Source organism: Tursiops truncatus, chromosome 11, assembly GCF_011762595.2.
Source record: "Tursiops truncatus isolate mTurTru1 chromosome 11, mTurTru1.mat.Y, whole genome shotgun sequence".
NCBI classification, from domain to species: Eukaryota; Metazoa; Chordata; class Mammalia; order Artiodactyla; family Delphinidae; genus Tursiops; species Tursiops truncatus.
In genome coordinates this window covers 43,011,751-43,155,929 of record NC_047044.1, presented here as the reverse complement: position 1 = coordinate 43,155,929, position 144,179 = coordinate 43,011,751, and the positions used below count along the sequence as shown (strand labels likewise).

At 36.2% G+C, this 144,179-nt stretch overlaps 1 protein-coding gene and 1 long non-coding RNA gene across 2 annotated transcripts; both read left to right on the top strand.

Annotated features, from left to right (window-relative positions):
- Positions 1 to 12,107: 12,107 nt before the first annotated feature.
- On the top strand, positions 12,108 to 15,816 carry ATXN7L3B (ataxin 7 like 3B). The gene has a single exon (XM_019918487.3). It carries the CDS (start codon positions 12,442 to 12,444, stop codon positions 12,733 to 12,735), a length of 294 nt encoding a protein of 97 aa, XP_019774046.1. The 5' UTR covers positions 12,108 to 12,441; the 3' UTR covers positions 12,736 to 15,816.
- Positions 15,817 to 45,366: 29,550 nt separating this feature from the next.
- On the top strand, positions 45,367 to 125,223 carry LOC109547200 (uncharacterized). Its single transcript, XR_002172951.3, has 3 exons — positions 45,367 to 46,589; positions 95,697 to 95,809; positions 123,868 to 125,223. It is a non-coding gene; the product is annotated as an uncharacterized lncRNA (long non-coding RNA).
- Positions 125,224 to 144,179: the final 18,956 nt, after the last annotated feature.

Genomic DNA, 144,179 nt, shown 5'->3' with positions numbered 1-144,179 from the left:
TATATTTTGTCGGACAAATATTAATTGTGTCTTTAAAGTCATTGATTATATAATCTTCAATGTGGATAACAACTGAAAATCATACATAGCTTTATATTTTACAAAGTACTTTGATTTAAATATCTCATTTCATTTGTTCTGTCATTCTGTGAGGTTTTTCTTATTGCAACCCAAACAAATCCTATCAATTTGATGTATTTACCACAATTTTTCCTTTCCTCCATCTTCAGTGCTATTGTATTAGTTCATGAATCTATGATTTCTCACCGGACTAAAACAGTCTTCATGTTACCCTTCCTGCCCATGGTTTTATAACATTTCATTTCACACTCCATTCCTCCACATTGATTCTAGATAACCTTTCCAATATAAAAATCTCTAAAAACCCTTCAATGACCACAAAATTTTTTCCAGCCTCTCCTCCATCCCATCCTCAGATTGTAGACACGTTTTCTTCCACTCTAGCTATAATGAGTAACACAACAGATAACGAATACAATGTTATCTCATACCTCTATTCTATCATGCTCCTCTCTCCACCTAAAATATCCCTCACTCCACCTGTAACTACTGACAAGCAATATGTATTCCTCTTCTAAGTCCTAAACAAAGGGTCACATTCCCACAAAATTTTCCCTTCTCTGCACACAGAACTGACAGCTTCATTTTGAGTATGCCTACTGAATTCTATGCACATTGTTATGAGTTCTCATAACCCTTAATTATATGAGTTTATGTTTATCACTCGATCTCCACTAAATATCTCCTTGAAAGAAGAATTGGACCCCTTTATCACTGTACCTTAACTTCCAAACACAAAGGAAAAAAAACCCTCAGTATTTACTGAATATAGGAATAAGTGATTGAAAACCAGTCATTTGAGTTCAAAGATCAGTATTTCTCCTACATCACTATAAAAATACGTTGTGTTTACTGAATACTTAATGCCCAACATTCTTTTAAGTAATTTACATTTTATTTTGCTTTCACAATTCCTTATAAGGAAAGCACTATTTCAATGTCCATTTTACAGATGAACTAACTAAATCTGAGCTGTTACTAGAATCGCCTAGGGTCATACAAATAGTAAGTGGCCCAGGTTAAAACTTCAGCGTCCCTGGATTTAACTGCCATTTTTGCCTTTATAACAAAAATGAATATAGAAAAACTTACTGCTGAAAGAGACTAGAGAGTAGATGTAATGAGTTTACTCTATTGAGACCTTAATGCAAGCAGTTATTGGCATCAAATCAGAAACCAATAAGATCTCTCCCACCTTTCTCCCATTTCTTTTCTTCTTCCATGTTGTTGTTCCTCTAAAAAACCAACATTATACAGTGAGATCTGTATAGAATTATAATGTATTCTGTGTAGGGAAGAGTGGTAAAAAATGAGTAAATCTTTGTCAGCTTGCAAACTGCCTACTTTAAGCCTGAAACTATTAATTTGACCTGTCTCCCCTGCATCAGCAAGTGTCAATATGTACAGTACCAAAGATTGGCTTGATTATTTCAGGTGCAAGAAGAGAAGTTTAAGTTTTTTTCTCTTAGCTCATCTTGATTTAAGGGTATATATATATATATACTTTTTCTTGTATTCTACGCCGTACTTTGTTTATATATGTAGGATTTATGGGAGCAAGTATCTAGGGGCTAAGAAAAAAAGCTGCCTTGTTATTTCATTAAAATTCCTGAGGAAAACTTATCAAACCAGAGGTAAACACATGAAAATATATCTAGAGAAACATCTGCTTGAATTAAAAATAAAGTGAAAAGGCAGGCCCACAAAGGAAAACTACAAAACAAAGTAACTCCAGGAACCTGACATCTGATCTAAAGAAGATTGGTGGGCTTCCCTGGTGGCACAGTGGTTGAGAGTCCGCCTGCCAATGCAGGCGACATGGGTTCGTACCCCGGTCCGAAAAGAACCCACATGCCGCGGAGCGGCTGGGCCCGTGAGCCATGGTCGCTGAGCCTGCGCGTCTGAAGCCTGTGCTCCGCAACGGGAGAGGCCACAACAGTGAGAGGCCCGCGTAAAATAAAAGTTGGTAAGAGCATCTATTTTTGACCAGAAGAGAATTTCACTGCACAGACTTATTTCAAGGGCACATGCCACTTGTATGTTTTAAAAGAAAGCTTTTTTATAAAAGCCAATAAATTTATTTATATTGGAATCCTTGAGATTGTGCGTGGGATGCAGACAGGCTCTCAGAGAAAAACGCTTAACATAAATACAGAAATATTACATTAATTTTTTTTTTGAAAGGTACACTTCATTTTTTATTATTATTATTATTTTTTAAAGTAGTTATGTATTCAGTATTTTATTTATTTATTTTTGACTGTGCTGGGTCTTCGTTTCTGTGCGAGGGCTTTCTCTAGTTGCGGCAAGCGGGGGCCACTCTTTTTTTTTTTTTTTTTGTGGTACGCGGGCCTCTCACTGCTGTGGCCCCTCCCGTTGCGGAGCACAGGCCCAGCGGCCATGGCTCACGGGCCCAGCCGCTCCGCGGCATGTGGGATCTTCCCAGACCGGGGCACGAACCCGTGTCCCCTGCATCGGCAGGCGGACTCTCAACCACTGCGCCAACAGGGAAGCCCTATTACATTAATTTTTAACAACTATGACTTAAAACCACTATATCTAACTTCATTCCTTTTTGTTTCTTCTTTCTTGTCATTAATATTTAGCCCTCAGTATATCAAGAAAATTATCACCATCATTTTTTATCTGGACCCAATGAACTCCTAAAAATAATTTTGTCATTTAATAAATAATTCACAGAGGTAAGAATAAAAAGATAGTCGAAAACAGCTATATCCAAAATTTTTAAATAAATTTAAACATTACAAACTTCTTTGTAATATGTAAATTTTGGCACACGAACATCATAAAAGATGAATAAAGATGAAAACACCTACTTTCAGTAAAATAGGATAGTCTAGGTCCTTACTGTAAAACATTGCCTGATGAAGTATTTCCTATTTAACAATAACTGGATTAAATCACCTACTCCCTTTGTTCTTGGAAATATATTGTTCACGTATATATTCTAAAAAAATTCATCTAGATATTGTCATCTGAAGACTCATTGTCTAATTGTCTAAGACTCCACTTACACGATCCATTTCACATCCATAATCCATTTCACCATTATCATTAGAGTACTGTTATCTGTCTCTTTGAATTTATCTTCCAATTGATCTAATAATTGTGAAGCATCCTCCTCTGTCAGTTTTCTTCCCTATGCTATTAAGGGTAGAAAATGAAAATTTCTGAATTCTCAATTGTGTTCAATAAAAGCTAAAAGCAGATTATAGAGGTGGTATCTCCAGGTTCCTCTTATATCCTCCAGAAAGATAATGCAGTAGTCGGGCAACAAAATAATAAAAGTGAAGGATAATAAGAATTCTTTCTCTATTATTTTGTCCTTCTAACAGAACCATAGCAGTAAACTTTTTCTTAAAGGACTATATAGTAAATATTTTAGGCTTACAAGCCATATGGTCTCAGTTGCAACTACTCAACTCTGCCTTTGAAGCAAAAGTAGGCACGTACAATACATAAATAATGGTGATGTTCATATAGAGTGAGAAGTAGTAAGATAACAGTAGACAGTGATGTTCATACAGACTGAGAACTGGGTAAAGTTAGGGTAAGATAACATAAGAATGATGTTTTAGCAAATATAAAAAAGTGAGGCTAGAAGACAACTAATGATCTCTGACAATAGGGACAAATCAAGTTTCTGGAATTCCTCTGAGAATTGAAAAGCAAAGAGCGGTTTCAGGTAAACGAAGGAAAAAGAGGTAATATGAAATGAGTTTAAGTCCAACAAGAGAAACCAGAGTTACTTTAATAAAAAAGAATCTATAATTAACCTGTGAGAGATTCTGAGATACCCTCATGTTAGTACCTAAATTTGCTCTTAATTCTACATTTACCAGGATTTTTGAGAAGAAAATTAATCTCTCACATGGTGGTCATTGCCAGATGCCTGTCTGTGGACTATAAGAAGTAAAAGCATCCCACCCACCAGTCTAACAGCTTGACTTAAGAAAATATGAGACAGTTCTCGATGGGAAAAGATAAAAACAAACCTAATGGACATTAGTCAAATTAGAAAAAAGTATGGTCAATTAATTACAGGAAAACTCTATAACTTGAAAGCAAAGAACTACGGAAAAAGAAGGAAAAAACATAGAAAGAAACAATGTTGCACTGAACAACTTAAAACCAATTTGTTGAAAAACTTCTAAAAATAACACTACTTTCAGGCAGTAAAAACTTTTCTGTGAACATCTGATTCTTAAAACTCTCTCAAAATACATTTCTAAATTAAGTTTATGATCTTTTTGTGGAATACATGGTTTCTTAATCTGAAAAATTCTCCTTTTAAAGTTCTAGCATAAAAAAAATTAAAGAGCACATTGTGTAGAGCATCACTTTATGAGTTTTAGCACCTTGTGGATAATACCTTGTGGATAAGCAAAGAATGATTAAAAAATATTTTATGCTTTTGGCCGCTGGTGCATGCTACATTAGCAGTAAGATTTTTTTTTTTTTTTTTTTTTTTGCGGTACACGGGCCTCTCACTGTTGTGGCCTCTCCCATTGCGGAGCACAGGCTCCTGATGCGCAGGCTCAGCGGCCATGGCTCACGGTCCCAGCCGCTCTGCGGCACGTTGGATCTTCCCGTCCTGGATCAGGGCACGAACCCATGTCCCCTGCATCGGCAGGCGGACTCTCAACCACTGCGCCACCAGGGAAGCCCAGCAGTAAGATTTTGATGTATTACATATTAACACTGACTCTAAAGTGTTTTTACCAAATACATTATAGGAAGTAGTCACTACTGACTTTTTTGAAATTAAAAAAGTATGTACTGGAGACACCATTGTGTAACAGAAAGAAAATTCGGAGTTAGAAACCTTAACATCTAGTTCTAATTCTTCCACCAACTAGTTGGACAATTCATTTAACATCTCTGGCCTTAATTTTTTTAATCAGACTTGAATATATTATTATAGTTTCCTCCTTTTACTATTAGACTGTTTAAGTGAAGAAAGCCATGATTTTATTTTCAATGATTCCTAAGTTTAGATGTTACTTTCCATTGGTTTACTCTGATGTGTACTAGCAACCAAAAGGCATGTTTTACTAATCAGGACAGGCCCAAGCAACAGTTTACATCATGAAAGAAACTCTTCATCAGCCTTGAGGGTTATATTTCTGAAAAGTATTGTGCTTGGCAAAACTAGAGTTAGCAAGATCAAGATCTCCTAAAGTACATGCATTAGCAGGGAAGGAATCAATATTACTGTCATTAAATATATCTAAAAATGGATGTAATAGAAGTTCCAGAAGGCATCTATGTCAAAAAAAACCCTGACATGTCAGCATTGCAAACTTACCCGGGTAGATAAACTTTCTTCATCATCAACTTTATTTTCAAGCAACATTGCTACAGCATCCTGATCTGCTAAGATATATTTTTACCATAATCAAGGCTTTAATTAGGGAAATTGCATGTCTTTAAAAATATTTTTTATTCTACTTATATTCTATTGAAATGGAATGTATTTGAACTTGTGTACAATATCCTTTTATTCTCAAAATTCTCTGCTATATAACTCTTCCAGATTAAAGGAAACTGAATAGACACAGTAAGTAAAGGCAATATGTAATCCTGGATTAGATCCAGGGGAAAAAATACTGTAAAGGACATTATTAGGACAATTGGAAATATTTGTATATGAAGTTTATTTTAGACTTAAGATATTAGGTAATTCCTAAACAAGTCAAAATCCTAAATTCGCTCATTGTATTGTGGTGATATAAAAGAATGCCTGTTCTTAAGGCACACACACATTGAATATTTAGGGATAATAGGGAATGATATCTGCAATTTACTGACCAAATAGATTAGGAAAAATAATAGTTCAGAGTAGTTTGTGAAAAGGAAACCTCAGCGAGGAGGGGGCAGCGGTGGGGTGTGGGAGGGGAGATAGAGAGAAAGAGAGAGAGGGAGGGAGAGAGATGGAGAAAGTAAAAGGAGCAAAATGTTAAGTAAACTTGGGTGAAGAGTAGGTATATAGAAGTTATTATTTGTAATAGTCTTGCAACTCTTTTGTAAGCTTGAAATTCTCCTAAATAAGGTTGGTTTTTTTTTTAAGTCTCTGTTAATTGTTGCCATATCACATCAGCATTGCCTAATCAGAAATTATTTTCAAGGACTTCCCTGGTGGCCAGTGGTTAAGAATCCGCCTGACAATGCAGGGGACATGGGTTCGTGCCCTGGTCCGGAAGATCCCACATGCCGCACAGTCTAAATAAATAATTTTTTTTAAAAGAAATGATTTTCAGTGTTTAAGTTTAAATTTTTCTGGGCCCATCCTTATATTCATATATAAGGTAAACAGATATCCTTCTCTGCACTACCAGGCCGACTCTCTCACATAGGGAGAGGCCAGCAATAATTATTATATTTTTATTTAAGAAATAGCTTATAATCTTCAAAGGCAGTGTCACAAACACTTGAAAAATATTTTTAACATTTTCCTGTACATGCAAATATGTGGAAATAATTCCAGAGAGCCTTTCCATAGATCAAAATGATGCTGATCAATTATCTATCAAAAGATCAATTTTTTAAAAAAGACTGTGTTATGCTAAGTCCTAAAATGTTATTTTAGATTAGCATACTACCCTACTTACTAACTGTAGTTAGCTCAGGAGTACAGGGTTTTCTTCTTTAGTACAGCGTAAGCCAGAGTTGTCATAAATGCCAAAGTTCACTGTCACCTTGATTTCACAATTGAGTAGGGCAGATTAAAATCATAAATTTATTTTTGACATTGCAATTTTAGCATGCCACCCTTATCTAATATCAAATTTTGGCATCTCAGAATCTCATGCAAGTCATGATAATCAGTTTTTAAATGCAAATCCTGAAGAATGTATTTAAGCAGAGGATGGATTTGAAACTTCAAGCTGGTCATGCCTAGAAAAACATGTGAGTGTTTACTGTTGAGCTATGACACACATATATTTCTTTTAGCAAATTACAGACAAAAAGGCATAATACTATATAGCTTATTTCTGACATAAAGCATGGTCCTGTGAATAAAAGAAGACAATATAGTCAAATGTTCTCTCTCTCTCTGATTTACTATTCACTTACCTTAAAAACCTAGGTAACTAAAGAAAAGGAAGTAAAGTTTTAACTAATATTTTATAGATGAAAATGGATTTCATAGGAGTCAAAATCACTAGATAAATTCAAATTTTCAACTAAAAGTGACCACATACAGGTACAGGCAACATCTTCAGATGTTAGGCAAGATAATTACAACACGCACCTGGTATTCAGTAGATGAATAATGCCCTTAACCCAAACATGTGGAGATGCTTCAAGATGCCCTAGGTAGTACAGCAGATTAGTTTGGGGTAAGAAAACCCTCAGGATCCAACATTTGAACTTTGTTGGCCAGTACATAAGAAGTGACTTGACCCTTCATTTGGTGAAATCTATTTCCTCAGATTTCTTTTTTTTTTTTTTTAACATCTTTATTGGGGTATAATTGCTTTACAATGGTGTGTTAGTTTCTGCTTTATAACAAAGTGAATCAGTCATACATAAACATATGTTCCCATATGTCTTCCCTCTTGCGTCTCCCTCCCTCCCACTCTCCCTATCCGACCCCTCCAGGCTGTCACAAAGCACCGAGCCAATATCCCTGTGCCATGCGGCTGCTTCCCACTAGCTATCTACCTTACTACGTTTGTTAGTGTGTATATGCCCATGACTCTCTCTCGCCCTGTCACAGCTCACCCTTCCCCCTCCCCATAACCTCAAGTCCGTTCTCTAGGAGGTCTGCGTCTTTATTCCTGTTTTACCCCTAGGATCTTCATGACATTTTTTTTCTTAAATTCCATATATATGTGTTAGCATACGGTATTTGTCTTTTTCTTTCTGACTTACTTCACTCTGTATGACAGACTGTAGGTCTATCCACCTCATTACAAATAGCTCAATTTCGTTTCTTTTTATGGCTGAGTAATATTCCATTGTATATATGTGCCACATCTTCTTTGTCCATTCATCCGATGATGGGCACTTAGGTTGTTTCCCTCTCCGGGCTATTGTAAATAGAGCTGCAATGAACATTTTGGTACATGACTCTTTTTGAATTTTGGTTTTCTCAGGGTACATGCCCAGTAGTGGGATTGCTGGGTCATATGGTAGTTCTATTTGTAGTTTTTTAAGGAACCTCCATACTGTTCTCCATAGTGGCTGAACCAATTCACATTCCCACCAGCAGTGCAAGAGTGTTCCCTTTTCTCCACACCCTCTCCAGCATTTATTGTTTGTAGATTTTTTGATGATGGCCATTCTGACCGGTGTGAGATGATATCTCATTGTAGTTTTGATTTGCATTTCTCTAACGATTAATGATGTTGAGCATTCTTTCATGTGTTTCTTGGCAGTCTGTATATCTTCTTTGGAGAAATGTCTATTTAGGTCTTCTGCCCATTTCTGGATTGGGTTGTTTGTTTTCTTGTTATTGAGCTGCATGAGCTGCTTGTACATTTTGGAGATTAATCCTTTGTCAGTTGCTTCATTTGCAAATATTTTCTCCCATTCTGAGGGTTGTCTTTTGGTCTTGTTTATGGTTTCCTTTGCTGTGCAAAAGCTTTGAAGTTTCATTAGGTCCCATTTGTTTATTTTTGTTTTTATTTCCATTACTCTAGGAGGTGGGTCAGAAAGGATCTTGCTGTGATTTATGTCATAGAGTGTTCTGCCTATGTTTTCCTCTAAGAGTTTGATAGTTTCTGGCCTTACATTTAGGTCTTTAATCCATTTTGAGCTTATTTTTGTGTATGGTGTTAGGGAGTGATCTAATCTCATACTTTTACATGTACCTGTCCAGTTTTCCCAGCACCACTTATTGAAGAGGCTGTCCTTTCTCCACTGTACATTTCTGCCACCTTTATCAAAGCTAAGGTGTCCATATGTGCATGGGTTTATCTCTGGGCTTTCTATCCTGTTCCATTGATCTATCTTTCTGTTTTTGTGCCAGTACCTCCTCAGATTTCTTGATTCACAGAAATTTGGTTTTAAAAGGGATATTCAGAAAACATGAGTCCATGTTTTCACAAATGTGAATTCGCCTTTTTGCCAAAGGTCACCTGATAAGTTAGTGGCAGAAAAAGGACAGCAACTCAGGTCTTTGGGCTCCCAGGTCTATTCCTGAATGCACTCTGCTGTCTCACTGTTTTATTTTATGTGAATACAAAAAAAATACATGGAATTTCAGTCTTTAATAAAAACCTTTAAATAATTTAAAAGATGCTCCTCTTTGCAAAAGCTGATTCTCCCACTGCATATATTACAGTTATTGAATGGGAAGAGAAAAATCAAAGACAATTAAATTTCACAATACGATTTTACTTCCCTTAATTTGTACACTAAATGTTTTAAGCATATATGATGTACATATTCTTTGAAGATCACTCTTTTATGAAGAATCAACCCCTGTTACTTGCTTTGTATTGGGAAAAATGATTTAGATAATGGAGAGTTTCTATTTTAAAAAATATTTGCATACCAAAGGCTTAAATACCTTCAACTCTATTAATTGCAGTGGAACGAAGTTCTTTCTAACTTCATTTTGTGACATGTCATTGATTTAACATAAAGAGTTTCAGTACATTTTAACAAGAAGTAAGGCCATCTTAAGTGATACAAGTAGAAGAGAGGTGACAAGGTGACAATGAGCATAAGTACACATTTTCAGTGTCATGAGAATGTTCTTTTTCTAAGAGTAAATATAATAAAATACTGACAGGAAATCTAAACCTAGGCATAGTCCTGATTATCTGAATTTCAATTAATATTATGGTCTCTTGTATATATTTTGAAGTAAGCTTTATTGACTACCACTCTGCATTAAATAAATTGCAGATTTGAGTTCTAACTCTCATAATATAAGGAGGATTTAAAGGGTAGAAAAACAATAACTTATTCTTCTTCTGTCAAAATTAAGCATGCAAAGTCTCTCATGATAATTTGGTGAGAACAAATTTTATCGGAGTCAATCACTATGAAGAAAAGTTGCCCACTATCAAGCCCTTTTAATTCCTTGCTACTCAAAGTACGGTCCACGAACCAGCAGCATCAAATATGTTAGAAATGCGAAAACCCAGGTCCTACTCCAGAGCTAATGAATCATAATCTGCATTTTAAAAGGATCTCTGAGTGGTTTATATACACATTAATATTTGAGAATCATTGCTTTAAATTAAATTTGGAGAAGGCATGGGAGAGGAGTGAGTGGAAATGATTGTATTTACATCTGTATCTTCTTACCTAACTAGACATGTAATAGATAGGTAAACAATATTATATACTATTTGTCAGACACTTTGTGAAGACTTTTAAATTCATTGTCAAGTTTAAATCTCACAGCAAACTTTTATGATGGGAATTGTCATTGACATTTTACAATGAGAAAACTGTGATTTACAGAAGTACATAAGGCAAGTTCACATAGAGTACCTGGTAGGAGGGAGGCAGTCTGACTCAAGAACTTATGCACTTGATCATTATATTTTGTGGCTTAGCACATGGCTATATGCAGATTTCAACTTATATCAAAACATGATACCAATTTTTGAATGGAGAATGTATAAATTACACAAAGGCTGCAATGGAAAAAAAGTTATGTCCCAGATAAAAATATTCTTGTCATGCATGGGTCTTAAATAGCTTAGGCTTTCAAATTCCTCCATATCTGCCAGTTTTTGTTTTTTAGGATGATAAAATACACAATCAGAAAATTTGTATGGGTACAAGTACCAGTTAAGTACTCCTAAACCAATAAGTTAAACTGGTACTTAACCTTCTACTCATAAAAATATAGAGTAAGATATTAAGAATGAACTCTAAAACTAATAGTGTTCGGATGATCATATACATTAGAAAGTTTTTATTTGTATCTGGAAAGATACATGTCTATATTTTCCTTTACTCTGGAAAGGAAATTATAGAATCAGACAGATACAAATATGTATTGTTTTTTAAATTTTGTTTCTTTGGCTAGAGCTATATTTTAATAAAGTATAAAGGTACAAGAGGCTGCTCTATTTCACAGTGGTGGGGGTGGAAACTAACAAGATACAGGAAAATTTTCTTATATTCAAGTCCATAACTGATACGATTAAAATAGCTGACAGTTACTGAATGCTTACTTACATGTAAGAAGCTGTCACAAGATTTTTTTTAAATATCATTTAATTTTAACTATTAAATGGGAACTAGCTTTATCCAGATGAGGAAACAGAACTGTTAAATGTTGGATCTAGGATTTAAACCCAGGTAGACTGGCTCTAGATCCCACAATTCATGCAGCACAATTTTAGGAAAAGATTCCTTTACCTCCCAGTGTATTTAACATATTTCAGGTTTCCTCCCTCTTCAATAGAAAATATACATATAATTTTCTCTTTGAATTATTTTAGAGATGTACAGTATATGATGATCTAGTTATAATCACACTGACTTAATGGTCTTATAAATGAAATAAATGCCTTAGGTTCATGTGATCAATATATATGAATTACGTCTTTAGTGCCTAGTTTTTCTTTCAAAAGAAGACTGAAAGATAAACTCGTGTAATTTGTTTCCTTGCACCATCTAGTGGATTTAAATGACAACTGCGGCAGTAGTATAAATGATTGTAAGTCAATTATATGTCAAATTTTCAAACGTATCCGTCAAACGTATCCGGAGAACTAGTCCTAAAACTGTACTTCAGATCATTACCACAAATGTGCACAGTTGTCATTTGCCTTTTTCAAGAGGGAATCGATTAAGCATGGACAAAGAATTCATTAGCGAGTGTTTAAATCTGCAAAAAAATTAACATAAAACAGCCTCCTTATCATCTTTTTACAATTAAAGGTAATGACAGTCTGATACGTTTTAGTTCTTCCCATTCGTTTTCCTAAAACTACAAGGCTTTCCAGGCAGCTGCGCGTAGGGAGGCACCTGGCGAGTCTGCGCGGGGCGAATGCGCAGGCGTGCTGAGGAGCGGAAGTGGGGAGGCTGGGCTAAACCCGGACCAGCAAGCGGAAGAGGCCGGGGTAGCGGAGAGACGCTCCGAGACCGTTTGGCGGCGGTGAGTCTGGGGCCAGCCCGAGCTGAAAGTCCCAGATCCGGGGAGACGCCAAAAGAAACGGAGATACCTGGGGTTCCGGAGCAGTCGCTGCTGGTTGCTGCAGCTGCCCTGCCGCTGCCACCGCGACGCCTCCGCCCTCCCTGCTGAAGACGCGGCCCTGACAGGCCTGTAGGCCTAGGCGCGGCCGGCCGAGCCCGACGTGTTGCCGCCCGTGCAGCTGTGAGTAATCCGAGCGCCCTCTCCACGGTCGTGTACAGATTAAAATGGAGGAAATTTCGTTGGCTAACCTGGATACTAACAAGCTAGAGGCCATCGCTCAGGAGATATACGTAGACCTAATAGAGGATTCCTGTTTGGGCTTCTGCTTTGAGGTGCACCGGGCAGTCAAGTGTGGCTACTTCTACCTGGAATTCGCAGAGACTGGTAGCGTGAAGGATTTTGGCATTCAGCCAGTGGAAGATAAAGGAGCGTGTCGCCTGCCGCTTTGCTCCCTTCCTGGAGAATCTGGGAATGGGCCTGATCAGCAGCTGCAACGCTCACCTCCGGAATTCCAGTAGCTGCAACATGAGAGTCTGAGGGTGACCAGGACAATAACATAGACCAGTCCTGTGGTTTTGAGAAGTTAGGTAGCTAAGTAAAAAAAAAAAAAAAAAAAAATCAGACAAAAGTCCCAGTTCCCATTGAAGAACCTAGCCTTTAAAAACTTGGAGTGGAGAATTTAGGAAATCGGATCCTTGTTTAAGTGTATTACCTTTGGATCAGCTTTGAAATCCTGGACAGGAGGAGCTGTGCTGTGCATCCTGCAAGCCACGCAGTGGTTGATTTCTAAACACGCCAGAAAGTGCACAAGAACCCTGTACTGTCCCCAGTGCACAGGTGAGCATCTGTGTGCTCAGCATATAAAGTTCTTTGGTTTCTCAGCCTTTCTGTCTGCCTGATGTCAAGGGCTTTCTGGATAACTGACCGTTTGGACATAACTGATGGTCAGGCCTTAATTGTTGGGCCTCAGTGGGACTGCACCTCTGATCTTAGAGCCTCTGATTTGGGCTTCTCCAAGACAAATGAAAGTCAGTTATGAGATCTGGATATTAATCATTCCAATCTGGGAAAGGCAAGAAAAAGAATTCCCAGCTGAATCTGGTAGGAGAAGCTCTGTGTCTTGATGCCAACAAGAAGAAAAGCTCAAAGCCACCAGTTTCCCAAAGGTCCAGCATTTAACAGTGACTTCAGCGGAGTTGGGGACATGGGCTAGCGTTTTGCTGAACAAAGCCCTGTTTCTTGCAACCCACCTGGTGGCATAGGCTTAGCAGATGAATAACTTGGTTATCCAGGCAGGCTGAGGATTAAGTTATGATCCCTTGGGGAGGTAGCAGGGCCTTCTGCGACTATGCACGATCTTTCAGACTGCAGGATTCATATCTGGATGTATTATGCTGTGGACAACAGTTCGGTGGGGCGTTTTCCTACTCTGAGTTACTCGTGACCTAGCCAGTCCATGGGTCTGACTTGGTTATTGTGCCAGGTCACTACCTGCCTCCCATTTTCGGGGCAGGAGTGAACTATGGAAGAGCATCATGGCTGTGCAGGAGGCTGTGGTTTGAAAGCTGAGCCCAGAGGGGACCTTTTTCAGCTGCACTCACTAATGTGAATGGGTTAGTGCTAGGAGCCAAGGAGCAGGACTGGGTCAACTCTCATCTGACTGTGCAGCATCCTATTGAACGCCCCTGTTCCTTGGGTTGGGCAGTCACAGAGCTCCGTTGCAGTGAACATCTAGACTGTCACCACCTTCTCTGCCCCTCCCGAAGGGCAGCCCTTTCCACTCAGTTCCCTTTGGACCTCTTGACAACAAGAGCTGTCCTTTTGTTGTTGGAAGTCAGGAAATGGCCCCCAGAAACCCTCTGGTTTTACGGAATGGTATAGGGGAGGATGGAAAGTGTGAGCTGGGTATCAAAACTACCCTCCACTTGACTCCCTGATTGAAGTTTATGAAGTGTATAGGGGTGGGAGCCCCAAGGTGAGCGGTGCTGCTTTATTTGAAATGTTTTCTTACCTCATTCTGTGCCCCAGTAAGGGGCCCAGCCTTCTTTTTCTGGCTTGGCCCCATGTTCCTCCAGTCCCCTGCTCCATGCCTATTTGGTGCAGCTCATCACCCCGGGTGCTGCCTGCCGCTCTACATTCACGCTGACCAGTTTCAATTTCTCTCTCTTGATGCTCCTACTTCTGAAGCCTGCCCAGTTTCCCTTTCCTTGGCTTCTCTTAAGTTTGTTTTGTTTTGTTTTCTTGTTTTTGAGAGAGAGTCAGAGCAGAATCTTTCTTACGGCTCCCTGTATTGGGATTAGGATGGGAAGAGAAAGTAATTTTTTGTATATGAAAAGCAGTGTCATGCCTAAGCATTTCTTCTGTAGGACTGCCTTGCTGGTATGCCTTCCTGCTGTGTCTTACTTCCTGAGGAGTTACATCTTCCCACCTCCACTTGGATACTGCCCCTTAGGACCTAAGCAGAAAAGCAGTAAAGGCTGAGTGACACAGGGACAGAGTAGGTTCTGATCCATTTTCTCTAACCCTTGCTGTGCATGTATCCTTCCTTATCCCAGAAGGAACTGTTTGGACTGTATGGACTGATTCGGGTTACATACTCTAGAGGGTTAAGGGAAGCATAGTAATAGGGCCTCAAGACTGTTTATTATTGCATTCTCCCTCTAGAGTTGTCCCGCTCAGGGTGAGGGCCTAGCTACAGATTGGTCTTCAATCCAAGAGTTGTAATAACTGTTTAAAAAGTCAAACCTTGGCAAGAACTGAAATAATTTTGGGTTATCTGCCCTTGCCTTTTTTAGAGACATCTCCTTCTGAAGGGATGCAGAAGGAAAGGAGGGTCTAAGTGAGACTCTGGCCTACTTAAAGATAATATCTGGGAAACAGGCTGAAGGTAGGCCATGGTCCACTCCTCCTTCAGAGAGGGAGCTCAGATTGTGACATTACTGTTTCCTTGGTCTTTTCTCCTGGTTAGAGGAGGGAGAAGTGGAAATAGTTTTGAGTAATGGTTGGTTCATATTACCTCCCTCTTGGTTTGTGTTTTTGTTTTTTTGCTCCCCGTTATTAGAGCAGTAGCCCCTGGTCCTGGTTGGGTATGAGGTGGGCTAGGTCCAACAGGTGCCCTAAGGGGACAAACTAACTCTTCTTTTTGGGGGAGAGAATGCTCCCTACCATATAGTTAACAGTGGTTAGGAATTCTCCCTTTCCCTATCTTTCCTCTTAACAGCAGAATTCCTGTCCTAATCTCCTCAATTAAGTGTATTGATCACCCTGTAATTCTATTATGTATCTGAGTGTGTGTGTGTATGGGGGGGAAGGGGTTCTTTACAAATTTCTGTGGTTTGTGGCTTTTTCTTCCATACATTAGTTCACACCACCGCATGCCCAGGGGCCATTGCCTGGCATTATCGCATGCTGGGATCATTGGGGGAAGTGTAGTGAAGCTCACCATTGTCCTTTGTTTTGGAGAGTCTTATTTTTGCATAAGTAGTCCATCCTATACAGGCTGCTAACTATGTATTCCCCTTGCCCCATGGCTGCTGGTGTAAATAAACTGCGTCTCCCCATTGGTAAACAATTACAATAAACAAAATTTTAAAAAATGACTTTATTTGGACTCTATGTTCATCTTTCTTTTAAAATTGTACGTTTGTTGGGTATTCACGTAGTGAAATAAATGTTGAACTTTAGTTACTTTCTCCTGAATGAGTTTTATCAGATAGATAGAGGAATTTTGCCCAACTTTGTTTCTCCATCTAATACTGCACATTTAGCTTTCTGCAACATCCAGTGAAAGAAACAAACTGTATACGATCTTCCCTTTACCATAACTAGAAGGTGGTAAAATAAATACAATGCAATCCTGTCACTGAGTCCAGTGTGAAGGATAGTTCAATTTAAATGGCACTCAAGCTATCAATATATACACTTTGCCACCATTTTGATCTAATACTGCTCTTGCTCTCAAGAGGCAAATGATTCATAGCAAAGATGAGTCAGCCTTTCTAAAGGTAATTGTTTCCAATACTTTTCATTTTACTCCAACTATTTAGGTCTGTCATTTTGTTTTTAGATAATTCAGAGATTTTTCATTTATTCCAGTTCCTATTCCAAAGTTGGAGCACTTCCCTAGAAATTGTACATATTGCTCCTTAGTGTTGATCAAATCACTAGTTTGCTAAATGTTCTAGTTCTTTAAAGAAACAGTCCCAAATTGGAAATAATATTTAGATGAATAAAAGTTATAGAAATGGGATCAGAGGAAACCAGTTGCAGTAGGCTATCTCAGGGGACTTCATTGACATGTGACATGGTGTTAAGTCACCTAACACTCATATGCAGCTGCAGCAAGTCCTTTTGGATCCTATTTCATATGTTTAGATTTGAATTGATATATTTCATGCTAACCTACTTTTCTGAAATGAGGTATTTGCAAGACCTCAGTGCTCTACTAAATCCACTTGGCAGTATGACTTTTGAGATTATTTTCATGTTTTCTAACTAATGATCATTATATTTAAAAAGAAAAAGAAATCACATACCTTTTAACTCCCTACATACTTGGTTTTAACTGGCGGGTAGCATGAGGTCAGGAACCTAATACATGGTTGCTTGATGTTGACAAAGAAAATGAAGTATGCTCAAGTAGTTAAGGATTCTGGAAGAGCTTTCTTTAAACATCTTTTCGATTCTTACACATGTTCCCAAAGATGCCCGTGATGCTTTGAAAGAAAATATTTGTTATAAGGGATGCAATTGTTCAGAAAGCTATTGTAGACAAACCTGTAAATCCTTGGTTTTGTTTTTTCCATTTTGAAAACTTCAATCATTATTACTTGAGCCTTAGTGGAAATATGTGAGCTGGAAAGGAAATACTAAATTCATTTCAGAAATGAGAAAATATGTTTGGCAGCAAAGACTTGCCCACAGTTCAAAAACAAAAATACAGAAGCAATAGAAGCAAAAGTAGAATGCTAGTGCAAGGCCAGTGTACTTTGTTGAAGCAAGAAAATTTTTAATAAATGAAAGGACTAATTTTTTTAAAAGACAAATTGCAGTTAGAGTGAAAAAATTGTGATACTGATGAAAACTTTAAGACTGAGTGAAAACATTGAAAATGGAAAATATATTTAATATAATTTATCAAAAGTGACTCAAGGAATTTTTATTTTTAACCTTAAAATTTAATAAATGTAGTAATTTACTAGAACTTAAAAAAAAATCCCATGTCTACCCAAATATACAAAAAAACTCTAGACACTGAGTTTTACAAACAATATAGCAAGAAACAAAAATCATTATAGGCTAAGTGTATTATGAAGATGTTAGGCAACCAACTCCTTTAAAATATCAAAAATAAACTTTATCAACAAGTCAGGTTAACCCTAGGAAAGATTTTGACTCAGAAAATCATTGCATCATGGGGCAGGGTGGTGGTGGTGCTGTAATGAATGATATTGGGATTGACATATATACACTAGTATGTATAAAACAGATAACTAATGAACCTGCTGTATAAAAAATAAATAAAATTCAAATCAAAAAAACCATTGCATCACCGTTAGAGAAAAACCATGTGAAGATTTCAATACAGAAAAATAGTTTGTAAAATTCAATACCAACTATTAACTTTAAAAATACTCATTAACCATATAGAAACAAGGCCTAAAGGACTTCCATACACTGATAACATATGTATCAAGATCTACAACTGCTTTGCTTAATGGTAAATACTTGGAAGCATTCCATTTAAAAGCAGGAATGGAAGAAACAAAATTCTCATTCTCAGATGATACCTAAATGGATAATTGTGTACAATCTATGAACATACCACTGCAGGTAATGATAGAATGCAGTAAAGTTGCTGGATATTAAAGTTGCTGGATATAAGATCAGGATCCAAAATCAGGACAATAAAAAATTTTAAATGGTGCATTTATAATGTAATGCAACAAAAGTACATATGGTCCTATGTAATACTAATGTAACAAGAGTGGTGTAAAATTTTGTGGAGCAAATGAGAAAAATTTCATCTGGAATGTTAAAGGAAACTCAAATAAATGAAGAGTCATAAGAAAGGAAACCCAAATAAATGGAGAATAATGGGATGTTCATGGATAGGAGGCTCAGTATCATCACTCCAAATATATGTAAGTAACCTTGATTAAAATCCAAATGGACATTTTCATGGAACTTGATAAGCTAATTTTAAGATTTATATGAAAAGCAAGGCGCAAGTATCGACAAGATCTTTTTGATGAACAGCTAGTGTGGTTGTAGTGCAGAAACAAACAGGAGAATAGAAGATAGTTCAGAATTAGATGGAAAAACAAACACATTTTTGTCATCTTGATGTATGACTAAACTGGTAGTATAGTCAGTAGACTATAAACTGTTACATTGTTCTGGAATAGATTAGCCATAAATACTAAAACTGTACTCCAGACACAAAAATTAATTTCCGTGAGGATTTAAGACTTACTGTAGTAAAGTAAAACATCAAACATTTAGAGGGACATATACGAGGATATGTTCATAATTGTAGGCAAGGGAAATTTTCTTAAGTAAATAAAAGCATCAAACATAAAAGATTGATATGTTGAGCCGTAATAAAAGTAAAACTTTCTATGCACTGTCATACTAGAAACACACAACAACAAAATGCCATAACATGCTAGTAGAAGTGTTACAGTTCTTATAACCAATAAAAGATTATTGGCAAAATAATTATACAATTGACAAATGAACGAAGTAAAAGAACAGCTCATTTACAGATCTAAGAAATCCAAATGACAGAAAAGATGTGAAAAGTTCACTTAGTTTTGAAGAAATACAAGCTAAAAGCAAATTAAATACCAATTTATACCACTCAGAATAGTTAAGAAAGGGTGATGATATCAACTCTGACAGGTACATGGAGCAATTAAAAGTCTCGTACATTGCTGGTGGACTGTAATATAATAAAAATATGTGGGAAAGCAATTTGGAAATACCTATTGCAGTTGATATGCATAACCAATAACCCAATATTTCCACCTCTTGTAGCACTGTCTGTAATAGGAAAAAATTGGAAATGATATAACTACCCATTAAAAATATATAGTCCCATGCAGAAGTGAAAATAACCAGGGCTGCAGAAGTGAAAATAACCAGGGCTGCACAAATAAAATATTTAGTAAAACATTTGTTCTTATAATTTGATACCTTTCATTTGAACCTTAACAATATGCAAAACAATGCTATATATTGTTTAGGGATATGTACATATGTAACAAAATGTATACCAAAAACGTGAACTAGACTTCCACTTCTATGTGTATCGTGGTCTAGATATTGGAAAAAGACTTCTCAGTGCAAAAAGAACCTGGATGCTGATTAAACTGGAACAAAGATGCTATTAAGTGTTTTGCTATCCTCCCAAGAAAGTATGGGAAATAGCTCTCTCTTCTACACACATACATACACACACTAAACACAGAGCAGAGACACAAGTGAAAACAGAAAATGGGGCTGCACGGGAGGACATACAGAAACCAGGAACTTCCACATGAGAATGGGAGATTAGGCCTCCATCATCACAAATTCAGACCACTCATTACACTCCCCATAAATACAGGATACCTGAGATAATCTTTACATCCTTAGTGAAAGGATGGGCAGAGTAAAAGGAGAGAAACAGAGATCTTCCTGACTGCAGAAACAACAGATAAGAAAGCCTCTGCCCTGGCCTGAGGTGAAATAAATTAATTAAAATAATAACATTATCATCATCATCATTTCCTCTGGAAATGGTACTTATACTCTTGCTTTCAAATAGTTACCCTACCCTGTTCGAGAAACCTCTGCCTGAAAATTATATAATGTGCCCAAGATAATATACTTCTTGGCCACCTAATAGAGTTTGGGTCCCTCAGCATTCTCACAAAATATAAATTTGCAATAAAAGAAACATCTAGTTTTCAAAAGAGTTTACTTACCGCTATCATGTTCTGCATCTAATCATTCTATTTTCAAGAAAAGAGTTCTAATTTTCGTAACACTGAAAGTGAGATTTGATGAGATTAGGAGATGGCTGATCATAGGAGTGGTTGACACTGCCAGCATTCTAGAGACCCAAGGTATGCAGCCAGAGGAACTTAATGAAGGTGGAATTACCAACATAAGTGAGGAAACTGGTTGTGATAAAAAGGATAAAGATGTTTCAGAGGAAGTGAAGTGCCCAGTATACTTGACATTAAAGGATGTTGCAAAGATATTTCAAAATATCGAGAGTCCAAAGAATGCTCTCAGTATTTTGTGCCATAGATAAAATGTTGTGTGGCCAGCAGAATTCTAAAGCCTGTCTCCTGAGATTCTTGTCTTCTGGTTATTCAGTTAAACAGTAACCTAAATATTGCTGTAAAGGCATTTTGGAGATGTAATTAAATCCCAAATCAGTTGACCTTAAGATTTGGAGATTATTTGGCTAGACTTGTCCCCAGTCAGGTGAGGACTTAAAAAACTCAGTGTTCTCCATCTGGTAGGAGAAGACATCACAGAGATTTGAAGTGTGAGAGGGGTTTGATGCACCATTGCCAGCTTTGAAGATGAAGGGGGCCAAGTGAGAAGGAATGTGGGTGCATCTTGGAGCTGAGAGTAGCCACTGGCTGCCGGCTAGCAAGGAAACAGTACCTCAGACCTACAGCCACAGAAATTGAATTCTGCAAACAACCTGAATGAGCTTGGAAGCTGATTCTTCCTCAGAGCCTCCAGATAAGAGCCCAGTTTAGCTGACACTTTGCCTTTGGCCTTGGAGACTCTTAGTAGGCGGCTCAGCCAAGCATTCCCTGACTTCTGACCTAGAGAAATGTGAGACTCCTAAGTGAGGACTGTCTTAAGCAGCTAGATTTGTGATAAGTAGTTATGCAGCAACCGAAAACTAATACAGTCATGAACTGATACAGACTTAGAAAGGATTATTCCGTTAGACGGTCACCTTTATTATTGGCATAAACCCCTTACTTGGATTTTATCAGGTAAATAGATAAATCATAATTAGGGATATAATTCCACAGAGCTCTAAGAAAACAAACTCACATCAATATAATAACACCTTTCACCTGCAAGTTTAACCTTAGATCAGCAAGATGATGTGCTGATTTTTAAATACAAGGTGACCTCTCCACTTTTAATGTGATTTTATCACCTAAAGTTACTCTGCTCCCACTGCATTCTTATCCCCCAGCTCCTTCTGTTTTCAGACATACACGCACAAGCATGCACATGCCCGTAAATACACACAGGAGTTATAACTTTAAATCAACCCAGTTCAGGGAAAGGCTAGCTAAGCTGCTTCCGCTCTTGCTGCTGTATGAATTATTACAGTTCAAGGCCTTATTTGCAGAGCAGCCATTTCTATAGTTTGAAGGTAGATGAGTGCTGGTCTCTTAAGTACTTCCCTTTCAGCTAAATTTTCTTTTGGAATTAAATGTGCTTGTGTTATGTCTGCTTAGTACTGGATTCAACAGTGATTCAAAAGCTGATTTAGATGTTGTATAAGAGATGGGAAAAAACATTATGATCAGTTTAACAACAAACTCTGTGGCCCCAATTAGGTCACTTCATCTCTCTGGGCAAGTTTCTTCACTGATAAATTAATAAGCTCGAATGAAACGATTTCTTGGTTGCATTCCACCTGTGACATTCTCTGATTCCATGATAAAATGTTGAAAATAACTACCCAAGTCATCTTATTCCCAAGATCAGTTTTACCATCTAAATGCAGAGAATTTGGCACAGTTAAGTTATGGGCTCCTTCACATGAGTCTTTGTAATTCTGCTTTGTAAATTGTTCTATGGCTTTTGCTCTAGATCTCAAACACCTCTTTTTGGTTAGAAATGTGCCATTCTAAACCAAGCTCCCATCTCTGCTTCAGATCTGCCTGTCCAAGGAAATACTATATATTTCCAACTGTGTGTCCCACAAGCACCTCATATTTCATCTTATGCAAAGTGAGGTCTGAGAAGCTCCATTTTCAACATATGCCTCAGTGCATTCTAAATGTCGAGAGTTACTGCCCTAGAGAGAAAGCAGAAAATAAGTCTGCATTCATCCTGTTTTTTAATCTCCAATAGCATATCCCTAGAATGTTTGGGACCCTGGAATTTTTTTTTTTTTTTTTTGGCTGAGCTCTTGTATATATAAATCATGTGATTTAAAATTATGAGAATTTAAAAACATGATATCATGCACATTGTAATGCCTTTATAAAGTTGATGTTTTAGAACTATTTATTTCTTAAATTATAACCCTGAGATTTTTTTGCCTCTGGAATGATAAGAGAAATATATCATCCTTCTGCCCCTAAGCATTTAAAGGCAATATATATTCCAATAGATGGCACTAGTCTTCTGTTTGCATATCTTTAGATCAGTTGTAAAGGATCCATCCTTTTGTTAAAAAGTTTAATGTTCATTTAAGAGGGCTCTACAGTGTGGACAAAAACGGCAGTCTGAAAAGATAAGTGGAAAATATGAAGTAATTCAGTTTATCATTTTATCACTTCAGAATGACTGCCTATAATGAACTGCTCAGTTGCATTTGCAGTGTAGCAGTTAAAGTATTTTTTAACTTGTCTCATATACTATTTCCCAGTTTCTCAGCATCAATATTTTTCCCACTTCCCATTCAGCTAAAATTTTAGTTCAAGAGCTTTGTATTTACAGTCAGTGAATTACCCCCAATAGATTTAATGACTCTTCATAAAATTTTTAGAGACTTTGACTTTTGTCATCATCAATTTATCAGCAACATTATCTGTAATAACTCTTTTCTTCTGAGTAATGTCAGTGGGCCACAAAAACAGTAGTTTAATAAAACCATCGCTATTAGAATAATATTCTCACAGAGAATATATAAAAAAGTAAAAACTCTAACTGGTTTGTCTAGTGTTAATTATAGGTTGTTTCTTATTAGCTAGGGAAAGAATAATCCATAGTATAGTCCAAAATCCGCTCCCCATAAAAGTAATGCTAACTGATCTATAACAGTTATAGTTTTTACTATTGGGAAAGCTATGAGATAGGCCTAAGGGGGGACTTCAGGCCCAGAAAGTGGTATATTAGGAACATTTATTAGGTTCAGGTGGAAAAAGATAACTAAGCTACTTTATCTTGTGGGTGTGTGCAAATATTTATCAGACTTCCTGCCTTAACAAGACCCAAAGAATGACCACATATCCTGGTCTTCCTGGGAGAGTCTTGGTTTACAACTGTTATTCAGTTATTATTGATATCGTTCCCCTGTCCTTTCAAAAGTGTTATGTTTTGGAAAATAAGCTATCTGTTTACCCTAGTTGTAACTCACAGAAGAATTGAGAGATGTTTTTAAAAGAGATTGAGGGCCAAACTGTGATGAAGGTTGTGAGACCAAATCTACAAAGAAAGTGTTGTTTACTTGTAACATTCTGTTTTGAAAATAGTATGTACTCAGAAGTTAGAAATAAAGGTATGAACTGCATGGACATACAGTCAAAAATGTACAGTGGATTAGCTAATGGAGTAATTTGAAATATATGGGAAAATCAAAGGGTTAAAGATATCTGAAGCTGGATCTTCCGTGCTTGATGTGAGTAGGAGTGAAGAATGGACAGGGATGAATTGGAACAATCTAACCTTAAACCATTATTATATGCTCTGGGAGTCCCATATGAGCACTTGTGAGTGAAAGCAAATTGTTCAGACTTCAAGCTTTACCTGTGTCTAGGTGGCAAAACCACAGGCAGTTTGTAATATGAGACCAAATCACATAATTTGTGGTGATACTCATAAACAATGCTATACGGCAGGTAACACTTAGCAACTCACAGGTATTGGCAGGCAGTGTCATTAAGCAGAGCTTGGGCAGGAGTAATTCAGAACAGCTTGTTATATTCAGTTTATGGTTAGTCATGGTGCTTGGATGAGGATAATGTTCCAGGCCTTAAACTTTACCTTTTATTGATGGACATAAAATACTATAGATTGTGTTATTTAATAAAATTTTCTGCAAAGATGGTAAGGCTCTGTGTCTAGAGCTGTGCATAACTGTGAGAATGCAGAGGAAGTTATGGCTACTTCAGAGGTAATGGTATATCATGCAAGTAGAGAGGTGGGATCAGCCTTTTTGTCACTCTACCCCTCGCCCTCTCCCAAAAAAAGTGGCTCTCGGCTTCTAGAGCCCACCTTCCCATTCTCTCACAACACGAAAGCTTACAGCCAACAAGAGAACATCTCTGTTGCTTCACTCTCTTTTAAGGACTGACATGATTAGGTCAGGCCCACTCGGGGTAATCTCCCTTTTTATGAACACAAAGTCCACAAGTAGCTTAATTGCAGGAGTGATATCCCATCGTTTTCACAGCCCTGTCTCACCCCTTCAAGGTGTTGGTTATAAAAAGTGTGTAAACCAGGGGGCGGCTGCCATGTTTAGAAGCCACCCGTTTACAGACTGTGCTTTCACTTTGCCCCTTAGTACCCTGTTTGCTAAGCTGTTATGAGGATAAGGATGGAGTTTCCAAGGACAGCATCTCCTGTTTACTCTCTTGTCTGGTCTTCAGGGAGCAGGGTTGTACAAGTTCAGTGTGACTAGGTGTCATATAAATAATACACAAAAAGCCCCTATCTACCAAATCGTGGAGTTCTCCAGAGCGTTTATGTTCATGGAAAAACAGTGTTATCCAAGGACCTGCAGCCTTGTTTTGATCGAAGCAAGATATTTAAGACTCTTGGTTGGGGACTTTTATTTCCATTCATAGGGAAAATTTATCAGTAATATGTGAGATGGGAATAACAACAGATTGTGGCAGCACCACTCTTTGTGGCACTTACTTGGGCACTTTTGAATCATCACTCCCCTGCCCACAATACCACACCACCCTACCACCTCAGTCTCAAAAGTTCTACCCACATCACTCTCACCTCCCCCATTACTAATGGAGATGAGCATATTAAGCACAACTCCTTACAAACTGTAGAATTTTCCTTTGGAATTTAAATTTCATGAGAACTGATGATCGTTGTCTTATATACTGCTCAGCACAATATCTGGCACATAATAGGTGTTCAATAAATATTGATAGAAGAAATGATAGAATAAAAAGTAAATATTGAATTGAATAATATTCTTTTATGTTAATTCCAAGAGTAAAATGATGGATTCATTTTGCTCTTGTCAAGGAGGAACAAAATTCTTTTACCATTATTTTAATTATAAAATCTTCCTAGATATTTGTATATTCCAGGCTTTTATTCTGCAGAATTTAAAAATTAGGTTTTTTGTTTTTAATCTACTTTTTTTTTACAAATGTAAAATTTCACACATTTAAACAAATTCAATATCTCTTAAAAATCACGACATTTTAAAGTTATTTTTAAGAAATAGCAATGTACTACTTGTCCTTTTTTGCCTAATACATTGTGAATTTAAACAGTGAAACGTGAAGGTTTCTGTTTGGTTGCAAAAAGCAAATGAGATAATTTACTATTCATCTCATAACTTTCATTTTCTAGAAAGTATCTTGGCAATTAAAGTTTGATTATTTTCTCTTTTTGGGGGACAGCATTAATGAGATCATCACAACTTTTGTAAAAAGCTAAAGTGCTAGGTTGCAAAGGTAGACTATTATATGATGATTTAATCACAAATTGTACATTTTAATTTTACATAGAAAAACAAACATGATTTGGTAGCTGAATACAACAAAAGAAAAGCTTATAACAAAACATACACCACCACAACAAAAGCAGCTAACAAATCTTAGAGAGCTACAATGAAACCATTGGAACAGGAAAAAAAAAGCTGGCTTTAAAACATTTCTCCATTGATCTGCATTGCTTATATATCCTACTGTTTATTTTTACAGTTGTGCTTGCTAAAATTAAATTAATCCTAAGATTTTAACAATTCCAGTGTATCTGTTCTTGCCATTATGGAAACTGAGTGAAATTTTAAATCTTGATTCACTTCTTTCAGTGACCAAATAATAGTGGCCAAATCTCAGGTCTATTTAGAGCAGCAGATAATTTCATGTGCCTGATAAATGTCATTTTTGAATAGAATTTTTTAAACAATTACTTTTCAAAAGTGTTCACACATTGGCAACATTATTTCTGAGACTTGAGAACAAAGACAATTCATTTATTATGAAGATAATGACTAGATTATAAATCACTTAAGCTATGATTTTAAATGCTCTCCGTTTTCCCCCAACGATTTTGTTCTTTCTTTTTAATTATGTGGTTTTGCCACAGGTCAACCAATTACTGAACAGTTCAGCTTGAGAATCAGTGAAATGGTTTCTGAGTGTCATTTAATGAAAAGAGCCTCTGATCTAAAAAAAAAAAAATTCAAGTGCAATCACACAGAGGGATCAAATCAATTTATTAGATTATTTCAAAGTAAAAGTTTGGGATTGAGTGAAAACTCCAGAGTAGTCATAAGGAGCATGTGGTAGTCACAGCGCTGCCACAAAGGAGTCTTGTGATCTTTGGCATATCGTCTCTCAGACTCAGGTTTTCTCACTTCTAAAAGAGGGATAAGGATTTCAACCATTACACCCTCACAGTGATGTCAGAATTAATTACGGACTCAGATATGACAGGACTTCAACCTGCTTTATTCTTGTTATTTGCCTCAGGCCAGCCAATGCACATGAATATTGCAACTGCATATCTGATGTTCACTCATACCTTCAGCAGGAGAAATCTGCTGGAACATTCACGAATTACCCTTTATTTAATGTGATGTTATCTTTCATTGAATTGTAATTGTGCTCAAAGGCTACATAACAATTATATTCTCTAGAGGAAAAAAAAGTTAATTCTCTGCATGTATTATTTCTTTATTTGGTAACAGACATGTATCCATGTACTGCAGTGATTTCATAGTGAGATTGTCTAACAGAAGAATCTTTCAGAGAGAACTTGACAATTTATTTTGCTCTTAAAATATTTTCTTTAAGTGTGTAAGATGTGTAAATATAATTATAAAACAAACTTTAGTGTGTGACATGGGAAGGAGCACAGCTCGTGGCAAAGAGAGCTTACTCACTCTCCTTTCCCTTTACGTTTTCTCCATTAAGTACTCGGCTTATTCTAAAGGCCTATTCTACTGTTGTCACAAGATTGCCAATATTTGTGCTATTCTAAGTGTCTAGCTCAAAATAATACCAATTTCAGTAAAATGTAACAAGTTGACTTACCCCTTTCATCATAATTTTTGTCCGTGTATTTTTTTTAAACATGGAAAAAAGTACAATTACATAATTTGCACAGTTTCCCTCTTCTGTGTTTCCTCTCTTTTTCTCTATGGACTTGGGCTGTGTAATGATTCCTTTTATCAATAATCCATTCCATTATCACTTAGCAATATGAAAAGTAGGTGGTCTCTTGTAACCAAAATATGTAAATGTACAAACCATAGTTTGGAAATCTAAAAAAATAATGTTTTCCTACATGCACAGTTCAATTAATCCATTTAAATATTGCATAATATTTACTGTAATTTTTTATAAGTGTAAATATTGCAATTATGACATACCTTCGAGGAAAGATCTCTCAAAAACAAGTTTCATTTCCCTAGTCTTATACTTTTTTGTGGGAGGTCATTGAATTCAGTTTAATCATTCATGCTAAAGTTTAAATGGAGGAAAACCTTAGGATATAAATATCATGGGGTTAGAGTATCTCATTTAAGATTGTACACTGAGATAAATATGATATTTTTCTGTTATATCATGATTTTCGCTACATAATCATTCATTAATTTGCAAGTAATTTCCTGTTCCATCACTTGTCACTTATAACGGAAGTCATTCTTTCTGCTTTCAGTCTTAACAGACTTTCTTCCAATTATCAGGACTGCTTTTGTGTAGGTGCAAGATACTCGGTTATAAATATAATCTAAAGTGAAAGGATTACATAGCATATCCTTTTATTTAAAACTTCTGGCCTACTCAGCACAATTAGAATTGGCAATTCTTATTAACTCTACCTCTCATGCTACAAATATCTCTGTCCAAATAAGAGGAGATTTTAACTTCTCAGTTTGAGTCACCAAAATAGTATTCCTAAGAATATGTCACGGTGACTATTGATCTGGGGGTTCTAGATAAAATAACGATTAGTTATTTATGGCATCTCAGTAAGTGTTGCATGTGTCTTTGTACAGGCAGTCTCACAACCTCTATTTATATTTCTATTACACTACAGGATAACTATCTCATCCCTTGAGATAGTTCTCTCATAGATCTCAAAGCAAATTTTTGTATGCCGAACCATTACAAATGTATTTTCCAATTTTGGGAAAAACTGTCTGGCTCTTTTTGCCAGAAGTGATTTACAGACAAATGGACAAAAACTTCATTTGTAACAGAGATCCTATTTATTTATTTTTTTTAACATCTTTATTGGAGTATAATTGCTTTACAATGGTATGTTAGTTTCAGCTTCACAACAAAATGAATCAGTTATATATATACATATATTCCCATATCTCTTCCCGCTTGCGTCTCCCTCCCTCCCACCCTCCCTATCCCACCCCTCCAGGCGGTCCCAAAGCACCGAGCTGATCTCCCTGTGCTATGCGGCTGCTTCCCACTAGCTATCTACCTTACGTTTGGTAGTGTATATATGTCCATGCCTCTTTATCGCTTTGTCACCGTTTACACTTCCCCCTCCCCATAGCCTCAAGTCCATTCTCTAGTAAGTCTGTGTCTTTATTCCTGTTTCACCCCTAGGTTTTTCATGACATTTTTTTTTTTTAAATTCCATATATATGTGTTAGCATACGGTATTTGTCTCTCTCTTTCTGACTTACTTCACTCTGTATGACAGACTCTAGGTCTATCCACCTCATTACAAATAGCTCAATTTCGTCTCTTTTTATGGCTGAGTAATATTCCATTGTATATATGTGCCACATCTTCTTTATCCATTCATCCGATGATGGACACTTAGGTTGTTTCCATCTCTGGGCTATTGTAAATAGAGCTGCAATGAACATTTTGGTACAAGAGTCTTTTTGAATTATGGTTTTCTCAGGGTATATGCCCAGTAGTGGGATTGCTGGGTCATATGGTAGTTCTATTTGTAGCTTTTTAAGGAACCTCCATACTGTTCTCCACAGTGGCTGTATCAATTTACATTCCCACCAACAGTGTAAGAGGGTTCCCTTTTCTCCACACCCTCTCCAGCATTTATTGTTTCTAGATTTTTTGATGATAGCCATTCTGACTGGTGTGAGATGATATCTCATTGTAGTTTTGATTTGCATTTCTCTCATGATTAGTGATGTTGAGCATTCTTTCATGTGTTTGTTGGCACTCTGTATATCTTCTTTGGAGAAATGTCTGTTTAGGTCTTCTGCCCATTTTTGGATTGGGTTGTTTGTTTTTTTGTTATTAAGCTGCATGAGCTGCTTATAAATTTTGGAGATCAATCCTTTGTCAGTTGCTTCATTTGCAAATATTTTCTCCCATTCTGAGGGTTGTCTTTTGGTCTTCTTTATGGTTTCCTTTGCTGCGCAAAAGCTTTTAAGTTTCATTAGGTCCCATTTGCTTACTCTTGTTTTTATTTCCATTACTCTAGGAGGTGGGTCAGAAAGAATCTTGCTGTGATTTATGTCATAGAGTGTTCTGCCTATGTTTTCCTCTAAGAGTTTGATAGTTTCTGGCCTTACATTTAGGTCTTTAATCCATTTTGAGCTTATTTTTTGTGTATGGTGTTAGGGAGTGATCTAACTTCATACTTTTACATGTAGCTGTCCAGTTTTCCCAGCACCACTTATTGAATAGGCTGTCCTTTCTCCACGGTACATTTCTGCCTCCTTTGTCAAAGATAAGGTGACCATATGTGCGTGGGTTTATCTCTGGGCTTTCTATCCTGTTCCATTGATCTATCTTTCTGTTTTTGTGCCAGTACCATACCGTTTTGATAACTGTGGCTTTGTAGTATAGTCTGAAGTCTGGGAGCCTGATTCCTCCAGTTCCTTCTTTCGTTCTCAAGATTGCTTTGGCTATTCGGGGTCTTTTGTGTTTCCATACAAATTGCAAAATTTTTTGTTCTAGTTCTGTGAAAAATGCCAGTGGTAGTTTGATAGGGATTGCATTGAATCTATAGATTGCTTTGGGTAGTAGAGTCATTTTCACAATGTTGATTCTTCCAATCCAAGAACATGGTATATCTCTCCATCTATTTGTATCATCTTTAATTTCTTTCATCAGTGTCTTATAATTTTCTGCATACATTTCTTTTGTCTCCTTAGGTAGGTTTATTCCTAGATATTTTATTCTTTTTGTTGCAGTGGTAAATGGGAGTGTTTTCTTGATTTCACTTTCAGATTTTTCATCATTAGTATATAGGAATGCCAGAGATTTCTGTGCATTAATTTTGTATCCTGCCACTTTACCAAATTCATTGATTAGCTCTAGTAGTTTTCTGGTAGCATCTTTAGGGTTCTCTATGTATAGGATCATGTCATCTGCAAACAGTGACAGCTTTACTTTTTCTTTTCCGATTTGGATTCCTTTTATTTCCTTTTCTTCTCTGATTGCTGTGGCTAAAACTTCCAAAACTATGTTGAATAAGAGTGGTGAGAGTGGGCAACCTTGTCTTGTTCCTGATCTTAGTGGAAATGCTTTCAGTTTTTCACCATTGAGGATGATGTTTGCTGTGGGCTTGTCATATATGGCCTTTATTATGTTGAGGAAAGTTCCCTCTATGCCTACTTTCTGCAGGGTTTTTATCATAAATGGGTGTTGAATTTTGTCAAAAGCTTTCTCTGCATCTATTGAGATGATCATATGGTTTTTTCTCCTTCAGTTTGTTAATATGGTTTATCACATTGATAGATTTGCGTATATTGAAGAATCCTTGCATTCCTGGAATAAACCCCACTTGATCATGGTGTATGATCCTTTTAATGTGCTGTTGGATTCTGTTTGCTAGTATTTTGTTGAGGATTTTTGCATCTATGTTCATCAGTGATATTGGCCTGTAGTTTTCTTTCTTTGTGACATCCTTGTCTGGTTTTGGTATCAAGGTGATGGTGGCCTCGTAGAAGGAGTTTGGGAGTGTTCCTCCCTCTGCTATATTTTGGAAGAGTTTGAGAAGGATAGGTGTTAGCTCTTCTCTAAATGTTTGATAGAATTCGCCTGTGAAGCCATCTGGTCCTGGGCTTTTCTTTGTTGGAAGATTTTTAATCACAGTTTCAATTTCAGTGCTTGTGATTGGTCTGTTCATATTTTCTATTTCTTCCTGATTCAGTCTTGGCAGGTTGTGCATTTCTAAGAATTTGTCCATTTCTTCCAGATTGTCCATTTTATTGGCATAGAGTTGCTTGTAGTAATCTCTCATGATCTCTTTTATTTCTGCAGTGTCAGTTGTTACCTCTCCTTTTTCATTTCTAATTCTATTGATTTGAGTCTTCTCCCTTTTTTTCTTGATGAGTCTGGCTAGTGGTTTATCTATTTTGTTTATCTTCTCAAAGAACCAGCTTTTAGTTTTATTGATCTTTGCTATTGTTTCCTTCATTTCTTTTTCATTTATTTCTGATCTGATTTTTATGATTTCTTTCCTTCTGCTAGCTTTGGGGTTTTTTTGTTCTTCTTTCTCTAATTGCTTGAGGTGCAAGGTTAGGTTGTTTATTCGAGATGTTTCCTGCTTCTTAAGGTGGGCTTGTATTGCTATAAACTTCCCCCTTAGAACTGCTTTTGCTGCATCCCACAGGTTTTGGGTCATTGTGTCTCCATTGTCATTTGTTTCTAGGTATTTTTTGATTTCCTCTTTGATTTCTTCAGTGATCACTTCATTATTAAGTAGTGTATTGTTTAGCCTCCATGTGTTTGTATTTTTTACAGATCTTTTCCTGTAATTGATATCTAGTCTCATGGCGTTGTGGTCAGAAAAGATACTTGATACAATTTCAATTTTCTTAAATTTACCAAGGCTTGATTTGTGACCCAAGATATGATCTATCCTGGAGAATGTTCCATGAGCACTTGAGAAAAATGTGTATTCTGTTGTTTTTGGATGGAATGTCCTATAAATATCAATTAACTCCATCTCGTTTAATGTATCATTTAAAGCTTGTGTTTCCTTATTTATTTTCATTTTGGATGATCTGTCCATTGGTGAAAGTGGGGTGTTAAAGTCCCCTACTATGAATGTGTTACTGTCGATTTCCCCTTTTATGGCTGTTAGCATTTGCCTTATGTATTGAGGTGCTCCTATGTTGCGTGCATAAATATTTACAATTGTTATATCTTCCTCTTGGATCGATCCCTTGATCATTATGTAGTGTCCTTCTTTGTCTCTTCTAATAGTCTTTGTTTTAAAGTCTATTTTGTCTGATATGAGAATTGCTACTCCAGCTTTCTTTTGGTTTCCATTTGCATGAAATGCCTTTTTCCATCCCCTTACTTTCAGTCTGTATGTGTCTCTAGGTCTGAAGTGGGTCTCTTGTAGACAGCAAATATATGGGTCTTGTTTTTGTATCCATTCAGCCAATCTGTGTCTTTTGGTGGGAGCATTTAGTCCATTTACATTTAAGGTAATTATCGATATGTGTGTTCCTATTCCCAGTTTCTTAATTGTTTTGAGTTCGTTATTGTAGGTCCTTTCCTTCTTTTGTGTTTCTTGCCTAGAGAAGTTCCTTTAGCAGTTGTTGTAGAGCTGGTTTGGTGGTGCTGAACTCTCTCAGCTTTTGCTTGTCTGTAAAGGTTTTAATTTCTCCATCAAATCTGAATGAGATCCTTGCTGGGTAGAGTAATCTTGGTTGCAGGTTTTTCTCCTTCAACACTTTCAATATGTCCTGCCACTCCCTTCTGGCTTGCAGAGTTTCTGCTGAAAGATCAGCTGTTAACCTTATGGGGATTCCCTTGTGTGTTATTTGTTGTTTTTCCCTTGCTGCTTTTAATATGTTTTCTTTGTATTTAATTTTTGACAATTTGATTAATATGTGTCTTGGCGTATTTCTCCTTGGATTTATCCTGTATGGGACTCTCTGTTCTTCCTGGACTTGATTAACGATTTCTTTTCCCATATTAGGGAAGTTTTCAACTATAATCTCTTCAAATATTTTCTCAGTCCCTTTCTTTTTCTCTTCTTCTTCTGGAACCCCTATAATTCGAATGTTGGTGTGTTTAATGTTGTCCCAGAGGTCTCTGAGACTGTCCTCAGTTCTTTTCATTCTTTTTTCTTTATTCTGCTCTGCAGTAGTTATTTCCACTATTTTATCTTCCAGGTCACTTATCCGTTCTTCTGCCTCAGTTATTCTGCTATTGATCCCATCTAGAGTACTTTTAATTTCATTTATTGTGTTGTTCATCCTTGCTTGCTTCATCTTTAGTTCTTCTAGGTCCTTGTTAACTGATTCTTGCAATTTGTCCATTCTATTGTCCATTCTATCTCCAAGATTTCGGATCAACCTTACTATCATTATTCTGAATTCTTTTTCAGGTAGACTGCCTATTTCCTCTTCATTTGTTAGGTCTGATGGGTTTTTATCTTGCTCCTTCATCTGCGGTGTGTTTTTCTGTCTTTTCATTTTGCTTATCTTACTGTGTTTGGGGTCTCCTTTTTTGCAGGCTGAAGGTTTGTAGTTCCTGTTGTTTTTTGTGTCTGTCCCCAGTGGCTAAGGTTGGTTCAGTGGGATGTGTAGGCTTCCTGGTGGAGGGTACTAGTGTCTGTGTTCTGGTGTATGAGGCTGGATCTTGTCTTTCTGGTGGGCAGGTCCACGTCTGGTGGTGTGTTTTGGGGTGTCTGTAGACTTACTATGATTTTGGGCAGCCTCTCTGCTAATGGGTGGGGTTGTGTTCCTGTCTTGCTAGCTGTTTGGCATAGGATGTCCAGCACTGTAGCTTGCTGGTCGTTGAGTGAAGCTGGGTGCTGGCGTTGAGATGGAGATCTCTCGGAGATTTTTGCTGTTTGATATTATGTGCAGCTGGGAGGCCTCTTGTGGACCAGTGTCCTGAAGTTGGCTCTCCCACCTCAGAGGCACAGCACTGAGTCCTGGCTGCAGCACCAAGAGCCTTTCATCCACAGGGCTCCTTAATTTGGGATGATTCGTTGTCTATTCAGGTATTCCACAGATGCAGGGTATATCAAGTTGATTGTGGAGCTTTAATCCGCTGCTTCTGAGGCTGCTGGGAGAGATTTCCCTTTCTCTTCTTTGTTCTGACAGTTCCCAGGGGCTCAGCTTTGGATTTGGCCCCGCCTGTGCGTGTAGGTCGCCGGAGGGCGTCTGTTCTTTGCTCAGACAGGACGAGGTTAAAGGAGCCGCTGATTCGGAGGCTCTGGCTCACCCAGGCCGGGGGGTAGGGAGGGTCACGGAGTGCGGGGCGGGCCTGCAGCGGCAGAGGCCGGCGTGACGTTGCAGCCTGAGGCGCGCCGTGCGCTCTCCTGGGGAGCCGTCCCTGGATCCCGAGACCCTGGCAGTGGCGGGCTGCACAGGCTCCCCGGAAGGGCGCGTGGCTAGTGACCTGTGTTCGCACACAGGCCTCCTGGCGGCGGCAGCAGCGGCCTCAGCGTCCCATGTCCGTCTCTGGGCTCCGCACTCTTAGCCGCGGCTCGCGCCCGTCCCTGGAGCTCTCTCAAGCAGCGTTCTTAATCCCCTCTCCTCGTGCACCAGGAAACAAAGAGGGACGTAAAAGTCTCTTGCCTCTTCGGCAGGTCCAGACCCCTCCCCGGACTCTCTCCCGGCCAGCCGCGGCGCACCAACGCCCTGCAGGCTGTGTTCACGCCGCCAACCTCAGTCCTCTGCCAACCTCAGTCCTCTCCCGGCGCTCCGACAAAAGCCGGAGCCTCAGCTCCCAGTCCCGCCCGCCCCGGCGGGCGAGCAGACAAGCCTCTCGGCTGGTGAGTGCCGGTCGGCCCGATCCTCTGCGCTGGAGTCTGTCCGCTTTGCCCTCCGCACCCCTGTTGCTGTGCTCTCCTCCGCGGCTCCCAAGCTCCCCCACTCCGCCTCCCGAATCTCCACCCGCGAAGGGGCTTCCTAGTGTGTGGACACTTTTCCTCCTTCACAGCTCTCTCCCGCTGGTGCAGGACCCGTCCCTATCCTTTTGTCTCTGTTTAGTTTTTTCTTTTGCCCTAACCAGGTACGTGGGGGGTTCCTTGCCTTTTGGGAGGTCTGAGGTCTTCTGCCAGCGTTCAGTAGGTGTTCTGTAGGAGTTGTTCCACGCGTAGATGTATTTCTGGTGTATCTGTGGAGAGGAAGGTGATCTCCGCGTCTTACTCTTCTGCCATCTTCCCAGAAGTCAGAGATCCTATTTAAGTTGAATGGTTCTAAATTAGTGTGGCTTTAAGATGCAGGAGAACCCTGCTATTACCATCGGTAGTAAGCACAGGTGGTCTTATTTGCTGTTCCCTTGCTGAGATTTTAGGTCTTATAACCTCTTTAGACTCTCAGCCTACCTGAACTGAATTTCTCAGTTGAATCACCTCCATAAGTTTAACAAAAGCACTAGGTTATTGCCTGCAAATATGAAAGATGAAAAGAATATTTCAGAGAGTCTCATTTAATAATTTTCTCATGAGTTTGGTCAAAACTGAGTTTAGGCTTTAGAGACATGGTCCTATGCAATGGCAAGCGTAAGGATTTTGAAATAATAGAAATCTGGTTTTTAAGTCCAGCCCTATGCCTATCATCTTGCCATCTTTCACATCATATAATTTTCTAAGCCTTGATAGTTTTATGTGTACAGTGGGATTTATAAAACCAACTTTTTATGTTGGTTGTAAAGATAAAAAATTACATACATTCATGCAAACAAACACACTTAGTGTATAATGGCTTTATTAAAACTTAACATATGTCGGTCCTCTAGAGTAGCAAAACTGTCTACTCATTGATTTCTTCCCTTTAGCCTCTGAAAACCATCAAAGTCATCTGCTTGTAGCAGAGGCCCTTATTTGAGTTTGAGGCACGCTGGGTACGTCTAGATATTTAGTACAGCAAGGCCATCAAGATTCTTCTAGGAGATATGTCATGAAATACTATTGTTATAGGCTGAATTTTGTCCGCTCAAAATTTATATGTTGAAGCCCTAACTCCAGTACCTCAGAATGTGATTATATTTGGAAACTGGGCCTTTAAAGAGGTAATTAAGATAAAATGAGGTCAGATGGGTGGGATAGATGGGCCCTAATCCAATATGACTGGTGTCATAAGAAGAGGAGATTACGACGCAGACTCACAGACAGATGGACGTCCACATGAGGATATAACACAAAGATGGCCATCTGCAAGCCAAGGAGAGAGGACTCAGAAGAAATAAAACCTGCTGATATTGGAATTCTAGGCCCCAGAAGTGGAGAAAATACATTTCTGTTGATTAAGCCATCCAGTCTGTGGTATTTTGTTATGGGAGTCCCTACACACTAAAGCCAAGAGATTTGGTTTAAGGTTGAAAATTCAACATCTGAAGAGAGGGAGGATCTCAGTACAGCCTGGTGCTTATAACTCAGATTGGTACTGCCAAGTTCTCATAGCATTATGACCAATGTTCATTGATTGCACTGAAAAATGAGTGAATAAAAATTGATTTTTTTTTTTTACCATATTTTGTGCAAACGTTTGACAGCTTTAACACCGGTAGCAGACCCAGAAGCAGAACTCAGGACACCAGATGGATCACACGCAATACATTGAAGAAATACAAGCACATACTAGAGTAGGGAGAAAATTAGAAGCATCAAAAAGAAGACAAAGTGGATGTCAAGTATTTTATTTGTAGATTTTCAATGAATCTGTTAGTTCTAATATCCTAGAGAGCACAGTTACATATAAGTACGGTTCATATTGAAGATGGATTACTATCTAACATAAAACTTGAGTTAGTCAAAGAGCATGTCTGTAGAGTTGGTAGTAAGGAACACTGAAGTTATTAAAATGTATCTGTAGCCAATTTGGCAATGATTTGATTTTGACTTAGCTATCAATCTGGAAGATATTTAGAAATAAATGATCCTAATAAATTTACACAGATGAGCAGCCTGATAAAATGAAGTTGTCAAATTCTGGCATTATTCCCCATTCATGAAAAGCTAGAAATGGCCTTTTTAATGAGCAGTATGTTTGTTTGGAAAAACACAAAGTCTCTGAAGCCAAGTAAACAGCATGAGGCTATTGGGTACAATAAAATATAAACAAAGAAGTGGGGCTAATCAAGAACAGATTGGTGAATTAAAGAAGTTATCTCATGTTAAATGCTCAAGCTATTTTTCCTCTCCTATTGCCATTTTGGTAACATTTGACTTCCATTCACCAACGCCTGGTGCCTAAATATTGTTCAGTTTTCGTTCATGTACTTTTTCATTCATTTATTCATTCAAGAAGCGGTTATTGAACCCTTCCTACGTGTCAGTCACTCTCACAGTTGTAAGATTTAGGGACTTTGAGATAGCATAGAATCTCTGTTATAATAGAGCTAAACTGGACTTCTTGCTAAGACTAGAACAGTCTTATTTCTATTTCAGGGCATTTATACTTTTTACTGTCTGGACCACTCTGTCCCCATATTCGCATTTCTTCCAAGCCTATCCCTACATTATTTTAGAATACTCCAACAAGTAAGAATGCTGGAGGCCTGAGGACCATACAGCCAGGTCTCACAAAAGAAAAGGATGAGTTTCATAGCCAGAATTATAATTTAAGGATTTAGAAAACTCTGTGAAATAGAACAGATCTCAGTGAAAGCAGCTGCTACCTACTGTCCATTTCTGGTACTATTATGAATCATTCACTTTCCCAGATTTTCTCTCACTACTACAGGTGTTACTGAAGGCAATACGGTCACAGTGCTCAAGAGTATGGGTTCTGGGGCCAAAGTGTTGGGTTCAAACAGCTATATAATCTTAGATGTGTTTGTTTGCCTGTTTTTAATGTCCCTGAACTTCCGTTTTCCACATCTATAGGATTTGGACGGATTCTGTAATACTTGTAGGAGTGCAGTGATAATTGAATGAGATGGTATATGAAATGATCTTCCTACAGTGTCTGGCTACATATCTATGCCATTATTATAAATTAGCAATTCACTTTTCGCTCTTTTGCTCCACTTGAATTTTCTGTTTATTTTCAACCACTTCTGCTTCACAGATTTTACTTACTACTTTCTCTGTTCATTTTTAGCCTTCTGCCTACCCTCGTCCTGCCTTACTCCTTATATGCCTTTATTCATCCCTCAAAAAGACAATCTTGATTTAATCATTACCACCCACGCTTGGCCAAGCTTTTATGGGAAGTGGGGCCAGTCCCTAGTTTCCTGTCTACTCCTGGCCTCATGGCAGCTGTGACTTAGGAGCCAAAGACACGTAGCCTCCCATCCTAAAATCTACTTCAGGCACTGAGACCCTAATAGGCTCCTCCCCAAGATGTCACCACTCATGAACGACACACATTGCCAGAAGTCTAAATAAAGTTTACATGTGCTGACTCCTATTACTCAGGAAGATTGTGTGGGTGTTGGAGATACTCCTAAAAGAAACAGGTGTCAGAAAACTAAGGGAAGAAAAGAATAATAGAAAATGAGATGGAAATAAAGCAAAATGGGAAGTTTTCTTCCCCCTACCCCCAGAAAAAGTAAGTTATGTTTCCATAACTTACAGCTAAAAACAGCTGTATTATCTATAGCCTATTGAATGGAGATCAGTCATTAATATTTTACTCATGTACACACTTCATTTTGATGCAATTTTCCTGTATAACCAGCCAGAATCATTTGCAGGATATTTAACAAAAATGATGGAAATACTCAGCTGCATCTGTTCATCATTTGGCTAACCATATTTTTGCATAAATTTAACATGGGCTTACGCCACTGCCATTATTTTCCTCATCCTTTTCCTCACTGTTCAAATCTGCATGCCAAAATTTATTATTATTCCACGCTGCCATCCCGGCTATCAAGTCAAAAGCAGCAAAGAGAAATGGAGAAGCTGTTTTCTAAAACTGTGGGCATGTACAGTACTTCCCTGAGACAACAACCAGTGGTTATTGCAATGACAAACAGCTTTAATAATGAAAATAGACTCTTGGTTTTACCTACACAGATGCAGTTTAATTTTCTTCTTCCTTGTTAGAATCCTCACTAGCTCTCCTCCTCCACCCAGCCCCCAGTTATGAAAATGAGTTGGCAAACACAACAGTTCTATTCATCCTCAGTTTAATATACAACTTCTCATATACACAAGGGGGTGAAACGGTTTCTAAAAACATTGGTTTGTAAAGATGACAGTAGAATCTAATTCCCTCAGGTGCTCGCTTAATACTTAACTCTCCACTGGAGAGTGTAATAAGGTCATCAGGATTATTGAAGTTGACAGAGCACCAAGCTCAGATTAATTACATCACAGACTTCAGAAGGAATCAGAAAAAGCAACAATACTGCCCCTGGCAAGTGCATATATTTTTTATAGCTCTCTAAGCACTCTGAGTATAATATAATACAAATGAGTGAAGGGTGGCTGGTATATTGATTGTAGATTTTGTGATACAGATTCTGAAAGATTAATTATTCTGAGAGCAAGGAATCACCATCACAGATTCAGAGAAGATACTCAGAATGGAATATCTTACATAAGGGACGAGTAATTGAAGGGTGAGTAAAGGGTACTAATATATATAAATCTTCTTCTGAATTTCAGAAGAAGATTTATATTCATTGCAACATATAATTCTTACGAACAGGCAAAATAGATATTGTTCTTTAAATAATGGAAAGTGAGGCTGAAATAAGTTTAAAAAATCTTTCTCCAAATCTCATATCTAGTAAGTGATCAAGCAGCATTTGAAGTTCTAACACAAATTCCAATATCTTTCCTCTTAAAAATAGGGTATACCAAAGCATTGTCCTTGAAAAGGTACCATGTTAAAGGAAGAAAATTTTACATAGGAAAAACTCATATGATTAATAAATAAATACATGTTGAATGTCTTTTCCAAACAATGCTGAAAACTTAATATATATTTTATTTGATTACAATATAAGAAATTTTAAGAATTCAGTGAGTCACTTATAATTAGCTTGGGGTTTGAGACATAAATCTAAAATGTTGTTAAAAAAAAAAATGATACAGGGAGGCCTACACCATTACACTTACCAAAAACTAGAAACATATCAGTACTGCAGGTTTGAAAATCTAAAATACACCAGGATATAAAATAAAACAAAATGAAAAAGGCTTCTGGGAAACTAAGATATTACAAAGTAATTGCTCCTTAGTTCACACAACATACTTGTAACTGGGTATCAAATGGGACTATTCCTATTGTCTAGGGGGATTGACTGAGGCTGCAAAGTTCAGGACAAAGAGTAAAAAGTCCAGGTCTGCATTTTAAAGAGAGGTGATCACACATTCCAGAGTAGTCATTAAGTGGTGGCCAAGCTGGTCCTTGTCAGTAGCCATCTAGTCTCCAGGTGGTTTTTAAAAAGGCTGGAGACTCATTAGAGATAGAAACTATTATGGCATTTTCATTCCTCCCTCTCCCAGGGAGGCAGGAAGGAGAGTCCTTCCACTACACATCAAAAAAGTAAAGGATCCTCCACCCCAAAAACAAACAAATAAACAAAAAACTACTCATAGAGCTTAGAGTTGTCACCACAGAAGAGACACAGCCAAGCTTCAGAAACTTGCATGTGTTCTTGGGAAAATAATGGTCATCTGTTCCTACAAGTTTAGAAGGGAAGAAAGAACAGGGACCTGACCTTCTCTGGAAGAACCTGCAAATCACAAGCTGGCTGAACAAACCTGTAGTGGAAGGTAAGGAGTGAGGGTGGAAGGACAGGAGTGTTAGCAGACCTGAACTTCCCCTGTTTTGTGGGACAAGGATTTGTGAGTTTTCCAATGGCCCAAACGGAAACCATGGAAGTTGCCCAAGAGGTTTGCCTCCCAGGACAAGGGAACCCTTATCTGTAAAGCCAGGGCAGGAGCTCATGAGGGTGATGTGTGATCTCATAGAAAATAAATCCCCCAGAATCCCCTGTTGGTATTCTCCAAAGAAACCACTAATATCCTCCAGGAAGTAAATCAAATATAGACACCTGCCAAAATCAAGTGAGAACTACAGATAGGAAATTGTTGGGGTGGAGATGAGAGAAGAGGCATTTGGAATAAAGAGAGTGAAATAACAGACCAGGTTCCATCTCCCCACCCTCACCCCTTCCTCTCTGCTGGGCCTACAGCACATTGGTTACGCTTCAACTGGTGACAGTAAAAACTTTAAACTGAATGCAAGGTTCAAGTTTTGATTTAGATCGGATCGCACCTTTTAGTATCTGAAAGTGACTCCTAAATTATAGTATATCCTGAAAAGGCATCCCAGGGCAGAAAGGAGACTTCAAAATAGTGTGGTTAAGGCAATGGGGAGACAAAATAAAGCTGTTCTCATTGTATAGACAAAATAAAGCTCTTCCCTCCCATTACATAAGCTGGTTACATATGCACAAGAGAGCCCCTTGGGCCTACGCTTAGAGAATATGTACCCAGCTCTTGCAAATAAATTTATCATTTTTGCAATATCTGTCATTTTTTTAGAATACAGCTACATTAGACAGCAGGGGAAGCGTTGTTACTAGCTGGTGTGCTGGCAGCAGTGAGCAATGACAGACACCTGCCGGCCTCAGAGCAAGGAGGAAACAGCAACACGGTAAAAGGCAGCTGTAAGGACTGTAAAATCAGATCAGCAGTCACCATTTTGCATCAGGGCAAACTTTCACCCATGCAGCCTGCCTCCCCCCGCCACAGGCACAGTCAGGTGGTTTCTGGGAGGGTCTGATTCAAAAAGTCCACGGTAAAAGTCAGGAAGCTTAGTTACTCTCAAGGTGATTTTGCCCAGATTTGCCAATTTTGTAAGAAAAAAGAAACTGAAAAAAAAAATTGTTAAATCCCTTCAATAATGGTGTTAGTAATATTTTTATGTCCCCCATGTGCTTCCATTTTGTATCTTAGAATCAGGCATATACACATTTTAAAAGATGTCTATTCAAAATTAATTTTAAGGCTTTGCTGCTCATAAATGCATGTCTTCAGCTTTTCAGAAAACTCAGTTGATCAGAATGATGTGTTTCCTACATGTATCCAGTAGTCAGGATTTTCCTAGATGGATATAGTAAGTGTCATACAAGAGCTCATGAAATTAAAACCAGAGATATTCAACGTAAGACCAGGTATGCTAGGCTGGTGGGACTTTTTCAGGAGCTTGGACTTGATTTCTGGATTTAAAGACTAAGTAAATTAAGAGATTATGTAAATATCAACCAGCACTGAACACAGTGAGAAACAGATCTAAAACGGGGAAGTAATTGCCCATCTAGTCCTCAGGGTGAGTAAAATTATTGTGAAAAGGGATTTTGTACATTTTTATCTCAGCTTGCTCCTGCAAAGGGAGGACAAGCTGGGGAAATGGCTGGGTGTATTTATGAGATTGTTGAAAGGATACATTACACAGAAGATAAACTAGAGAAATTGTATGGTTGTGTTTGCCCATATACAATCAAAAGCTCTGCACAATTGATGTATCCAATAAAATCATGAGGTGCTACACAGACTACATAGACAAAAAAGCAGAATAAGGGCATTGTGCTTGGAAGATGTCCAGGAGAGAGTATATGAAATAATTTATTGCGTTGCCTAAACCCTGAAATCAGAGATGTCTGAGGGAGAAAAGAAAAAAACACGAGGAAGAAAAATATAAAGGAAACCACTGATAGAAAATCATGGAAGCCAAAGTTCTTGCCCATAAGAGATGGCTGCAACTTTTTGTTCACTGAGCATTCCTATTTCAGAGTGCACAGTGCACAGTGAATATTGGAAAAGTCTACTGATGCCAGATATTATTAAAATAATTCCCTTAACTTAGTAAGTTAAACTCCATTCACTAAAATGAGTGGCTAAAGTGCCACTTAATAAATACATGTGGGTTGATGAGTACTTGGTTCTTTTTAGGATTCCTTGCCATAGCATAGAAAATGCAGGCTGTTTAAATTTCGTGAAGCACCACTGCTTTTGTAAAGCAATATTATTCACATATAGATAACATTGAAGAGAAGATGAAATTTATTATTATGCCTAATACAAACTTTCACTGGAGCGTCTTACTTTTTCTAACCAATGCAGTCTTTTTTATTTTCTACTTCATCTGTCAAATGAATGATCTTAAATGACTTACTCTATTGATCCTATTTGTCCCTTTTGGGTAAATTTTCCAGAGGATTGAAATATCCTAAAGGTCTTCTTCACTCTGATTGTTCTATATTCCTTTTGATATGGTCTCTTCTACCTTTTGCCTCCTTTTATATTTTAGTTTCTTTATACAAATATTTTTTGAGTATTTCCTGTGTTCAGGCACTGTTCTAGATCATGGGCACACAACAGAGAGAATGCCATTGGAACTCATAACCTATCAGTTAAAACAGACACCCAGCTATACTTGCCTAGGGGTGAAGGTGAGAAGGGCCGAAAACAAAACAAACAAATAAAAACAGGAAATTCCTCCACTCTATCTCAGAGGGCCTCCATTTCCTACACCTCTGACCAGAAAGAAAGGGCTTATTTAGAAACTACTTCTTTCTGTAACCAGCATGCACTTTCAGGCTTCAGACTGTCTTTGATTTCAGGCTTGGAGATAACAGGAAAAAGAACACAAGACCAACACAGAAGGCTCACCACCTGTATGTCGGGACTTTGAGCTTCCCGTCCAGCTGCTAGCATTTGCTGCTAGCACAGCCCACAGCAAATAGCTTCACGCATATTGTCCCAGAGTTTCAGTTGTATTCAGTGAGGAAGTCGGGATCACATGCCCTTATCACATCTTAGTGGGAACTCAAGTCCCCAGTGAGTACAACTTTTGTAGTTCTCCAACAATACATCTCTGGACGAGTCCCTTGAGCAGCATCCAGACATTCCTTCTCCTGCCAAGAGATGTTTACAGTGACATCCCTATACTTCATTCTTGGCAACAGACCTCAGTTTTAGAAGTGGATGAGCTGATCAGTTCTCCTTGGAGTTTCTTTTCTAGAATAATTCAAACTCTAGAACATCCAGAACCTCCGGGCTGGCTCAGACTCAGCTTCGTTCTTAGTGCACCCAGTTCTCCCTGACATGCCCCATGAGGATGGTGATACTCACCACATGAAGCCCAACCAAGAGGACACCCCAACTCATATTAAGTTGAAAACTACCTTATATCCTATCTCATGGATATATCATAATGTATCCATATATCCAGGCCTGAAGAGATGAGCATGCAGTTATCTCCAGTGCTTGCAGACACCTGGTGTTAAAACGGCTTTGCTGCATTTGACAATTCTGTATACTGCACTGCATAAATGTTCTCATACATGTGTTGAATAAAATCCTAAAAGTGTAATATAATTTTGCACGTTAAAAAAATTAAAGTGATGTGTTATTCACTTCCATTTTTTTCAGTTACCCTAAAAATAACATTTTTGAGACTCTATTTTCCAGCACTTTTTTTCTCATTATATCCCTCACCTGCAGCTCTGTTATCATTTATAGAATTGTATTGCAATAGCTTGACTTTATCCATTCTTCTAGACCAGTGCTGTCCAGTAGTACTCTTTGAAGATGGAAATACATGCTGTATAATATGAGAGCCACTAGCCACATGGCTACCAAACACTTGGGATGTGGCTAGTGTGATAGAGGATCTGAACTTTGAATTTTATTTAATATTAGCTAATTTAACTTTTAAGTGTATTTGGTGCCGCCATACTGGACAGCACAGTTCTACCTCATGAGTCCTTGAGGGAAGCAATTTGATGGTTCTTTTCTTTAAAATCTCTAGCACCTAGGATAGTCAGGACAGGCTAGGGTCTGCCATGGTCACAAATCAACCTCAATGAATGAGTGTTTTAATATTACAGAGTATTATTTTTTGTTTATCGTACATGTCCAGTGTGAATTAGTAGGAGCTTTACTTCCCACCATCATTCAAGATCAGGCATGTGAGATCTTCCTGGACCAGGGCTCAAACCCGTGTCCCCTGCATTGCAGGTGAATTGGGAAGATTGATAATTATACATTTGGGGCAGATAGATGAAAATGGTGGATGCTAGGTTAAGAAATTTAAAATATACTTGGAAAACAACCACCAGTGGATGATTTGTTTTGGGTCATCAAATCACCAGATCTTTTAAAAATGTTTTTACATTAAGTTTAATATAAGATTGGAAAGGAGGAGTCGTCTTCTTTTTCCAAGACAGCAAAATAGAATGAATATGGATGAAAATTTAGAAGAAGAAATTTTGAGAGCACCGAAAATGTGGATGTAGAGATACAAAAATATCAATAACACAACAATTAACATATTGGCCCTTACAGTATCCCAGGGATCTCTCTGATGAAATATTTAAAATCATTTAAAAATCAAAACGAAGTAACTACGTCTCAGGCATCCAAAATGGAGCCAGTTGGCCATTGTGGATTTAGTTTCAGACACATTCCTTGAAGCACCGAGAACTTGAATTTTCTCTAAACTGTATCAAACTCAAGGACACAGCCAAACAATGTTTGCTAGCAACTACTAGCAGCAAACTTGTAGTTTCAAAGTTCCTTTCCACTTTGCAACTATGTAATCATTTCAGACCACAATCAATCCTTGCATAACAAATACCCTTCTTGTCAGCTCCAATCCTAATTCTTGGCAATCAATTTACGTAACCTTGTAGGTTTTTGGCCTTTATAAGCCTTCCACATTATGTAGTCCCTCAGAACACAATTCAAATGCTTCTTGTATCTATTTCCTGGCTGCAGTCCCAACAAACCCCAAACAAATGCCTCTTTATTCCAATCAGGTCTCTGTTTCTGAAATGTTGGTTAATAGCTCTAAACGCTTTATTGTTTCATTAAACCCACAAGAAACTAAACCCACAAGATGAGGAGAGTAAAGGATTAATAGGGAAGTTAAGAAATTACCAAAAATCATATAGCACATAAGTGGTGATGCCTTTGGTCCGCAAAACAAGAATTATAGAATGCACTGAGAGAATAAGACAAAACACACAGGTTTGGAATGAGGCTTTGAGGAACTGTAGAAGATGCTTGAATCGTCACCCTAAGGAATACAATAAGGTGGCAAGCCCTCTTAGATTTACTGAGAGCTATGTCCTGTCACTTCAATTTTCCAACACAAAATCAGTAATTGAGTAAAGAATACTCAACAAAGACAAAAGGAAATACTAAACAAAGACTTAGCTGAGGTAACTATTGTTTTGCTCTATTAGGGCTGATTCTTCTTTGTAGAAATTTCAATGCCCATCTCTCTCTGATTTCCTTTTACCCACCTCTTAGGTAATCACCACTCCACAAGAAAGCTCCTCAGAGATAACAATGTATCCAGTAAGTAAGTACTTACTTTTGTTGACTATTTGCTCCAACTGGTTGTTATTTTCAGTAGTGTTGAAAAAAAAAGAAAATTGGTGGGGAAGGAAATTGGTTTAGATGTAAAGCCATTTGTATCTTACTTGTCAATATTTGGGTTCATCAACTATCTGCTCACCATTGTCATGGATAATTGGAAGTTGATGCTATGCTCTCTATATAAAAGTATATAAATTCTGCTACTTTTAAGATCAAGTATATTTTCACTTTTAATTATCGCTAATATTTATGCATAGCATTATTTATAAAAGGATTTCCAGAGCAAAAAGAAAGCTAGTCAAGGAAAAGATATAGGCCCTTGGTTATACCATTTTGTTGATCTACAAAATCGGTGAGAACTTGGAAGAAAATGTCTCTGGTACTGGAAACTCACAGAGTTGCACATTAATTATTTGCTGGGTGGCAGTACATTTTTTGGAGAACAACTGACATCCGTAGAAAATCAAATAAGGCAAGGCAACAACTTTGAAAGTGCCACTCGAGTTTTCATGCATTTCCTAATGTCATGTTTTTCAAATTGCATCATGTTCTCAATCCTTCTGCATGTTGTTACTTTGGAAATAGAAAGCAAAAATTAAACTACATTTTGAAATGTTACCTCAATTGAGAAAAGAAGTTGTCATTACCCTTATGGTAAGCATCACTATTAATCAATACATTTGATTTCCTGATGAGCCAGGTACTAAAGATATTTTCAGGGACATTAAATGGTCTTTGCTGCTCCCACAGAGAAAGTGTCCTCACCCATCTTCTGTAGTCTTAACATTGTCCATAAACTTCATAAATGTGTATGCAAATGAAATTGTATATGTGCATTTTTTCCTGGGACAGGGTCTATCATGGTAAGATATTCAGTTTGTAAAATCAGCTAATATTACCTGCTGTCTTTAAACAAAAATTACTTGCTCACTCTTCTATCCCCTTTTCTCCTTCCATAAGAAGCTTAAACCCAAGAGAAATGCTTAGTGGCTGTGAGCAGACTCTTAAGAGAGCCAATAGAAACCCTAGATTAACTAGGCAAGAATTTAAGCTAGATTCCATCATATCTACTTGATATTGGAGAACCTGAGAAATGATCTAACAAGGAGACAGCTATCACAAGAAGACACTGATTTTCATTTCATTGAAAGTTTCATTTGGGACTTGCTTTTAAACAATTCAGGTGCAGAAAAAATAGAAAACACATTCACAGTTCACATATTTTTGTTGAGTGTTATACGAAAGCAAATCTGGGAAGTGAGAAGGAAAGAAAACTGTGTGTGTGTGTGTGTGTGTGTGTGTGTGTGTGTGTGCGCGCGCATGTGTGCACGCGTGCATGCGTGTGCACCTGTGTGAAAGAGATACAGTTACAGTGGCTTACTAGGAAACAATGTAGGAGAAATTTTTAAAGAATAATTAATATATATTTATATCTATTTATTGAGATATAATTTACATATAAAATAGTCATTTTTTAAAGGGTACAGTTGTTGAGCCTTGACAAATGTGTGTAGTAGTGTAATCAATAGCACAATCAAGATATGGACATTTATTTCCAACACCCCCAAAATTTCTCTGATATCTCTTATCTGCCCATACCTAGATCCTGGCAAAAATGATTAACTCTCTCTCTGGTTTCATAATACTGACTTTTCAAAGTGTCATATGAAGGGAACCATACCATTTCCAGTCCTTTTGTCCATCTTCTGTCACTGTTAACAATTCATCCATGTTGGGCTTGACAACATATGCCTTTACAATTCATCCATGTTGTAGCACATACCATCAAGCCCAAGTTCGTGTGCCTGACACACAGTGAGGCCAAACAGAAACACTGGAGTTTGGAGCAGAGAAAGGTTTATTGCAGGGCCAAGCAAGGAGAATAGGTGGCTCATGCTCAAAAAGCCAGAACTCCCCAGTGGTTCAAAGAAGAGCTTTTATAGGCAAGATTTGGAGGGAGGGCAGCAAGGGTGTGTGACTTTCTTCTGATTGGTTGGTGGTTAGGGTGGTGTTCCAGGAGTCTCCCTCATCAGTGTTCTGGTTCTAACCAGTCTAGGGTCCATGTGCTGTGCTCAACCTGGAGTTACCATCCTCCCCCTGGGTGGGAGCTCCAGCTCCTGCAGAAGAACTCAGAGATATGTATCCGATTGCTATGCACATCCCCTGAGGAGGATCCAGAACCCTGCCCCATTGCAATACTATTGCTTCTTGACTGCTCCTCCTTTGTTTCTGTATTCCCTCACTTCCCTAATTTTTAACTATTTGAATCTGCCTTCTAGGACTCAGGAAAGGTCTAGGAGGCTGAAGACTTATTTCCTACAGAAAAGAAACTGGGGACACAGGAAGGCTTTTGTACCTAGGAGTGCCCCATGGGGTCCTGCTTGGTTTCATTAGCAGTCCATTCCTTTTTATAGCTATTATTCTATTGTATGAATATACCACAATGTGTTTATCCATTTCCCAGTCGATAGACATTTGAGTTGTCTCCAGTTTGGGGCCATTTTGAATACAACTGCTTAAACCACTGAGTACAGGTCTCTTTGTGGATATTTGTTTTCATTTTCTTAGTAAATAAATATCTATGAATAGAATTTCTGGGTCTCCAGTATATGTTTAGCTTTTTAAGAAACTCTCAAACCCTTCCCCAAAATAGTTTTACCATTTTGTATTCCCAATTGCTATGTTTAGTATCCCAATCACTCCACATCCTTCTTAACACTTGGTGTTGTGAGTTTTTTTTTTTAAAGCCATTTTAGTGGGTATGCAGTGGTAAGTGAGTAACATCACCATTTTAATTTTTGTTTCCATGTTAAGTAATGATGTTGAACATCTTTACATTATTTATTGACCTATATTATTTGGGGGGAAGAACCTGTTCAAACTTCCTACTCATTTGTTATTTTCTTTTTAATGTTGTGTTATAAGAGGTTTTTTGGTTTTTTTTAAATATATATTCCATTTTTTTCCCTTTATCAAATATCTATTTTACAAATATTTTTTCCTAGGCTTTTCAGAAACAAGTTGGAAAAAGAAGAAAGCCAATCAAGGACTCAATGTATTGAATTCCAGGCTTGCTATAGAGCTTTAACAATTAAACGAGCATGACACTGGTGTAAGGGTAAACAAATAGAAAACTGGAACTAAATAGGAAGCATTATAAATTTTACAATTATAATACAACTTCACATATATCACCTAATTATCTAATTTAACCCTCCATTTTTCTTTTTAAAGCAGAAGTATAATACACATCTTTAATTTTCTTCAGCCACCAAACCAATGCAATTTCCATAGATTGTGTTTCAGTGTCTCATAAGATAAATATTTTTGAGCTTTATTATTTTCCCTTTATTGTTAAACATCCATTTTGCCATAATGTCATTCCTCTTCTGACTTGTTCTACAGACTAACCATAATGTGTTGTTAAGCTTCTGTGGATTTCTTATTCTAAAAGCATCTTTATCTTCAAGACCCTGTCCTGTTTTAACCTAAATTTGAAGTTGTAATTATTTTACAGCCCAAATAATATTACCTTAGGGTTCTAGGTGAAGTCCATTCAAGGCTATCCAACCTTATTCTATACTTGGGAGCAAAAAGTGGGCAGAGCATTCACTGTACCCAGGTAAGCCTAAGAAAATAGCTGTAACAACCTTCCTCTCAAATTTTCCTTGTGGCTAAAGTAATCAAAGAGAGGAATTCAATCTAGAGGGGGGTAAAAAATCAGCCATTAATTTCTTCTTTGAGATTCTTTTTAATTATGCACAAAATCTTGTGTTACAATCCTGGAAATGCCTAAGATCTAACATGAAGCCAACTCTGCTTCCGGCCTTAAGGAAAGCGCCCTGGTTTGTAGGTCCCCCTGCCTCTAGTAAAGACAAAAAGCAATCCTACTTAGTCAATCTTCACTAACTAGGGCTCTGCACTAGAATTTGAGACCAAATCCTTACTATACTCTATACTTAGCTTTGGGGACCCTGTGGGTTAAAGTGAAAGATCAAAGGTGCTATTATGGCATCCCTGTATCCCTAGGTCAAGTATTATTTTAATCTTGCCTGATTTACTCCCAGCATTAATTAATAATCTGATTTATGTGATTTCATGTCTTCCTTTACTCACATACTTCACAGGGACAGGTGGTGGCTTAATTTTCCCAGAAATTTAACCAGAAATATATTCCTATGTTAACTAACTCCACGTAATCCCCTAACACTGTCTTAATACATATAATATATTATAGCCTTGGGAAACTGAAATAGTGTTTGAGAAGGAACCCTGAGACTTTTGAGTGTGTGGAGGTACTGGCAAATTGTGGGGTCCTCAGTCATGAGTGAGGGCTAAAGCAGCACCTGAAAGGGCAAGGAGAGGAGCTGTTTATGGCTTGTCTTTACTGCCTGACTCTAGCCAGAGGCTGAAATAACTACTGCGGAGCAGAATAAAGAAAAAAGAAGAATGCAAAGAATTGAGGACACTCTCAGAGACCTCTGGGACAACATTAAATGCACCAACATTCCAATTATAGGGGTCCCAGAAGAAGAAGAGAGAAAGAAAGCGACTGAGAAAATATTTGAAGAAATTATAGTTGAAAACTTCCCTAATATGGGAAAGGAAATAGTTAATCAAGTCCAGGAAGCACAGAGAGTCCCATACAGGATAATTCCAATGAGAAACATGCCAAGACACATATTAATCAAACTATCAAATATTAAATACAAAGAAAAAATATTAAAAGCAGCTAGGAAAAAACAACTACTAACACACAAGGGAATCCCCATAAGGTTAACAGCTGATATTTCAGCAGAAACTCTGCAAGCCAGAAGGGACTGGCGGGACATATTTAAACTGATGAAGGAGAAAAACCTACAACCAAGATTACTCTACCCAGCAAGTATCTCATTCAGATTTGACGGAGAAATTAAAAGCTTTACAGACAAGCAAAAGCTAAGAGAATTCAGCACCACCAAACCAGCTTTACAATAAATGCTAAAGGAATTTCTCTAGGTAGGAAACACAAGGAAAAGACCTACAATAACAAACCTAAAACAATTAAGAAAATGGTAATAGGAGCATATCAATAATTACCTTAAATGTAAATGGATTAAATGCTCCAACCAAAAGACACAGACTGGCTGAATGGATACAAAAACAAGATCCATATATATGCTGTCTAAAAGAGACCCACCTCAGACCTAGGGACACACAGACTGAAAGTCAGGGGATGGAAAAATATATTGCATGCAAATGGAACTCAAAAGAAATCTGGAGTAGCAATTCTCATATCAGACAAAATAGACTTTAAAACAAAGACTATTACAAGAGACAAGGACACTACATAAAGATAAAGGGATCAATCCAAGAAGAAGATATAACAATTGTAAATATTTATGCACCCAACATAGGAGCACCTCAATACATAAGGCAAATACTAACAGCCATAAAAGGGGAAATCAACAGTAACACAGTCATAGTAGGGGAATTTAACATCCCATTTTCACCAATGGACAGATCATCCAAAATGAAAATAAAGAAGGAAACACAAGCATTAGATGATACATTAAACAAGAGTTACTTAATTGATATTTATAGGACATTCCATCCAAAAACAACAGAAGACACGTTCTTCTCAAGTGCTCATGGAACATTCACCAGGATAGATCATATCTTGGGTCAGAAATCAAGCCTTGGTAAATTTAAGAAAATTGAAATTGTATCAAGTATCTTTTCTGACCACAGGCTATAAGACTAGGTATCAATTACAGGAAAAAAATCCGTAAAAAATACAAACACATGGAGGCTAAACAATACACTACTTAATAACCAAGAGATCACTGAAGAAATCAAAGAGGAAATAAAAAAATGCCTAGAAACAAATGACAGTGAAAACATGATGACCCAAAACCTATGGTATGCAGCAAAAGCAGTTCTAAGAGGGAAGTTTATAGCAATAAAATCCTACCTTAAGAAACAAGAAATATCTAAAATAAACAGCCTAAACTTACACCTAAAGCAATTAGCGAAAGAAGAACAAAAAAAACCCCCAAAGTTAGCAGAAGGAAAGAAATCATAAGGATCAGGTCAGATATAAATGAAAAAAAAATGAAGAGAACAATACAAAAGATCAATAAAACTAAAAGCTGATTCTTTGAGAAGATAAACAAAATTGATAAGCCATTAGCTAGACTGCTCAAGAAAAAAAGGGAGAAGACTCAAATTAATAAAATTAGAAATGAAAAAGGAGAAGTAACAACTGACACTGCAGAAAAACAACGGATCACGAGAGATTTCTACAAGCAACTATATGCCAATAAAATGGACAACCTGGAAGAAATGGACAAATTCTTAGAAATCCCTAACCTTCTGAGACTGAACCAGGAAGAAATAGAAAATATGAAGAGACCAGTCACAAGCACTGAAATTGAAACTGTGATTAAAAATCTTCCAACAGACAAAAGCCCAGGACCAGATGGCTTCACAGGCGAATTCTACCTAACATTTAGAGAAGAGCTAACACTATCCTTCTCAAACTCTTCCAAAATATAGCAGAGGGAGAAACACTCCCAAACTCATCTACAAGGCCACCATCACCCTGATACCCAAACCAGACAAAGATGTCACAAAGAAAGAAAACTACAGGCCAATATCACTGATGAACATAGATGCAAAAATCCTCAACTAAATACTAGCAAACAGAATCCAACAGGACATTAAAAGGATCATACACCATGATCAAGTGGGGTTTTTCCCAGGGATGCAAGGCTTCTTCAATATATGCAAATCAATCAATATGATACACCATATTAACAAATTGAAGGAGAAAAACCATATGATCATCTCAATAGATGCAGAAAAAGCTTTTGACAAAATTCAACATCCATTTATGATAAAAACCCTCCAGAAAGTAGGCATAGAGGGAACTTTCCTCAACATAATAAAGGCCATATATGACAAACCCACAGCCAACATCATTGTCAATGGTGAAAAATTGAAACCATTTCCACTTAAATCAGGAACAAGACAAGGTTGCCCACTCTCACCACTGTTATTTAACACAGTTTTGAAAGTTTTAGCCACAGTAATCAGAGAAGAAAAGGAAATAAAAGGAATCCATATTGCAAAAGAAGAAGTAAAGCTGTCACTGTTTGTAGATGACATGATACTATAAATAGAGAATCCTAAAGATGCTACCAGAAAACTACTTGAAATAATCAATGAATTTGGTAAAGTAGCAGGAAACAAAATTAATGCACAGAAATCTCTTGCATTCCTATAAACTAATAATGAAAAATCAGAAAGTGAAATTTAGAAAACCCTCCCATTTACCATTGCAACAAAAAGAATAAAATATCTAGGAATAAACCTACGAAAGGAGACGATAGACCTGTATGCATAAAATTAGAGATGACACAAATAGATGGAGAGATATTCCATGTTCCTGGATTGGAAGAATCGACATTGTGAAAATGACTCTACTACCCAAAGCAATCTACAGATTCAATGCAATCCCTATCAAACTACCACTGGCATTTTTCACAGAATTAGAACAAAAAATTTCACAATTTGTGTGGAAACACAAAAGACCCTGAATAGCCAAAGCAATCTTGAGAATTAAAATGGAGCTGGAGGAATCAGGCTCCCTGACTTCAGACTATACTACAAAGCTACAGTAATGAAGACAGTATGGTACTGCCCCAAAAACTGAAATATAGATCAATGGAACAGGATAGAAAGCCCAGAGATAAACCCATGCACATATGGTCACCTTATCTTTGATAAAGGTGGCAAGAATATACAATGGAGAAAAGACAGCCTCTTCAACAAGTGGTGCTGGGAAAAAGGACAGCTACATGTAAAAGAATGAAATTAGAACACTCCCTAACACCAAACACAAAAATAAACTCAAAATGGATTAAAGACCTAAACGTAAGGCCAGACACTATCAAACTCTTAGAGGAAAACATAGGCAGGACACTCTATGACATAAATCACAGCAAGATCCTTTTTAACCCACCTCCTAGAGAAATGGAAATAAAAACAAAAATAAACAAATGGGACCTAATGAAACTTAAAAGCTTTTGCACAGCAAAGGAAACCATAAACAAGACCAAAAGACAACCCTCAGAGTGGGAGAAAATATTTGCAAATGAAGCAACTGACAAAGGATTAATCTCCAAAATTTACAAGCAGCTCATGCAGCTCAATATCAAAAAAAGTAACAACCCTATCCAAAAATGGGCAGAAGACCTAACTAGACATTTCACCAAAGAAGATATACAGATTGCCAACAAACACATGAAAGAATGCTCAACATCATTAATCATTAGAGAAATGCAAATCAAAACTACAGTGAAGTATCACCTCACAGCAGTCTGAATGGCCATCATCCAAAAATCTACAAACAATAAATGCTGGAGAGGATGCAGAGAAAAGGGAACCCTCTTGCGCTGTTGGTGGGAATGTAAATTGATACAGCCACTAGGGAGAACAGTATGGAGGTTCCTTAAAAAACTAAAAATAGAACTACCGTGGAGCCCAGCAATCCCACTACTGGCATATACTCTGAGAATACCATAATTCAAAAAGAGTCATGTACCACAACGTTCACTGCAGCTCTATTTACAATAGCCAGGACATGAAAGCAACCTTAGTGTCCATTGACAGATGAATGGATAAAGAAGATGTGGCACATATATACAATGGAATATTACTCAACCATAAAAAGAAACGAAATTGAGTTATTTGTAGTGAGGTGGATGGACCTAGAGTCTGTCATACAGAGTCAAGTAAGTCAGAAAGAGAAAAACAAATACCGTATGCTAACACATATATATATGGAATCTAAAAGAAAAAAGAAAAGGTGATGAAGAACCTAGGAGCACGATGGGAATAAAGACACAGACTTACTAGAGAATGGACTTGAGGATATGGGGAAGGGGAAGGGTAAGCTGGGACGTAGTGAGAGAGTGGCATGGACATATATATACTACCAAACATAAAATAGATAGCTAGTGGGAAGTAGCTGCATAACACAGGGAGATGAGTTTGGTGCTTTGTGACCACCTAGAGGTGTGGGATAGGGAGGGTGGGAGGGAGGAAGATGCAAGAGGGAAGAGGTATGGGGACATATGTATATGTATAACTGATTCACTTTGTTATAAAGCAGAAACTAACACACCATTGTAAAGGAATTATACTCCAATAAAGATGTTTAAAAAAAATTAAAATAAAAAGTGGATGATTAAGTGGAAGATAAAATACTTCTAAATAAGTTCACCTGGGCATATTTTACTTTTAGGGACATAAGGGGCCTTTATTTAAATTAATTTCTCAGTTAATCAATACTATTATCATATTTTCAACCCAATTTGACTAAGAATCAGAGTTTAAAAGTGTCCCTTACATACCCTTTTCTGGTATTTACTTGATCTATGAATTTTGAGCTCATTTCAATAGACTGAGTAAAGTGTTTCCCTAAAGCAAGCTCTGTATCAATGGTTTGTAGGTCCCCCCCAACTCTACCTTTACCTCCCACCCCATCCATCACCCATACCAAAATATTATTTTATCAGGCAGGAGTGAGCATCTGTGGAGTTTGTGCCAATGAACTGCAATGATAATCCCTTGGATCCCTCAAAAACCTGTGGATATTAGCCTTTTCCCAGTTGATCAGATAATGCTCTTAATGTGAGGCAATATTATAGAGGTTAACAAGAAAACAAATCATAAGCATACACACAGAAAGAATATTTATGAAACACTGACTATTAATTCCAATGCAAATTAATAACATAGAACCTTGGAGTAAGATACTAAATCCTTCTCAAATCACGTATAAACAATGCCTTTGCTTTCTTCATCGTACTCATTTCTTTTTTTTGTTTTGTTTTGGCGGTATGCGGGCCTCTCACTGTTGTGGCCTCTCCCGTTGCGGAGCACAGGCTCTGGACGCGCAGGCTCAGCGGCCATGGCTCACGGGCCCAGCCGCTCCGCGGCATGTGGGATCTTCCCGGACTGGGGCACGAACCCGCGTCCCCTGCATCGGCAGGCGGACTCTCAACCACTACGCCACCAGGGAAGCCCCATCGTACTCATTTCTTAAATGCTGTATGACTTAACTCACTTCCGAGGTTTTTTTTTTAATGGTGCATTTGCCTGATTAGAGATTTTTTATAAGCCTCCTTTCATACTTCATGTACCTACACAGTAATGAGGATTACAATATCCATGGCAAAAACTAAATTTCTTATGTTGAATTACAAATAAATATATTTGGGATAAGCTTTAAAATTGAATTAATCAGAAATTTGTGACCTATGTCCACAGAACAGAAACAATAATATAATGATAGGTTACTGTAGCTCACTACAACTTGAATAATCAATATTTTTTTATTTATCATAGTGGATTTCTGCTTAATATTAAATGAAAAATACCACTAGCCTTCATAATAAGATGGTATTTCAAGTAACAATACATCATACACTATGGTCTGAAACAGCTATTGAAACATCTTGAGTCCAGTTGAGAATGATGCACAGATGGCTAAAATGAGCAGGCAAATTTGTAAAGCATTAATGTAGGTCACGAAATGATGAATTTTTCTCACTCTTAATGTAGAAAAGCTTATAATTTTAGTTAGTATAGAATTCAAAATATCATCGCTATAGACCTTGACTTGTTCATATCCACTTATCTTTTACTTCAAATATTTTTCATTTAGGTCAATGAGTTTTCTTTTTTTCCCTACAGAAGGTATTGCCTGTATTATAAGCCAGGTCAATGGAACAAAAAAAGGTAAAAGACAGGTAATTGTCATGTCAAATAAAAAAAATTTAAATGAGAAATATTTTGGGATGGATTATTGTACATTTTTTATTCAGTGACCTTCCATATCTCATATTACATATGACATTGTCATAAGTAAAAGTACTGACCATCTACTCAGAGCTTGCTTTCTGGTTACTTGCAAGTTCAGTTAAATTCCAAAGGATGACAGAATATTCTTCATTAAATAATACTCTTCAAGATAGATATCATGTCTAAGCAAATGTGCATTTGAAAATGCTGTAGTGCTAATGATTTTTTTGAGAATGAGTAATTATGTGTCACCATTTTGGCCAGAAAGATAATTTTGCTTTCTACTTCTGGGCTGAATGCTAAGGTACTGATTCATATCAGCTTATTAAATTCCACAGAAGAAAATGTACCTTGCATTTTCAGAGAGAGGAAGTTTCCTATCTTCAAATGAGACTTCATGCTTCCCTTTCAAATTAGCTTTTAACTTACGGTTGTGCTGAAGTTTTCTTAATAAAATTCATTTAATTTTTCATTTTTTCTCTACTTTGTAAATTATTTTTCATGGAGATTTCCTGAAAGGCATCAAAAGACTGAATATAAGGCAGTATATATTAACAAAATCAGCTTGTTTCTCTGGTAGTGATGTGTATGTATGTGTGTGTGTGTTGTGTGTATGTAGCTCTGCATCATTTTTAACTGGTATTTGCCAAAAGTTATAAAAATATTTACCTGTCAGTCACAAATCCAACTAAGATGTAAATTATCCTTATTCCAATTGGTAGGTGGTTTTGAAAAATAAAGAAAAATAGCAAACTTTTCTTCAAATAAATTAATAAAATAAAACAACATCATGTGAGGCATTTTAGGTGAATAACACACAAATCAAAATACCAATAACTTATTTTATAAAATGATATATTTAAAGTTAGGATACATTCTTGGAAAGAACCACTAATACTACAAAAATGAAATAATTAAACAAGGTAACAAAGAAACCAAAAAATAGCAATCTAATGTTGCCTGAATGCCCAAGAGTGGGTGATTATCAGCTTACACACTCTGGATATTTGCTATGGTCTAGTGGATTGCTAGGAGGCTATTCTCTTTGTCATTTCCAACAAAGAATAAATTCTACAGACAGTGTCATCAATATCACTACTAAAAACTTCCCCTATCAGCCATCTGATCTTGTTGCTATTCCTACTGCAATTTAACTTTTATGCTTCATTACATTATTTATAAAATGAACACACATTGTTTAACCTTTGGAGAAAGGGACTATGTCATTTTCAAGTTAGTGATAGCTCCAAGGGGGAATGTAATAAATATACTTCGAACTTGAGAAAGATAAACTATAAAAGTTGAGACTACAGATGGGTGTAGACTAAGACCCTAAAGAGGAACATCAAACTATTGGAATGAAAGTAGTTAAAGAATGAACTGAGGGTATATGCCCAGTAGTGGGATTGCTGGGTCATATGGTAGTTCTATTTTGAGGGTTTTTTTTGTTTGTTTTGTTTTTTTTGCGGTACGCTGGCCTCTCACTGTTGTGGCCTCTCCCATTGCGGAGCACAGGCTCCGGAGGCACAGGCTCAGCGGCCATGGCTCATGGGCCCAGGCGCTCCGCGGCATGTGGGATCTTCCCGGACCGGGGCACAAACCCGTGTCCCCTGCATCGGCAGGCGGACTCTCAACCACTGCGCCACCAGGGAAGCCCCTATTTTGAGTTTTTTAAGGAACCTCCATACTGTTCTCCATAGTGGCTGTATCAATTTACATTCTCACCAACAGTGCAGGAGGGTTCCCTTTTCACCACACCCTTTCCAGCATTTATTGTTTCTACATTTTTTGATAATGGCCATTCCGACCAGTGTGAGGTGATACCTCATTGTAGTTTTGATCTGTATTTCTCTAATAATTAGTGATGTTGAGCATCTTTTCATGTGTCTCTTGGCCTTCTGTATGTCTTCTTTGGTGAAATGTCTATTCAGGTCTTCCATGAATTATACTCCAATAAAGATTTATTAAAAAAAGAATATCTTTTTACAATATAGAATTAATATATAATTAAAGTCTATTAATCATTAAAAAAAAAAAAGAATGAACTGAAAGCTCCTTTTGAAACCATGCAACTCAGATTGGGACTTGAACCCATGGTCTTTTAACTGAGATCCCACACCTAGTCTCAGGACTTAATGAAGCTCAGGTTCTTGATGTCTCATCACAGGAAGAATTCAGCGAGTGACAAAGTGATAGGTAAGAAGTGGATTTATTTAGAGAGAAACACACTCCACAGACGGAGTGTGGGCCATCTCGGAAGGTGAGAAAGGCACCAGGGTATGGAGTTGTCAGTTTTCATAAGGGTAGGTAATTTCATAGGCTAATGAGTGGGAAGGGTATTCCAGCTAATTTGGGGAAGGGGTGGGGATTCCCAGTAATTGGGCCACCGCCCACCTTTCGATCTTTGATAGTGGGCCTCAGAACTGTCATGGTGCTGGTGAGTGTGTCATTTAGCTTGCTGATGTGTTACAGTGAGCATCTACTGAAGCTCACGGTCTAGTGAAAGTCAACTCCTCGGCCATCTTGGACCTATTTGGTTCTAATCAGTTTGTCATGTCCTTGGGCTATGTCATTCTTCTAAAGGTTGTGCCCTGTCCCCTTCCTTCCTGTTTCACTTTGAGCTCAGATTTTAAAGATATATTTTTAAAAATGAGATAAGGACAAATAAGCAAAGCTGGAAGGTAAATACTATTCTTAAAAAAAAGGAAGGCTGAATTGAAGAATAATCTACAGTATTAAATATTGCTTAAAACCAGGAGGCAGATTAGCCTACTGGTGAAATGCATGAATTCTGGAGTTGACTGCTTGGGTTGGCATCTTTACCGTTTGCTACTTAGCCTTAAACAAATAAGCAAACTCTCTGAGTCTAGTTTGCTGATCTTCAAATCAGGGGCAATACTAGGACTTTCCTTTGGTTTTATTGCGAAGAAGATAGAAGTAAATACAGTCTGGCAAACAATGCACAATATATGTTACTACTATTGAAGAAAAATACTTAAAATTTTTTTTTTGGTAGTTGTAGCTGGGTTAATTATACCAAAGAAAAATTGTGCCAGACAACTTAAATAGGTAAGGAAGATATTATTCAAGGCTGTTGCAATAGGAGAAAGAGATTCACTTTAACTCCCATGAAACAAAAGGCAGAGAGTGTTTTATGCTGGGCTGAACAAGTGGAAAAATGCTAGCCTATATTAGCAGGGAGTTTGGGCAAAGTGATTAAGTCGATGTGTTTGCTAATTGGTGCGTACTGAAGTTATTATGTTCCTGCTTTGGAGATTGGAAGACAGGGGTACTATCTTTCTTGATGATTACATTTCAAAGGAATGGCTCCCAGGTCCTTAAAAAAGACATTCCTGGGTTGTAAATGATTTTACAAGCCTCCAAGGAGTCTTGGAAAAGATTTACATCTCAAAGGGGCAGAGAAAGATTTACAGTTGCAAGTTTTCTAAAGTAAAAGCTCTAAGAAAAGGGAGGTCAGGGGTCCTCTGTCAGGAAGAAACCTCTCTTAAATTTAGTGAAGGCTATAATAGTAAAGCCATCTTGGCCAATGGGAACTAATGACCTAATAATAACTAAAGTACCACTTTTTAACTCCTAATCTGTACCTTTTTCTTTCTCAGGAATAAGGACATACTGCCATTCAGTCTGAGGAAACATTCAGATAGAGTTGAATCCCAAGATGTATGCAGGATTCTAGGTTTGCTCCTAGATGTTCTAAATGAAGTTTAAATCTTGTTTGCAGAAATTAAATCTCAAAGCACTGGAAAAAATTTGCATGAGAAGTTACTACCACTAACCACAATATTTTCATAATCTTGTGGAATATGAAGATTAGAGATGAAAAAATAGAGCCACACTTTTCAGGAAGGTAGAGACGTTAGATGCAAGGTTTGTAATGTTTAGCCAGGTATATATGTAACTGATATTTAACCAGGGAAATATTCAAGGATTAATTTTCTAACAGTGTTGTGTGTGTACTTAGAATGGAGATAACTGGCAAACCCTAGGAGCCAGCTCATAAACTGACTATTGCAAATACTTACGTGGGTAAAAGCTGGTAGATGAGGGGAATTATTCAGGGGTCTCAAACTCTAATACTTTAAGGGGTCAGATCAGAAACATAATTTTGTGAAGCAATAAGTGTAAATCAATAAGGAGTACAGAGGCCTATGGAAGGTGGAGAGTACAGTCTCTCCTAAAGTCATTGAATTTCTATTGTCTTTAAACACTTTGAAGTCCAAACATTATATATCTACTATGAATTCCACCTCTGTCTGTGGGCTTGTTGTCCCTGGTTATAATCTGGATTTTGTCATGAATTTTACCAATGTCTATTGAAGTATCATGTGGACATTAATGGAGAAATTTAAATTTGGAATAAAGTTAGAAGAATACAAACTGGTGGAATACTGCCTCCAAAAGATTATGAAATAATGTATTTATATTAAGTAGTAAAAGATATCTGATAGTATATCAAAAAGTGCTTGTTCTTAATCATTTAGAAGATACAGTTTATGAAGGAACAGCAAACGATTTGGATTGGACAAAAATGATCATATCAAGTTTGAATATGGAATAAACCTAAAAAGAAATGTAATATGGATAAATATGGAGTTCTGAAACTAGGTCTAAAAATAAACTGACAAGCAAAAAATTGAAAGTACAATTTGACTGTATGGAAAACAAATAAAGAACCAGGATTTGTCATTGCTTGTGAGCTTAATAAGAGTCAATTGTATAGAACCATTGTCTCAAATTTGTCATTCCTATACTTCATTACAAAATAATATTTTAAGAAAATATGAAGTGATAGACCTGCTCCACCTCTGTGCTGGGCAAAGTTTGGATTCATGTTCAGGCAAGTAACAGAGAAACACAGGAAGAAGAGTTACGAAAGTGGTGAAGGAACCTAAATTCCTGTAATGTGAGAGCCCACTGAATAAACATAGGATGCTTAACCATGACAATAAAAGGATTATGAAATACTGATCTTGAAATATGTAAAGATTTCATGTGCAACAAATATAGGCTTATTCTGTGTTACTCTGTAAAACAAACATTCAAAGATGGGGGAGATCTACACAGCAATAACAAGGAATCAGTTTTATCAACAGAAGCCTTTACGAATCCAATGGTCTTCAGGGAGTAGACAACGTCCTAAACCTGGATACATTTATCAGTTAGACAGGCAATTCTATGGTGTTTTGAGGAAGGTATTATAGCATCAGACTAAGGTCAGATTACATTTGTCTATGCTGCTTGTGAGGGTCTGGAATGCTATGAATGACCTTTTATGCAATCTAATCAGAATGAAGAGAAATTCAATGAACAAATTTAAATTTCTATGAGAAAAATTCCAGCAGACATTTCCATAGAAAACCAGTTTTGATTTTGATTTGGAGAATTGTGTGTTATTTTCAATTGTATAAGCATACTAAGTACCAAAACAGCACAAAACAAAAATCAATTTACTAATTACTTGTAAAGGCAGAACATTGACTTTGGGAGAATACCTGTATATGAATATCAGTTCTGCTACTTACATTAGTTTGCATAAACTCTTTAGCTTTTCTATGACTCAATCCAACGTAAAATGGGAATAAACATATCACATGATTTTTTGTGATTATTAAATTATATAAAAAACAGCATATATTACTGTCTTTAATATATCATTTTCAGTAAATTAAAAAATTTTATAGAGAAGTCATATATCATAATCCTCACCTTAGATAACTGAGGCTCAAAGAGGCACCCCAAAATTTAGATCTAGGGCTTCCCTGGTGGCGCAGTGGTTGAGAGTCCGCCTGCCGATGCAGGGGACACGAGTACGTGCCCCGGTCCGGGAAGATCCCACATGCCGCGGAGCGGCTAGGCCCGTGAGCCATGGCCGCTGAGCCTGCGCGTCCAGAGCCTGTGCTCCGCAACGGGAGAGGCCACAACAGTGAGAGGCCCGCGTATCGCAAAAAAAAAAAAAAAAAAAAAAAAAAATTTAGATCTAATAATTAGAATAACGAGAACTAGAACTTGGATTTCTCATTCCTGGCTTCTTTTCCTTCCACATCACCATGCATTTCACTTATAAAGAAAAATGGAATAAATAAAAGGGAATGAAGCTGGTTGAAGAGGCAAAAAGCAAATATGGTTTGTTACCTGCATGAATCATGCAGATAATCCTTCTGTATTATGGAGAATTAGTCAATATTAGCAGAAACTATTGTTTAAAGGATGACTCATCTGAAAAAAATAAATCACGAAGATCCTGATTTCTTCTCTGCCAGGTATCTCCTTTTCTTCATGTGTATTTCACCCTTTGTAAGTACAAAATGTCAATGACTTGAAAATTGACCTAGTAAATTCCTTTTAATCCTTGATTCCTCTGTTGCTTCATTGATTTACAACAGTCTTGGGCATCAATTTGCCTTCCAATATAATCCTGTCATAACTAAAGGATTACATTTTTTTCTCCTGAACACATTTCAGTGCCACTGTGCTAGGAACAAGAAAATATATAATATGGTCTTTGCTCTCATTATAAATTCAATAATGGTTAAGAAGACAGGAAACTACACAAATACTTGGCAGATAGGTAGATGGATAGAGAGGGAGAAGGAGGGGGGGCAGAGGGAGAGGAAGAGGGAGCAGAAGAGGGTGAGAGATAATAGAAAAATAGATGATGAAACAGAAGGAAAGGAAGAAAGAAAGAAAGAAAGAAACGAAGAAAGAAAGAAAGACCATAAGAAAATAGGAGAGAAATAAAGTTAGTGGGCTAACTGTAACACTAGCACCATAACATGTACAGCACTGCTAGCTCATTCCTGTGGACCAGAGAATAGGTAATGTCTTAGAATATTTGATGCCAAGAAACAGCCTTGTGTCATAAAGTGTATAGTATTAATATCATGTAAGGTGAAATCAGGTATTCTACAAGATAGTACAGTGGAATGAATATGAACTTTAGAGGAAAACAATCCCAGTTATGTCACTCACAGGTTATGAGAACTGAAAATAGATATATAATCTAGCCTTATTGCCTTTATCTGTAAAACAGATACAATATCTTTTATATAGGTTATTAGGAAGGTTAAATGAGATAATATTTGTAATGTACGGGGCCTGGCATAAGTATATATATGCTTTATTTTCCTAATCCATATTTTTTATTGTCTCAATGGCTGTCATTCTTGGGGAATGTGTTGAGTTCAAATTTTACAACAGTACAAGCTTTAAAAATAAAATTAATATCAGAATTTATCTTTTTAATTAATAATATACTAGGGACTTCCCTGGTGGCGCAGTGGTTGAGAGTCCACCTGCCGATGCAGGGGACTCAGGTTCGTGCCCCGGTCCGGGAAGATCCCACATGCCGCGGAGCGGCTGGGCCCGTGAGTCATGGCCGCTGAGCCTGCGCGTCCGGAGCCTGTGCTCCACAATGGGAGAGGCCACAACAGTGAGAGGCCCATGTACCACAAAAAAAAAAAATAATAATAATAATAATAATATCTTATACTAAAGCCCAGAGAAGAATTTTTTTGTGAATTCTATTTATATAATTTGTTAGTATACAGAATCTTTTGGCAGATTTTATCTTATAATAAATTATCTCTTTATCAATGTTTGTGTCATTGTATCCATAAAGGCCTATATTAAATTTCAGCTACTTTACCCTTGAAAGAATCTCAAATTTGAACCAATTTGTGGGACTGTTGTGTTGTTAGATATAGTTATACTTTGATTCTAAGATTTGTATAGAAATGACACAATTATTTCATTAATTACTATAACTTTTCAATTTTCCATTTCTTTTAATGTCATAAAAAAGCTTTACAAAATCAAAAAATAATTTTTAAGTAAAAAATAAAAAGTAGATGGGCTCATACCCACCACATCCAAGTTAAGTATTGCCTCTAGAAGTCATGTCTCAGTGGCGTTTGAAGGACAGCTTTCAAGATTCATGATATCCCTTTTACAAAATGAATTAAAGACAAGATAAAATGAAGATATTTTATAAGCCTGGAGGTCTTCTGAATGGCAGAGCCTGCAATCAACTAAATGACTAGTCAAAGGGAAGACAAAAGAGAAAGGAAAGCCTGGTTTACAGCTTGTACTGTGTGTTTCCTCTAAGTCTGGCAATAAAGTGAGAATATTGCTTCTGTGCTCATTAATTATTTATCACCAGCTTCCGAACCTCTGAACAATTTCTGTTGAAGGAGCTACAATACACATGGAGTTATTCATCAAACGCAGATGTTCACACATTCCCTTTAAGGTTATAAACACGAATACCAGCTGTCCAAAGAAAATCAGCAGAGTTCTGATTTATTAAAAGTAGTGAATTCCTCCATATATTGAAAAGAGCAAAAATATCAAGTTCTGATAAATTAATATGGATAAAATACATATATCACCACTTGTAAAAAAAGGGTTAAAGATATTACAGGTAGGGTGGACAATGTGAAAAATGTGTCTTTCTATTGGAGAAATAAAGACAGATAAAATATATCCTGGTGTTTATATCAGTATAACTCAAACTACTACTCCTTTGGTTTTTTACTTTAGACTCATTCTACCAATTGCACAAAATCAGAGTTAAAACAAAAATCCTTTTTACCCAAATGAAAAAAAAATACGATTCTTTAATAATTTTAGTTTCTTAATTAATTAATGAAAGATTTTTGAATGCAGTTTACAATTACCAGCTTAATGGCAATTGCCAATCTCTGCTCTTTCCTTCAAAATTTTTCCATGTTACTTTTTACTTTCTTCCTCAATATTTACATCTCTTATTCACTCCTTCCACTACGACAGATTGATTTTTGACTCTATATCTGTACTGAAACTACCCTGTAAAGTAGTGATTTTCTAATTTAGTGTGCACGGAAAGCTTGTTAAAAATACAGATTCTTGGTGCCCATCCTGACAAAGTCTGATTAAGCAGGTGGGAATTGGAGTACAGAGGTGGTGAGGCAGAATTAGGATTCAGCATTTTAAATCTAGGTGACCAGTATTCCAGATAAAATTAACTGCAACTTTCCCCCAAATCTACTTTTATTTTACATTTTTAAAATGAAGTGATACACCTTTTATTCTTAAAAATTCAAGCAGTATAGAGGTTATAATAAATAAACTGAAAACTTTCCTCTTACATTTTCTCACTCTTATAACCTAAAGGTAACTTGCGTTAACATTTGGATGTGTGTCCTTATATATATTTTATTTTAGTGTATGAATATGTATAATATGATTGTATTGACATAAAACAAGAGGAAACCATATAGGCAGCCACATTTCTAGCATTGCTGATTAATTTTAATAGATATTCAATTGATCATCTTGACTTTTCCAGATAGAAAATTATCTGCAATTCATGAGAATTTTTGTACCCTCCTTACCATATTTCATCTAGTTTTTCCATGAGTGGTAATAGCAAAAAGTCTTGATTTTTCAACTACTGAATAACCTATGTATCGTAAGTTTTGTAAGGTAACTTCATCTATGTGGAGAAGACTCCCCAAATCATAATGCCATTCGTAACATATTCCCTAAGGCTGAGAATGTTCAGCTGTTTGATATTTTCATATAGATGTTATATCAATACAGTAATCTTCAATGTCTTTGAAGTTTTGGAGAAGGATGAAAATGGTGAGAATCATGTCTTTATTTGTTCTCATGAAGTATAATCCTGCCTCGCCTATTTCTTTATACATTCTATCCATTTCTTATATTCAACTAAACCTTAATCTTTCTATCCTCCATTATTCTACCTTAGAAATCTACAACTCTGAGAGGCCCTATGGTCAGTAGGTGAGTCCCTAGTGGCTACAAGCTGCTCCCATGACAAACTGAAACACTAGAAACTTTGTTGAGTTTGAAGCCCCTGTATTGGAGGTCTTGTCACTCTAGGTTCCCCTAACAGCTATACAGTTTAAAGTCTTATGAACAACCTCATCCTCCATCTTTGTCTTTCAAATCTGGCTTCCATAAACTATCCAGTATATTATAGAAAGTATATTATAGAAAGTATAGTGGTTATGGCCAAGGGACTGGAATTCGTGCTTGAGTCCAAAGCCCGGCTCAGCCACTCAATAGCTTGTGCCTTTGTGCAGGCTGCTTAACCTCAATTTTCTCATCTTTAAAAGGAGTTGATATTGGTGCTGACCTGTCTTATAAGGGTGAAAGGAACAAAAGGAATAATGTATGTGATGCACTTAGAATTGTGCTGAGCACAGAGTCGGACACCTGTGTGTGTTTAGTGTTTATTGTTCTAGATACTGAGCATAATCATTTAAACCCTCTACAAAGAAAGGGAAAGCCTGTGACCTCAAATAACCCTTGATCTCCACCTTGCTGTAACGAAGGCAAGAAAGGTCAAGGTAGAACTTCCAGCTTGAGGTAGAGTAAGAGAATATTTATGAAAATTACAAATTCATATATTTTTAAAACCTATCCTGATATACTAGATTATGAAATAAAGGTAAACATTAAGACTGCCATGTCCAAATTAGATCATTTGTTGACCTCATGGCAAAGAGAAAGTTAAAGACTCAGATTAAAAATTACACAAGAAGAACATTCTAAACATTTACAAGCAAGACAATAAAAGTACCCAACTGGCAATATAATAGTATTTGATACATTTTGTTCTAAGCACAATATAGATGGAAATACTTGCAACTGTAGCTATAATGATATTTTGTGATCTCTTTTATTCCTTCTCAAAACAGTGAACTCATTTCAATTAGTTCTCATTCTTGGCATATATTAATTCAAGACATAAACTGAAAAGACAGACATTTAAAATAATCCTTTCTGCCATCATGAGTAATTACCCGGGCTTGCTGGAAAATGTAGATTCTCTAAGGAATGGTTACAATGTAAATACTATACCATTCATTAGATTTTTTTCATAGTTAATTTTACAAGGTCATCATGAACATTCAACTGCATAAGAATTTGGGAATTAGTCAGAGTTTAAACTTGGCTTTATAAAAAGCTGTAGCCAGTGAAATATAAAATCTTACATCAGATTTAAGATTATGCATTAATGCTTTAAAACCTTGATAAAAATCAAACACTTCCCTCTAATATTTAGGGATTTAACCATTTTGCAGCCTCACTGGACCTAAATAATTAGCACTGATTTATGAAGAAAAAAACAACAGAGGTTTAAGATCACTTGTTTTCTACTAGTTCTATTTGATTAGCTAATGGTCCATCAAGAGCTCCAGAATTTAGGGAATTTAGTGGGGAAAATATTTTTGAAAACTTTAATGAAATAATGAATGATGCATAACAAACTGAATTTGTTAAACATGAAAGAAAGCCACAAGCAACAGCAGAAAAAAAACCTAAGCTTTCAAAAAAAAGGGGGGGAGGTCAATACAAAATGGCTTGTCAGTTTATAAAATCAAGTTGGAGTATTATAGATCATATCTTTGTCACAAGGTTTAACTCCCAAGCTATTAAACTGAAACTACAATGGTGATGGCATTATATTGATGCACCTTACATCTGAAAGACAGTCCCTGGTTCTTCTCAGTGGTGCTACTACCAATAAGAGGAATAGGTGACATGGATTTAGAAAAGCTCTATTCTCTAAAAAGCAGGGCCTTCTGACTGCACTCCTTTCTTATGTTCTCTTCAAGAAGTCACCAGCTTCTTCAAGCCAATAGACAGTAGTCTAAGTAGAATATTTTGGCTCTAGAGGAAAACTGAGTACAAATTACACAAAGGTAAAGAAACGGGGGAAAATTACTTTTACTGGGTTTCCCTGGTGGCTCAGTGGTTAAGAATCCTCCTGCCAATGCAGGAGACATGGGTTCGAGCCCTGGTCCTGGAAGATCCCACATGCCATGGAACAACTAAGCCTGCGTGCCACAACTACTAAGCCTGCACTCTAGAGCCCGCGAACCACAGCTACTGAGCCTGCGTGCTGCAACTACTGAAGCTCACGTGCCTAGAGCCGGTGCTCCACAACAAGAGAAGCCACCACAATGAGAAGCCCGCGCACCACAACGATGATGAGTAGCCCCCGCTCACGGCAACTAGAGAAAGCTCTCGCACAACAATGAAGACCCAACGCAGTCAAAAATAAATGAATTAATTAATTAAAAAAAAGAAAAATTCATTTTACTAATTCCTATGTATAGTAGTTTATGGAGTCTGATTTTTAAGGTCCTAGGACTATTTCCTGGGCAATGATCATAACTCATCATTAGATGGCTTAATCGTCCCACTGCAGGTTCCATGTCATTCTTGAACACCAGGGTGATATTTTCTCTGGATTCAACTCTTCTCTAACTTGGCAGTTCCTATCTTCCCCAGAATTTTGCTTAACCCTTCTTTTCAAATCTTTTTCCCTATGTCATTCTGATATTTTTGCATGCAAATCAACAAACAAACCCTCAGCTGCTTTTCACTGCTTTCAAACAATGAAGTGATTCTCCCCCAGCTAATTGTATAATTTGACGTACATCAAAACATGCTCTGTCACTGAGAATTCCTTTCCAGGCTTTTTATTTTTAACATCCCTGCCTTTAAGTGCTTCCAGACTCAGTATATTTATTTTTCCTAATTTTTATATTTTTGTATTTACGTTTTACAGTACGATTTCACATCTCATATTTTCTTTGATTTGTTATCTTAATACAACATCATTATACTTAAAGTCTATATCTGCATTTAAAATTGTTGCTTAGAATATTAGTGGAAAATAGATTCACAATTACTTAGGAAGCGGATTTTCACCACAGGCCAAAAGTTTAGTTTGACGTGATATGACATGAAACACAAGGGCAATCTCATAAATTTCCTTCCTGTTCTGTTTCTAGAGCTATGCACACCAGAAGATATGTGTTGGATCAACTAGTCACATATGGCTTAGCCTGAGTTATATATTAGATTTGTTAAAACAGTATCTTTCATCTGCAAGGTATTTCACAGCTTACATAACATGTAAAAACATGGTATAATTTATATTACTTAATTTTTATAAAAACATTGTTGTAAAGATTGTATACCAAGCTCACTGACAAAGCATCAGTGCCCCTGGTTATTAGTCTCAAATTTGAAATCAGTTCCAAGTCTTCAAATGCATACTCTGCTACTCCTTCCCCCAAAGTGCACAACTTAGCTGAATGAGACTTCTTGTATAAGTTGACTCTTACCCAAATAAAACTGAGTTAAGAAGGTTAGAATATTTTTGTAATTTCCATTTAAAAATCTATAGATAATTAAATTATATTTTTAGGAGGCTTAAAGAGAATTTTTAAAAACATAGAGTAAAAAAGTATATTTTCCTACGTGAGTTTTCCTGATTTCCAAAAGCAGAGACCTGGGGATAGATATGTTAATTATGTTTCTCTAATTCCTTTATTGCTGCTGCCACATGTTTCATAATAAAGGAAATGAATAATAATAAATGAAAACTCCTCACTTATCTATATATCTTTCCCAGTTCTCAAATTTCCATATAACATTACATAACAAAAGTAAATCTTTATTAATCAAAGGAAAAAGGTCCTCAGCATGCTTCCTGAATCCAGATTCTATATGATTGCCAACCCCAGAAGATTCTAATGGCACCCAGGAAATTATCTATGCTGTTTTTCCTGAAAGAAAGTAGATCACCAAATGCTAGATTTCTAGCATAATTGATAGGGGAAAAAAGAAAAGAATCAAAAGACAATTTTACCATATTTTATAAGTAAATATATGTGGAGCCTGGAGGACCAAGTGGTTTAATCAACATTAAACAAGAAATGAGCCTGGGGCTTCACTAGTGGCACAGTGGTTGAGAGTCCGCCTGCCGATGCAGGGGACACGGGTTCGTGCCCCGGTCCGGGAAGATCCCGCATGCCGCGGAGCGGCTGGGCCCGTGAGTCATGGCCGCTGAGCCTGCGCGTCTGGAGCCTGTGCTCCGCAACGGGAGAGGCCACAACAGTGAGAGGCCCGCATACCGCAAAAAAAAAAAAAAAAAAAAGAAAGAAATGAGCCTGGACTCAAGCTCATCTCTCCTGATTTTCAGTCCAATTATATTTCCTTTTCAATAAATTGTTATATGTTAAGAACAAAAAAGAAAGGTTTTTTTGAATATCTGACTTAAATCTGTGGTATTACAGCTGAAAATACAAAGCGGCCTGACTAATTTAACATAGGCTATTCCTTAAACCTTAAACCATGAAGAACAAATGAAGGAGCAGTTTTATTATTTTGGTGTAGAAAATTTTCGTGAAGATTAAAATACATTATGCAACACATTATACTAAGAGCTACTTTGAAAATAAAGTGGAAATCTAAGTGGAATTCTCATCTATTTCCAGAAGGGTTATAAAAAAAATTGCTTTTCAAAATTTAACATTATTAACAAAGCAACTGTAATATGTACTCTCCATTTGCTGACAATTTGCTCATGTCATAGTCAGAGGGTAGACAGAAATGAATGAATCAAGTGCCCTTTCATTTCACTAGCCTTCAGATTTAATTGAAGACTGCTTTGCTAATCTCCATCACTGGGACTCTGTGAAATTGCTTAATAGGTTATCTTTCCATTTTAAACAGTTTCCAGAGTGAAAAGGCTAAAGCATCTAGCACAAGGATTGAAGAAATACAATATTGCTAATATAGAGAGTTTCCCAATGATTATGTTTGTAAAACAGAAATACCATTCATATTGAATTACAAGACTATGCTTCTGATTTAGTCATATGTAGCTCAAATGATAAAAGAATAAAGCCACAATAAAATTGGTTGACACCTTTGCTAAATAATCATTAAGGGGAAAATCACAGGCTAATTCCTTGATACAGCAAAATACATTTTCAGGTAGCACTGTGCTTGTCCGAATTCTGTATAAATTGCTGTTAATGAAGGTTTTTGTCAGCTTTCCAGATCCTCAGTATATGTATCTCTTCCTTCAACTCAGGTCATTGGACACAGAGTACTAGAAATCTACATTTTTGTGTGTGTGTGAAAGATTTTCTATAACACATTAGTGCATGAATATATCATTCTTCTATCACATGGCAACAAAAAAGGGCAACATATTACCAACTAGAGAAAAAAATGTGTGTGTATAAAAATACATATGTATGTATATATATATATATATATAGAATATATGTTTCCATTTTTAGAATTGTTTTCCCTTCATAATTTGACACTGCAAATGTAATCATTTATAGTAGTGATCATCTCATTTTTATCAAAAGAACTAGATTGAAATTATATTTTCCTCTACTTTGAATAAAGTAAACTGTTGACAGCCACCCATAAAATGGTAGTAATTAGGTCGAAACATTATAAGAATTCTGTGATTTGGAGTCCACTTCATAGTTTCTTTCCTTTGGTTTGTATTCAGATTAGAGCCAATGACTTTCTAGGGGAAAAATTCCATAGAATGATAATAAAATAGCTATCATTTTTGATCACTTCTTTCCACAAATTTGGCTGAAATGATAGGAGTTATGCAACATAGTCTCTCTCATTTACTATACACAGCATTCTGTAGTAAGCAGCATTAACCCCTTTTTACAGATGATGGGACTGAAGAATAGAGACATTAAATGTGTAACTTTCTCCAGAATACATAGTTGGCAAATGACAGAGCTAAGTGTGGGGATCACATTTGTCAAATGCTAAAGCCTGTGCTGACCAACCTTGACCAACAGCTGCCTGTCCTGACAAGGTTAAATTCAGTGAGACGTTGATTTCAGATAATCTGATCAAAATTTGAGAAAGAGTCTCACAACTTATCTCCCCTCTCAGAAATAACTTCACAACATTCTCTAGTGAGGTATCTTGGGTAGGAAGATATACATTTCATGTGTTTGTATGGTTTACGTTATGATTTGGAAAAGAGCAATATTGAAACCAAACCATTAAAAAATCGGTCTACTTGGGGGCTTCCCTGGTGGCGCAGTGGTTGAGAGTCCGCCTGCCGATGCAGGGGACACGGGTTCGTGCCCCGGTCTGGGAAGATCCCACATGCCACGGAGCAGCTGGGCCCGTGAGCCACGGCCGCTGAGCCTGCGCGTCCGGGGCCTGTGCTCCGCAACGGGAGAGGCCACAGCAGTGAGAGGCCCGTGTACCGCAAAAAAAAAAAAAAAAAAAAAAAAAAAAAATCGGTCTACTTGTGTGTTTGATATGAAGAAGCTAAGAGATCGTTTAAAGCTTAAATATCATGGTTAATTAATATTTTTTCTAATTAAAAAGTAATATTAGTTTTCATAGGTAACTTGAAAAACAGACAAAAAAATAAATAGCAGGGAAAAAATTACTAGCCAAAGTTTCATGATCCAGGAGCAATTTACACAAATTTTCTGCTAAATTTCCATATATATATATATATATATATATATATATGTTTCATATGTGTATATGAAATACATATAAGCATATATCAGATTATACTATAATATATACTGTATATACTCTAGAATATAATATATCATAATATTGTTTAGTTATAATTATATGTTTATATTTATTTAAAGGTAGATAGAGAAAAATGTAAATCTTACATACTTGCCTATAAATCTTTGTCATATATCAGATAATTTTATTATAAAAAAAAATTCCAGAAGCAAATTGGAAAAAAATTTTGATATAAATTACCAAAATTTCCTTACAGGAAATTTATACCAATTTATACTGCCAACAGCAGCATAAGAGAGAAATTAACATCTTACAATAGGGTGGATGCTAAGGTGTGCAGCCCAGATCCCCTTTCAGAGGAAGGTTCTCACCCCACAAGCTGCAGGGAATACTGGTTGCTGATAGTTTACACCGGGTTCCTTCCCTAAAAGTTGCCCAAGATTAAGCTGCATCTCCAGAGCACCTATTTACAATGCCTGGCTAATGTGGAGGGACAAAGGTCCAGACCCCTTGCCTCAATTCAAGACAACTCTAAAGGACCACCCCAGCTCCAGATATCCCCATGGGATTGGCTTGGACTAATCCTCTACCTAATCCTGCTTCCCAGTTCCTCACAATGGTGTTTTGGAGTTGTTACCAAAAGCAATAAAGTGCCTTCAAACAAATCTTGCTCTGAGAATGTTTCCAGCACAACCTGACTTAAGACATATCAGTGGTTATCTGTACTCATAAACACGCTATCCCTCTCCTGTTATTTAAGACTATTTTTTTCTAATAGCCCTTGGCAAGGTTTTGTGCTTTTCTTCCTAACAGTCTGAGTTTATAAAGCTATTGCATATTTTGGTTATAATGAATAAAATAAATTCATACATTTTCCTACCTAAAAATAACTATTTCTTGTCATTACAAACCATCGAACAAGACTAAAGATAAACTAGGAAATATTTACAAAGAATACAGTGTTAATATGTTAAAAATGTGTAGGGCTGTTAAAAATTAGTAATCAATTACTAACACTAAAATATAGTGATTGCCAAGCGTCTTCTGTACATTTAGCTTTAGATGAAGCCCGAATTGTAAAGTAGGTGGGGGCAGACTTGCTCAGGTCAAATTCCAGAGTCTGAACACCCACTGGGCTCCTTTTCTTTGCCCACTTGCTTGGCTTCCCAGGGCCCATAAACATAGGTCCCTAGATCTCCATGAAGCATAGTTTAGAAACCTTTGCTCTAAAAGAGACATTAACTCCAAAGATGAACAATGCATAGAAAAATTAAAATTTAAACTAATGAATTTTCTATAATTCTTATTAATAACATAAATTCTTGTTAGACAAGAAGGTATAATTTTCCTATAATTCTATAGATTTAGATACAGAAAAATAATATCAATAGAGTATAGTGGGACACATAATCATAAACTTTCAATATTGAGAGCCTTAAATAGATCACTTTCAATAAATCCTTTTTAATAATTTATCTAAAGGAATTTGAAATTCAGATAAGTATTTACATTCATAATTTTGACCAAAGCATTATTTATCATATCAGACAATTTTGAACAATCAAAATGCTCATGGAAACAATAATTGATTATTTTCAAGAGCTTACTATGATTCAGATATTATGCTCAGTGCTATCACATGGTATATCCATGTGATAGGGATTAATCCATGGGCAGGGATGTAAAAAGCATGTGTTCAGAAGAAAACAAAAGCGAATAAAGGTCCACATAAATTTAAAAACAAATACAAGAGTTTATATAGAATGACTATGATCTTGATAAAACCAAAAATAAATAATTGTGTTTATACTTGCACAATTCATTTGCATTGTCGTTCTTGATTTGTCTTTCATATAGCTTCCAAATTTTAAACATGTATGTATCTTCTTACAATCAGACAAAATTTTTACTTAAAAATATAAAACATAATACTCAAGTGTACCCACTTATTTAATCTCTGAAGTAGAAATTTGCTTCTTGCTGTTGATTTAGTTAGTTGTCAAAGCATTATCCTAACTTGAATATGCTGACTTCGATGGGGATTACTATAAGCAGTAATGTCTCGCTTAGTTCATGTCTTACTTTGTCAGTAGAAAGTCATTTATGAAATTCCCTTAGAATTCCATTCCCAAATTCTCTGCATGGGCTCTGCTTTGGTTTCTCACACTTGGGATTTGTCAAGACTTCTCATAGAATGTGTGTTCTCTAGCATCATCTGTGCCATTTGGGTCACTAGCCTTTTTTTTTTTTTTTTTTTTTTTTTTGCATCACAGTGAAAAAGTACAAAATGCAATTTGTTAGTAGAAAATTGTTGGTCCAGGTTGCCAAGTGCAAATGGAGAACTGACCAGCAGGTCAATTGTGATGTAATTAATTACAGTCTTGTAACTTAGAGTTCAGACTGATACTCATTCAGTTATGCAACCGAGGGCGGGGGATGGGGGGAGTTGGTGGAGAGAGAGAACAAGTTGATTCTGTCCCAAATAGCCAAAAAGGTCATTGTGTCTTACTCTATTCTGTTTACAAGTGTAATTCATGAGAAATTATCTTAATGGAAAAAACAAATTTATGTATTTTTCAGTAAATTTTATGTGAATTTGTTTCCACAAGTTATCAGAGGCGAATGCATCAGTGTTCTTCGCTATTAAGAGCTGTGAGATTTTCTCTTTCCATTCATGAAATAATATAAAGAAAAATACTCAATTAAGATACATTTCCTAACATTTTTCTACTCTTTTTAAAAATATATAGCATTAGTAAAAATAGCTAAAAGAAAAACTAATCATTTAATATTTTCATAAACTCATATGAGTTTACTTCAGTGAATGCATTTGAAAGGAATGAGCACTTATATTAAATAATTTATTCTCATGGTGCACTAATATGTGTTCAGTTCTGAGTCACAGTTTAATCTGTAGGATATAAAAATCTAGTTTCTACACTGATATAAATTAATCATGTGTGTTGAATATACACAAGAAACAATGTCATTTAAGATTTAAAAAATTTTAATAGAACTACCATATGACCCAGCAATCCCACTACTGGGCATATACCCTGAGAAAACCATAATTCAAAAAGAGTCATGTACCAAAATGTTCATTGCAGCTCTATTTACAATAGTCAGGACATGGAGGCAACCTTAGGGTCCACCGACAGATTAATGGATAAAGAAGATGTGGCACATATATACAATGGAGTATTACTCAGCCATAAAAAGAAATGAAACTGAGTTATTTGTAGTGAGGTCGATGGACCTAGAGACTCTCATACAGAGTGAAGTAAGTCATAAAGAGAAAAACAAATACTGTATGCTAACACATATATATGGAATCTAAAAAAGAAATAAAATGGTCAGAAGAACCTAGGGGCAAGAGGAGAATAAAGATGCAGACCTACTAGAGAATGGACTTGACGATACAGGGAGGGGGAAGGGTAAGCTGGGACGAAGTGAGAGAGTGGCATGGACATATATACACTACCAAATGTAAAACAGATACCTAGTGGGAAGCAGCTGCATAGCACAGGGAGATCAGCTCGGTGCTGATCCCACCCTGGAGGGGTGGGATAGGGAGGGTGGGAGGGAGGGAGATGCAAGAGGGAAGAGACATGGGGACATATGTATATGTATAACTGATTCACTTTGTTATAAAGCAGAAACTTTACACACCACTGTAAAGTGCTTTACACACCACTGTAAAGCAATTATACTCTAATAAAGATGTTTAAAAAAAGATTAAAAAAAATTTTAATAGTTAAAAATGCAAAAATTGTTTAAAAGCATGGTTTTTCCTATGCTTTCTTCCATTTTTCATTTCTATAGCTCTCATTTTGAGTCTCTTACTGTTTCAAGTTTCCCCTAAAACTTTCAACAGTCTTGGAACCAACCTGAAATTTATTCCTACCTAGGAAAACTTAAGAAAGTAAATGAGTGCTTCCTTATAAAGTTTTATTTTATTATGCTTATCATTCAAAAATATTCCATAATATTTCCAAATATTTTTTTCTTTGATTTTGTCCTGAATGAGGTGAAACACCACTCTGAATACATAGATCCTATTTTTAAAATGTTGAATCCATGTTACCTAGATTTTATATTTTACTTGTTTTCATTTCTCATTAGAATATTTTCTCCCCTGTCTCTCTTTTCCTATGTTTAATGCCATCTCTCACGTTATTTATCTCTTTGTCCTCTTCCTTTGCAACCTTGGAGAACTTTTCAAACTTGACCTTTAGGTCAGTGATTTGATTTTTCTCAATGTAAATTTTATCTTTTATTGATTTCAGTTAGGATTTAATTTTGCCACTGTGTTTGCTGATACTCTTGCAATCTTTCATAACCACGTCAGATTCCTTTTTCAGCTCATTCTGAAAGCATCCTTTTTATCCTGTTGATTTTTCAACTAACCTTAAAGAATTTCCATTTCAGTGTTTTCTATCCTAATAATTGTTTGCTCCTATTTTATAGAGGCCAAGTCATTCTAAATTCTTTTGAGGATACAAATAAAAACGTTCCTGACATTTTCTTCTAGATTTTTCAGTAGATTATTGTTAGAGCTATGTTCTTCTTCCTTTTCTTTTTCTTGGTTGTTAGTTTCTTCCCCACTCATCCCCTCACTCCATACAGTTTTCTCAAAAGCATTTATTTCTTTTTTCTTTCATTCTTTTATTTTTTTAAATTTGTCCATTCTCAGTGTTGCCAATAAAAACCATTTACTCTTGTTTTGGGGTTTTGTTCTATTGCAATTTTCTGGTAATCGGGAACTCTGACCCAATCTAGTATATAAGGACATGCTAAGAATTACATGTCCTAGAAATATTACAACCAAAGATTTTTCATCTCCCTGCCTATAGTATTTTACTTTTTTATAATTCTCTTTCCAGAATATTCTCAACCACATATCAAGCAGGTTATGCCTATTTATTCTCTGAGAACTGTTGTCCATTCCTATATATAAAATAGAGGTTTGGAATGAAGGAAACTGATACTATTGTATTTTTTTACTTATCTCATAATAGAAAGATAATTGCACAAATTATATGTTTTTACTAATACTGATTCTGAGTCAAATAATTGATGGTAAAATATTTGTGAAATAATTTCCTATGTGTAGTTAGGTGGTATTGATTTTATAATAAATATGCTGAATGTTCTATGGTGAAATGCTTAGCCAAGTATTTATCATGGTTAAGATTTTCTTTCCAATAATGAATGAAAGTTTTTCCAGACAGTTGCTTTCAATTAGCTAATAGTATTTGGTATCATGAGCTCTATTCCTTTAAAGCTACCTAGATATTTAAAATCTGCCTAAATCTTAATGAATTTGGGTTGTTGAGAGTAGCTGTAAAGGGAGCTGTTAGCCAAATTTCATTTTAAATCAGTAGTGTGGTCTTGACTTCTGCAATAGAGTACATTAAACACACCATGACCTTTTCAAATGTCTTTATCTAGAGAACTTCTGAAACTGTCTTACAAATGTTACCCAATTTAAGCCTACAGGTGAATCTAACTCTCAATCATGCTGATATGCTTGGCCACAGAACACATGAAAAGTATTTGAGAAACTTTTTTCATTGATTTTAAGTTTTATACGATCAGAACTGTGTTTCTCAGGGAAGAGAATGCCAGGAATACAACCTCTGTGTATGTGTGTGTGTGTGTGTGTGTGTGACATATACATATATACATTTTTCCATATATATATATATATACACATTGTGATACAAATGTAGTGGTGCATATATATAATATATACTATATATACACTCTGTGTTATAGATGTTATTATATAGTATATTGTATATATATCACAATATATATGTATATATATATAGACATATTGCTTTAAACATGCTATGGTTTATATATGTAACTTATAAAGATACAAGTCTATTTGTTTAAATAATGACATTGAATTTATGGTAGTACTTTTATGAAAAAATACTTTCATAGAGATAGTAAATATCTGTTCTCAATAAAATGTTAATAAGGGAAATAAAAATATTAATAATTAAAATACACTTTGAAGTACCTGTTTTAAAATAATTCAGTAAAATAAGTAATGCAAATGTTAAAAAGGTTGTCCCTAACGGTACCAGATATCTAAAAGATTAAAAGCATACCTTTTGGAAAAAAGATAATCTATTATATCTAAAGTACCCTCATACTTTGGAAATGACCATATCCATTACAAAAATGCTCTGCAAATACACACCATTCTATATTTACAAGAACTGTGCTTCCCTGCCCGCCCCTCAAGTCTATTTGCAATGATTCCAGGGAATGAAAGTCGCTTCCGAGGCTTTTTTTTTGTGACAAACACAGAGCTGTTGACAATTATTGCCGTGAGCATTTTTACTGGTAGAGAAATGAGAAGTCTAATGAATATGTTTTCTTAAAGCTCTAGTGGTTAGGGAAATGTTACATTGATATAAGATTTAAAGTTGCCATACTGGAACATGATACAGTTGCCATATTGGAACATGACCCAGAAAGAAACTACTACTGATGAAATTTGTTGAAATAATATACTCTTCTATTAAACTCAGTTCTTCTAAACGACAACTACATAAGCAAAATGACAACTTCTTAAAGATATTTTGGCACTGTGTACAGCCATTCCCTAAAGATTTGTTTTCTTTATTAGTGATACTTACATATCAATAATTCTTTAAAGTGAACAGTACAGAAGGAAATCTGGTACTTGTCTTTCTTTCTGTACAGTTAACCAGATGGCAACTTTGCTGACTGTAAATATTTCATTTCTAATTTCCTCCTAATGTTTTATTAAAAACATCATTGAATATGATAAGAGCAATGTAATAAGTGTTTTGATGAATAAAATAAATTATGAACCCTTTCTTCCAGGCTTTCATTCTAACTAGGAACATAATGAGTGCTCTTTTACAAACTTTGATTGAACAGAACACATTATGTGTTAGTTACAATGTCGTTCTTAGCTCAGTGCTTTGTACATAATAAATACTTAGTAAATAGTTATTCAATTATTGAATAAAAAATTTTGTACATATGTTGCTGAAGTATTTCTATTATAGTTCTAGAACTAAATATTTTCTCATGTTCACTTAATCACCATAAAAACTGAAGTTCAGAGAAATTTAGCATCTTATCCAGGGTTGCACAATAAACAGTGGGAATAAGTTGTTCCACCTTAATTCGCCAAATACCACAAAAAGTGCTATTTTCACTGTGCTACAGCTGGCAGAAAAATAATCATAATGCATGGTAGAATGCAAAAAGTGATACATGACACATATATGTAAAATACCGTGGGGAAGTGAAGAGGTGGCTACTCTCCAAATAAAAGTTGGGGTCTGGCTATAAAAAAATGTGCGAATTATTTTGGGATAGACCAAAATAGATGTCTTCTAAATCAACGTTAGACATACATGTTTTGACCAAGGGACAAATTAGCATATCTGATGATAATTACAGGTTAAAGTCTAAAATTCCAGCATCACGAAATTAGCATTTACTTCATAGAAAATGGAAAATGATTGAACATATTTTACCTGTAAAGTGATATCATAAGTAATTGTCTAGGTAGATTAATTTGGCAGGAGTTTAAACAATGGATACAAAGGAATAGAGATTTAAAATAGGAAAAAAAGACATCTTTGTGAAAAAATACAGACAACTTTCAGAGAAATATATTTGGGGCTAGGCAAATGGAAGAGGTGTTATTTTTAAAAAATCATCATTAACAATCAGTAACCAATTAGAAATGGTGGCCAGAGAGAGGAGGTAGTTTTTTATATAAAAATGTTCAAACGTCAATGCCTCTTGGTTTTGCTGAGCTACATAGATTTTTAGTTTGGTTTATACACCTAAATTGAGCTCTATATGGTGAGCTATTTGTTTTTGTCTTCATTTTTTAATATATATGTGAACAGAAAAGGCTACACCTCTTTTTCAAGAATTATAAGGAGATAGATGAGAATGGCTTCGATTCCTTGTTAAATCAAAAAACTTGAGGGTTTGAGTTGAAATTATTTATCATCAACATTTCAGATTCATATTGAGTGCCAGCATTGCATTGAGAGTTGACACTAAACCTTTAGTTTAGGACTGAAGGATAACATCAGAATTGCATTCTTAATAGTTTCTTGTAGAGACTTTTATAATAAGCTGCATATATGTATTGAGTTCTCTCCTCCTATAATTATTTGTCATCTTCAAAAAGTCCTTAGTAATAATCCAACTATTTTAGATATTAGAGAGAGAGATGGAAAGATAGATAAATGTAATAAGAGAGAGTGAGAGCAAAAAGAGACAGAGGAACAGGACCAGGTGGATCATAAATGGCTATTAGAGACATTAGTTTCCAAACAGCTACTTCAACATCAACGATATAATTCTTTCATATGATAAAGTTTATTTCTATATGAGTTCAGTAAGTGTTAGTAGAGCTAATTTTCTGTCCTTCATTTATCACCTTTCACCTAAACTATAGAAGTAGAGCCTGTAACCACTGAAAAGTTTTAATTTCTAATTGTATAGGAAAGTTCCTTGGGGGTGGGGTGGGGGAGAAATAGATGGAGCTAGATCTGGTAGTTCTTTCCTATAACGTTCTTCTAAAGTAAGCATGTAGAAAGATTTTACATAGGCTTTATGAACCTACAAACAATCTATGGGAAAAACAATGAAATGGTGACAGAATCGGGTAAATTAAACACTCTTGAGTGAAAGTAAATTTAAAACTTAACTGTGCTCCTTACTTGAACAGTTACTGTCTAAGACAATGGGAAGGTTCCTAACAATGTATTCATATGACCAAGTATTATTGTAAAACTTGCAAAAGTAGGATATTTTAACTGCAATTGGTTAAGACCATTACACCTTCCCACCCTGACTTCCTCTCTCAGGAAGTTGGCATTGAAGTGACCAGAGACATTTTTAGGCTCATGTTAAGCGTTGGTAATACTCAATTTCAACTGCCATTTGTAAAGACTATTTTGAAAGTTTCAGTACAATAATGAGAAATTGCAGACTCCTTGTTTGGACATTTGTAAAGGATTTTTTTTTTGTTATTTTAAAATTTATTATTAGGAACTGAAAAGGACCAATAAAAATAATGAAGTACAAAACAAAAATGATGAATTTGAACACTTCAATTAATAAAATGTATTCTGATGTAAAGGCATGAATTGCTATAAACAGTTTTTCACTGTTGTGGCCTCTCCCGTTGCGGAGCACAGGCTCCGGACGCGCAGGCTCAGCGGCCATGGCTCACGGGCCCAGCTGCTCTGCGGCATGTGGGATCTTCCCGGACCGCGGCACGAACCCGTGTCCCCTGCATCGGCAGGTGGACTCTCAACCACTGCGCCACCAGGAAAGTCCTGAATATTGTCAATTACAGTTTGTTTTATTACCCGAGTACTGGCTCTAGAAGTGGTTTATGCCCCAGGGTTTCTGTTTAGGTATTCACTCGTCTGTCTACAATTTTAGAGCAGCTGTTTGCCCTATGACCTCCGTTCTCTGGATCTAAGAAAAATTGTAGACTTTCACTTCAATCAGCTTTTTTCTTGTCTTGAGGATGGGAGTGATGATTTCCAAGGTCCTTCCATGCCAGTCCAGAAACCAGGACTGTGATTTTTATATTACTTTCCATCAAATCCTTCATCAGATACTCTATTACCTTGTCTTCTGGGAAACCACATATTCCTGGTTTTCTTCTCTCAGTGGTCACGCCTTCACAGCCTCTGCTCAGCCTCTAAGCCTTGCCTGTCCCAAGCTTCAATCATTGACTGTCTTCTTGTCATGTGCTTTATCTAAATGCTCTCACTAGAGGTCTCATTCAATTGAGTGACTTTCAATATGATTTCTGTGTTGTTGATTCCCAAATGTATATATTTATCCCTAATAAATTATTCTGCCTTTAAATTCCTGAAAGAACTTGGGTCTTAGTATTTTGATGTTTGTAAGCTGAATTCATTTAAAAAAATGTATTGTGTATTGGCTCTGTTCAGTGTCCATGCTTTAAGCCCCACTGCCTACTCCTTTGCATCATGTTTTCCATTTAATAAATAGTTTTCGAGAAAAAGATCAAAAGATCAATTCCTAAGCAAGCATATCAAATACAATGCTCAATTTCTAATTGTATAGTATTTCAGTACATCAAACTAAATTTAGTATTTTCACATTTTGCACAATCATTAAGTATATGACTGATTCTCAAATAATTCGTATTTGCAGTTTAATCCTTGCAACTAAGCAAATATTTAAAGGTTTTTTTAAAAAAATTCTTCTAGAGAAGAACATATTTAATGCTTAAATATTTAGAGGTGAAGAAGTATCTGAAAGCTGAAAAAGAGTTACATAAAGCTTAAAGACCAATTTGTTGTACGGTTTTCCAGTACACATTTTACTCTGTTATTCTTTAAAACAAAACAAAACAAGTGAACAAACAAAAAACAAAGCCAAACCCATTAAAATCAACGTAGCTCTTTTATTTCTAAAGTTGTTAAATTGTGCATGCATTGTGTTAGGCACCCTCCACTGAAAAGGACCTGCTTTGTGGAGTTGTTTATTATGAATAGAGTTAGTAATAATACAGACATTACTGAAACACCCATGTTTCCTAGAGTAAAATTTGATCCAGAGCCACAAAGGTCAGTTACCAGATGAAAATAAAAAACAAAGAGACAACTTTCTATGTAACCGTGCTTTCTTCTATTCCTAAAGGGCAATGGCTCCTCCCAATGGACAGAGAAGAAATTAAAAAGCAATCAGCTTCATTTTTATACCTGTTATAAAACAAACCAGCTATTGCTAATATCAGCATAATACAGGAAGTTGGGGGATATTCTACTAGGGTCCTTAGATTGTACTATATATTAATTACCTAAGGGAAGCAATGAATCCTCTTGGTGAACAATCTAAATAGGTGAATTAATGAAACAGGATACAAGAGAGCATTTTATTTTGTTTTATTTATTTTTGCCAAATTTGAATGTGGCATAATAAATTATTATTATTATTATTTTGCGGTACGCGGGCCTCTCACTGTTGTGGCCTCTCCCGTTGCGGAGCGCAGGCTCCGGACGCGCAGGCTCAGCGACCATGGCTCACGGGCCCAGCCGCTTCGCGGCATGTGGGATCTTCCCGGACCGGGGCACGAACCCGTGTCCCCTGCATCGGCAGGCGGACTCTCAACCACTGCGCCACCAGGGAAGCCCCTATATTTACTTTTTAAAGTTCTTTAAAAAAATTGCTCAGAGCACTTTAAATCCATGTTTCCAGGTAAGGCCAGAGATTACATAATCAAATTAATTTGTATAGCAGTATCCCATGTATGATACTATTTGTGTCAAAGTAACCTTTATTTTCACATTCAGCAAGTGTCATTAAATGTATTACAATGGATCATCAGAATTGGGGGGACGATGTAATTCTGAAGACAAGATGGTGTAAGAGGGCTTCCATGTGCTTGTCTCTAAATACCTTTCTTATAGTGAAGCACAAACTGTAAGACTACTGTAGAATTTAGAATTAGAAGAATTTTATTTCTGGGATAGGTTCATGAAGGTATGGTCTTGGTGAAAGTAAGTTTTAGCCTGGTCTTCCTGGAACTTTTGTATAGGTAGAGTGAAGACTACTGGGAATTAATAAAATAGGAAAGGAAAAAGCAAAGAAGTGGGATTATTGCTCAAGATGTGTTGGATGTTTCTGGGTGGCCTAGATCAGGATTTCCAGGAATATGGCGAAATTAGTGGAGGTACCAGGGTCTAGTGATAAAAGACACTGAGTACTAAGCTGGGAACTTTGCATTTACTTTAAAGAGACACATGTTATTATGAAGTCTTGGGTAAGGGAAGGCTTGTTTAGGATTTAGATATATCTATTAAAATGCCCTCGGTGGAATAATATGTCTATGGCATCCATAACAAATGAATCAGTTTGATATTTATTCCAGTTACAGTTATTAGATCCAGGTACAAACAAATTTAATACCTACAACCTATACTCTGCAGTGACGTTTTTCCTAGTTGGCTAATATTTACTGATGAAGATTCTTAAAAAATAATATGTATTGCTTCCCCACAGTACTAGTCCAATAACTCAATATAACTAACTGAATAAATATTAATCCTCCCCATCTTTTTCTTTTCTGCTTTATTAATAATCATTCTAAATTAAACACCTTTCAAGCCTATATAGAATTAATATTTTGGAGGGTTTGGGGCTGGCTTTTATTGAGAGGATTAAATATTATTATTACTTTGCAGGAGAGACTAACCAAATAGTTGCAATTAGAAGTTAACATTTATTATATTTTCTTTTGTTTTACTCTATTTGCATATCTTAAATTAAGTAATTTGTTAAAGATTTATATCATTAATTTAAAAAATAAGATGTTGTAGAGAAGCCATATCTTAGGATAAACTATGTTCCTCTGTGATTCATTACTAAAAGGACCATCTGGAGACATGAAAAGAAAAATCTATTCCCTAAACTCTAGTGAAAGCATGATTATCTCCTCCACGTGAAGAGAGAATTGGGAGGCTTTCTCTAAATGTGCACTTCAAAGATTGAAGAATCGTATATCCCACTGAAGAGCAGAAACAACACCGAGGGCATGGCAAAGTTAAATGAATTCCAATTACTAAAAGCAAACATATAAACATCTGTAATTCTAATGGCCATAATAAATCTTTGCAGTTGAAAAAAGAAAAAAAGTTCTAGCTGGCTTGATAATTGGATCAATTTTTCACTTACGGGCTGTCAATTACTTGACATTTTAATGCATGCCAAATACAGCTAAAAGTATTTTAATTAGAATAACGTTGCAAAAACTAACCCTACAGCTTTAATTGTGGTTCTGAAGCACAAAGTGTGCATCTTAATACCTATTTACTGAGCAGAAGTTAATTAAAAGCATGGTTTTTATATTGAACGTGTAAGGGGCAAAAAGAGAGGGAAATAATTGGCAATTAGGAATGTGTAAGAGTCCACCCTATAAAGCTAAGCAAGATTGCCACGAAGTTTAAACAAGCTGAGAATTTCATTATTATTTTGGGTAGTAACAGAAGTTGTAACAATATTTTTTACATAGAAGTACAACACTTATGGCTGTTAGTTTCAAAAGCTTCCATTTTACTATGATAACAAGTTACATTTATATGATGATTTATTATTTTCAAGCTACCAGAGCATAAATTATTTTATTTGGTTTTATGAAATGCTGAGGTTGGTTTGAGAGTCTCAGCAAATAACACCTCCCTTTTCCCATCTAAGTTTGGAACCAATTGAGCACTAAGTCAAAGGCAGAAGGTAAATCAAAACATCTCCTATATGTTTGATAAAAACTAGTATGGAAGACATAGTGTGAAGCCCAAATGGGACTACTCACTTCCTAGCTGGTTGTAGAACAATCAAATCACACACTCCACTCTTCTAGAGAGTTTATAAAACTGGAAGAACTAATTTTCTCAGAAATTAGAAGGCAGAATCTTAAGTTTATATATAGTGTGCTGGTGATCTCTTTAAACAAAGTCTCAGTAAAGAAGATAGAAAAATACTGAATCCCAAGAGAACATGTTGCCCAAACAGCAAATGCTTCAGCCATTGTTCAGCTGTTTCACGTTGGTCCAGAGTAGAAAAGAAAGGATAGAACAACAAATACCTCCCATTTAGAACCATTTCTAGGTTATCCCCATTCAATCAAGAATCATAAATTAATGACTCTCACCTACCATCAAGGAAACTCATTCCATTGCCACAAGAAGTAAGGACAGGATAAGAGGCTAGGAGTGTTCAGGGAAAAAGACCCATTTTATGGAAGCTAGAGCAATGGGAAAAGGTCTCTTCTAAAGTGAATCATCTACGAAAGTTAGTCTTTGAGAGGTAAAGAAGTTATGCTCTATGAAATGGCACATTTAAGACAAGAACTGTACTGCCCAGTTACAAATCTAATACTCTTTCCATTATACCTAGTTGCATCTTTGTCTCATGTCTGTATTCTTTACTTCGTTATCTGAATTATTCCAAGTTTGCCCATCAGGAGCTCTTTCAGTTAGCTCCTGTGACCCTTTGATATATCCTGTCACTATCATTGTGGGTTTTTTTCCCCCTTATGTCATTTCCTCATTTTCTGCTATGATAAGATGCTCCAGGCTCTATCTGCAAATTTGACCAAGAATTTTTTTAAAGAAAGAATACAGTTAGCCTCATTACCTTCAGCAATGGATAGGTATCTAAATTGCTTTTAAACTAATTTGTGTATGACCAAGGATTTCCTTGTATTTAGGTTATATATCAATGTTTCTAACATCCTGATAATTAACTACTTAACACCAGTGTTATTCCCTTGATCTATGGTTGCCTAAACTAATCCCTAAAAAAGGTAAGTTGCACAAAAGCACATTAACACAAACCTATACATTCAATTGATTATTTAAATCCTTAGGACAGGCAAAGGACTTGAATAGACATTTTTCCAAAGAAGATTTACAACTGGCCAAGAAATACATGAAAGATACTTAACATCATTAATCATCAGGGAAGTGCAAATCAAAATCACATTGGGATACCACCTCATACCTGTCAGAATGGCTATTATCAAAAAAACAAGAGATAACATGTGTTGGCAAGGATGTGGAGAAAAAGGAACCCTTGTGCACTGTTAGAATTTAAATTGGTTCAGCCACTATGGAAAACAGTATGGCAGTTCCTAAAAAAAATTAAAAATAGAACTAGCATGTGATCCAGCAATTCCACTTGCAGGTATTTACTCAAAGAAAACAAAAAAAAAAACACTAACTAGAAAAGATATATACACCCCCAAGTTCATTGCAGCATTATTCACAATAGCCAAGACATGGAAACAACCTGTCTAGTGACAAATGAATGGATAAAGAAAATACATATGAATATTATTTTTTAAACTAATGCAACAGTTTTATAGTGAAGAAACCTAAAGAGACTTTTTTCTACCAAAGATCACAGACAAAAAGTTCCATCTAAAATAACATGTATAGTCTAGTTTTCTAGTAAAGTTGCTGCCACATAAACTCCCTTACCAGATACTAATGTACACTTCAGCTCCCTTTGCTTCTCTTTTTCTTAAATAAATATTTATTATTGAAAGTCACAATCTGTTTCTTAAGAGCAAAATTTGTGAATTCTACAGCTACTTAGTTTTTGGGTTTTTTGAATATTTCACTTATTTATTTATTTGGTTGCACTGGGTCTTAGTTGTGTCAGGCAGTCTCCTTAGTTACAGCTCGCGGGTTCCTTAGTGCTGGCTCTTTAGTTATGGCACGCATGTGGGATCTAGTTCCCTGACTAAGGATCGAACTAGGGCTTCCTGCATTGGGAACTTGGAATCTTAACCACTGCATCACCACGGAAGTCCCTCCCTTTGCTTCTTTGTGTGCACATCATATATGTATATATGAATGGTGCCTTATTATTTAACAGAAGATGATCTTACTAGCTATAAATAAATATGTGCAAAAATATTTATATATATTAAATATATCTAATGGAATATTATTCAGTCGTGAAAAAGAAGGAAATCCTGCCAGTTGTGACAGCATGGATGAATCTTCTTCAGGGCATTAGGTTAAGTGAAATAAGTCAGACAGAACAAGACCAATATTGTATGATCTCACATATGTGGAACCTAAAAAAGCCGAAATCACAGAAACAGAGAGTAGGTTAGTGGTTGCCAGGGGCCAGGGGTGAGAGAAATGGGGCGATGTTGGTCAAAAAGTACAAACTTTCAGGTGTAAGATGAATAAGTTCTGAGGCTTTAATGTACATCATGGTAACTATCATTAACAATACTGTATTGTATACTTGACATTTGCTAAGAGAGTAAATCAAATATTCTCACCACACACACAAAAATTGTAACTATATCAAGTGATGGATGTGTCAACTAACCTTATCATTTCACAATATATCAAGTAATCATATTATACATCTTAAACTTATACAATGTTACTATTATTTTTTTTTTGCCAATTTTATTTCAATAAAGCTGGAAAAAATCCCCGGGACAAAAAATATAAGACATAATATTTGGGAAAATGAAGGCAAGCTGTGTTCTAAAAGAAGGGACCTAGAGAAGAATCCTGAGGACACATGGTGCCTTGATTGGAAGCTTTCAGGTCCCACTTCTCCAAAGTTTATTTTTTCAAGTCTGAGGCCAGTTTCCAGGAGCCATTTTTATCAGAACTAATTCTGACCTTAGGCAGAAGAAACTTAAATTAAAAGCAAATGTTCTTGCTTGTTATGAAATCTGCTCTCACTACTCTAGCCGTGACTCCTGTATTGGTGTCCAGCCAAGTCTTAGTCATTGCCTCATAGAATTCTGGTACTAAGAACCCTGCCCTTACTGTCTATCTTAACAACATGCCACATGGTTCAATTCCTCTCACACTGGTGTAACAACTTCCTCTTATTAGTGTCTAAGTCTCCTAGCCTTGAACAAATACCTAGCAGCTTAACTGGGGCTCTGATAACCGCTAAGGGAAGTGTCACTTTTTATTGCATCTTTTGTCCAATACTCTCTATCTACTCTTGGTACAATTCTCACTATGATTCTTCATACCGGCTATCTGCCAATCAGCGGCCATTTACTCTGGAAAGCTTGTGTTGCCAAAATATAGGCCACTCTCCCCTCCTTTCCCCAGATCACACTAAAGGTACTGGTTAATTAAGTTAAAAGTAGACATTTCAACTTTAATAGGTGATTCTGGAATTCTAAAGTCTTCAAATAACAAGCCTAGTAGATGCAGAAAGGGCAGGATTCACTTCAGAATTTCCTTTAACAATAACAGATTTTCTCCTCACATTTGCCTCACCTATTTGTCACTCTTGATCCACATGATTTGTTAAAATAGAACCTCACATTAAGGTTGGTCTTGCTTTAGCTAAGGGAATCAGTATATCTTATTTCCCTGGCTAGTTGTTATATTTCAGGGATGCAGCTATTGTAAAAATGGAGAAATAGGATATGATACGGTCTTTGCTGGAGAATTTCAGAAAAATGAAATACCAGCATTTGATTAGATGGTAGGTAAATATAAGACTTGTTTCTGCAGCTAAAAATGGAGCTAACACACGAAAAAGCAAAGCTGCAAGAGTATGAGGGTAAAACTGGATAATGAAGTTATCTTTTGAGCCCCAATATCCAACTACACTAGAAGCCAGCCCTACTTCTTGAACTTTTAAATACATGAGTTAATAAAATTCTTTTTTGCTAGTCTCTAGCATGTGGTAAAGCAGGTAACATAGTGTGAAGGTTATAGGAAATTGGAATCAGACAAACCTCGATCCTATTTTGCTATTATTTAGTTATATTAACTTAGACAAGTTTCTTAACTGCTCTGCACGTGTAAAATCAATACCCACCTTACTCAAGATTCTATCTCATACAATCATTAGCATTCTTGCCTTATATTGTTTAAGACAGTTTGGATATTAGAGTGACAGTCTTTTAAAAGACAATTTAAAAATGTATAATTGAGTAATTGATTTAGATTAGTGTCTTTAAGCTGAAGCCTTACTAATTTTTAAATAGTGATATAAGTTTAATCTATTAGACTTATAAGAATGTTTTAAATACTTAGAAATATTTTTATCATAGACAACAAGTATTTGAAAAAGAAATCTAATATAATAATAGAAGACTGCTTAAAGTTCGAGGATGCATGATTAAATTTAGAAACAGGAGTACACATTATTTAAATCCTCCTTAGAAATAATTATCAAAATCTGATAAACTTATGAATAGAATTAAAAATTTGTAAAATAAGCTTAAAGCAGGAGGGAAATATATTTTAATTTTAATATTTAGTCTTAAAAATAATTTTTCTAAATTGCTTTTTCTGTATATAAAAGTAACACTCGAGTGTATCAAAAAAACTCATTTCAATGTCACTCAATTCATTTACCCATAAACAACCCTTTAGTGACAGTATAATGACAAAAGTATGCCTGGTGCATCATCTTTCCTTTTGTCTACTTTATATTATTTGCATTGTAAAAGTGAAAAAAAACTATTTAAGAAATACAATGAAAAATACATCTTTCATTCAACTATTTCTCCCAAAACATAACTCCTTTTCCCAAAGATAGTGTTACCAGTTGTTTGTTCATCCTTCCGTTCTCCCTAGACATTCTATGCATATACATCTTCTGTTTACATGAGTAGAAACACATTAAACCTTCTCCACATCTTACACTTTTTACCCAACAGTATATCTTAGAGATCTTTCCATATTATGGATCACTTCATTTTAAAAATTGCCTGATAGTATTTCAGAGTATGAATTTATTATTCTTTACTTAACCAATTCCTTATTGCTAACTAGTTAGGTTTATTTTTCCTTCTTTTGCTATCACAAACAATATTTCAATGAATATCTATGTACATAGGCATTTTCATACATATTTGTGTTTACGTGGAGAACAAATACCCACAAGTGGAAATGCTGGGTTAGCAGGTATGATCATTTTTAATTCTGAAAAAATATTGTCTAATTTTCCTCCATAGAAACTATTCCACTTTACAGCCCCACCAACTCCCACCAGCTACAGATAAGATAGTATGTCTAAAAAAGTTTTAGCTAGACTCTCAATATTAACCAGTTATCAAAAGTTCCCCTAATATATTTGGGGTTTTTTAATTACAAATTTTAAAACAGTAATACTAATTACTGAGGGGTTAATACATGTGAGGCAATTTATAAAGTTTATATTTCTTTACTCTCACAATAATCCTTTACAATAAATAATAGTCTCACTTATTTTCTATAGATCAAAATTGAGGCAATGGAGAAGTTTCCAAGACCACATAACTAGAAATTGGTGAAGACTGTAGCCAATTTTTAACAAGGTATATTGACTTGCCAACATTTATTAGTCAGAAACGCCAAGTTATGATATAGTAAGATCAACTTCCAGATCTTAGTAACATAAAAGAACACGTTTATTTTTCATGCACACAGTACACCACAGGTCCAGGAGATACTCTGTAGCAGCTCTCCCTCTGTGATGGCTCAGCGGCCTTCACAAAAACATGTGCTTCCTTAATCACCAAGGCAGGGGAAGGAAGTACTGAATCGTTCTTTTCAAATGCTATGGAGTCATCACACAAGACAAGAAAATATATACCCACTGATGATGATGATGATGATAATAAAAATAGTAATAGCTTACCTTTTGTATAGCACATATGTATACAAGTCACTGTTCTATAGGCTTTGCATGTATCTGATACAACACTTTAAGTAGGCAATGTTGCTGACCCCGTTTTACTGTTGAGAGGACTGAAATACCAAGGGATGAGGTCACCTGCCCAGGGTGATACTACTACTAATAAATAACAGATAAAGGATTTTATCATAACTTGTCAGGCTCCAGAGTTCACACTCTTAATGTAACATTGTATTCTTGTAAATAAAGCATATGGCATATTGAAATATCAAAGATTAGGATGATGTTTTTCTGTATTCTGACATTACGTTGTACACCAAAATGACTGAATAATACTCATAATAATAAAATTATGGCAGAATTTATGTATATATATCTCAAATTTTCTTTATCCATTCATCCACTGATGGACCTTTAAGAACACCTGCAGTTGACCTTGACCCCCACTACTTCGTGTTTGCCTGCTACAGGCCTCTGCCACTACAAAGGCATCTGGAGCTGGCTCTGCAGCCAAATATGTGCGTAGTACTGGTTCTGGCCACTACCCCTGCCTGCTCTGGTCTGTAGCTGCTAGATTATGAGGTGCTGCTGAGAGTCCAACAGCCATAGTAGCCACTGTGGGGCGACTCACAGTGCTCACAAAGGACCATGCATGTCAATGCTGTGGATCCTAGTGCTGTGAGCTGACATCTTGACACCTGGACTGAGAGCTGCCACACGCACCTGTACCACCATATCCAGGGTCAAAATATGCTCCCGGACACATAAACCAATGGAACAGGACTGAGAGTCCCAAAATAAATCCTCACATATATGTTCACCTAATATTTGACAAGGAGCCAAGAATACTCAGTAGGGAGAGGACAGCCGCTTCAATAATGGTGTTAGAAAAATTGGATATTCACATCAAAAGAATGAAACTGGACCCTTATCTTACAGCATTCATAAAAATTAACTCCAAATGGATTAAAGACTTAAATGTAAGACTTGAACCTGTAAAACTCCTGGAAGCAAACATTGAAAAAAGCTCCTCGACATTTGTCTTGGCAATGATGTTTTGACTATATCAACAAAAGCAAAAGCAACAAAAGCAAAATTCAACAAGTGAGACTACATCAAAATAACAAGTTTTTGCACACACACACACACACACACACACACACAAAGAAATCAACAAAATGAAAAGGCAACCAGTGGAATGGGAGAAAATTTTTGCAAACCATGTGTCTGATAAAGAGTTAATATCCAAAATATAAACGAAACTCTTACAACTCAACAGCAAAAATGCGAACAATTTGATTTAAAAATTGTCAGAAGACCTGAATATACATTTCTTCAAAGAAAACATAGAAATGGCCAAGAAGTACTTGAAAAGATGTTCAACATCACTAATCATCAGGGAAACACAAATCAAAACCACGATGAAGTATCACCTCACACCTGTTAAATGGCAATTATCAAAAAGACAACAAATAACCAGTGTTGGTGAGGATGTGGAGAAAAGGGAACCCTCGTGCACTGTTGGTGGGAATGTGAACTGGGGCAGCCACTATGGAAAACAGTATGGAGGTTCCTCAAAAAACTAAGACTAGAACTACCATATGATCCAGTAATCCTACTTCTAAGTATGTAGTCAAAGGAAATGAAATCACTATCTCAAAGAGATATCTGCACTCCAATGTTCACTGCAGCATTATTCACAATAGCCAAGACATGGAAACAACTTAAGTGTCTGTCAAAGGATGAAAGAAAATGTGACATCTATCTATCTATCTACCTAAATTCATCCTTCTTCTTCTTATTATTATCATTATTCAGCCATAACAAAGAAGTAAATCTGCTATTTGTGACAACACAAATGGTCTTGAGGGCATTATGTTCAGTGAATTAAGTCAAATAGAGAAAGCCAAATCCTGTGTGATCTCACATATATGTGGAATCTAAAAACATTGAACTCATGGACATGAAGTTAGAATGGTGGTTGCCAGGGACTGAAGGTGGGGGAGAATGGGGAGATGTTGGTCAAAGTTTACAAACTTTCCATTATAAGATGAGTAAGTTTCAGGATCTAAGGTTCAGCATGGTGGCTTTAGTTAACAACCCTGTATACTTGAAAGTTGCTATGAGAATAAAACTTTAATGTTCTCACCATGAGGACAACAACACAAAATGGTAATTACGTGAGGTTAAGGATGTGTTAACTAACCTCACTGTGGTAAACATTCACAATATATACATGTATCATCATCACATTGTGCACCTTGAACTTATACAATGTTATTTGTCAATTATATCTTAATAAATCTGAAAAAAGTAGAAAAGCAGTGTTTGTTACCTGAAGTCAGAAATACTTGGAGAAATCAATACCTGTGAAAGGAATAAATGAAAGGGTAAGGAATTGAAAATATTTTCATAATCAAGATAACTTTGTGATATAATGTTTCTGACCTTGAAAAATGAAAATAAAAAATAACAGATGAGTTTTAAAAAATTAAGGAATCACCAGCACATCCATATCAGACCTATACCTTAGCAGGGAAAATACAGAGAGGTGGATAAAAACCACGGAAACTATTATTTTACAATAGATATGGCAGGAAATAAGTAGGGTTTTTATAGATTTTAGTCAGAGTAATAGAACTGTTTTTAATAAGATAATTTTGTAAATTTTGTGCAGATCCTATTGGAGAGGAGAGAAATTGGAGGTTTTAAAAGAAGCAGAAAGGAGGCTGCAAAACCCAGGCTTTAGGTGACTAAAGCTGCGATGATGACAATGGAGAGGGAAAAAATGTAAGTTGAACTTAGAAGTCGAAACTTCGAGAATATAATGTGACTAAATTTTTATTTCTCCATTAAAAATCCTAAAGTTAAGCAGTCTGTCATTTTTACTACAATATCGGTAACTATTTTAATAAGAATGATAGTAAAATGGGAAAAATGGTAATACTTTCAAAAGTAAAATCTACCTCATAAGCAAATTGAGAAAAATAGCTTCCCAACACATTTCAGTCTCCATTAGCCTGAATATTTCGTGGATGAAAATGGATAAAGAAATAGAATGATAACATATTAACAAAAATAAATAAGCATCGTTCAGAGACAATCCTGAAGCGTTAATGGCTGCTATATAGAAAACCAAATGAAAAATTATAGGACTGAAGAAATTTTAAAATGGAAGCTATAAAAACAATCTTGGTTACATTCTTATTATGTTTTCAGGTGACTACTCTTTGCAAAGCTTATACTTAACCTGAAAATGATTTTGCACAGTGATGCTCAGAGAGATGGAGTGGCCTAAATGTACTAGAAGTTCACTTTAAGCTTCATGAAATCAAATGCTTCTGTTTTGCACTTGCAGAAACTAACTTAAAAGTTAGTTGAGGTAGTTTTTAAGCAATATTTTATGGTTCTTTTATGGAGTAGTAGAATAAAGCATAATTTAACAGAGGTATCACTGGGAAGAAAGTTGGACGTGTTTGCTGTTCAACATGTATATGCTAAAGCAAGCAAGTTTACATTTTGTTGACTTGTAATAATTTCAAGAGCATTTCAGATCCACTAAAATGAAATTGGCAACTTGTTTAATTTGATACTATTTTTATGCAAATATTCTGAGTAATGAAAAAGAGTAGTGCAGAAAATGCAATTTGGAAAACAAACCTGTTTCTATGTGCAACATTTGTCAAACCTTTTTAGGACTGAGCAATTCAAGAATGATTAATTGTGCATGAATGACTAAGAAAAAAACAAATTCAAATTAAAAATTGGTTCTAGCAATGATTAAGTTGGTAGATACCAATTTTATTATTTATTTTGTCATTGCTAAGTGAGGAGCGTGATTACATGTTGATTTATATGAATAAACATTAAGTACAAATCATCTAATTTGGTCCTAGTAAATTATAAATCTTTTAAAAAATGAAACTTGAAATCAATATTTCTCTACTAAATTTTAATATTTTATGGAAGTCAAAACAAAAATTTCTGTAGAAATTAAATGCAGGGGTCTGTAGGTCTACATTTTTAATTCATATCTTTAAATAAGCAGCAAATACCACAGAATTATAGAATTGGAATATTGAACATAAACTTAAGCCAGGCCTCAAGAATATTAAGACATAGCAAAAAGGTTTAGGATGTGGGACTTTGGTCCTTCATAATTGGAGTAGCCGGTAACTGGTTACGTCTTAGTATGATTATATGGAAGTGAAGTGCTGCTCCTACGGATTTCAGGTAGAAGAAATGAACAGAAAGATGTCAATCTCATCAGATCTGTGTAGGAGAAGCTTAGTTGTACTTGTTTTCCTCTTTAGTTTACTTTGTCATCCCTGTTATCCAATTGCTCATGCTGCCTTATGGTCTACTCGGGCCTACCTTTCTCATAAAGCTTCCATTCTGCTCTGTTTTGCATGAAAATATCCCTGTCCATTTAATAATCTTGTCTGTAGTAACAAGATAATGAGTGGTGATGGGTTTTTGAGTTGCTATCACTGAATAATACATAGGCAGTCTAGCATATGTTCTCTGGTTGGCAAATATCGTAATCCAAATATGTGACTCCAGAAGTAGAAAATTTACATTTGATGACAAGATTTGGGGGAAGTCACTTTTGAACAGATGAGCCTTTTGGTATGTTTAATTTCATCCAGTTGATAACTAACTGTTTCATCTAAATATGTGAGGAGGCTTTGGTAAGAGCTTATCAGAGGAGTCTTAGGTGACAACAGCAACTAAAGCAATGATGGTGTGGCAAACACTGTAATATGTCTCCCTCAACACAATTTCTGATCTCCACTTCCTTGCCTGTCTCTTATAAAAATAGGATAATGAGGGCTTCCCTGGTGGCGCAGTGGTTGAGAGTCCACCTGCCGATGCAGGGGACACGGGTTCGTGCCCTGGTCCAGGAAGATCCCACATGCCGCAGAGCGGCTAGGCCCATAAGCCATGGCCGCTGAGCCAGCATGTCCGGAGCCTGTGCTCCGCAATGAGAGAGGCCACGACAGTGAGAGGCCCACATAACGCAAAAAAAAAAAAAAAAAAAAATAGGATAATGAAATACCAGCCTCTATGCTTTAGGGAGGGCATGTCACACAGTTCTAGCCACTGAAATGTCAACAGTAGTCCCTGGGTATGACATCGTTTCTCAAATGAAAGAATGTTAGAAGAAAGCTTTGATCCACCCTTCCCTCCTACCTGGTGTGCAGACTAAATAGGGATGCATCTTACAACAATGCAGTAGAAAATTACATGCTGAAGATAGTTTCTGGTTGACATCCTTGAGCACCATGTGCAAAATAAGCCCCATGTTTAAACCACTGTTTGTTGGGTGTTCTCTTACAAACACATTATTAATTGACAGAGATAAAAAGTACATTTCAACTTTGTATAGGTCATAGTTCTTAGTGTCAGACAATTGAAATTAATCTAGCTGGTTTATTCACTAAGGCAGTGGTTAGTGGAAATCACATAACAGAATTGTTAGGATGGCCTTTCAGTCTAGGCACTTCATTTCTGGGAGAGGTACATGAAGGACAACATATCCAGGAAAAATGCCCAATCATACCATGAGGCTATTCCAATGGAAAAACATGCCATTGCCCCTACAGTAGGAACTGGAAACTCTACCACAGCTGCCACGGGAGACCCACATGCAACAGCTACTTCATGCTGTTTATTTCCTCATCCACATTTCATGCAGGCCCATCTGCTTAGCAGAACCTAATTCCCATGCCTGAACCTCAGATAAAAGGATGTTTGGAAAATGCAGCTTGTGGGCTCCCAGCCTCTGTTGTTCAAGAAAGCAAGCCCCAAAGGCATTGAAGTGAGTAGTGAGAGAGTTAATGTAAGTGTCTGCACCAAACTGTGCCAGCCCTGATTAGTACTGACGTCCTGGAGTGTTGTTCTGAATATTTGCCAAACGTATGCAGGCTTAGCAAGAAAGAGTGACACTATTCATTAGTGATAGATGCTGATATACCAAGAGGGGAAGTCTGGATATGCCTGTCACCCATTTTGTCCCCAAGCAGAAAGAAGAACAAAGAAGCAGCTGGGGAGTGGCAACTGGGGATTGGAGACATAAATAATTATAGGAAAGTAAGATCCAGAGGATACTAAGCTGCTATAATTGTTGAGCTTCTCAGTCTCAGGAAAATCTGGAGGGACCCAGATAATAAAGGGAGGTGACAACAGTCTAATTAACTCTCTTCCCCTAAGCTGAGGTTATTTTGGCACATGTGTAGTCAATCCTCAGTTTACAGGCAGAAAAACAACAAAGAAACATGAATTAAATTTGGGCTGTGCATCTATTTTAGGCATACCTGCTCCTGAAGTTATTAAAGGGTCCTTAACTTCAAGAGCTACTGAACAGAACAAGCTAAGACATATAATATAGACATAGAGTTCTAGAACCATAAACCTTATCTGACTGTTTTTATATGTGAAGAATCTGTGACCCAGGCATATACTGTGGCTTAGGCAAGGTAAGATTTTAGCAGAGTAGTGTTCATTTTGAGTATTTCTCAAGTCTATGCTTTTTCTATGTAACCTCAATTTCATTCAAGCATCTGAAAGATGGCATTTTGCTAAATACTATGAATGATACAAAGAATATATAACATAAGAGCCCCATGATCAAGCAGTTTATGATTAAATAGAGAAATAAAGACACATATAGGTCATATTCTCTACAAATTCCAAAGGAAGGGAAGTCACAGTGAAATGGAATTATGCAATGGAACAGATCAGGGTTTTTATTCAATTAACAGAAACTGGCTCTATCTAAAAAGGAAGAAAATAACTTTATTAAAAGAATCATTGGGGGCTTCCCTGGTGGCGCAGTGGTTGAGAGTCCGCCTGCCGATACAGGGGACACGGGTTCGTGCCCCGGTCCGGGAAGATCCCACATGCCGAGGAGCGGCTAGGCCCGTGAGCCATGGCCGCTGAGCCTGCGCGTCCGGAGCCTGTGCTCCGCAACGGGAGAGGCCACAACAGTGAGAGGCCCGCGTACCGCAAAAAAAAAAAAAAAAAAAAGGAATCATTGGAAAGACCAAAGAACCAATTTTTGAATTAATCACCAGGAACAATGCATAAAACCACTCTGCAGAACTGGTATGTTGAAGAACATTTCTTCAAGCATTGGACACTTCTGTTTCCATAAATGTCACCTTTCATAATTTACTACTATCCTCACTAGCTAAGAAAGGGAATTGCTTGTTTACAAGCTACTGAGTCAATGTCAGTGGTGGGGAGAGGTTAGATCAGGAGTAGCTAGCATTTTTAGTTTCTATAGAAGGAGGGTATTTATTTCCCCTCTACCAATATTTTTAAAGTAAGGAATTCTCCAGATAGGGTCAGAGGATCAAAGGCTAAGTGGTTATAAATTTAAAAAGATGCCCACCACAAAAAGCTACATAGTATAATAATTCTCACAATAAAAATGATCATACTAATAATTCACACCAAACTTCTTCTTCCATGTTAAATCTCTCAGAATAATAATGATTGTTAGTTATTCCAAAAGCCCTTACTGTATCAAGTGAGTTATCCAGGCGTTTTATATTAATTTATGTAAAAATAAATATATCTGAATGACAAAGGATGTGTAAGTATATACATGAAGAAAAGAAAGGTGAATATAATTTGGTCCCTTCTCTTAAGAAGAATGTATCCTTCTAAAATCAATCTCCAAATAATATCTATCATCTTGCCCCAAACCAACCAAGTCCCTGATCTGAGCTGACTGATGTCCAGTACACCTTCTGGGAAGTGAACGGGCAGGCATTTCCTCTCGTCTAAACCTAAAACCAAACTCTGTCAAATGGATCTGTTTTGCATTTTAAGCAGATTTTCATGATGCTATAGATAACATAAAAGGCATCTAGATATTCAAGCCATTTTCTCTTTTCAGCTAATAATGTCTGCTTATATTGACTGTATTCAGCTGGCACATTAGTTCTAATCATTAGACATTTTATTATAACCTGTGCAAGTGTTACCTAATGACCCCTCATCAGAAAAGCAATTCACCTTATTGAAGGAAAATAGGGAGGATAAATCATGCATGGAAACATATGATGAAAAATGTTACCAATACCCACAAAACTTGTTATTATCTCCAGATTGGTAGTTTAACCTTTAGAGAAAGTAAATAATTGGTTCCTTTCTCCCGTGTGTCTATATCATTTTAGCAGCTTTAGAAAAAGCAGCTCTGTTTCCACTTTTCCAGTAGCTTTGCAAGCACAGACATATGTCACCAAATAACTTCCCAGAAGCTGTGACCAAACTGGATGAAAACATATTTGAGAAATTGTATTTATAAATAAAGACTTGCCTGAGATTCAATAATACTTTGCCTTTATCCTTCTTGTGGAAGTTTTATTCTGAAATCAATTGACTTTAAATACAACATTTTTCTTCTGATTATATTAAGGTACTGAAGGCTGACTTCATTTATAGTGAAACTTATATAACTCAAGAGTGAAATATTGTTTCTTGCTTTTTCTTTTGCAAAAGTCAACATTTTCTTTTTTTCCTTTAAATGACTTATATATATATTTTTTTCTTTTATCTTTTTATTAGCCACTTTACTGAGGTATAAATTGATACACAAAAAGCTGTCTGTATTTAATGTATTCAACGTCATGATTTAGGGATAACTTATACATTCATGAAATCATCACCACTATCTTTGCAATAAACATAACCATCCCTTCCAAGTTTCTGCCTGCCCACTTTATTTTTACTATTATTACTATTATTGTATTTATTTATATGTTATTATATTTTGTGATAAGACTATTAACATAGATCTACTCTTTTAGCAAATATTTAGATTTATAATATAGTACTGTTAATTGTAGGCACTGTGCTGTACGGTAGATCTCTAGGATTTATTTATTGTACACAACTGGAACGTTTTACATCTGTTGAACCACAACTCCCCATTTCCCCTCCTGCCAGCCCTTGGCAATCACTATTCTAAGTCTGACTGTTTTAGATACCTCATAGAAGTGGAATCATGCAGGAAGAATCATGGCTTCTTTTACTTAGTGTAATGTCCTTTAAGTTTCTTCCTGTTGTCATACAGCTTCTTTTTTAAGACTGAGTGATACTCCATTGCATGTATATAACACATTTTCTTTATCCACTTATCTATTGATGGGCATTTAGTTTGCTTCCGTGTGGCTGTTGGGACTAACCTGCAATGAACATGGGAGTGTAGATATCTCTTTGAGATCCTGATTTCAATTCCATTGTACATACCCAAAAGTGGGATTCCTGGATCATATGGTAGTTCTATTTTCAATTTTTTGAGGAACTTCTGTACTGCTTTCCATAGTGGCTGTACCATTTTACATTCCCACCAACAGTGCATAAGTGTTCTCTTTTCTCCACATCCTCACCAACATTTGTTATTGTGTGTGTGTGTGTGTGTGTTCATGATAGCCATCCTAACCTGTGTGAGGTGATATTTCATTGTGGTTTTGATTTGCAGTTCTCTGATGATTGGTGATGTTGAGCATTATTTCATGTAACTGTTGACCATTTGTATGTCTTCTTTGGAGAAATGTCTATTCAGTTCCTTGCCCATTTTTAAATCAGAGTATTTATTTTTTGTTACTAAGTTCTAAGAGTTTCTTATATATTTTGGATATTAGCCCTTTATCAGGTGTACAGTTTACAACTATTTTCTTCCATTCTGTAGGTCACCTTTTTGCTTTGTTTTCTTTGCTGTGCAGAAGCTTTTTTTGTTTGATGTAATCCCTTTTGTATATATTTGCTTTTGTTACCTCAGCTTTTGGTGTCATATCTAAGAAATCATTGCCAAGACCAACGTCAAGATGCTTTTTCCCAGTTTTCTTCTTGAATTTCATTGTTTCATGATTTACATTTAAATATTTAATATATTTTGAGGCAATTTTGTGTATGTTGTAAGATAAGGGTCCAATTTTATTCTTTTGCATGTGTATATCCAGTTTTCCCAGCACCTTTCATTGAAGGAACTATCTTTTCCCTGTTGTGTATTCTTAGCACCCTTGTCAAAGATTAGTTGGCCATATATACATGGGTTTATCTCTGGTCTTTCTATCCTATTCCATTGGCTTATATGTCTACTTTTATGCTAGTACCATACTGTTTTGATTACTGTGGCTTTGTAACATATTTTGAAACGTGGAAGTTTTATTCAGCTTTATTCTTCTTGTTCAAAACTGATTTGGCTATTCAGGGTCTTCTGTAGTTTCTTATGAATTTTAAGATTGTTTTCTTCTATTTCTGTAAAAAAATGGCATTTTGATAGAGATTACATTGAACCTGTAAACCATTTTGTATCTTTTCTTAATACTAACTTTATCCACTCATTCCAGGAATCTTAAAATGAAGTCAGTTATATTTCAAACTGTATATTTCAAACTGTATATGGATATATTTCAAACTGTAATCTTTACAAATGATATTGCAGAGATATCTTACTTTTGTACAAAATCCAGCATGTATTTTGCACTCATATCACATCGGACAAGCCACATTCTAATGCTCAGCAGACATGTTTGGTTGTGGCTACTGTACTGGACCTCAGAGGTCTATTCAGTAGAGTGGTGGCCAATCCCTCTTCTCCAAATGTTTCTTTTTATTTATGTTTTCTTGCAATCCCTGTATGTAGAATTAGCTGGAAGTGTTTAATTTAAAAAAATTGCTGTACCATGTCATGATACAGAACATTCCCATAGTCCAGAAAATTCCCTCATGCCCCCTCCTAGTCAATCCCTGACCCACACCTCCAAAAGCAACCACTATTTTGATTTTTTCTACCACAGATCAGTTTTTTCTAGAGTTTCAGAATTCCATAAAAATGGAATCATCCAGTAGGAAATCGTTTGGGTAAGGCTTCTTTCACTCTGCATGATGATTTTGCTCTTCATCCACATTCTTGCACGTATCAGCGAGTCATTCTTTTTGTTGCTGGGAAATGTTCCACTGTGTGAATGTGTCACAATTTGTTTATCCACTGATGGTCACCTGGGCTCATTCCAGGATTTAGAAATTGTGGATGGATCTGCTATGAATATTCTTGTTCAAGTCCTTTTCTGAATTTGGACATCTTTGTGCTACTTCAATGGATATGTCATGTTACCTTTAAATTGTCATAATTTTCATTTCTTTAATTGCCAGTAATGGTGTGCATTTTTACCCTCTGATGATAATAATAATCCCATTTCTTGAATGCTCACAATAGTGACAGGCCCTCTAATTTATCCTTGTAAGAATCCTGCGAAGCAGGTATAATTATATGCATTTTACATGTGAAGGGACAGATGTGGGCTCATTAGGTAACTGGGATGTGTGGACTCTGACTCATTATGGGTCCAAGGCTCTCTCCAGGCCAGACCACGGCTCCTGGCGGCCCTGAGTACCAGCTGGCCACGTCTTTGCTCGCTTCTGGGAGGAGCATCTAGACCTGTTTATTACACAGTTCTACCAATTTTAATAATTTTGTTAATAAGCTCTTCACAGGGACTTCCCTGGTGGCACAGTGGTTAAGAATCCTCCTGCCAATGCAGGGGACACGGGTTCGAGCCCTGGTCCGGGAAGATCCCACATGCCATGAAGCAGCTAAGCCCGTGCACCACCACTACTGAGCCTGCGTTCTGGAGTCTGTGTGCCACAACTACTGAAGCCTGTGCGCCTAGAGCCCATGCTCCGCAACAAGAGAAGCCACCGCAATGAGAAGCCCATGCACCACAATGGAGTAGCCCCCGCTCACCACAACTAGAGAACGCCTGCGTGCAGCAACGAAGACCCAACACAGCCAAAAATAAATAAATAAATAAAAATAAGCTCTTCACAGTAATATTGGTGACATAATTCTCCCATTCTGTTGTTTTCCTTTTAATATATATTTTGTAGAATTTTATTGTACAAAGATTTATTTATTCAGACACATCTATCTTGTCTGATGACAGACTCAATTTTTCAATTTATCTTTGCTCCACTGCTGGAATAAATGAGATAGTAAGGTTTTAACCTCGATTAGTTTATATCTTGAGGTAAACTTTTAAACCCAACAATGAAGCTATTCTAATACCCCCATATTACCAGAGAGTCATGATTTGCGAAAAATGTCCCTAATAAATTGGGAAGAGAGATGCAGCAGAGTGTGTGTGTGCACAATGATAAGAGAAAAAAAAAAGTTGTCTTCTGTTTATGTGCTCCACGTTTAGCATATTCAATCATTTATAGGTGTGTTTCTCTGTCATTTAATTATAAATTTTTTAAGAGCTGGGAGAATTTAGTATGTAACACTACCTAACACATGGTTTAGCATCTCATATGTTATCTAAGTGATTTCAACTCTCTGAACAAGTAAATGAATGCATTTTAGAATGTAGAATCTTTTTTTCTCTGTCCTTAGTACTCTTTAGTCTCAAGCCTTTAAGCCTATAGACCTTTATCTTCATCTAAGAGACACACATAAATGAGAATCAATATCTAATACTCCTAGAGTTTTTCCAGATATGATTGTTTGGAATTAAAACCCTGTATATTTATTTTGTGTAATATGCCAAACTGTATAAAATGCTTTGAGACCTCCGCTACTTTGTTACCATTGAATGTTTTCTTAAAGTTTCCCCAGCAATTGAGCTCCTTAAAACACTGAGCACAATTGACCTTAAGAACAAATCTTTGTTCTCCACTTTCCATGCTGCTTCTTCCTCTGCCCGTGACATTCTTGAGATCACCTCTCTTTATCCAACTGTCTTTATCTCTTATTCTCACTTCCAGCTTAGGTGGAAAGATATGTCTCCCTAAAATATAATCTCTCTAAACTGAGACTACATGTAAGTTATAAAAAATATGTACTTTAAGTAATAAGACAAAAAAAAAAACAACCCTAGAATCCATAAAATGAAATGTGTGGAAACTCTACGGAAGGACTTAAGTTTCTATGTAAACTAATGCAGTTTCTGCTTTTAAGAAGAAAAATTTTTTAAATAATAAAATTTTTCACTAATATTTTTATTTCATGATTATTTTATATTTTTACCCTCATCTCAACTTGTATGGAATTAACTATATAAATCTACATTGGCCTATTTATTAGCTTTATTAGCCTACCTTTTGCACATATACAAATCTTTAATTCCCTTGATTTTTTTATTTATTTATTTTGGTACTCAAGGAATGTCAGCAACCAAATGACCACTAGATGGCAGCATAACTCAGTTCTTATACATTTCAACTGGAGTTTTGGGTTTTTTTTCCCTAATATTTGTTTCAAAACCTTTCATGACAAGACAATATCTTGAAGTAATATATTAGTTCATCTGAAATAGTTGTTGCACATTATTTTTAGATTAGGGCCAATGTATTTTTTATGCTTCAAGTAAGAAAGCAACAATCTTTCATTACTGAAAATAGGTTATGTAATGCTAAGATCTAACAAGGATATAGATTAAAGTGCATGCGTTTTGGAATCGGACATGTCTGAATTAAAACGTGGCCTTCTCTTTACCAGACACTAAACTTAAAAAATATGTTGTCATTGTTATTCTCTGTATCTCAGTTCTTAAATAATCTCTTTGCAATTGGCAACTTTGAAGCGGTCTTTTTGTGTGTTACACGGTAATTTTTATGCAGAAGATGACTTCTTTATTAATTTTTCCTGCAATGATTAAACTTCCATAGTATTAACCTTCTTATAACATATATACTAGAATTTAAATAATATTGCTTTATTAATTTATAAATGCATTGTGCAGGTTATTCTTCCATTGTCTTTATACATATACTGTCTTTACTCTGTATCTCTCTTAATTCTCAGTGTTATATAACAACCACAACAGATGCTTGATATAAGTGCCTGTTAACGATTTGAAAGAGATCATTCAATATGAAGGTGATTGATTTACCTTAAGAACACTAGATATTTACTGCTGAAAAGGAATATCAAGATAAACTGGATGAAGAATTGGAGACTCCAGGTTTTAATAGACTTTTATAAGGTCATACAATTTGCTGAGGCAGATCCAAGATTAGAAACAAATTATCTTTCCAATATACCACATACGGACTCCTGTTTTGTTCATGATCATCTACCATGACCCAACATAGAAAGTTTAGACATAATTATTCCCCCCTTCTTCCTCATCCACCAAACATAATCACAGATTCATGCCAAATCTATCTCCAAAAGCCTCTTGAAACTATCTTATTATATTCAGCTACATTTCCAATCTTTAGTTAAAGCCTTTATTAACTCACTGGTATAATTATAATGGTATCCGAAATGATCTCCTGTTCCTAGCCAGGAACCACTACAATTCTACTTCTCTCTTTGAAATATTCCAGCTTTCTTTGATTTAAATATAAGTGTAAATCAGACCTCTCAAGAGCATTTTCAGTTCTCTTAATTTGTAAGAAGTGTCCCACGTACTTACAACAGCAGGGAATAAATTGATGTGTGTTAATCCCCATGTTTGAATGTCCTAGAGACTAAGCATATGCAGCAACTCCTCTCTTTAGAGATGCTTTATGAAATTAAAAATTTAAAAAGGAATAAAAAGAAGAAAAGAAAATTGAGATTTTTTTTTTAATCTCTTTACTGTACAGCTGAAGCTTTAGGGGGAAGTTAGAGAATTCTTCTCCCACTAACTTAATACTTCTTTCTGCATCTACTCAGAGATTATATGATAAGGGAGACAAAAGTGGAGAGCTGCATTTCATCCTGAGGATAAACAGGCCAAAAGTAAAAGAAACAAACATAGGAAAGTAAAACAAGAAATAAAAGCCTGGGAGCCATGTCTACTGGGGTTGTTTTTTTTCAAATACTTCTTGTGTATAGCTCTGTTTTAGTTAGGTACATAGCTCTGTATAGTTAGTGACCATCTCTTCTGAAGTCAGCATAACCTTTCTACATGAAAGCTTAGGACAACTGAGTCATAACACATGTCGAAGCAAAAATCATACCAAAGATATGCAGGCAAGCGAAGCTTTATCCCAGATTATTGCTATAAGGGAGAGAGTCCTGAGCTCAACTCCAATGCACCAAAGGGCTGGTGAATATTAAGAACTGAGGGGAGTGGGGGCAGTGGAATCACAGGCCACCTGTGTTTGCTAAACTGGCCTTGTTCTAAGGAAAAGTAAACTTTGTCATGTTTTCATGACAGGAGGTACTTTTCCAACTGTGAGCAAGGTGCCTCTCAGGAAGTAGGGAGCTATCTTTCTTGATTATTACATTTCAAAGAGATGGCTCCCAGGTCCTTAAGAAAGACATTCTTGGGTTGTAAAATGGGCAAGAGGCCTTTAAAAACAATTGTTTCTCCAAGGGGCAGAGAAGAGATTTAAAATTACAAGCTTTCTAAAGTAAATGCTGTAAGAAAAGGGACGTCAGGAACCAAGAGTCAGGAAGAAGCGTGTTTAAAGGTTAGCCAACCTGAGAAGGACATTAAGGCATACTTGGTCACACGTGATTATCAACATGCTGTCCAGCTGCAAGTCTTACACAGAAATGAAACAAGCCTACTGTGAAAAAAAAAAGAAAAAACTACTGGAACAGAAATCCATCTGAACAACCTGAATAACAGAACATGCCGAGCTTAGCTGAATCTCTGCCTTGCTGAGAATATGAAGGACAAATATAGAGCCAAAAATAAACAACAGGCCTAGGAAGAATTACTACAAGGCAAAGGAAGGAAACAGCACCTTGGAGACATAGAGGAAATGAAAGCCCTGAAAATTATTTACTATTAAGAAACTAAAGAAAATTTACAAAAAAAAAAAAAAGTACATCATCATGATGTAAGAAGACACAGCCTGTACAAAAGAGGAATCAAAATTCTTAGTAATAGACAAATATGAATTTGAAATCTGAAAATCAATGAATGACAAGAAGGATAGTAAAGGTATTAAACGATACAAAATAATCTAAAGTAAATCTAAATTTGTTAGTATATAAAGGTATTAAAATTTCCTAATATAATCATATAATAAATTTCATCAGTAGAATGAATAAGATTTAAAATAATGAATGATAAAACTTATTAAATTCTCTTTAAATGTCAAAGTCTTTTTTTTTAATCCCCAAATACAAGGTAGAAATATTGGAACATATATATATTGCAGTGTGTGTGTGTGTGTGTGTGTGTGTGTGTGTGTATATATATATATATATATATATATATATATATTCCAATATTTCTACCTTTTATTTTTACCTTTTACTTTATGAAAAAAATATATGAAAAAATAAGCTTAGATCAACATTCCCCCTGCCCAACCTCAGTACTTTTGTATTCTTCAATTCCTTTGAGTGTCTTTCTTTTTCTAAAAATCTCATTTATTAATATTAGAGAATTTCCTCATGGTCTGAAAATACTTGGCTGTTCCCTCATACTTAAGAGTAAGCCACTATAGCAAACTCTTGTAGGGTCATCTAGTGATCTTTTTATTTCCTGAAAGGGTTTGTTAGTAAGGTGTGTTCTTATACTGTTCAGTTTTTCTTTAAATGAATCTTCAGGTCTGCCAGTCAGGAGTTGGGATGAAGGACAAGGGGAATGAGGGGACAATGAACTCCTAGTTACCTCTGTTCTCAGAGTCAGACTCTCTTGGTGCAGTATACACATTTTTGTTCAATCCTCCTGCTTTCAGCAAGATTCTCTGCCTGTGTCCATAATCTCTCCTGAAGTTCAACTTTTCCAGAGAATAAACATTCATTCTTCAACGAGGATGGGTGGGTGGAGGGGGAGACTTTGCTTACTACAAAGATTTTGTGAACTTGCTGAGAGCTCAGAACTGATGTGTTGGGGTATGGACTTTAGTTTAAAAACAAGTATATAAGAAATATCCCATTTTCATAATTTATGAATATTAGGTTATGATTTTTAAAATTTATGACCTATGACTTTAACTTCATTTTGAGCTTACACATATATAATTATACACTTTATAAAACATATCATAATAGACTACTGTATCTACCACCCAGGTTAAGATATATCTCTTCTTGGATTCCTCCTCCTGCCCTGAAGGGACCAGCATCCTGAATATTTTTCCTTTTTTTTCCTCTTGCCATTCCTCTATTTTCTTTATATACTTTATATTATTATTATTATTGTTCTTTTGGCGACTAATTTAAAATTTATACAAATGGTATATTGCATGAATTCTCTAAATTTTTGCTCAATATTATACTGTGAGAGTCACAAATATTGATAAATGCAGCTGTGGTTCATTTACTTTTATTATTATAAAATATTCCATTGTATGAATATTATGAATGCACTGGACATGTTTTGTCTCTCCCTCTGTTTTTATGCATCTAGTTTGTATCTAGATGTTTCCCACATGTAGTATGCTTTTTTTTTTTTTTTTTTTTTTTTTGCGGTACGCAGGCCTCTCACTGTCGTGGCCTCTCCCGCTGCAGAGCACAGGCTAAAGACGCACAGGCCCAGCGGCCATGGCTCATGGGCCCAGCCACTCTGCGGCATGTGGGATCTTCCTGGACCGGGGCACGAACCCGTGTCCCCTGCATCGGCAGGCAGACTCTCAACCACTGTGCCACCAGGAAGCCCCACTTGTAGTATTCTTATGCAAGCATCCTGATGCTTGTGTGCAACAGTATTTTCTAGGTAACTATCCTGGTAAGGAAGTCTGTAAAGGACAGGAAAAGAAATGCTGAGTCACAGGGTAAGAACTCTCAGCTTTACTACATGTTGAAAACTGTCCAATTTATAGTACAAATTATAGTCCTCCAGCAGTGTAGAAGTGTTTTCACTGGATTCTATCCTTACCAACACTTAATACAGACATACTTCAAAGATATCTCCGGTTAGGTTCCAGACCACAGCAATAAAGTGAATATTGCACTAAAGCGAGACACATGAATTTTTTTGCTTTCTATCTTAATTAAGAAATACCTTACTGCTAAAAACGCTAACCATCATCTGAGCCTTGAACAAGTCATAGTAGCAACATCAAAGATCACGGATCACCATAACAAATATAATACTAATGAAATATTGTAATAATTAACAAAATGTGACACAGACACAAAGTGAGCAAATGCTGTTGGAAAAATGGTGCCAATAGACTTGCTTGATGCAGGGTTGTCATAAACCTTCAGTTTGTAAAAAAAAAAAAAAGCAGTATCTGAATCACGATAAAGCCAAGTGCAATAAAACAAGGTATGCTTATATATTTAAAGCTTTTAATTCTTCTCAATCTAGGGGTTATTGTCAAAGATGAAGGAAGTTGAACACTAGTTAGAGTGATAAGGACAGATTTTAATCAGCACGACACTACTGCAGTAGGGAACAGTCTGTCCAGTGTGAACTGACCTCAACTTCGACCTTTATAGAGAAGACTGGTTATTATAAAGGGAGGATGAAGAAATGGGGAAGGGGATGAGTGGAGTCTCAGAAAAGTCAGGCAAGTGAAAAATTACAAAATGTAGGAAGGGCATGTTGGTCCCTGTGAAACCCATGTGCTAACTGGCATTTATCTAAATTAGATTCCTACCCTCCATAGAGACTGGGAGATGGGGCCTTATCTTCTGGTGTGGGCTGAAACAAACAGTAAATTCCTTTGACAGCCTTGAGTTTCCTTAGGCAAGCACTTAAGGAGGGCTAGGTCATCCTAGGAATGTTGCCTTGAGCTGTTAGAAATTTTGTTAGAATAATGAATTAGAAACCATGCTTCTTTTGGAGTGAGAAATTGCAATTCCAGATTTGGCTTATCTGCTGTGTGACCTTGGGCAATTCTTATGAACTCTCTGAACTTCAGGTTTTTAGCTACAAAATGGGAATATCATATGCCCTTCACAACTCAAAGAGTTGCTACAAAAATCAAATGAGATAAAGTGAACAAAAGTAAATTATCCACACAGAAATATTTTCCAGCTTTAATAGATTATTTTCTGTACAACTACAAATAGACAATTATGAAAATAAAGAGTTGTAGAAATGGAACAAGAAAATAAAGTGCTAATATTTAAAAAAAAAAAACCTTGTTTACTTGGTGATATAATTGTGGTGGAATTAATTTTGTAATAATTTTTCTACACTCTCACTTTCAGTCCACAGTTTACATATTTCAATTATATATAATTCATATTTCTGTCAGATTCCCAGCTGGGTGAGATTCTAGGCCCAGTGTAAATATGAATGACATTCTTTGGCATTTGCAACTGGAGGCTTCAATATAGTTTCATTATCATATGGCTTAATGTTTTCCTCCCAGCAGTATGTGGGCCTCAAATTTGCAGAATGTAAGATCTCATTTACATTTAAGTTTTCCCACAACAGTTGAGACACCAGCCAACTTTAACTCTCAGTCCACCTGGTAGACCTTAAAGTCAACATTATGTGTACACCCATCTCTCATTGGGAAAGCAAAGTTCAGAAGCAGGCTACCACTATGCAGAGCTTTTGTATCACAAGAAGACTTTTATTTTACCTGTTGGTTATTTTGTTTTGTTTTGTTTTGTTTTTGTTTTAAATATTGGCCAATGAAGCTAGGAATCCGAGTATGTCTACCTCTGTCACTTACCAATTGGCAGCAAGAGAGAGAATATTATGCAATCTCTTGTTCCACCCATAATAATTAAATCTATCATTTACTAAGTGCAATCTTTGTGCCAAGCACTGGACCAAAAGCTTACATATTTGCTTAATTTATTTTATTTCTAAAATTAGTCCTCTGAATTAGATACTATTATGAGGTTTGATAAAGTTCACATAGGCAGTAAGTGGGAGAGACAAGTTTTACATGCAGATCTGTATGAATCCCAAATGCATTTTTCTTCCATATTCCTCTTTAGCACCTCTTTAATTTGGCAGTCATAGAAATTTTTTTTTGGAAAAACTAATTGCAGTGACTGCTTGGCACTCTCTTCTTCAAGTCCTCCAAATTTCCCAGCTGGGACCACTTAATTCCCACCTGCAAACTCTGTCCCTTCTCAGCAGCTGGGAACCTCTATTTAAAAAGCTCTAGGCCAACAGTTGATTGTTCAGCATTTCATATTATCAATTCTGTTGGGTTTCTGTACCTCAATAAACTTAATTACTGAATTGATTAGGTTCCTTTCCATCTATCCCATCAATTGGTACCTAGGTCCTAATACTGTTCTCTCTTCTTACCAATATTTCTGAAGCCTGGAGTCCCTTTCTTCTTTTCTTTCTTTCTTTTTTTTTTAACTTTCACCACCATTGGATGTCTGGTAATTTCTTCCAAATTTGTATGATACTTACGACTTAGTCTGGATCCCTTAGAAATTGCCTGTTCCCTGACTCCCTATACCTACGTTTTGCCACCTGTCTGGAAACCTTTTCTGTATCCCATCCTAGACTTTCCAACACCACCAATCTGCATATCTGGATCACTGTCATCATATTCTCTGAAACCCATGCTTAACTGAAAACTGGATAGTCACCATTGTCTTCGCCAACTTAGCCTGCAAATCTTTGCTTCCATCCCAGGGTCTGCCAATTTATCTTTGGCCCACCTTATCAGAGACCACATATCCATTCTGACAACTGACATCTCTATTCAATCCTTCTGTTTCTCTTTTTAGTGACAATTTCCACCTTAAGGTCAACATCCAGCTGCCCAATCATTTAATTGTCTGTTAAATGATTGAACTTTTTCTCTACCTTCTAGTTACTTATTAAATGCAGTCCTTGGGTAATATTTAGAAAGTTCAGATAGTGAATTCACATTAAATTATAAATGAAGATTAAACACATAGACACACATATGTATGTATATATATAATCCTTTGCAGAGGTTTTTAACTTGGTATTTTGACATAATTTGAAACTTACAGAAAAATTGCAAGAATCATACAAAGAATGCCCATATGCCTTCTACTCAAATCTGTCAATTCTTAATATTTGACATATTTGTTTTCTTCTTCTACTTATGCATATACAAAAAAAAAAAAAAAAAGCATTTGAGAGTAGGTTGTGGTCATCTTGCCCCATGGCCCCACTATACTTCAACGTGCATTTGCTAATAACAAAGATAATCTCTTGCACACAGTAATCAATTCAGAAATTTTAACACTGATATATTTCTATCTAATTTTCAATCCATATTCCAGTTTCAATAATCATTCTAGTAATGTTCTTCATAGCAATTTTTTCCAATATAGGAACTGTGTCGGGGGTTTTTAAGGCCACTTTCAAACTTGATGATTCTAGAAGTATTCACAGGATGCAGGAAAGCTATTATATTCATGGTTATAGTTTAATACAGTGAAAAGATACTTACTAAAATCTGCAAAAGGAAAAGGCACATAGGACAAAGTCTAGGAGAAGCCAGATATAAGCTTCTAGGTGTCTCTTCCCATTGGAATCGTACAGGAACACACTTAATATGTATCCCAACAATGAAATGTAACAACACATGTGAAGTATTGCCAACCAGGGAAGCCCAATAATGTCTTTTTAAAGACTATAGGCTAATTATTTTATAGAACTTTCCTCAAACTGGCCTTTTCTGAGGTTTCCTCATATTAGATTCTGATTATGAATTTTTGGCTGGAATACCATAAAAGTGATCTCTCTCTGTCTCTCTGTCTGTCTCTCTCCCTCTCTCTCTATCTCTCTTCCTGTCTTAAATAGGCAGCAGAAATAAATCCCTATGGTGGAGTTCAGGCATCAGTGCAGGGACAGATCATTATGAGGGGGCCATATTCCTGGATCTCATCAGATGACAACACTTGGCCTCTTGCTAAATCAGTCATTATTTTAGATCAACCATGTCCATTATCTTAATGTCCAATTCCTGAACCACATTTTACTGAAAGAGCCTTTGGGTAGGTAGTATCCATTATTGAGGGTGACCATATAATTTATTATCCAAACTGGGAAAACTCTGAAATATGCAGAAGGGGACATATTAATTATGCCAGGAAAAACAGGTATAAATTGAGATGTATGATCCCTTTATCCCTATCAGGGTCATGGCTAAACATAAGTAGTAGTAGTAGTGCGGATTAAATCTTAGGTTAAAGATAAGCTTATTAGCAGCAAAACCAAGTTATATTCATCTTTATTTCTTCATGTTGAAAAAAACATGCTTCACATTTATTTTAGGACTCAGTAGGTTACAATCAGTTTATTTTTCCACTGGGTACATAGCTAAGATTGTCAAGACAAAATATGATGCATTCTGATAAACAGGAAAAATATTGTGACAAATAGAAAGGGGTGTTTTAGAGGTCATAGACAGAAAGTTCATCACAATAATGCTGGTGTGTACTTTACAATTTACACAAGGAAATTCAATTTCCTGCAACAAATGTAATTTATCAATCATAATTTTCTACACATTCTTAAGGTGAGTGTAACACAATTCCCTGCAACAAACATGTAAAACAAGCTTAGAAGCTATCCTAACCTCAAGGGTAAGACTTAATTCCACCCAAATAACTATTGACTTTTTGTAGTTAAAGGAGAATATACAGAACTTTTCACATTTTTCAGCAATTAAAAAATAGTAAAACAATCCTTTACATACTGCTTACACTGGCAGGCTCTGTTCTAAATACTTTATCATCATCAATCCTCTGAGGCAGGTGTTTTTATTCCATTTTACTTCCATTTTATAGATGAGGGAACTAGGGCATAAATAAATCAACTAACTTGCTTCAAAGTCATGAAACTGGTTGGTGGTAGAGCTGGGTTTTTGCCCAATTCATCTGGCTCCAGTGGTCATGTGCTCTCACCCACTGTGCAATCCCACCTTTATATTTATAGCATGCCAAAGCTCAATTTTACCATCACAGGGGATACAGTATGCATAATTCTTTTTTAAACAGTGTCCTCAGCACGTCAACACCCTGGCTAAACTACTTATTTGTTGTGTCTTTATGGTACCTGATTTGTAAATATTTTTCAGGTTCTTTTTTGATACAGAAGAGGATTAATGACTGGCTCCCCTCTTATACATTCTCAAAAGCACCGTGTTAACATTATCCTCTGCTTCTTACTTCTCATTATAGTTTTGATTATAATGTTAATTAAAGAGGATTCAAAGTATTTGGCACTACAACTTTCTATTTCCATACCCACAATGTTATGTCCAATAATGTTACCTTTGGCTAAATTTCTGTATGCACCTGATTTCCACTGAAGAATTCATTGTACTTATCTTTTGTTTTAGAAAGAAAAAATAAATTAATAAATCGTGACTATCAAATTATGTCAAGACTTTTGTGTTCATTCCTAATGTAAGTCATACAGTGCAATAAAGGAAGAAAATATACTGTTTGTAAAACCCCTGTGAGTACTCTTTGTCCAGAAATTATGCTTATTTATTTTTAATGCTTCAAATAGAGAACAGAAACTGATCTGCCAAAGCCAAAATAAGTTACAATTCATCCTGTGAAATTGTCTCTCAGTCTAGTCCTCAAAGCTGTTCTGTAAATTGTGGTCAGAGCCTTCTGTGTCCAAATGTGTGATAAGAGTTAAAAGATCTAAGAATTATTAGACATTCACAACAATGCTGCAGCACAGACTGAAAAGAGTGTAGGCAAAATATGAATATTGACAGTAAATAGAGAGTAAAAATCCTGTGGGTTTTTTTTTTCTATATTTAGTTGTTCTGAGACTATTGTCCCACTTCATTTAAAAGAATCAAGAAGGCCTCGCTCAGAAAAATGCAATTCTGGCAAGCCTAATGCACTATCTTTGCAAAGGCTATATTTTATCAGGTACATACCTATACAGAGCATACCTGTTATTGTTACAGTTGGAACGCATTCTGTTTGGGTGGTGCTTAGTGTTTTGAGGTTATAATTTATTTTTATTATTGTTTATTTGTCACTACTGAGAGGATAACTAAAAACTATAGTTTTGTTTTGTCATTTGAATTTGGATCAAGTGTGCTTCTGAAAATTTCATTTCAATTTAATTAAAACTTAGCCAGTGAAAAAGTTGAAAACCAGACAAAGGTCAAATAAAACAAACTTCATGTATCAAGGGTCATTTTTAAAAAAATAATTGAAAGAAAAAATATTTTTAGGGGCAAACAATATTTTCTGAGAGTATGCTATATTTAGATTATTTTTTTTAATAATTGTATTGAATTAGAATACCTACAGTAATTTGAACTTACGGAGATTCTAATTAGATGGTTCACATCCAGGATTTTCAATGAAGTAAAGGGCATTCTAAAATTATTTAGGAGGATCTATTTCTCGCTATACATTTTGACTCTTCTCCACTAAGTGATAGTAGTACCTTGTCAAACTTGGCTGTATTTGAATCCCCTGGGGAGTTTTAAAAACTACTTCTATTTGGGTCTTGCTCCCAAGTAAATATCACCACTTTACTTGGTTATGTTGCTTTCCCCATTCAGGATTTAGCTTTGCTTCATAAAAAGTATTCCCTGACTATGATCAGTATGGTATATTTGTCCTTACAAACTATACTATACCATACTATGGTATACCATACTATACTATGATATCCTCATACTTCAACAATAACACTTAAAACACTACATAGCAGTCCAACTCTCAATCCCTGGGCTTCGTTTGAATCATTTAGAATTTTTGAGTGCCATGCTATCATTATATTTCTATAGTCTCTCCTGCTTAGAAAATCCGTACTTGGCCCTTAAATTGAAGTGTTCAATAACAATATCGTCCATTTAGATGAAAGGAAACTATAAACCATTATAATTATGCTTAAATCCCTTTCATTTTCAGTTATTCACTTCTTTGTATTTTTCATCTGTACTCTAAGATATTTATTCTTTTACCCAGTCAAGTTTCTAGCAAGAGCCATTCCCTTTTTCAATTTTAAATCATAAGGTTTAAAAATCATTTCCAAATGCTGGAATGTTTTCTCCTTTAATTTTATGATAGTTTAATTTATGATAGTTCTCTAAGCTTCTCTTCATTTATCCAGACTGGTCATTACTTGTTTTGACTTGTCACATTGGGCTCCACCTTCAAACTGATAAATCAATTTACATAGATAATTTTTTTAAACTACTGTGTGGGTTCATTGACAAATGGGCAGGTCTGACTTCTGGGGTCTCTTTTGCAGTTTTAATCCTTCAGCCAGTGGGAAAAAATAGCCATCTTTGTTTTAGTAACAAATATGTAATGATTTAAAAAATGGGGATCCAATCCCTGAGATGTGAAATGTAGGACTTGATAATCTAAAACCTTTCCCAGTACAAGTGAGAGGCCAGTTGCAAATGAGAGCGAGCCTTCCCAACTGCAGGATCAGATGTAATTCAAACTGGTAATGTGTTGTATAAGGGAGTAGGATTTGCCACCCCAAAATTGGTCTCTTTGGCATGAGGATTATTTTGAGCTGAAAACAATCAAGGCCCAAAAGACTCAGGAGAAACTTTAACCTTAATTCCCCCTAACTGCCTAAAAGAAATTAGGTACAGGGCCTGTTCCCAGAATAGAGCTATCAACAAAGAGACCTGCAAGGAATATGGGCTGGGTATGGTAGGGGGCACTCTGAGCAGAGTTCAGATTACAGGAAATTGTGATTTTCTTTGGAACTCCATCTTCTTAGAACTCCCCTAGGCACAGTGTAAGCCATAGGTGCACAATAAATGAACCATATTTGCACAACCAGGATAACCTAAGATATTTTAATAAGTATGTAAGTTTATATGGGGAAAAACTTTTTTCTTAATTTATCATTTTCAAAACATAATGATAATTCCTAGGTCTTTTTAATTAGGGATTATGCCAATATATTAACAAGTAATGCAACTTTCTCTCCTTCTGTAATACTGAGAAAATTCACTTTAATATCTGTTAATGATAGTGAGACAATTCTCTGCTGCACTTAATGTATACTTCAGTTAAAGACAAAATAAGCTGGATCCACAGTGTTATATGAGAAGATACAATTCTCTGGGGTTTTTTTGAGAAGTAAATTCTTTGCAAGTAACAGTAGTGAAAAAAAAAAGTGGTTTCAATGATACCACACAACAAAATTTTCAGCTTCTATGAAAGAGACAAGGGAAAAATAATGTATCTCCTGTGCTTATTTTCTTTTGATACAACTGGTAGTATAACAATTTAAAGAATAAAATAGGCGTTAAAATAATTTGGGGTTAAGAACTATATTTAATTTAGAAAATAACTTTAGCAACAATCCAGCATTTATTTGCTATGAAAAATTAAGCACCTCAGTATGGCTTTTAAGAACACAGCCTTGGAAGCACGCTGCTTCAGTGTTTGAATCTTGGCTCTACTACGCACTAGCTGCGTGACCGCAGAGAGGCTCTTGAACACTCTGTGCTTCTGCTTCAGTTTCCTCAACTCTAAAATACAGAAGATGAGTGCCCATTTTTTCAGTTGTTATGAGGAATAAATGGCTTAATATTTGGAAAACACTTAGACAGTACCTAACACATAGCAAACGCTGTGTAAAGGGTTAATTCTTTCTCCACTGTTTCATCCGGCATGGTGTAAAGTAAAATTCATATTCTATGGCAAGACAAGAAAAATTTAAAAATGAAAAAATTTTCTCTGCCCTTTGGCTGCTTCTCTCCCCTCCACTGTGCACTGAGTATCAACCAAACCTCACCCATCGGCAGAAATACCTGCTCAACCATAAAAAGCAACATTCTCCCAGCATCAACAAGAAAACTTAAAAGATAACTTTTCACCTTGATCTTGTCATGATGACTCACGACTTTATGGGTTTTTTTTTTTTTTTTGGCTGTACCACGCAGCATGCAGGGATCTTAGTTCCCAGACCAGGGATCAAAGCCATGCCCACTGCAGTGGAAGTGTGGAGTCTTAACCACTGGACTGCCAGGGCCCTGATGACTCACCACTTTGTACTTGCAGATCTAGATTGTGCAAACTGTCAGTAATACATCATTTAATGTAGAGTCCTCTCAAAAATTTTATATAACTGTGCTTTGACTTCTAATGAGCAGAACAATTCTTGGAGCTTTCTGAGATGCTGTTCCTGAGTTATAATCCTCAATTTGGCTGATATAAAATTTCCATTTCTTTCTGAGATTGACTGATTAACTTTTCTTGACAATGGTGTCCAAGATCTGTGATTGATTATATGTTTCCCAAGTGTCTAGAACAGTGAACACAGTAGTAACTCAATAAATAGTGTTAACTAAATGAATGAATGTGCTATGTAAGTCTTCCTACTCTTAATACAATATAAAAAGACAATAATGATGTCATTTTTTTCTGCATGAAATTTATTATTATGGAAACCAATTATTCATAACTATGCAGGGATTTAGCCCCATCATAAGAGACTCACTTTCTAATACATCAATATCTATTGCCAAAGTAATGTATTATGAGCAATTTTAAGTAAAATTCCCTGGTAATGAAATATTAGTCCATCACTATTGTGACTAAATTATTAGGTTCATGTTTCAGTATGTATATCCACTTTCCAATCTTCTATTATAGATTGCAAAGATTTTTATTAAAATATTATTGAAAAGACCACATTGAGAAAAACTTACCTACATCTATTTACAAACCCATGTTGTATTAAAAGTTAGAACTATATTGTTTTTTATTACATAAAAAATAATTTTCTTCATGTTTTATAACATTTCAACTGTTCATTAAAATATTATTGTAGGTTTTATACATTTTAAAATGTATTCATTTTAAATATTTATAATTTTCTAAGACTTTACACATTTATTTCATTGCAAATACATTATAAAATACAAAATGCATAAAGAAGAAAATATAGGCTCACTTCAATCAGTGTAGAATATTTATAATCATATTTTTATAGACCTGAGACCATCCTCTATCTCCAGCTTTAAAGATAACAAAAAATAAACTTTTAAAACAATTAAAAATTGTAAAAGTACAAAGAATCACCAAAAAGGAAAACAAACTGTATTCAGAATCCAATGCAGGTATTCTTGTAGGTTTTGTTTCTGCTTATTTTAAACACTAATCAAAATGTTGATTATTATTTTGATCTGTATGTGTGTTATAAGTACAATAGGTTATTTAAAGTTAGATTAAAATTTGAAATTTATTAAGTCAGAAAATTTCTTCCTATACTTTCTTATAATTAATATTAATGATTATTTTATCATTTGAAAAAAAGAATGAACCATAATTAATAGACATAATAGTTTTGCAGATTGTCTAAACACCAAAACAAAAATATATAACGTATTCTTTTATGGAATGTGATAACAATTTATATAGCTCATGTGAAAGTATTATTGTAATCAATAAGAATAAAAATTTCTTTTTAATATAAAAAACAGAAGACTGTCAATCGCAGATTCCCAAAAGAACACACACACACCAAAAAAAAAAAGAAGAAAAAAAGAAAGGAAGGAAGGAAGAAATAAAGAAAGAAAGAAAGTCCCATAACAACTGTTCATCAAGCAAAGCCTAGTTCATTACTGTCGTAAGGGAGAATATCTTCTTAACTGAATCTTAGGAATGCCTCAAAAAATGTTTAGGGTCTGGGTTGGGATGGTCTAAGGCAGATCTTTCAAAGAAGGAATCTCCTTCCTATTGAGTAAAATCCTTGATATAATACTCTAGTATTGGTGGACACACCACGTAGGGGAATTTTGAGCCACTTTTGGTAAGTAAACCATTATTTGATAAGAAAGCAAGTTTGCCCAGTTGTCCTGGAAAGAAAACCATTTACTCAAATGAGCAAGGTACTGTGCTGACAGGGGGCTAGTTGAGCAATCTATTGCTTGAATAAATGGATCTGGGGGATGTTCCTAAAGATAGAGATGAAATTATTTACTGGTTTACCATCTTATTTTAGTAAGCAAGGATATCATGCAACACATTGTGAATTCATTGGTGTAGAAACTTTTGTTCTTCTGCTGACAATTAACCCATGGAGAACAGAAGTTTTCATTCTGATGATGAGAATTCCAGTTCTGGTACTCTCTTTAGCAGAAGAGGAAAAATGTCTTTTTCTGCTGATATGTGATTATTATTATAATGACTTCAGTGGTAGTTAAATATGAGTTCTAAGGTATAATTTTTATTCTTATTTTGAATTCAGCTATTCAGTTATGTGTATTGTTTTGGGGTTATCAAATAAGCATCACTTATTGACTATTACCAATAATAACTTAAACAAGAAGTTTTTGTGAAAAGTCTGTGAAAATATTGAGGATCTGTATTGGTTGGGAAGGGGGTGGATAGAATGTGCAGTAGGTTTTAAACTAGAAGAGATTTTATTGTAGTTAGCTAGGGGAGATGTAGAAACACTATATCCTTTGCAATTTCACATATTATTGGCCACATACATTAACAGTTTGAAAATACATTGTGTTTTAAGATATAAACTAGTAAAAAATTAAAATTGAAACTTTTAATACAATTAATTTTACTAGTAACCTAATATGATTTTGATGAATTTAAATATGATGAACAATCAAAGAAATTTCATTGGAAACAGTACTAAGTAAACTGTAACTAATACAACTGTTACTGTCCCATATATCAATATATACTGATTTCCGCATTTTAGGAGAAAAACATTCAAAGAGCAAATTATCACTGAAAGTGCAGCCATATTGGTAGTCACATTTTCAAGGATATAAAAATTAGCTTTAAAGGCAAAACAAAAATCACCATATTTTTTTCTTTGATTACCATACCGAAATGTATGATCAGAGTCAAAACTAAATTGAGAATTTTGCTTCTATTCCTGCTACCACACAGATTTTTTTTTCAATTTGCAAGGAGTTTGATTATTTAATTGCCATAAAATTTTACTCAGTTTAAACAAATGTGGTACATTAAAATTAACATTTCCTTCCTAAAGTAGACTGTCAGAAATCAGAAGCTAGAAAGGGGCCTTGGAGGTCATCTAGCCCAGTGTTTCTTAAAATTTGCTCATCATCAGAATTGCATGGGAGGTGGCTGCTTTTTCCCAGACTTCTGCACAGAAGACTCTAACTCAATAGATCTGGAATATAGCACAAAAATCAAGTCTGTCCTAAGGGTTTCAGGTGATCTGATGATAAGCCATATTTGGAAAATACAGATTTGCTTCAGTGGCACAGGGGGAAAGTACTATATTGGGGATAAAAAAAGCCCTGTATGTATTGTGGGTTTCCAAATGATTAAGACTTGGTTCTCATACTAAATGTCATTTTTTTAAAGTTCATGAGATAATGAACACTTCTTAAATTTTAAGGACATAATTTTGTTTTTGTAACAGAACATTGCAATCACTTGTCTAACATCTCCAAGTGTCTTGGTCCAACTGGGATCATGAAAAATAATTGCTTTAGATGCAAACTAGTATATTTAAGATGGATAAACAACAAGGTCCTAGTGTATAGCACAGGGAGCTATATTTAATATCCTATGGTAAACCAAAATGGAAAAGAATATGAAAAAATAATATATATACGTATATCTGAATCACTTTGCTATACAGCAGAAATTAACACAACATTGTAAATCAACTATATTTCAAAAAATATAAAAAAAGAAAATAATTGCTTTAAAAATACTTATAATTTTATGAAGGATTCACAAAAAAAGTTATTTTAAATATTAATTTCTCCTTGTTCATTCAGAGATTATTTTTGAAACAAATTTAGATACAGATTTTCTGTAAATTTATTTTTATGAAAAAAAGTATCAGTTCATCCATTTGACAAATATTAGTTTTTGTTTTCTGATCAAAAACTTTGTGCCAATCACTGTACATTAAGTATTTATTGTACATTTATTATTGATGGCATTAGGAAAATATTGTTCCCATATTTTAATGGCAAATCTGGGACTCAAATGCAAGGTTGTAAGATTAGAAAGCTAAAGCTGTATTGAGTGACAAAGCAATGCAATTCAATAATAAATTTGGTTTTTACAGGTCGAGATGGGGGGTGTCTACCCAAACTGGAGTTTTGATCTCATTCTATAGAAGAAAGAGCTCCAGAAGAGAGAAGAAAGAGAAAAGAGAGAAATGGCTAGAGTCTTAAGGAGTACAAAGGAGAATATTAGGCAAGATTGGTAGGATATGTGAAATTTTGAAGTCTCAATGAATTTTATGATGTTTTATCACAGACTGTATTATAAACACAAGCCACCAACCACTTCCCCATCCCTCTATTTCTACTTTTATATGAGACTTCAGTCATCACTTAACGTTATTTTCCAATTTGTGGGCGAATCGAATATGTGTTTCTCTGTAATGTGATACTTTGTAGAGTTGTGCCCTACAAGAGTGACCTTCAAAGAACAGATTTATCTTTCTTTATACATGTGCCAATTATTATTATTATTTGATTTATTCATTTATTTGTTTATTTATTTTGGGGTGTGTTGGGTCTTCGTTTCTGTGCGAGGGCTTTCTCTAGTTGAGGCGAGCAGGGGCCACTCATCATCGCGGTGCGCGGGCCTCTCACTGCCACGGCCTCTCTTTTTGCAGAGCACAGGCTCCAGAGGCGCAGGCTCAGTAGTTGTGGCTCACGGGCCTAACTGCTCTGCGGCATGTGGGATCCTCCCAGACCAGGGCTCGAACCCGTGTCCCCTGCATTGGCAGGCAGACTCTCAACCACTGTGTCACCAGGGAAGCCCCCAATTATTTTTAAATGCTATAAACCCACCAGCCTTGTCTATACCTACTGAATACCAAACAATTGGGTAAAAATTGATGGGAGTTTGATCAAATATTCAGATATTTCCTTTCCACCGTTCCAAATATATGCAGAATTTTTGAAAGATTTTGCAACTTTTTTTCCCTCCTATGTCATCCAAATGTTCAGCATTATTCTAACATCCTCTGTAGCGCCAATAAAGTAGTCATTCCAATAGGTAGTTTAATGGTTAAATGGTTATCTGTTAAATAGGTTTTTTTCAGAAATGGCTCCAACATAAATACAACTGGAAAAGTGACCGTGGCCATTCCTAATAGGGCTTAGTTCATGCTTTCTGGTTTTACTCATAAAGACAGATCTTCAGGTCCTAAACCATGTGTGTTCCTGTTCCTATTCTAAAGGCTCTGTGAAGCAGAGCACAGGATGCAGGGGCTTATTATTAGGTGGCAATTAAATTGGAGAGGTTGTTTTATCAGTCTGCTCTATGAATTTTTGCTTGTCCCCATGTGAATCAATTTCCATGAATCTATTTAAACCAATAACTTTATAATCATAGAGAAGAGAAAACTGCCATCAATTCCAAAACATGTTGTTAGATTGCTCATGCTTTTAGGTTTCATCATCTCTATTAAAATGTATTTGTAGCAATTTAGTGAGTGATATAAAATTTTATTGCAGATAAGTTTTAAACATAGAGATTGACTATACACATTCGACTCCTGACTTTTCTAAATTTGCATAGAAATAATCAAAAAGGAAAACATATATTGAAAGTGCCTATAAAAATAAACAAGGTATAATGAACAAGTCCAATAAGTTTAGAAAGTTCTACAAGTATAGGGAAGATGAGGCCAGCTCATTCTAAATTAAACTGGGAAATAAGTGGGCAGAATCACAAATTACAGAACTCCTCCTAAACCCATGACTGGAGAAACAAGGACTGAAGATGAGGATGAGAGTTATATGAGTCAACTAGAGAAAAATCTAAATTTTGTGAGACCAGGAGATACAATGGAAACCAACACCATGAGATGATCAACCCTACTCTTAACTAGCTACAGAGTATACAAAATGTGACAGTAATCTTACTGTGGGAATGTTCAAAGTCTCATGGTCTCAAATTGCCAGTCCAGTTTTATCCTCCACTGCCCTATGGTGTTGTATCTATTCCCAGAATCTATTCTTCTATTATGCATATATGAAGAAAGAGCAGAGAGCTTGACTGAAGAGAAAGTAGGAGCACAAAATGTAATTATTTGAGTCAATATAGATAATAAAGAGCTGAGAAAAAATGGGAGAACAAACCAGTGTGCAAAGTTACATAATATTTTATGGTTTTGACAAAAAAGGCTCAAGACTAGGGGATGTGAAAAAATAGGAGAAAATAGAAAAGGGTATTTAAGAAATGTTAAGATTATGACTTACACTTCCCTTTAATGTATTTCTAAGTATGGGAACAAAATTACAATATTTTTTAAAAATTAAAATTTAGCTATTAAAGTATCAATCTTGAATTAGATGCTGTTCATAAATCGAGCCATGTATCAATAGGTAATAACCTATTTTTTGAGTGCTAATCCAGGATTGTGTATTTAATATGCTTTCCAGATAAAAATAATTGATTTAGATGTTACTCAAAGCCAAACTGAGCATCTGGATTGCTGACATTGTAAGGAAATAGGAATCCTTTAAATAAGAGGCATAGTGTTTGCTCAAATAGCATCAAAAATACAAAAAGATCCCTGAAGACTTGCTGACTTGCAAGATGAAAATAATAGCACGACTGCCTTGAATATGGACACTTTATCCTGAGAATCAAATCTACACAGCTCTAATGTAAATCTGTTTCATGAAGAGGTATTGAGTATTCGGGGGGGGGGGGGGCGAGGACCATGCACATGAGTTTTCAAGCTCAAACAGCAACTACTGCATCCCAATCAACAGTCAGCAAAATAAGACTTTTAGGCTCAAGAAACATAAACTGAATTCCAAAGGATGAGGAGTTAATATACAATGCTGGACATTGCTTCCATTCTCAGAAGCAATGTTATCTTAAATAAACTGAGCCTGAGGGGAAAGTATAGATGGATCAAATGGCAAATATGGAGCAGGCTGACCTTGGCAATTCAGACCTAAGGCCCTAGGGCTGATTTAAAATGTTAAAAAAAAAATGGAGGTTATCACTTCACTCAACAATAGGCAAAGATCCAATCAGCAGGAAAAAATCAAAAAGTACACAAAATATACAAAAAAAGTAAAATGGCAAAATAGTAGAAAATCCACAAAAAAGCAAAAATAAAATGGTTTCAAATATAAATATCTCAGTGGTGAGAATAAATCTAAAAGGGAAATAAATCTATGGGAAAAAAGGGCTAAAAGTATCCCTAAAACATAATAAACATGAGAATTTTAATTATCTACAAACACTTAACTTACATTAACATGACTTTACACATTGCTTTACATTCTGCATTAAAATGATCTTATTAAAAACCAGGACATTTTTGCCCAGTTAAGATAAAGTTGCAAATAACTTTAGTTTCATTTCAGGAATTTCGTGAACATTCATTTATCCAAACAATAAAGCATTCAACCTGCCCTCATCAGGATAGCATCTTCTCCATTTTTAACAGTCAGTCCCTGAACTGGACTTAGTAGATGGCTGTTTGCTTGTAAATGCTCATGTCAAAACCCTCACTTTGCTGTGTACACCAACCCCAACTATTGTATTACAAATTTTGTCCAATCTCAATGGTGTTTCCATACTGAAAAAGCATCTTGAACCAGGTCCCCAAAATGGTACATCATATCCCTGACTTTCACTTTCTGTGGCACTACTACGACTCTGTCAAGATAGTGGTCTCCCTTACTGCAGTGAAAGTAAAGATATAAAAAACAATATATAAACAAACTTCTAGATCCAGTAATTCCACTCCTGGACATATGTCTGAAAAAACAAAAACACTAATTCGAGAAGATACATGCAACCCGAAGTTCATAGCAGCAACATTTACCCCTACACATACACACTGTAAGAAAATTACTTGAAAGATAAACTATTAATGTGGTTCATCTTTTGAATAATACCTATAAACACTTATTTGGAGGAGAAGTTTAAACTTGCTTGCCGATGGGCAGAAGATAACTGCTAGTAACACTGCTTCAGCTGGCATTTGCCAATAATAAAACAAAATGCCTGCAATTAATTGGATTTAGCCACCTTAGAAGGCAGTGTAGCAACCATCTGTAACTGATTGCCTCTTCCCTTGCCCCAAGAGTCTTCCTGTCCAGAATATAAAACGTCCTCCTTGAGAGAAGTCCTAATAAATGATTTTTCACCCTTCTCTTTACATATTCATGAGTGTTTTACTTCCCTTAGAATTAGTGTTCCCAGGAAACTGCCCACCTGTTCTATCCTTTAATCCAGCAAGATATATAGCTTCTAAACATTACAAAATGAATCACCTTGTTGTGTGAAACAGTACGTTATCTACATATTTAGGCAGTAGATAAAGCCTTCCTCCACTTCAGAAGCTTGTTTTTGAGAAAGCAATTTGGCATTTATATTAGAAGAAAAATATATGTGGACATTAGGCTTGCTACAGTGTAAACTCCAGATGAGCAAGGCCATATTTGCAGGAGGGATTGTTGTAGATGAAGTTGAAGAAGTCCCAGGAGTTGCTATGGTGTCTAACATTATGTAGAAGAGAAGTAAATTGCAACTGGCGAACCAGAAGCTGCTTCCATTTCCTATATTTTATTTTAATGAAGTTGTATAATTGAACTTATTTTATCAGCTGGCTATGTTTAAGATTGTATCCTGATAGACAAGATTGGATGATACACTTTTTATTACATTATTATGACCCAATCAATATTCATATCAAATATTTCAGTTCTCAGCTCTAATGCTCTTTTGGTTGACTTAGTGCAGTTGTTTAAATTCCCTTTTAGCACCAAGAATATTTGCCGATAGAATCATTTAATCAGAAGCACACTTAACTGTAAATTACCTAAATTATAAGAATAATTAAGCACACTGGAGAATGTAGCCTATATTAAGCTGAAATGAAAACCCACTTTGTGCATATTCATAAATTTATGTTTTCAGTATTGAAAAAAAAGTAGTGGCTTTTAATCAAGACATTATGTCAATTCAGAATGAGACTATTTTTTGCTTGGATAAATAATTTAAATTAAGTTTAAAATCAGAAAATGGACATATTAAATACAATAAAATTAAATGTTATTATACTTTAAGGACAAGCAAATAGGAGAATTCCAACTATTGGGAAAAAAGAATGAGGACAAATAATAGATAAAGAGAAAACAATTAACCAAGATATCCAACTAGGAATTTCCCTAAAGGAAAATAAAATACAGTGGCACATAAACCATATATCAAGAACAACACCTCTCCATTTATTTTTTGTTATTGTTGTTGATAAAATATTAAGAATCTGCTATATGTAAGCTATATTAACTACAACTGCTTCACTGCCTCAAGGAAATCAATCAAAAACATTGGAAGGAAAATGATAGATTGGAATAAGTTTAAACGTTAAAGCTAATAAAAGAAATGAGAAAAAAATCTGGTTTTGAAAGCTTCTGGCTAAGAGCTGGGCTATAATGGTACTACTGAGTATTTTTAAAAATCTAAAAAATATCAACAATTGGAAAATATTCCATGACTATGGTGGAAGGAGAGAAAACATGACTACTTTGAATCATGTCTGAACATAAAACAAAGACAAGGATACTACACCAGAAGAAGAATCAAGCACCCCCTCGCCAGGCTAACATGAGTGAGGACTACTTCTTTACCAATGACAACTTTAATCCCCCATTTTCCTCCCACCTCCTGCAAAACAACAAATAAGATACCTTGTCATTAAATTTTTGAGGCATTCTGATAGCACCTAAACTAGAACCAAACAGAGTCCAAGCAGCTGAAAAGGCTTCATGTTTCTGTAACAAGTGTCAAATAAACAGCAAGTGATCATCAGCTAGCATTGCAAGTTTGATATTCACCCCTGAACTTAGTGGCTGAGCTGACACCCTGAAGTCCTGACATTCCCAGGGAACTGGGCTGTCAAGGAGGTAAGAAGGTACTGGACAGACTACTTGGTAAGCCCACATGAGTGACTACAGCAAGTTCCATGGCCAATCTCTTAACTCTGGAACTATAAAAAGCAATTCAGTTGTTTAGCCCATTCTTCAGGACAACTCTATTCACTAAGTGTTAATATATTCCCTTGTAATGGATTGAAATCTGGGTCTTTGGTTAAGTTACTTTCCCAAAGCCAGGAAGCCAATTCGTGGTGTAACCTCAGTAAACAGAGATCAACATAATTATCATCTCTATAGAGTTCCTGTCAAAACTGTGGGCCACACCTTTTGAAGGCACAGCTCTGTGATCAGGTCTCTGAGCCCCTTCTGCTCCAAGGATACTCCAGCGAGAAGGAACACCCTTTGAGGTCAGCCCTAAAAGTCTGAGGGAGAATCATGGGAAGAGCCTCTCAAGCAGGGCAGGCTGAAAGGTCCCTCAGACATCCAGGCAGCTCTGCAGTAGCTCATCTGCAATGATAAATCTCCAACTTGTGTTTTGTGGAAGACAGCATTCAATGATGCTGAAGTGAAGCCTGGTCCAGCCAGCACTAGGAAGCTTGAAAGTATTCCTTACACCCCACTCTTGACATGGCTCCTCTCCCAGAACGCATTGTGAGAGGCCTCTCCCCCAGAGGTCCCTCCAGTCACTGTTTCATTGCCCTTAAAGGTTCAGGTGCACCAACTAGATGCTAAGCATTAGATGCTGGGATAGGACAGTGAGCAAGTTAGACACAGACCTTTTCTTCGGGTAAAATAATTAAGTCAAAGTTACAATGCAATGAGGTACGTGGTGTGATGGGAGGTCATTGCAGCTATGCTGGTTTGAGAGAGCTAGGGAGATCACCAAGGAGCACCTTTTTTACTACCAGAAGAAGGTAGCGAGGAGACATTTAACATGGCAGAGCAGTAAGATGTGGAGATCACCTTCCCACAAATACATCAGAAATACATCTACATGTGGAACAACTCCTCCAGAACACCTACTGAACGCTGGCAGAAGACCTCAGACCTCCCAAAAGGCAAGAAACCCCCCCACGTACCTGGGTAGGGCAAAAGAAAAAAGAATAAACAGAAACAAAAGAATAGGGACAGGACCTGCACCAGAGGGAGGAAGCTGTGAAGGAGGAAAGGTTTCCACACACTAGGAAGCCCCTTCGCGGGCGGAGACTGTGGGTGGTGGAAGGGGGGAAGCTTCGGAGCCGTGGAGGAGAGCGCAGCAACAGGGCTGCAGAGGGCAAAGCAGAGAGATTCTTGCACGGAGGATCAGTGCCAACCAGCACTCACCAGCCTGAGAGGCTTGTCTGCTCACCTGCCGGGGTGGGTGGGGGCTGGGAGCTGAGGCTCAGGCTTCAGAGGTCGGATCCCAGGGAGAGGACTGAGGTTGGCTGCGTGAACACAGCCTGAAGGGGGCTAGTGCACCACAGCTAGCCGGGAGAGAGTCCAGGAAAAAGTCTGGACCTGCCTAAGAGGCAAGAGACCATTGTTTCTAGGTGCGCGAGGAGAGGGGATTCAGAGCACCACCTAAATGAGCTCCAGAGACGGGCACGAACTGCGGCTATCAGCGCGGACCCCAGAGACGGGCATGAGAAGCTAAGGCTGCTGCTGCAGCCAGCAAGAAACCTGCGTGCGAGCACAGGTCACTATCCACACCTCCCCTCCCGGAAGCCTGTGCAGCCCGCCACTTCCAGGGTCCTGTGATCCAGGGACAACTTCCCCAGGAGAACACACGGTGCACCTCAGCCTGGTGCAACGTCACACTGGCCTCTGCTGCCGCAGGCTTGCCCCGCATTCTCTACCCTTGCCTCACCCCGACCTGAGTGAGCCAGAGCTCCCTAATCAGCTGTTCCTTTAACCCCGTCCTTCTGGGCAACGAAGAGACACCCTCAGGCAACCAACACGCAGAGGTGGGGCCAAATCCAAAGCTGAACGCCAAGAGCTGTGCTAACAAAGAAGAGAAAGGGAAATTTCTCCCAGCAGCCTCAGGAGCAGCAGATTAAACCTCCACAAGCAACATGATGTACCTTGCACCTGTGGAATACCTGAATAGACAATGAAATATCCCAAAATTGAGATGGTGGTCTTTGGGAGCAACTGTAGACTTGGGGTTTGCTTTCTGCATCTAATTTGTTTCTGATTTTATGTTTATCATAGCTTAGTATTTAGAGTTTATTATCATTGGTAGATTTGTTTACTGATTTGGTGGCTCTCTTCCTTTTTTTTAATATATATATATATATATTTTTTTCCTTTTTCTCTTTTTGAGAGTGTGTATGTGTATGCTTCCTTGTGTGATTTTGTATAGCTTTGCTTTTACCATTTGTCCAAGGGTCCTGTCTGTCCGTTTCTGTTTTTTTTTTTTAAGTATAGTTTTTAGTGCTTGTTATCATTGGTGGATTTCTTTTTTGGTTTGGTTGCTCTCTTCTTTCTTTCTTTTTTTTTTTTCCTTTTTAAAATTATTTTTAATCTTCTTAATTTTTAATAACTGTTTTGATTTTTTATTTTAATACCTTTCCTTCCTTTCTTTCTTTCTTTCTCCCTTTTCTTCTGAGCCGTGTGGCTGACAGGGTCTTGGTTCTCCAGCTGGGTGTCAGGCCTGTGCCTCTGAGGTAGGAGAGCCAAGTTCAGGACATTGGTCCACCAGAGACTTCCCAGCTCAACGTACTATCAAATGGAGGAAACCTCCCAGAGATCTCCTGCACAACGCCAAGACCCAGCTCCACTCAATGACCAGCAAGCTACAGTGCTAGACACACTATGCCAAACAACTAGCAAGACAGGAACACAACCCCACCCATTAGCAGAGGGCTGCCTTAAATCATAATAAGGTCACAGACAGCCCATAACACACCTCCGGACGTGATGCTGCCCACCAGAAAGACAACATCCAGCCTCATTCAACAGAACACAGGCACCAGTCCCCTCCACCAGGAAGCCTACACAACCTACTGAACCAAACTTAGCCACTGGGATCAGACACCAAAAACAACAGAAACTATGAACCTGCAGCCTGTAAAAAGGAGACCCCAAACACAGTAAGTTAAGCAAAATGAGAAGACAGAGAAACACACAGCAGATGCAGCAGCAAGGCAAAAACCCACCAGACCCAACAAATGAAGAGGAAATAGGCAGTCTACCTGAAAAAGAATTCAGAATAATGATAGTAAAGATGATCCAAAATCTTGGAAATAGAATGGAGAAAATACAAGAAATGTTTAACAAGGACCTAGAAGAATTAAGAGCAAACAAACAGAGATGAACAACACAATAAATGAAATTAAAAATTCTCTAGAAAGGATCAATAGCAGAATAACTGAGGCAGAAGAACAGATAAGTGACCTGGAAGGTAAAATAGTGGAAATAACTACTGCAGAGCAGAATAAAGAAAAAAGAATGAAAAGAATTGAGGACAGTCTCAGAGACATCTGGGACAACACTAAACGCACCAACATTCAAATTATAGGGGTCCCAGAAGAAGAAGAGTAAAAGAAAGGGACTGAGAAAATATTTGAAGAGATTATAATTGAAAACTTCCCTAGTATAGGAAAGGAAATAGTCAGTCAAGTCCAGGAAGTGCAGAGAGTCCCATACAGGATAAATCAAAGGAGAAACATGCCAAGACACATATTAATTAAACTATCAAAAATTAAATACAAAGAAAAAATATTAAAAGCAGGAAGGAAGAAACAACAAATAATATACAAGGGAATCCCCATATGGTTAACAGCTGACCTTTCAGCAGAAACTCTGCAAGCCAGAAGGGAGTGGCAGGACATATTTAAAGTGATAAAAGGGAAAAACCTACAACCAAGATTCCTATACATAAGAAGGATCTCATTCAGATTTGACGGAGAAATTAAAACCTTTACAAACAAACGAAAGCTAACAGAATTCAGCACCACCAAACCAGCTTTACAACAAATGCTAAAGGAACTTCTCTAGGCAGGAAACACAAGAGAAGGAAAAGACCTACAATTACAAACCCAAAACAATACAGAAAATGGTAATAGGAACAAACATATCGATAATTACCTTAAATGTAAATGGATTAAATGCTCCAACCAAAAGACATAGACTGGCTGAATGGATACAAAAACAAGACCCATATATATGCTGTCTACCAGAGACCCACTTCAGACCTAGGGACACCTACAGACTGAAAGTGAGGGGATAGAAAAAGATAGTCCGTGCAAATGGAAATCAAAAGGAAGCTGGAGTAGCAATTCTCATATAAGATAAAATAGACTTTAAAATAAAGACTATTACAAGAGGCAAAGAAGGACACTACATAATGATGAAGGGATCAATCCAAAAAGAAAATATAACAATTGTAAATATTTATGCACCCAACATAGGAGCACCTCAATATATAAGGGAAATGCTACCAGCCATAAAGGGGAAATAGACGGTAACACAATCATAGTAGGGGAGTTTAACCCGCACTTTCACCAATGGACAGATCATCCAAAATGAAAATAAATAAAGAAACACAAGCTTTAAATGATACATTAAACAAGATGGACTTAATTGATACTCACAGGACATTCCATCCAAAAACAACAGAATACACTTTCTTCTCAAGTGCTCATGGAACATTCTCCAGAATAGATCATATCTAGGGTCACAAATCAAGATTTGGTAAATTTAAGAAAATTGAAATCATGTCAAGTATCTTTTCTGACCACAATGTTATGAGACTAGATATCAATTACAGGAAAATATCTGTAAAAAATATGAACACATGGAGGCCTAACAACACACTACTAAATAACCAAGAGATCACTGAAAAAATCAAAGAGGAAATCAAAAAATACCTAGAAACAAATGAGAATGAAAAAACAACAACGCAAAATCTATGGGATGCAGCAAAAGCAGTTCTAGGAGGGAAGTTTATAGCAATACAATCCCACCTCAAGAAACAAGAAACATCTCAAATAAACAACCTAACCTTACACCTAAAGCAATTAGAGAAAGAAGAAGAACAACAAAAAAAAACCCCTAAGTTAGCAGAAGGAAATAAATCATAAGGATCATATCAGAAATAAATGAAAAAGAAATGAAAAGAACAATAGAAAAGATCAATAAAACTAAAAGCTGGGTCTTTGAGAAGATAAACAAAATTGATAAACCATTAGCCAGACTCACCGAGACAAAAAGGGAGAAGACTCAAATCAATAGAATTAGAAATGAAAAGGGAGAAGTAACAACTGACACTGCAGAAATACAAAGGATCAAGAGAGATTACTACAAGCAACTATATACCAATAAAATGGACAACCTGGAAGAAATGCACAAATTCTTAGAAGAGCACAACCTTCCAAGACTGAACCACGAAGAAATACAAAATATAAACAGACCAATCACAAACACTGAAATTGAAACTGTGATTAAAATTCTTCCAACAAACAAAAGCCCAGGTCCAGATGTCTTCACAGGCAAATTCTATCAAACATTTAGAGACGAGCTAACACCTATCCTTCTCAAATTCTTCTAAAATATAGCAGAGGGAGGAACACTCCCAAAATCATTGTATGAGGCCACCATCACTCTGATACCAAAACTAGACAAAGATGTCTCAAGGAAAGAATACTCCAGGCCAATATCACTGATGAACATAGATACTAAAATCCTCAACAAAATACTAGCAAACAGAATCCAACAGCACATTAAAAGGATCACACATCAAGATCAAGTGGAGGTTATCCCAGGAATGCAAGGATTCTTCAATATATGCAAATCAATCAGTGTGATAAACCATATTAAGAAACTGAAGGATAAAAACCATATGATCATATCAATAGATTCAGAAAAAGCTTTTGACAAAATTCAACACCTATTTATGATAAAAACCCTCCAGAAGGTGGGCATAGAAGGAACTTGCCTCAACATAATAAAGGCCATGTATGGCAAACCCACAGCCAACATCGTTCTCAATGGTGAAAAACTGAAACCATTTCCTCTAAGATCAGGACAAGATTGTACACTCTCACCACTACTATCCAACATAGATCTGGAAATTTTAGCCACAGCAGTCAGAGAAGAAAAAGAAATACAAGGGATGCAAATCAGAAAAGAAGAAGTAAAACTGTTACTGTTTGCAGATGACATGATACTATACATAGAGAATCCTAAAGATACTACTAGAGCTAATCAATGAATTTGGTAAAGTAGCAGGATACAAAATTAATGCACAGAAATCTCTTGCATTCCTATACACCAACGATGAAAAATCTGAAGTAGAAATTAAGGAAACATTTCCATTTACCATTGCAACAAAAAGAATAAAATACCTAGTAATAAACTTACCTAAGGACACAAAATACTTGTATGCAGAAACTATAAGACACTGATGAAAGAAGTTAAAGATGATACAAACAGATGGAGAGATATACCATGTTCTTGGATTGGAAGATTAACATTGTGGAAAGACTATACTACCCAAAGCAATCTACAGATTCAGCACAATTCCTATCAAACTGCCAATGGCATTTTTCACAGAACTAGACCAAAAAATTTGACAATTTGTATGGAAACACAAAAGACCCCGAAAGGCCAAAGCAATCTTGAGAGAGAAAAATGGAACAGGAATCAGGCTCCTGGTCTTCAGACTATACTAAAGCTACAGTAATCAAGACAGTGTGGTATTGGCCCCAAAACTGAAATAGAGCTCAGTGGAACAGGAGAGAAATCCTAGAGATAAACTCACACACCTATGGTCAACTAATCTATGACAAAGGAGGCAAGGATATACAATGGAGAAAAGACAGTCTCTTCAATAAGTCATGCTGGGAAAACTGGGCAGCTACATGTAAAAGAATGAAATTAGAACACTCCCTAATGCCATATACAAAAATAAACTCAAAATTGATTTGAGACCTAAATGTAAGACCAGACACTATAAAACTCTTAGAGGAAAACATAGGAAGAACACTCTATGACATAAATGGCAGCAAGATCCTTTTAGACCCACCTCCTAGAGAAATGGAAATAAAAACAAAAATAAACAAAATGGGACCTAATGAAACTTAAAAGCTTTTTTGCACAGCAAAGGAAACCATAAAAAAGATGAAAAGACAACCCTCAGAATGGGAGAAAATATTTGCAAATGAAGCAACTGACAAAGGATTAATCTCCAAAATTTACAAGAAGCTCATGCAGGTCAATATCAAAAAAAAAACAAACAACCCAATCCAAAAATGTGCAGAAGTTCTCCAAAGAATATATACAGATTGCAAACAAACACATGAAAGGATGCTCAACATCACTAATCATTAGAGAAATGCAAATCAAAACTACAATGAGGTACCACCCCATACCTCAGATTGGCCATCATCAAAAAATCTACAAACAATAAATGCTGGAGAGGGGGTGGAGAAAAGGGAACCCTCTTGCCCTGTTGGTGGGAATGTAAATTGATAAGCCACTGTGGAGAACAGTATGGAGGTTCCTTAAAAAACTAAAAATAGAACTACCATATGACCCAGCAATCCCACTACTGGGTATATACCCTGAGAAAACCATAATTCAAAAAGAGTCATGTACCACAATGTTCATTGCAGCTCTATTTACTATAGCCAGGACATGGAAGCACCTAAGTGTCCATCGACAGATGAATGGATAAAGAAGATGTGGCACACATATACAATGGAATACTACTCAGCCATAAAAAGGAACGAAATTGAGTTATTTGTAGTGAGATGGATGGACCTAGAGTCTGTCATACAGAGTGAAGTAAGTCAGAAAGAGAAAAACAAATATCATATGCTAATACATATATATGGAATCTATAAAAAACAAAACAAAATGGTTCTGAAGAACCTAGGGCTAGGACAGGCATAAAGACGCAGACGTAGTGTATGTACTTGAGGACACGGGGAGTGGGAAGGGTAAGCTGGGACGTAGTGAGAGAGTGGCATGGACATATATACACTACCAAACGTAAAATAGATAGCTAGTGGGAAGCAGCTGCATAGCACAGGGAGATCAGCTCGGTGCTTTGTGACCACCTAGAGGGGTGGGATAGGGAGGGTGGGAAGGAGGTAGATGCAAGAGGGAGGAGATATGGGGATATATGTATATGTATAACTGATTCACTTAGTTATAAAGCAGAAACTAACACACCATTGTAAAGCAGTTATACTCCAATATAGATGTTAAAAGTAAATAAATAAATAGTTTTTTTTTTTTTTTAAAAAAGAAGAAGGTAGAACGGAGAGCAGATGGAAGTGTTTTTGAAGGTATGATGATGAAAATTTCTCATCTGATGGCTTCTGGTTCCTCTGTGAAATTGGTGTCCAGTATATCTTCTGAGGGGATATGGTGGAGGTGGATGGGTTTTGTGGAAAGTGGAGGTTTGAAACACTTCTGAATCGGAAAAGCATGTTGGGTAAAGAAGCAATGATGTAAACATGAAAACTCTATGGGCCAAGGAGCTTTGCTTAATTGGTTCATTTCATGTACCCCACACACTAGAACTGTGTCTGACATTTAGTAGTTACCTTATAAATATTTACAGAATAATTAATAAACACTTTGCATGTGGTTTCTGAGCTGAGAAGGCATTTCCTTTTTCTTTTCACCCATGTGACATACAGAATTTTCAGAGCCCTAGAACTCCGTGCTGGAATATATTCTTTCTTTGGTCTACACTGATGCCCTTTTGAATATCATTCAGTCTTATGTCTTTAATACCAACCAGAACTGCTACTTTTAAATGCATATCGCTACATAGGCTTCTTCTCTAAATACCAGCCTAGGAGAGCTGTTGATTCATTCTATAAGATAGGACAGTATGTTCAGTCCTCATGTTTACCAACAAAGGGTACAAAATTCATTCTGAGCCCACTTATCATCTCTTTGGGTCTAAGTCAAATACCTGTTTTATATCTACAACTGGATATTACATTACTGTGTATTACTCTAAGCCAAATTCCTACTGTCTAATAGGCATTCATTTGTAGGTAATTTGGTTGGTTCTCTGACTCTGTCCCAATTAGTTACCAAAAATAAAATACAATCCTCAACAAGAACCTTTACCAAAATATTCTTGTATTTGTCCCTTCTCAGAGCAGTTTTATTTGTGGGTTCCGTGACTTCCAGGATGCAATACTTCTGTTCCAGAACCATGCTATGATTGCCTTGTGAGTTTCTGAAAGACACATTCTCTATCTCATAAAAATCAGGCACTGATGGATAATCAGTGTTTGTGGATTGTACTCAGTTCATCACTAATCGATCTTTCGTCTCTGTAGTAAGCAACAGACAATGAAAGAGTATCACATATTTCACTTCTTTTAAGTTTCAGGTAACTTTATGTTTTAGGAAGCAAAGCTAATGTAAGCCATTGGTCATCATTTTTATCAGCAAAAGTTCTCACTTATTTGCAAGAGTTTAACTTCTAATTTTCAGTGTTGTTTTGTGTTTTCATCTTTCTTATCTTTTATCACATACATATTTTACACTTAGTATAAGTTGTAAAAGACTGCCTCGTGGAATACCAGATGTATTATTCAAACCAGAGAACTCCTATTTTTTTCAAATAATTGGAGATATATAATATGAAGAGAGAAATATACTGATTTATTTTTAGGTGTAAAAGACCAATGGATAGTTGTCATAGGAAGGCAACTTTCAAAAAGTAAGACAATAAATTGATTTACAAAATAAAGCATCTCCATCACTGATAATAATTGAAGTTAAAATTAAAAAGCAAATATACAGCTAACCTAGCCCAAACTCTATTTTAAAAGGGAAACATCAAGAAATTCATGTTTCCTAGCATCTGACTGAGAAAAGCAGATAATGAGCACCCAGTCATTAGAATGTCAACTTTATGCACTTTTTATTTGATAAACCTAGAGGCTGAGATCATGCTGAGAGAGACTTAAATATTAGAAAATTAAATTAGAGGACAGTTCACTTCATGACAATACCTTACACAAAAAAACCTCATGAAGGCATGGTCTCTGTTGGATCCCTGAAACCTAGCAAGTGCCAGGCATGTAGTAAATTATCAATAAACGTGTTCAATGAATGAAAAAACAAAATACATGTTTATGATAGCTTATTGTTAGAGTTATGTGGTAAATGACACCAACACATTATCTTCTGATACCATTATTTCCCCTTTTTTATTACTGATATTCTAGCATCACATATTAATTAATTTTCTTAACATAAGTAATCAGATTCATATATTGCATCTGAAACCTAAAACTAAAGAGTTCATTTTCATTTTGTTTTTAAATCCTGACAGAGGATTGTCACCTGTCCAAATGGTGACAAATGAATAAATTACAAAGAGTGACCTCCATTTAAAATGGACAAGAGTGTATATGAAGGGGAGGCAGGGAGAGAGACATATGAGAATTCACATCTAGCCCATTCAGATTATGCCAAGAAGTCCAATCCCACACTGTAGTTTCTAAAATGTTAAAAAAGACTTTATAGACTACCCAATTAAAATGACTGATATGAGAATATTATATTTTCAGGAAATATAATATTCCTGAAATACTTCTTTGGAAATACTCATAAGCAAAGTAACTTGTTTAAAAAAAGTTATCAGGGAGATTATTGACTCTGAGAGCTATTCTGAATGAAAGTGTTATCAAATCTGAAAAACTACTACAAGACTGTAAAACTATGTACAACATGTTAACCAATGAAGAATTATCCCTTCTGGTGTTGTCTTTCATTCAGAATAAATGACAGAAACCTAGGGAAAATGTTCCATATTATAGAAGATATATGCAAGTAGATTTCTTTAGTATTTTATTCAGAAACCATCCTGATAGAAATAGGCATTACATTATGCTAGGATTATTCTAAGTACAATGTCTTATTAAATTATGTTCATTATATTTTAAAAACAATAACAGCAAAGCCCGAATTGAGTAGAAGTGTCAGAACAGTGGTGAATCTGTAAATCATGTCAGATAAAAAATGGTTGAAGGAACAATTAGAGTGTTTTTGGAAAAGAAAATACTCTCGAGAACATGCCATAAATCTGAATTTGTTTTAGTTGCAAGGAGAAATAGATTTCTTTTTGTGTGTAACTCTCAAAAACACAATTAACCCTATCAAGAAGTGTATTTCTGTTTCAACAATAAAAAATTATATATAAAAGTAAACATTCTGGTTTAGAATGGCTTTACAGATAACTAATATTTTACCATCTAGAAGTTTCAACCAAGGGTGATCCCTTGACTGAAAAAGGATTCTTGCATTGAGGGAGGGAATTTTGATTGAGGTTCTCTAAGATCACTGCCAAATCTAAGGGTCTACAAATCTGTGAGAAAGTTTATAAAACACAAGTGAGGAAGTAGCTATAATTGGTCACGTTTACTCATAAAGAATAGATATTTTCATTTGAAAATATTTAGTGATTTTGGAATTTTTAATTGTTTTGAAAGGATGTATCTAAATTTTCAGCCCAGTTTCTTCAGTTAGGAAATAATTGTGGGAAGATTCTACTGAAAATCCAGAGACTATGGGATAATGCCGACTGTGTCCATGCCCTTTATTATAGTTAGGCATCCTTAAATCAATAAATGGATAAAAGTATCTATCTTGTTATTCATTCAAAAAATGTCAATCCAAACAATTTCAATCTTACTCAATAAAAAATTTTTATTTGTGGATATTTTCTTTAATGTGATTCTTGTTCATTTCAGAATGAAAAGAACTTATTCTTGGAGTGACTACAGGACAAACCCAGAAACCCTGGAAGACTCCCAAATTTAACTCCATAAAAAGAGAACCAATTAAAAGAAAGGCAATGCATGCCTTATATAATTGGATGAGTGCCAACAACTTCTTATCAAGAAATAGATTCTTTTCTTTGGGATAATAAGGGATGCAAGTATTCTTTAGTGAATCATAAAAATACAGGTGATTGATTTCAGTGTCATGAGTTGATCATTTACATGGGTTTCAGTTTTACTTATTTTGAATAAAAATATTACAAAAGAAATAATTACTTATGGAGAAACAAAGGTGATCTACACATTTAGTTTTTTTTTTTTTTTTTTTTTTTTTTTTTAGTACATGGGCCTCTCACTGCTGTAGCCTCTCCCGTTGCGGAGCACAGGCTCTGGACGCGCAGGTTCAGCGGCCATTGCTCACGGGCCTAGCCGCTCCGCAGCATGTGGGATCTTCCCGGACTGGGGCACGAACCCGTGTCCCCTGCATCAGCAGGCGGACGCTCAACCACTGCGCCACCAGGGAAGCCCTACACATTTAGGTTTATCTTTTGCATTCAGGCACAGACTAAAGACCTCTAGAGGATAGAAGAACAAGTGTTAGCAGCAAAGAAAGAAAATTAAAGTTGTGTGCTGAACGGATGCACTAATTTATGAAAACCAAAAATACCAATTTTGAAATTGAGAACCTGTTGGAGGAAATAATATATATCTATGTCAACTGTGGAAAATTTTTCTTAAAGTATTTATTAGGTTGACTGTCAAAATTATTTAAATAGTTTATCTCAGAAATTGTTCTGTTGCTTGGCCTGAAAAAAAGCTACATTTTTAAATCAGATAGTGTCTCAGTAGTGATTATTATACAAAACATGAAGCATGCTTTATATATTAGAATGAATATTCAGATATAAATAAAAAGACAATATTGATCTTAAAATATTTTGAACAGAAAAATGATGTAAGAATTTCACCAAAGCTCTGAGAACTTCTATGCTAATCTAACTTGGGACCCAGTCTAGGGCTCATCAATGTGTTTTAGGATACATTTGACAGATACTACTTGAATTAGCACGAGCAAGGAAAGGAATGTTTTTTAAGAGGATAAGGTTATTTTATTTTATTTTTTTGGACTGTAAGGCAGGAAGTGCAGCTTGGTTGTCTGGAGACACCTGGAACTGAACAACCATCAAGAACTAGAATAAAAACTCCCTTAATTGATGTCCAGTTTACAGACTTATTGCCTTAACCAGTATTTCCCACGGCCTGTCTAAAACATACTGATTAATTCTCATGGCATTTGAAATGCCTCTGTTTAATAACCTCTTGCCTACCTTGCCCCCCAAATTCTGCCCATTTACGTTCATCAGTATGCTTAAAGTGGTTTATGTCCCTTCTGTAACCTTCTTATGCTTGTTGTCCTTAACTTTTGCAAGTACATAATGCAATTATTATGTAAATTAATGAAGTAAAATAGCATATAGTAAGAAAGGCTTTTTCTATGAAATTTACTTTCAATGCTTTGGAAATGCTTGACAAAGATACATTACAATCTTACCATTAAATAAGAGTGTGAAACTACAAAGATGGGAGAAAATTATTTTTAAAAAAGTAAAAAAAATCTTCACTCAGTATGCCTCACAAGTGTATTCAAGTTCTCACTCTATTAAAAAAAAATTAAAACTAGAAATTACAAAAAATGTATTACGTATTTTGTTTATGCAAAAAATATTACCACAGACTCCAATCGGTAGACCTACACTTACAGAAAAGGCTTTAGCTCTCCATGAAAAGATATGGGAAATGAATATGCATTCACATTAAGAAAGATTAGAATCTTTAGAGGAAGTATATATTCCTTCTAAAGTATTCCTTACCTTAACCAAAGTTTCCATTACTGATCTTAATCTTGTGGAATAAAAGGACTTCCTTCTACCATCCTAGTAGCTTCTATATCTCTCTGGGATCAAATGGTCCCTTGCCCTTGCTTCTTCCACGTGCATTATCTCACTATAACCTGTACTTTGAATGAGCTCAACTTATTTGGGTGCAAGTAAAAATCAACAACAAAACAACACAACACCTTTATTCTTTTTTTTTTAAATAGGTGTTTTATGTTTGTTTGTTTTTTATTTTTGGCTGTGTTGGGTCTTCGTTGCTGTGTGCGGGCTTTCTCTAGTTGCTGCGAGCGGGGGCTACTCTTTGCTGCGGTGCACGGGCATTGCCGTGGCTTCTCTTGCTGCGGAGCACGGGCTCCAGGCACGTGGGCTTCAGTAGTTGTGGGGCACGGGCTTAGTTGCTCCGTGGCATGTGGGATCTTCGTGGACTGGGGATTGAACCAGTGTCCCCTGCACTGGCAGGCAGATTCTTAACCACTGTGCCACCAGGGAAGCCCAACAACTTTATCCTTTGACCTACAGTATGGACAATTTATTATCCTCTTCTTTTGATGAAATCTCAGGCAGGCCACAAAAAAAGTTATTTATTTATTTATTTTTCATTCTTAGATTATATAATGTCCTTTAGGTGCTTTTAGTACCAAGAAATGTCTCACTTCAATAACAGATGCCAGTCCAGTGTCGTAATTACAGACATCTATACTCTCTTAATTCAAAACTTCCTTCCCATCCAGCTCAGGACTGCGGTCTCCCACTAATTTTCTCTCGCTATTGCTAGCTATTTAAGGAAAGAGCTGCAGATTATGCATACTGAACACACAGCAAGTGTCCATTAATATGTGTTTAACTCAAATGATTTCCCAGGAAAGGGCATTTCTCTCT

Coding starts and splice junctions, on each gene's coding strand:
- ATXN7L3B (XM_019918487.3), top strand. CDS start 12,442: ATGGAGGAAATTTCGTTGGCTAACCTGGATACTAACAAGCTAGAGGCC.